This window comes from Leptinotarsa decemlineata, unplaced genomic scaffold (assembly GCF_025532065.1).
Source record: "Leptinotarsa decemlineata unplaced genomic scaffold, Ldec_3_MD MMD2_tig00026328_RagTag_RagTag, whole genome shotgun sequence".
NCBI classification, from domain to species: domain Eukaryota; kingdom Metazoa; phylum Arthropoda; class Insecta; order Coleoptera; family Chrysomelidae; genus Leptinotarsa; species Leptinotarsa decemlineata.
Genome location: NW_027412688.1, coordinates 20,138,542 through 20,279,880, shown reverse-complemented (window position 1 = coordinate 20,279,880; position 141,339 = coordinate 20,138,542). Strand labels below are relative to the sequence as shown.

The window sequence follows — 141,339 nt, the reverse complement described above, 5'->3', positions numbered from 1 at the left end:
AACAGATTATTCCATCAGTATCAAGCCTGGTCTTATAACCAGACATACGTAACCGGCACTGAATTGTGGTTGTCTAGTTCTAGGTTATGACTGATGTTTAGAAGTTTTGCTGAATATGACAGAAACAATGTATCTGTCAAGCAATTGAAAAAATATGTTGAAACATATACATTCCAGTATCTAAACTGACTCTAAATGTGTAGTCCTTTTCTGTTACCAACTTATTATGTAGCAGTCACATGTCTCTCAGATATTCATTCCTACAAGAAATTTGCACAACATTGTACTTTCAGTCAAAAGACTAGAAAAGGGCAAGCCATCACTTTAATTTTTTTCCCAATGAAATCTAAGAACCCTATTTCATCTTTTCAGCAAAACTTCCACAAACGTTCTTATTGAGTCTTTATAATACAAGTGATTTCATAATGAAATTAAAAGACTTGCTTGAAGACTGCTAGTGTGTATTTTCTTTATTTGTTTCAAGTAAGACTTGGGTATTTCGTTTTTCTTGTTCCCTTGCACCCACGTCGAACCAGGCGGTTCGACGTGGATGCCTTGTTCACTCACCGTGTTGGTCGGTGGTTCAAGCCCCAGTTTAAACAATCAATTATCAATTTCTATGCTCCAATCCGTGTTAGGAATCACATGTTAAAAGGTAAGACCTCGTTAATCCTCAGCTCGCGCGAGTTTCGACTTCTGAGGGTTATCGTTCGTAGGGGTGCAACAGCTGGTTAACGGAAAAACAGATTTTTTAAACAGATTGAAACTCATATGTACCGAATTTCCTTCAATTTATTTACAATCAATTTACATTATTTCATATGCAAAAAAAAAAATTAAATTCATGACTTTTCACTTCCAGGTTTCTTGAAATCATTTGCAATCGATTTTATAATGGACATTCTCTCTTTCAATTTCTCTTTAGCACTTTCTGATTCTGAACCCCCACTCAACATCAAAGTAACAAAATCTGAAAAAAAATGTCAGTGTTATATAAGATGTTCTTAGATAATTATTTATATATGGGATTGTAATTTTTACTGAATGTTAGGCCATTTTGTGCACCTACTTTTTCCTTCCATTCTCCTCGTCAACAACTGACCAGAAGTATCATGAATGATAAAAATTTAATACTCTTGTCTTATAAATGATTTTTTTTTTAAATTATTCATTTTATTCATTCAGGAAAGTCTTCGTATTCATTGCTTACAGTGTACCTTTAAAAGTATTTTCAACATGAATTTAGTAATTTTTACCTGCTTGGCTTTAAATTTCAGGATTGTAAACAACCAGCAAATAATTTGTTGCCAGGAAAGCTTTCACACCTTACAGGATGGTATACTTAGAATATTCCTCAACCTTTTTCAAGGTAGCTAACTGAAAAGTCAAATATCTAGACAAAAACAAAGAATGACTAATAAGTTTCAATTGCATAAAAATGAATAACTTAATATATTTCGATCTTTGGTTCATGATTTTACTTCAACACTACCACCAGATTTGTAATAAACTGCATAATGTCATAAAAAAAAATCAACCAATGCATTCGTGATTAGAGTGTGTTATTTACTCACCATGATAAGCACCCATTTCCAGTGCCTGTTCTTCATTCAAATATTGCTTCAAAAATGAAAGAACACCCATCAAATGTTTTCCACTGAAATGGAGCATGCACTGGGTAGCAGTAGTGAATATAACAATTGTCGCCAAATGTAGAACCAAGGCCACATCCTCACACTTATTCAACTCTTCTAAAAGCTGATATTTGTGGTTGAGAACAACAGTTCTATCCTTTTTCTTGTCAATTTTTTTTAGTATCATACTACAAGAAGTCAAACCACTTTCCACCGCTATCATAAACTCGTCAATGCTTTGTCCTGTCAAAGATTTGACCAGCGGTTGAAGTGAAGTTCTATATTCAGGTGCCAACTCATTGACAAACTTCAATCTCTGATCATTGTTGAAGTTATTGGTAACTACATTGGAATTCTGTTCTGCTGCCACATAATTCAATATTTCATTTACGATATCTGTACAAACAGTTTTGAGAAGATACTTCGACAGTTGACCCTGCAAGTCTTGGGGAAGTAGTTTCAATCCTTTTTCATATAGTCTCACATCTCCCACCAGGGTGTTGAGTTTATTTTGCAGTTCATTGTGTGTCTGTCTTCTGTTAGCCGTTCGATCTGATACGGTGGTCGCATAAATGTTGGCAGCCAATTCAAGACCATTTTCATTCAGTTTGGGAAGCAGATGTCTTATAAGTAGTTCAATTATCTCTTCGTCTAAAGCTTCGTTTTCTAAGATTGGTAATATGACTCCTGAAAAGTTGATAATATAAATAAAAGAAAATGGAAGAAAAGTCTATTGTTGATATTCTTTTTTTAAAACAGCCAAATATTTATTGGATATTTCTGACCTTATACAAAATTCTATTATTTTCGAAAGCAAAGAGTTATTTAATCACCTTCCCATTAATTTAACGTGAATACATAATGAAAAGAAATTCAGAAAAAAGTAAAAGAATTCCTTGTTGGGAGGCCCTATTAATAATGTGGACGAATTCTACCAAGGCTCTATCGTGTAATTGGCATGTAACTTTGTATAAACAAGTTATTGAAATCAACACAAAATGGCTATCAATGTTCATCACTTAGCATTATATATTTACATCTACTCAATATTCATGTATTTATATTTGTATCTGTTCAGCTGGGCTTAATATTCTTCTGTTGGATGGAAGAGCAATTTCTGCCTTGATTCATCATGCGCAGACGTTGAATTCTGCCATTTGTTACGTTAGATTCGTATCTCTTGTACTGAGTAACCTTTCAATAAAAGCATTTTTTTTTCACCGTAGTGTGCGCTCGTCAGGCCGTATCCCCCGAAGCCCCGATACATTCGGGAGGGCACGCCTGCATTATCAACCAAAGACCACTCCCACACAACGTGGGGTTAGTGATCATTGCCCAGAGCAAGCGCAGTGAGCCTGACAGTCTTCTGTATCTGTGCGGCTAAGTTTTCTGCGTTAGAGCGGCAAGCACTAAAGATAAGATAGTAACAAACTCAATACATTAACATGGGATGAAGTATATTACTTAGATAGATCAGAAGTTGATTAACAATGGAATGGAATACTTGGAATACTTTTATGAAAAATTTCATGATATTATTTAATGAAAGCTTTCCGATTAGGTCTGTTAGTACTAGGAATAAGAATATTAAATATTTCAACAATAATAAAATTGCTGAATGGAAACGCACTTTGGATGCCATATTAATTTTATATGTAAATAATAAAGTAAGTCAGCACCAATATAATGAGGGGAAAAAAGAATATGATAATCTCTTGAGAAAATTTAAAGAAGATGAATATTTGAACAGAATGAAGACTTCTGATAATAAAAATAAATGTATGTGGACAATATGCTCGGAATTGACAGGAAGAGAAAAAAAATCCGAATGTAAATTATAAGGGGGTCCAGAAAAAACTATGAATGACTATAACAAATACTTGATTAAAATTGATCCAGAATTAATATTGAACCCCCCAAATATTCCTTTCGAATGTTCAATAAAATATAATTTTGAGTCAATGTTAGCAAAGCCAATATCTCCTCAAGAGGTAATAGAACTATCACATAAAGTTAAAAATAAACACTCTAGTGGGTACGATGAAATTCCCACTTCTTTGATGAAAAGAAGTATACTAAGCATAAGTGAAATTATATCATATATCATAAACCCATGAAATTTGGCGTCTTCCCTTCAAGACTGAAACTATCCCTAGTGAAACCTATTTATAAAAAGGAGGATTCTGAACTTATGGAAAACCATCGACCTATAAATATTCTACCATGTTTTGCAAAATTATTTGAGCTAGCTATGTGTAATAACATTACAAATTTTCTATATAAATGTAATATAATTAGCAATAACCAACACGGATACTTACAAGAGAGATTAACAAACAGTGCAATATTTCAATTTACTCAAAATATAAAAAACTTAATGGAAAGAAAATATTTAGCACTTGGTATGTTCTTAGATCTGTCAAAGGCATTTGACTGCTTGAACCACGAGATACTTATAAAAAACTAGAACTATATGGTATAAGAGGAAACTCACTGAAATGGATTGAATCTTACCTAACAGATCGCCAACAAATATTAACTATTAACAAACATGGTCGAACATACAAATCTGAGAATGCGGAAATGAAAGTAGGAATACCCCAAGGAAGCATTGCGGGTCCCTTGTTATTTATTATCTACATAAACGATTTATCATTCAAACAAACAATTCAATTACAGTCTTTGCTGAAGACACTAATTCATTAATAGGCCGTGAAACATACCCTGAAGTAGTAAAATGTTTAATGATACAAAAGAATGGTTCACTAGGAATAGGTTAGTTTTGAATGAATCTAAAACTATTCTTATATTTTTTAGAACTAATCAATTACAGACAGATCGACCTCAAATTTTGAATATTGAAAACATTACTATAAAATATTCAGAAGACACCAAATTTCTAGGACTTCATATTGATGAATTCTTGAAATGGAACAAACAGATGGATTATACAGCTAACAAATTGAGCAAAATTGCATATGGATTAAGGGTGCTTCACAAATATCTCAACAAAGGATCGGTAAAAATTTTATATTTTTCCAATTTTGAGTCTGTAGCTAGATATGGAATCATATTTTGGGGAAGCAATAGTAATATAAATAAAATATTTGTAATTCAGAAAAGAGCAATCAGAATGATGCTTCATTGACATTACATTACATGTAGTCTTTTCCTTTTTTTTTATTGTTTACATTATTTCATTCTATGACATATGGCATATTTTTGAAATAAAGATTATTATAATTATTATTATTATTATTATTATTAAAAAGCCGGTATGATTTCAAGATTCGAGAGTAGAGAGGGCATCATTCCACCAAGGACTCCAATAATCAGAACAACCATCTTGACAGAGTGATCTAGATAGAGTCTGCGTAGTTAGAAGAGAAAATCTCGATATCTTATCTGTTTTTCCTACTCTTTTCTGACGATATTTGTCTCGCCAGGAGCTGAAAACTCCACGACAAATATCGTTTTGCTCTGGTGGTCGAGAAGGACTACATCAGGCTTATTATTTATATACGCTGTTCTTCTCTTTAAGCATTATTTTATAGCTTGTATTTGTTAATTCGATGCCCTATATAGACGTTTTACTTTACTAGACTTTGTCAATAAGATGTCCAAATCCAATATGGTGAACTATTTTTTATGCACCCCCATGAAATGGTTACCTATCAAATGAAAGGCTTTGCTCAAAAGAACACAAAATATGAAATAAAGTCACTCTAAATTAAATATGACAGATCGCCCAAGGTGACGACATAGTTCTTTTATGCACCCCCCAGGATATGAATATCAAACAAAAGGGTTCAAGCAGAAAAAATTCAAAATTTTGCTCTTGTCTTTAAGCATTATTTTATAGCTTGTATTTGTTAATTTGATGTCCTATATAGGCGTTTTACTTTACTAGACTTTGTCAATAAGATGTCCAAATCCAATATGGTGGACTTGTTTTTACAAAACAAAAGTTCAAGCAGAAAAAATTCAAAATGTTGGGAAAAGTTACAGTTTGGCAAAGGTTGGGGACAGTTTGGTGTTGCTTTTGCGAATGTTTCAAGGACCGACCATGCCACAATGATGCATTAAATGAGATGAACAGTCTAAAGAATATGTCCAACAATAACTAAAAAATAAACAATGTCTAAAAAGTGAAAAAACAAATATGCAAATACAATATGTAACTTGATCTTGACATAAGTAATTCTCATAAAATAGGTAAGTGTTGCATCAAGATTTTTATATCATGCTTTATTATTTATTCCAAATAAATTAGATTTGAAATGGATTCTTTTTTATGCTTGTGAGTGTTATAACATCTCAAGCTTCTAGGTAGTATTCTAGGAAAAATACATTTTTTACGGAACATGTCAAATTTTTGTGATATAAGTGATTAATGAGATCTGAAAACTACTAAATAATCTTTATAAAAACAACTCAACCAATAAATTAAATGTTATCTCACCCTTCACGTCGTCAAAACTAACTACTTCCAGGGCAGCTCGTTTTTCCTCGAAATCAACACTGTCGCTCTCAGAATTATTTCTGTTTCCTGCTCGAGATGCCTTCTTGGTAGACTTTGTTTTGGTCTCTCGCCCTTGTGTTCCTCCACCACTTTTTCCTCCAGCGGCTTTCTTTCTCCTTTCCTCTCTCTTGTCCACTTTTTCTACTATCTCATCTGATTTTTGAAATTTTATAGATGCTGCTTGCAAACTTATCTGATACTGCTGATACTTTCCTAATTCTACCGTTTCCTTAGATTTTTCTTTTACTAAATCATCACACTCTTTCAAAAGTTCATCAACAAATGCCTTACTTATCACAAAATTGTTGATGGCAATTGTTTGAGAACGTTTCTGATTGCTCAAAATTGTGTCCAGCACCATTTGCTCGTCGATTTCATTGAAAACTGATGGTAAATTGGTTTGCAAGTCAATGAACGACTTGCTGGCAATGCATTCATCGATATCTGCTTCAATTCTTTCCAAAATACTCTTAGACACTATACAAGAGTCCAACGTTTTATAATCTTCATTGGAAAGTTGTTTCTTCAAATAGTTTTTGTGATCAGATATGCCTATACGACTTAAAGCATCAAATTCAATATAGCCATTTTGTCTGTAAAAGTGGTTCACCCATTCGTTCTGCAAAAATAAGGAATTTTGAACAAAATAGAGGCAATTTTAGTCAATGGTTTAAATTATTTTCTACCTGAGACTTTGCATAAATATTGGGAATATACTGTGCTCCGGCTAGTTTTCCAGTTAGAGACCCGTACATTGCTGATTGCTCAAAGAGACTGAAAAATATCTTCTCGCTCAAACCAATATGATTCACTATCACTGACACAGGTGTGGGCCTCGTTAATCCTGTCAAAGCACCTTTTATTTTGGCTTTACTTCTTGCAATAAATGATTCTGCAAGAAAAACAAACTGAAAACTTGAAAATAAAAAAATAATATTAATGAGGTCGTGGACAATCATCGTAAATATATGTGTAAGATGACTCTGGCTTATAAGCTAAATCTCTAATGAACTTGAATAATACACTTTGTGAGATTTCTACCTATAAAACCGCGACACGTATGTGTGAGTGCACGCATGTATGTTTGACTAGACAAAAAAAATTAAATATAAAAAGACCAATATTACTCTCCATAGATGGTCATACGTCACATCTCACTATGCATTTTTCAAATTTCTGCATGAATAGCATAAAATTATTAGTTCTTTTTCTTGATTCGACACATTTATTGCAACCCATGGATGAAACAGTTTTCTGGCCTCTGAAGAGTACTTGGAAAAATGAAACTCTTAAAGTGAAGATCACAAAATTAAATTTTGGATCAATATTTACTAGGGCTTTGGAACCCTAAAAACAACTGTGACAAATGGTTTTTGTGTTTCAGGGATTTGTCTTTTTGATGTCACAAATGTAAAATTTGAAAAAATTTCACGATACTATGCCCAAGCTCCAATACCTCTCACAAAACCTTTATGAGATAAGTTTTTGAATAAATTAGAAACCAGAATACCTACGGAAACAACAATATTATTTGAAACTTGTTTGCCACAAAGTATTTGGCATGCTTAGATTGAAGAAACAAGTTTATTCAATCTTTGGGAGACTACTGGTAATGAAGTTAATCCAAATAAAATTGATATGTTTCAGGAAAATGAAAATAATATTGTCAATGGATCTGAAAAAATAAATAATGAGGAGGAAGAACAAATATCAACTGTACAACCAGCTGCACTTGAAAATTTCAGAGAAAAAGAAACTACACCCAAAGACAATTTTGTTGAGAAAGGGTTCTTGAGGAACAGTCCATGAATCTGACCATTTCCTTGAAATATATACCAACACCATTCAGAAAGGCCTTTTTTTACTAGCACTTCAACAAAGAAAAAGCAAACTAATATAATATAAAAGTATAATATAAAAAAAGAAAACAAGAAAAAATTAATATTGTAGAAAAAAGAATTAGAAAGATTGCAAAACATCTACAGAAAAAAAAGAAACAGGCTCTGGAGAAGTCAGAAACATCTGAAGAGAAATCAGAAAACGAAGAAAATATCTCGAGTGATGTTGATCTTTTCAGAACCACAGAAGACTTCAGTGATCTCAACAATACTGATTATGTCAACTGGGGATTATGTCTTGGTAAAATTCCTTGGCGGCAAGAGCAATACATTATGTTATAGATATACTTGGGTTATATAGAACATTTTGATAGTGCATTACTGGAAGAGCTTTCTTCTCCCACTATGCTCACATATGGAGACAGAATCAAATACAAATTTAAAAAACCAGTAAATGTCTACAAAGCATCATAATTTTGTAGTTTTAATTTTTTTCTGCCATTTCTCATAATAAAATATATCTGTCAACAAATTCTTTGTTTCATATACTGGAAGACTCACATGAATAATTGTGAAAATATTGTAAAAAATTGTGCGGTAATATGATGTGTTAAAGTGAATACCCATCCGCAGATATTCCATAATTATGTTGCCTGCAATGGAATCAGAATTCTTCTTAATGTAAAATTGATGGTAATTTAAATTTCATGATGAGAGAAAAACACAATTATCCCATGGGTCTGTAGTATTTTCCAAGGACTTGGAAAAAATGTATGTCTGACAGCTCCCAAATATAAAAAACATACATGAGCTTACATTAGAAAGGCCCACGGCAATATATCATCAATGCCTTATCATCGATAAGTTAAAAATAACATACCTGTGAAAAATTCCTTAGGATCATTTTTATCCTGTTTTCCAAAAATGAGCTTTCCCAAATTCTTTTCGAGAACTTGGTGTTGCAAAAAATCTGCAGGCAAGTCATACAGAATTGTTAAATCACTGACATTTATCTGTCCTTGTTGAGACAGCTTCTCATTGATCTCTGCAGCAATTCTTGTAATATAAGAAATATCTATAAGTTGTCCCAATACAGCCTGAATATCTTTGTGTCCTTTTAAAACATCATTCAGGTGAGAATTTATGTGGGCCAAATCAACTCCGATCGTTTTGGCTAAATCAACCAAGTTTATTCGACCTCCATTATCATAGAGTTCACCTCGGATGTCACTAACGAGTTGAGAAGGTGTAAGGTATTCCTTGCCGTCGCTTGTAAAAATAAGGTCGATCATTTTTCTGTCCAAAAGCCATGATACTATTTCAATACAATTCCTTTCAGATAACCTGGAAGATTAAAAATTCAATTAAAATAGTGACAGAAGGTCACATATTGGAAAATATCTAACAAAAGTTATAATTGCATATTACCTTTGAGTAGTGGAACTGAGTTGAACTTTTTGAAAATCAGCTGCCAACCTTTTAACCTCGTCCCAGTCTGTCATTTTCAGTGGATGAACAAAAAATAATCAACTACTTTTGTGAATATATATTGAAAAATTATACACACAGTACAATACCTCAATCTTGAATATCAATAATTAAAAAATAAAACATATGGAAAGTACATAGATATTATAACTATTGGACCAACCGTCCCGTCACTTTGCTACTTGATTGCTTGCGGACTACATTAAAGAAAGAAAGAGTGTGAAAGATGAGAAGATAACATATTATGACTTTATGAAGATGGATAGGAATACCATGGCACAGTATTTTGTATACAGAAATACTGTGACCATGGTGTAATTATTTTCATTTATGACTTGGACCCCTTCCTCTGCGATATATTTTGACAAAAACACTCGATCCTTGATCTACGGCAGTGTTGATTCTTCATAAAATGAAGAGCACAGAATACTGATTGTAGTCTGTGATGAAGAGATCCAACGTTTTTAACCATTCCAGTAGCCACAGACATAACCTTATAGGTTATGTTGGTGTCACACACTCACAGAGGCACTGAGCACACACCAAAGTTTACATTTGAAAAGGATTCTATCATTTCTCGTGACGAAATATTTTGACAAAACAAAAGCGAATCGGTTTTAACACCAGTATTCCTATGCAGCTTTACTCAAATACATAAATTATTCCTTTTTGGGAAAGAAAGTTTTTGGCTTTCTACTACTCCATCTTGATACAAGAAAAGGAAGGAAAATCAATCCCAGCCAAGAGGAATCTTAAATTAAAATTGAAGAGGATTAAATCAAATAGGTGAATGAATGTCATTACGATGTCATCGATGACATAAGCAGATCAAGCTTATTTCGTGACATTAAAAATCGTAATTCATGAATAAATTGTGTGTATTTTCTATAATGTTATCCAAATTGGTACTGAAGAGCCTTGGGGCAAGTGTCTTAAGGCGAAACATCGATGTATACCAGTGAGGATGACAGTGTTCCATGTAAGTGCAATTTGTTACCATTCATTTAAAGTAGAACTCATGTGAATGATATCTGATTTTTATTCCACAACGAATGTTTGAAATACAAACTGAGTAGAGAAAAGTATTTTTTTTCGAAAGAATTTTTTTTCGAAAGAATTTTTTTTCTTTCGTGTAATTCAATGTTTATAAGAAAGTAGCTGTTTCAGGAGGACTTTCTTTCAGTTTGTGTCTGAAAGTTACTTCTTTGCATGATCTACACATCCATGTATAGAGTTACTCATTTTCAAATTGATTACTCCCTTCTTTTCTTTGAAAGATTCCCTCATCCTTTTTTTGAACCAAGATGGAGTAGTAAAAAGCCATAAACATTCTTTCCCAAAAATTAATCACTTCTAAAAATTAACCCCTTCAAAAAATTATTCCATCTTTCACAATGTTCCTCTTTTTTATGTTTACATTTAGGACGGAACAACTGATTTCTGATTGAAGTCTTGCATCCTATTCCAGTAATAGTGTCATCAATCTTCTATTTCTACGGGTCAGTCCAATAGTTCTAATGACTATGGGAAAAATTCAAATATTTTTTTGTTGATCGTTCTTTTCTTCTTCATCTTTCTTACTTTTTTTCTCGAATATTGTTTCACAATTATTATGCATTGGAAGGACGGCTCAGTTGGAGAATAGAGAACCCAGTTTCAAAATATTTGTTTAGATTAACAAATAAAATTTCAATTCCTTCATTATAAAATTGAAAATATTGAATTTTTTGATCCATCCATAAACGTATCCCTGGCGGTATCTGATAGATGAATGGAACGTTACTTTTTATACTCACTTTCATTTCTTCACAAAACGAGCCCGCCAGTTGTTGAAATTGAAGTATCCGATGCCTTTCAGGAGTTATTTCGTGATTATTCGAACTGTCGCTGTTGATCAGAAGATAGAAGTCGAAAGTAATTTTTCTAATATCCATTGATGTTTTTTGAATAGAGATAAAAAGATAATCTGATAAGTTCTCTTAAAAAAATTACTGTGTAATATAAACGTTTGAAGAATCTAATGAGTAAGTAACTTATCGTATTCATATATGCATATAAATAAAATTATTAATTGAAAAAATTAAGTTTTTCCATATTCAGCTTTTTGAAAACAGCTGTGGTTTTGGAAAAAGTACTCTGTTTTTGAAGCAGGCAAAATTACTCTCCAATACGCCTCTTTTGAATATTTCTGAAATTTTTTGATAAATGATAAATGAAAAAATGTTATATTTGTTAGTCTACAACAAAATGTATAGAAATACCACGGTGTGATCACTTACTTAGACTCCTCCCTAAGTAATAGTAATTTGCGTAACAAGTCCAGAAAATACTGTTTTTTGGATAAGGAGATCATAATGATCTCATGAGGACGGTAACTCGGTTAGCGAAACGCGCGTCGAGAGACCGTAATTTTTGTTCTGGTGTTGGGAAAGTGTTTTCAATAGATTTATGTCACGCCAGTGATTCCGGTAAGATTTATCAAGATAAGACACAGTGCAAATGGTCTGTGGTTTTAACACATTGACGGAAACTGCATTAGAATATACAAACAGAGATTTCCGATAACAAGGTTGAAACAAACTGGAAATGACAATCAGATACGGAAAGTTCAGCATGGAATGAAGATCGGTGACCCAACGTTGATCGAGTTTGAAGTTCCTGTAAACGATCTTGCCGAAGAAATGCCCCACAAAGAATGAAGTCCTAGTGTCTATCCGCGAACCCCATTTGTTCCCATATCTAAGAATGAATGTGTTACGGTAGCAGACGCTGACTGTATACATTCGACCAGTGACGAAATTTCGACTGCGAGTTATGATAGGAATTGATCTAAGCATTATATAATATTCACCAAACATCAGACGAAATGGAATTACGACATAACAAAATGATTAGCTTTTTCAATTAATTATGGGATAGTCTTTGTGCCTTGTGAAGGCACTGTTCTGATAACGTGAAAGAAACTACATCCTCATTTTCGAAATTGGCTACCCATTCTTCATCATATTGTTTGGGATCATACAGTAGAGTGTTATGAAGTTTCCCTACGAAATCCGTAAAAATGTAGGTATCTATCCACCAGGTATATAAATGTATATTCTAATCAACTCGCGACAATGATTGTAATCAAAAAATTAGTAAATTGACTTATCTCTTTGTTATCTAGATTAATCATTTGCGTGTCCACAAACAAAAAATATAATGTGTCAATAAGTGTAGTATAATGTGAAACAACCATGTTTAACTGAAATTAACAACGGTGATAGTACTAAGCCATAAAATATCCATCAATTACCAAGACTTTGACATGAAGTACGTCTTCGATTTGATGAAATCCAGCCAAAGATTGGCTATAATACCAAATTTTGACAAAAACAAAGGAGAAATAAAAAAATCACAATACTATTCGATTGTTGTAATCATGTTTTTCGTCACTGGTGGAGCTTTTTCTTTATACGGAATTATTGTATACTTTTATCCTCGATTTCGTAACACAACTACAGTTCTAAGATTACTTTGTGTTATAGAACTTTCGATCATGAACATCGTAACTGTCTTAGTTGCTACTTTCAATACCAATGTTTGGAGTAAGTTTCTGAAACTACTGATGCATTTGGATGAGAAGTTGAATGAAGGTAATCAAATATTTTCAACACTGAAATAGAAGTACTCTAAAGTTGCAAGCCAGGTAAGACCTCGTTAGTCCTTAGCTCGCACAAGTTTCGACTTCTGAGGGTTGTCGTTCGTATGGGTGCGACAACTGGTTAACGAAAGAACAGATTTTTTAAACAGGTATTTTTTGTTCTATATAGAATTTGATCCATTACACACTTGATTATCTATACATTGCACATACAGTGTGTCAATTTGAAAACTTCCCACCCTCAATATCTCCCTTCCAGTACATAATATGAAAAAATGGTCAGACAGGTCAACTTTATATGCAAGGGGGACACTCTGAATGAATATTTTCAACCCTCGGGGTTCAACCCCCTAGGAGGGGTGGATGTTACCCTCAGAATTTCAAATGGAAAGGGGGGTCAAGTGGCACATCATTTTGAAGGGCATTCAATTCTCTTGCCAATGATACCTTTTTCATTAGTTTTTGATGAGCAGTTTTTGAACAATAACGTTCCAAACGAACGGTGATTAGAAGTGAATAAGAATAAATCATTAAAACTCGCCCGCACTAGATGTTTGGTATTCAGGTTGGTATTCAAAACAAATGATTGTAATGGACTATTGGAAAAGGTGAGCATCGTACTAGGTAGCATCGTTCCAACCCTTGAGTAATATTCGAATTCGTGGATGTGAGAGGAATGTAGAACTACTTAGTTAACGAAATACGCATCGAGTGCAAACAAAAAATACTAAATTGCAAAAAACAAATTTCAACCATCTTGTTACGCTTTATCTGATAATATGTTCAAAATGTTGTCCATTCTGCTCTAAACAGTAATACAGTCTGTTTTCGAACTCCTCTCGAACATTTTGGAAAACTTCACCACTAATTGACCGGCATGCTGCTGTAATTCGTCCTTTGAGGTCATCCATATCAGTGGGCTGTGTTTTATAAACGACAGATTTGAGATATCCCCAAAGAAAAAAATCTAATGGAGTCAAATCCGGTGATCTCGGTGGCCACTCAATTGATCCCCTTCTGCCAATCCATCTCTCCCGGAATCGCTCGTTCAACCATTGTCGGACGGGGCGAAAATAATGAGGTGGCGCACCGTCCTGTTGGAAATGTAACAAATCTTCCTGCAACAGTAAATTACCGTGTGCATCAATTTGAGTTTCGAGCTCGTGAGTTATAAGTGGATCGATAGGTGCTTGAAGCATATCTAGGTACAGATCACCATTCAAGTTTTCTTCCAAAAATAAAGGTCCGATAATGGCATTTCCAAGAATACCAGCCCAAACATTAACTTTTTGTGGGTGTTGTGTATGTCCTTCTCGAAAATTGTGAGGGTTTTCGTCACTCCAATAGCGACAATTTTGCCTATTAACATTGCCATTCAGGAAAAATGAACATTCATCACTGAAACAGATATTGAACAGAAGATTAGGTAAAGCATTGATTCGAAGAGTCATGATTTCACAGAATTCTATTCTTCTGTCATAATCATCCTCATGGAGCTCGTGGAGAATCTGCATTTTATATGGATGAAATTTGTGCATTTTCAGTGCTTTCCTTACAGTCTCGTGTGACATTCCCGTCTGTTCTGCTACTGATCGTAAGGAGCTAGTCGGCTCTGCAGCAAATGTTCCCAACACCTCAATTTGAGCATCCTCATTCAGTACTCTGGGGTTATTCCTTTTTTTATTCTTCACCGAACCAGTTTCGGAAAACTTTGTCACCAAATCAAGCACATACCGGTGACTTATATTAAGATTTGGATTTCTTTCATTAAAAAGAGATGCCGCCCTTCGTGCGCACTTGCCCACCTCTCCATAAATAAAAATTATTTCAATTCGGTCTTGGATAGTGTAAACCATTCTTACAATTTATACATTTTCTAAGGTATCGCTGATCAGCTCAACAAATGAAACTGAAATGATAGTACTACCAAATGGCTTGAATGCGATGAACACCTTTTTTGCTCAAAAAACGATACTTTTTATAGCAGAAGTAACAAAAAAGGGATAAGAGTTTTAAATCCGATAATAAACCCAAATGAAAGTCACCGAAATCAGATAACTAATTAATGTAAATTTTTTGAGGCTTGTCTAATTTTACCCCTGATGGAAAGTTGAAAAGCTGACCCGTCATCACAAGTTTTACTTATAAGAGAGTCAATAAATTGTATTTCTTTGCATACTAACTTGATAACCAGGCATTTTAGTATAGGCCAATTCTAATTACTTCTATTAGTTTAGAACTACATTTTCGGATACTGCTGATCGGAAAATAATAAATGAGGGCACCGTCGGCAAGCGAATTGAATGCCCTTCAAAATGATGTGCCACTTGACCCCCCTTTCCATTTGAAATTCTGAGGGTAACATCCACCCCTCCTAGGGGGTTGAACCCCGAGGGTTGAAAATATTCATTCAGAGTGTCCCCCTTGCAAATAAAGTTGACCTGTCTGACCATTTTTTCATATTATGTACTGGAAGGGAGATATTGAGGGTGGGAAGTTTTCAAATTGACACACTGTATTAATCAACTAATATTTACAAAAACTCATGCCGTTTTTGAAATGCGGTTTAATGCTTTTATCTATATACCTACTTTAAATGATTTTTATTTGATAACAACCTAATGAGGCTATTTACTTTATGAATACTTACCAAAATATAAAGGGTGTTTATTAAACATGCGGCAAAAATTTAAGGGACAATTGCTTGGACTGTTCTAAGGATATTTTGTATTTTGATGATTTTTGATAGGGCGCGAAAAAAAAATTCGACAATGACAATTAATTACTAAAAATTACATGAACTTTTTCTCAATCTACCAGAACTGTTGAAAATGACCATCCCCACTCGGATGCAAGAATCCAATCTTCTCCTCATCGACTCCTTCAAAAACATGAGGATCGTTTCTGATTGCGTTAGGTACATCCAGAAAATTGAATGTATGCAGCCGTTTGTAGTAATCGGAATGTTGTTAATAGATACCAAGGGAATTGTTAAAGTTTTTATTACTTGGTAGGGCTAGAGTAATACGCTATACTTTCATTTCGGCTACGTTATTAATTCAAAAATTACCAAAGTTGTTTTTGTCGAAATTCTTTTTCGTCCCGTATCTTCGAAAGAAAGTGCCCTATCAGAAATCATCATCGTCCAAGGAATAGTTCCTTAATTTTTGCCGCATGTTTAAAAAACATTCGAAATTCAAATGGTTGCTTTTAGGTTAGTTATAGTTATGACTATCATTTGCTAACATAATAGTTGTGCAATTTTTTTAATATGCCCTTGTATAGTTATATGAGAATATAAAAGAAAATAATTCAACACAACTGTAATATGGTATATAACATTAAACAGTCGTAAAAAGTTTTTAAAGTAATTTTCTATGTTTGAAGTACCTATACCTATCACTTCATGTCTATTGAATATTATACTACCAAGTATCGTTTGGTATATCTACTCCATGTTTCATTACATTAACTACCTTCCAGCGTTCTTTCTTCCAATTATGTTAGTAGGATATTGTTTCTATCATTATTTGAAACTCCCCTGATCTCACTCTTCTTGGTTTTTATCTATGAGTTTATTTGAAGAATGAAAGTCATAAATTTCGATTGTTGTTTTTTTCGATTGTTATTTCCTCAAAACTACTCAAGGATATCTGCTTATTATATTCGCTCTTACAGGATGTTCCAATATATAGAGTAACAATAAAAGTTTAATATGATTAGCAATTTGAAAATATGTCAATTGCATGTTCGCTCACTTCTACCGCATTTTGCAGAGGTTTTGGATCTTATTGATGGATATGATATAGTGGGTGTCTCTGAAACATGGCTCTCGGATTTAGTGGATAACTTAGCTGTTGCTATCCCTGGATATACTTTTTTCAGAATGGATAGATCAACTCGAGGTGGAGGAATAGGCATATATGTTAAGAATAACATATCGTCAAGAATGTTTGATCTCAATAGCATCAATGAACATTGTGAACAACTTTGGATACAAATTAAAATAAATAATATCTTGTTTGCAATTGGAAACTTATATCGCCCTCCAAAAGGCAATCTAGCTTCCTTTATTAATTCTATAGATGATTCTCTGTCACAGATAACTGCTATGGTTGATGAAATAATTTGTTTTGGGGACATGAATGTGAACTTGTTATCCAACAATATCCTAAGTGAGTATTTTGAGGGCTGCTGTTTTTCACAACTCATCAATGAACCCACTAGAATTGTAAGTAATTGTATGACGTTATTAGATCCTATATTCATTACAAATATGAAATTCGTTAGTAAATCGGGTGTGAAAGATGCAAGCTCTGTTTCGGACCACTGCTTGGTATTTATTGAAATTCAGATTGATTGTCCCAAACAAAAACCCAAAATTCATACCTTTAGGGATTTCAAGAATTTTAATTATAATCAGTTTTGTACAGATTTAGTAAGTGCACCTTTCCAGGACATTTATACAATAGATGATATTGATAACAAAGTTGAATTTTTCACGGGACTAATTCTAACTATTTTTAATAAACATGCACCTGTCAAGACAGCACGTATGACGAAAGCTCCAGCTCCCTGGCTGACATATCCCATCGAAATAATGATGAAAGAAAGAGACAAAGCTCTTGCAAAATTCAAAATTTCAAAATCAGAAGCTGACTGGGTACATTACAAAAATTTGCGAAACTTCACGCTATCATCTGTTCGTCGCGAGAAGAAGGCTTATTATAATTATTTATTTGAATCTAAAGACTCTAAAAAATTATAGAAAAACCTAAAGAATATTAATAATACAAAAAGTAATACTGATTTACCAATTCCTTTGCAAAATCCTGAAAAAATCAATAATTATTTTGCTTCAGTATTTATTGATGATGATATTGATAACAACCTCCTAGAACACTACAATAGTAATAAATACCCAAAATTAAAAAATCAAGAAAGTGTGTTCAAATTAAAATTCATCTCAGTTAATCAAATGAAAGAAATCTTAGCTACTATCAAATCGAATGCCACTGGTTTTGATGGTTTATTCATCAATATGATTAACTATTGTAGTCCGTTTATAGATAATTTTCTCACTCATATCTTGAATTGTTGCTTAGAAAAATGTTATTTTCCTAATCTATGGAAAATTGCCATTATCAGACCTTTGAGTAAAGTTTCGAACCCAGTGAACTACACTGACCTACGTCCTATAAGTATTCTCTCTACGCTTTCAAAAATATTAGAAAAACTCATTCATCATCAAGTAAGTTCATATCTATATGAAAATTATATTATTCCTGATTGTCAAGCTGGGTTCAGAAGTGGGTACCGTACATCTGCAGCCCTCGTTCAGGTTACAGATGACATAATTCGAAACTCTGATAATAAAGAGTTGACAGCTCTAGTTGCCTTAGATTTTTCGAAGGCATTTGATACTATAAATCATTCTCTATTATGTTTCAAATTGAAATATTATGGATTCTCGGATGAGTTAGTCTTGCTACTATTTTCATATCTGACGAATCGCTGTCAAACGGTATATTATAATAATGAAATGTCAACTCGAAATGTTACTTCTGGTGTGCCTCAAGGGTCAATCTTAGGACCTTTACTCTTTATAATCTACACCAGTGACATCTTGAATTCTATGAAGCACTCAAAAGTTCAGGCCTATGCAGATGATACGCAATTGTATACCAACTTAAACATCTACAATTATGGAACTATTCAAAACCTCAACAATTCCGACCTACAAACCATTTCTAATTCAGCTGCGCAACATAATCTAAAATTGAATAGGAATAAATGCCATTTGATGCTTTTCGGTAATAAAAAGAATAGGGCTATAGTTGCACAACATCTCACAATTAGAATTGAGAACACCATACTTCCCGTTGTGAATTCCATTAAAAACTTAGGTATTATTTTTGATTCTGACCTAAAATTTGATTTGCATTTGAATGATTTGCTCAGAAAATCGTTTGGGACTCTCAAACTGATTTATTCAAATAGATATTTTTTCAGTTGACCAATCAGGAAACTTCTCACTGAGTCGTTGGTCTTATCACGGTTCAACTATGGTGACATTGTGTACAGCAATCTTTTAAGTAAATTTGATTTAAATCGGAAACAGAAAGTACAGAACTTCTGTTGTAGACTTGTCTATTCTTTAAGAAAATTCGATCATGTCTCGAATAAAATCAAAGAATTAAATTGGCTGACAATGATCAATCGTACTAATTATAATCTTTGCAATTTTGTGTACAAAGTATTGAGTTACAAAATTCCCACATCACTTTACAATAAACTGATTCCTAGGTCTATGCTACATTCATTGGATGTAAGATCAAAAAATAAACTGCATGTCCCTCGTCATAAGACGTCACTGTTTCAGAGGTCGTTCACTTATCTCTCCATCAAATTCTACAACTCACTGTTATACAATTGTATGCAACTTTCGAAAGGAGAGTTAAGAATCATTCTGAAAAAACATTTTCTGAAAAACACTTCCTGAATACCAACACGAACTTGAGTGCCGTGTCCTGAATTTATCTTTAACTTTTACTCACCTTGTCACAATATGTCATCTAGATACCTATGATATAAATTATTATTATGTTATGCGTTTTTTTCATCGTGTCTTTCTCTCTATTTATCATTTTAGTTGATTAGAATTGTACATTTTAGGTTAAGTGTAAGAGTAGCCTTTGGCTAAACTGCGCCTATTTTGTACCTTCACCAATAAAGACGATTTATTATTATTATTATTATTATTATTATTATAAAGAATGCTAGGTTGATGTGAATATCTTACAATATTTGACATTCCAAACTTCCTAACAAGGGACCGTACTGAAAAGTGTTCAACAAGTCCACAACAGTGCGATGTATTTTGATCGAGCAGAGAGAGCGAATAACTTTTGGCAATAATGACAAATGTGGAATAAGATTAGTACCTACGAGAAAATACACCTATATACTCGTAGATCACAGTATTATGCCTCCCTATGAACGACAACTCTCAAAAGACGAAACTTGTCGGAGCTTGGAGATTAATGAGGCTTTACCTTCTAACGTGCGATTCCTAGCATATAAATGATATTTTCGCATTATCAATTTCAATTCATTCATTTGAGTTGAATGTTTTAATTCAGTTTCGTTTTTGCAAAAATGCATTATAGTAGTTTGAGTCAACTTGATTGGTTGATATGAATAAACACCCTTTTTTTCACAATAAGCAATAAGAAAAAACGAAATCAAGAAAAAAGAAGTTAATGTCAAAATATTCAAACAATGAATTACAAACATATTATTGGTGTGACACCCAAGTCAACTTGACAAGTTGACAAGTTGGGTGTCACACCAATAGGTGGTTCCACTTATGTTTCGCTTGCGTTTACGCAGCTATTTTTATCTAGTACTTTCTTGGTTTTTTCTCATTTTGTCTCAGGCTTCAACCTGAATGAACTCAAGATGGATTACGTCTCATTTTGTCTTCAATCGAGGACCGCCTGCCCGGTTCTGACGATGCCCAATAGGCTGAAACAGCTGTATACCGGTGGCTCTTAAATTGAAATCAATGTGGAAATGATCAAGGAGTACTTATTTATTTATTCTTTGATTTTCATGGAATTATTTTCCAGCAGCTTGACACTCATATGAACTATCTACAAATAGGTAGTAAGAAAAAAGTATCGATACAGATACAAAGTAACAAACACAACACTTTAAAAACCTTAGAATAGTAATGAAGTTATTGAATTCGAAAAATAACAATAAAATAAAATCAAATCAAAATCACTCGCCCAGTATGTGCATTTTCAACCTTCCCTTGAATTGAACTATCGAATTATTATCTTTGACACCATGATCTTAATTATTGAAAGCATGATGAATAGATGAATTATGAATAGATTCTTCAGTACATCTCTTATTTTGGTTCCTGCATGGATATTTCGGTTGATTCTGGTACCTATTACAAATATGATAATTTTCATGGAAAAAAGGTTATTGGACAAAGCACTCATAGGAAGGTGGGCAAACCACAGACACGCATTTCTGGCTACTTAGCCTTCGTCAATACGGTACAGCCAAGTGTACCTAAAGGATAGACAACACTTGGTTGTAAGAAAGGGGTCAAACAAGCAAGTGGATTCATCATCAGGGGCCAACTGCGATTTCGTGTCATCGTTGGAAGACCTTGTGATTACAAGGACTAACACCGAACTTCGTCACGGGTGCAGCTATAGCAACCTGCGTGACATCCGGGTCCAAGATAAATCAAAAAAGATAGAGGGATATTGGGTGAGATGGTATTATCGATGGAAAAAAGGTTATTGAACAAAGCACTCATAGGAAGGTGGGCAAATCGTAGACATGTGTTTCTGGCTATTTAGCTTTCGTCAGTACGGTACAGCCAAGTGTAAACGATAGACAACACTTGGTTGCAAGAAAGGGGTCAAACAAGCAAACGGATTCATCATCAGGGGCCAACTGCGATTTCTGTCACTCAAATAGTCTCTGAACCATTTCAGTACTGTGCCGGTTATTCCATAGTATTGTAGTTTTAAAAGTAATCTCCTTCTTTCGACTGTCTCGAAGGCGCGTCGCAAATCTAAGAATACGGTTCCAATTGATTTGTTTTCGTCTATCCACATATTCCAGTCGAATAAGATATTATGCACCACAGTTTCACAACTGTGCCGCCCAACTCTGAAGCCTGACTGATATTCTGACAAAATATCATGATCATTTACGTACTGGATCAATTGTTTCCAATTATCTCCATAACGACCAATTGAAGAAGACCAATACAAGTTAACATAATTTTTGAGGATACATTTTGGTGATATTGATTTAAATTATACACCACAACCCTCAAATTGAATAGTTTCAAATAGCAAGAAAATTAATATATGGTAACTTTGAAACGATTTCGTTTCCTGATTTGTGGCATTTTATTTTCGAATATTAATAAAAATACAACAAACAAATATAATCAGAACTAAAACTATATTATTGTATTTGGGCACTTCCTTCAACGAATAAACGACATTTGTAGTCAATTTTTTCATGAATATATTTTTTCAGGTGGATACTTCGGAAGCAAGAAAAACAGCTGGTTGGAATTGGAGACAACGCTGTATCACGCCTTCATTTTTATTATCTTCGGTTACGATGCCTATATGTGGTGCATCAACTACAACTGGTTCATTTTTCGCTTTTCTATATTTAAATATGTCAACTTTTACCATTGCATTATCACATTGCTTGTTGTATCTCACTTTGCTTCTGCATTGGCCGAGCGATCTAAGACAATCAACAAACTTCTTGTCAAATCAAGTTTACACAGCACAGCACATAATTTTATTGTTAGTCAGCGGTCGAGCAACATTAAGAGTGTCAAAGATGTTACATACTACTACCTACTTCTCTCAGAGTTGATAGAAAAGTTCAATACATTATTTGGTTGGCAAATCTTTTTAGCTACTGAAAATATATTCATGCTTCTTCTGGACATCTCGAACAGCCTGATGCTCGCCACAGATCGTACTCAAAAGTTTTCTGAAACCAATAATAATTTCAAGACAATATTTTGCCTCACATCGATATCCATTCTGATAATAGTGAGTAAAATATTATAGACAAAATCTTAGTATGTAGTTATGATTGATATATGATGAGACATTTCCCTTGATAATTGATGTTGGATGAACTATTTCTCAATTTTTTTGTGAGAAGGGAACTTCTACGTAAGTTGTTTTGCGAAAATAAAGCAATATCAATCATGAAATTTCTCTACGTAGATCATTCTCCTAGTACAATAGTTGTTTTGATAATAGGATTGAATCTCTTTGGAACTCAGTCGGCACGAAACGAAAGCGAAGCGATTTCGTTTTTGAAGTTTGGAGTCCAGCTCTGGAGCTGGAGTTTCAAAAGCAGTATACACTTGCGACATCTGCTAGATTTTAAAGTAATACCGTTGTATTGGCAAAATATTGAACCATTATCGCTTTTATTTTTAATGACGTGGGAAAAATTTGTAACACATATTTTGATTAGTGGTATGTTGAAGTTGAAACAAAATATATTGATTAAAATAGGTATTAAGTAATAAGAATCATGAATTTCTCAAACAACGGAATTGAAACTAGGTTTTCAAACGCTTACTACTCAAACATGTTTGGAGAAAAAAATATCATGGTTTTGTTTGTATATATTGCTATTATGTTAACAATATCAAATTTAAGTATTTGTAGGAGTTCATTTCATTAATTCAATTCGAAGTTTTCACATACTGTATAATTATGAAAAGTGAGAATTGAAACTTCCCATGTTTTTTACTTTCATTTGTAACTAACGTTACTGCAGTTTCGTCCTTAAAGGACATTTTCCATGATTGATTACGTTAGCCGTCATATAACACCACTGTAAGTAATAACAGAGGTATTTAGCTTATTTGAGTACCTGAATTTTGTTTATCTGTGACAATGTGGATACGCTAATTTGAAAATCGGTGAGTAAACTCGATTTGATCATTTAACAGGTTGCACCAGCAATTTTTATGCTTATGAATTTCCAAGGACTCCAAATAATTGAGTTTGCAACCCTTCCTTGAATAGTACAACATTTCCGTATCATTTTGATTCGGGAACTTGTGGTTGCATCCAGGGCCATCGCCATGGGGGGAGGATGGGGGGAGGCTCCCCCCCTGCTTTTTCGACTTGGGAAAAAGTTGGGAAATTTTGGGCCATGAAGATAGAAAAAATAATAGTAAAAAAATGAATAATAATTAAAAAAATCAAAATGAGAGAAAAGAAAAAGAGAGGTAATAAGAAAAGGGAAAGAACCAGGAGAAGGTTGGAATTTCCCAACATGCATAACAGTAAGTAAGAAAACAGTCCTGAACAGTCTACAAATTTTGAAGTGACAATTTTACAAAACTCCCAACTTTTCGCTGTTTTTTTGACTTGGAAAAGTTGTGAAATTTCGGGCCGTGAAGATAGAAAAAATGATAGTAGAAAGCAATAAGCTCAATATTATTGAGTAATATACATTGAACTCAAATTCATTTTGATGGTGTGTAATTCTCTGTCTATATTTCGAGTGTGAACTGAATGTTTCTATTGAGATTATTCATGAATAGCAAAAATTGGTTCAGCTGTCGTGTAGCCTCTCTGAAACAGGCGAGAATATCGTCTACATATCTGGGTTAAAAAAATATTAATTTTTGGTACAGATATGTACAGAAATGTTGAAATCTTGACCGAAAACATATGAAAAGCTATTGAGCACCACACATTTTTGAGGTGTTTGGTGATAAACGAAACTAAAATAAGATGAATACGTTTCAGTCGTCATATTTGTCGATATTGGTCTGACGAAAACTATCTCAGTAAATGAGTTTTTCACATAACATACAAAGAATATAAACGTATGGACTAGAATTCACTGCGACTATGGTGTTGGTCCTGTTTTCTACCAGAAAATATTATATGAGGTATACTTACAATTATCACGAAATACTCTCAATGTTCTATGGGCTTACCTCAAGACTTCAATTAACGAAAGTCAACGGGCATTCGTTTGCCGAATGTGGGATAAATACACCTGAAATGCTTCAGAAAGTTGAAAACCACAAAATCCCGATTACTGTATAATAATAAGAAACTTTTCAAAGTTTACATTCATAGGTGACATTAGCGATAATTTTCAAATAACATTTCACTCTATGTGTTGAATTATTTCGTTAGGGTGTAATTTGATTCAGTTGCCTTGCAGATTAAATAACATTTTTGTTATAAGGGACTTAACTCATCATATAATTCGAACAAAAATTTTCACTTGGAATTTTGCACAATTAATCTTAACAATCATCAAATCCACTTCAGAAATTTCTATAATTTCAGATGTTTCATTCGAGAATTATTCTTCACTGCGAAGACGTCAACAATGAATCAAAAAAAACATTAACGAAATGTTACAATCTACAACAAACTGTAAGTCCGGATTCAGAAGATAGGAAGGAACTTATTATCCTGGGAGAAATAGTTACTCTTTTGAAAACTCGAACCAACGCTGCTGGTTTCTACTATATAGATCGGGGGATAATTAGTAAGATATTCGACTATTTATTTTCCTTTTCCATATTCATGATGCAGTTTAATAAGCAGTCCATTTCCAAGGAGCAAAGTCCGTAAATTTATTTATGGAATAATCAACCCATGTTAATTTACTTAATAAAACTTATTTGATTATACTTTGTAATTTTTTTATCATGTAATGTTTACCGGTTCGCTATAGTTAACTTTGGGCAAGTTTTTCTTTGAAGGTGGTTGAATATGTTTCATAGCGAATTTCATTAGTTCGTACTCTCATTGCCTAATATGATAAAAAATGATTTGAAATTCCTGAAATAATCAATGAAATTACAATAAAATAAAATACAGATCAATGAATGAGATATCATTATCTTTCATCGGGTTTGAATTATGTCCTAATTCTGAATGTCTTCCTAACTTTTTGTTTCGGTAGCACGCAAGGCTATAACTTCTTCGGAAATACTTCCATCTCAGATGTAACTGATGCGTTACACTTTGAATCATCTGTCGATATTATTTCAATAGATTTTATAGATATCAGGGTCACTATTTTCCGGGTTTGTAGGCCGTGGATTTTTTGAATTTCTTCCTGACGTTTCGATGACGTGGGTGGCTAGCTTCCTCAGTTTATATATCCTGAGTTAATATCTCCGATGACACCGAGTCATTCCAAATGCCGACTAACAGCTTTTTCTATGGTTGTCAATAACACTAGTAGTAAAGCACCTGGTCTTTAGTTATTTGAAATACTTTTCTTGCCCTTACCTTTAAATGACATTATTTTCTACAGGTAACTAGTCCATCAACAAATAAATTGACAGTGAGTATCAATATAAAATGTGAATACTGTGTACCATGAACGATAATGACAGTAACTACACTGATACGTTCACTTGTTTCTTCCAAACAAGTCTGTTAATTGCTAATGCACGCTACCCGTCAGCATGAGCGTACCTCAGGGAACAGTAATAGGCCCTATTTTATTTTTGCTCTATGTAAACAATATTTTTAATATCAGCAATTTCAAAGAAAAACTATTATCCTACGCCGATGATTCTGCTGTAGTATTTGTGGAATGAACTTGGAATGAAACATATGAAAACGCAAACAAGGGAATATAAACGATAATAATCTATTGAGTAATAATCTATTGAGTCTCAACATAGATAAAACTGAATTTATAACTTTCTCTTCAACAAGAAAAGACCAACCTGACGAAAACTTCATTGCGATTCACAAATATACGTGTACAGAAAACCAAAACTGTGGATGTTCCCGAATATGTAAAAAAAATATTATCAGATATTTAGGCGTCATGATCGACCAATTTCTACGCTGGAATGATCATATAGTAATTCGGAAATTTTATCAACTAAGAAGTATCTTAAGTAGAGATGTCATACTGAAGGTGTACGGTGCCTTGGTGGAGTTGATGATTAGATACTGCATCTTAGTATGGGGTGGCTTATTCAACCATCACTACATAATCGTGACGTAATACGAATCCCACTGATCAAAATCGTCTTGAAGAAGGATAGGAGATATTCTCCTGAGTCACTCTACGAACAAAGTGGTTCGTTCAAAGTCAGAAAATTATACGCTTATCAATGTTTATTATGGATTTGTAATAACCCCACTAACACAATCACACATAAATATAATATGCGAATGACCTCCAACCAAGCAATTAGAATACCACGCTGTAGATTGAGTCATAACAAAAAATTTTTAACTTATTTTGTCCCGAAATTATAAAATAAGCTGCCACTCCATATAAAGAATATTAATAATTACTCTAAATTAAAGAAAGAACTGAAACTTTTTATCAGAAATCATTATGATCAATTGCAGGATATCTTTGAAAATGTTTGAGCTAAATTTCCTGCTCTCTCTCTCTTCTTATTATCTCCCTCTAGCCATCATTCTCCAAATGCGGTTTTAAACCTAGTAAGGTAGACACTAATATATAGGTAACCAAACGACCTATTTAAGCTTTTATGTATTTATTTTATTATATATTATGTAACACAACCAATATCAGTCTGTAACAGCCGCGATACAGGCCTAGCTTAGGTGGCTACAGATTGTTTAGGTAATACATGGTTCTATGATAGGATTATTATTGACAATTTGAATTGTAAATCGTAGGGAAATCAAATCATGTAACTGAATGATTGAATGACATAAAATGAATAAATTTATTACCTACTTACACTTTCATAAACAAATTTTCAAAGCAGAAACGGGGATGGATACTTTTTACAATGCGGCACCGTACAGTAGACTATTATTCATCAATAACCAGTCACTTTACAATACGAGCAAAATTACAAAGCTTTGATTTTATTTAATATGCAATTTTTCAAATCTCAATCGAACTGCTGCAAAACATTAAAATAACATTAAAAAACAAGAAAGTGTGGAATGATGAAATCCAGTATTGCCAAGCTGATGAAGAATACCTACAAATTATAAACAATTCGAGTGTAGCGTCATCTCTTGATCAAGTTTCTCGTACTTTTCTTGTATATTCATTTGGGGTACAATGTTTGATGGATTTCCATAGGTCATGAAGGGTGATGGCAACACAAAAGTATTCACCTTGTATTCATCCATAGCATTATTCACTTGATAGGGTGATTGTAATCAAAAAATTAGTGAATTATTTATCTCCCCATACTGATCTAAATTACTTCTTCGCATGCTTACAAGAAAGTACAAATTTGTCAATAAGTATCGAGTACAGTAGGAAACAATCATATTCAGCAGAATTGTTAACAGTGAAAATTCTAACCAATAATATGTCTATCAATTACCAAGACTTTGACATAAAGTATGTTTTCGATTTGATGAAATTTGCTGAAAAATTGGCTATTATACCCCCTTTCAACAGAAACAAAGGAGAGATAAGAAAATTTGAGTATTATTCAGCAATTACAATAATTTTTTTCATAATCGGTGGAGCATTCTCTCTCTACGGAATAATTGCTCATTTTTTTCCACAATTTCATAGTACAACCACGGTATTGCGATTACTTTGTGCCATAGAGCTCAGTGTTATGAACATCGTGACGATCATAGTGGCAACTTTGAATTCCGATATCTGGAATAAGTTTTTGAAACTTTTGATGTATTTGGACGAGAAGTTGAACAAAGGTAATGAAATCTATATATCTATAATGACAGAATACTCTAAAACTTTCCAGTCACCATTTTTAGCGTATTTCTTAGAGAACAATGACTTATGGGAAGTGATAATATAATTGTAAGCACAGTAATGAAAATATGAAGAAATATCAAAAATATTTGATTTTTCCTTCCCACCAGATTTTGCTACTCTCTACAGTCTTGTACAGAGTAGGCCAAATTGGATATTTTCAAAGGAAAATTACTGTTTTCAAACTAGATAGATGAAAACTGATGGCTGTGTCTGAGGGTCAAATTTTATGACAAACTCAATGGTGAAAACCGCATATCGATATCAATCATCGTTTCTGAGTTACAGATGTTTTTCGAAAAAACGCCTTTTGGAAAAGTTACTGTAACTTTTTCCTATCAAAAATTTCTTGTTTCTGTGAAAACTTTTCCGAAGCACTTTTTCACGTAGAATTCAATGGTGTAAAAATCTTATTTTTTCAAATGAGTTATCAATAGTTATTGATGGAAAACTTTTTTTTTAACGAGACACCCTGTATATTCATGCATATTTCAATAGGGTTTGAACAGCTTTCCAAAAATGTAGCACACTTGATATTTTGCTAGAATCATGTTCAAAATACAGATTTTTTCATGTAGACTTTGAAACGCACACTTTGATCTAGTAAGCTTTGAGCGAAGCGGCGATAAAACAGAAAGAAATTGTTCAGTAGTAGCTATCAAATGTTGAGAAATATTCTGACAGCAGTAATTGAAACGCATAGTTTCAATAAAACTGACAATTCATACTATACTTACTATTAATAAATGAAACTTCAACAATAATAATACTAATGTTAAAGAACAAACAATGAAATGTATGGTGGTTAATTTGGAAAGAAAAGGCCAAAATTATATGAATCAAATAGGGATATGGAGTTGGAAGAAAAAGTGGTTTTAGGAGCTGTTAAAAATAATCCCAACGTCAACGCAAAATTTGAAAATATCAACTGGCCTATTGAGAACTAACGTTAGAAAGATTTTGATAAAACACAAATTCATGCCATACAGGACCAGAAGAGTTATCAACTTAGACCAGGTGATTTTGAACGCCGCATGGCTTTCCAGTGAAACGTGGAAAGTGATTTTTCGCTGAATTGTATTTGGATAGACGAAGCTTATGGAGCAGAGAAGTCAAGGAAGATTTGGATTCAGTGTGTGACCAGGTGTTTTCAGAGGTAGACTCATCGGCCCGTTCATTTATTATATCACTCTCACATCTAAGAGGTATTTAGAAATTTCAAGGCCAAATATTGAACCCTTTGTTGATGAACTGCCACTAATGGAGCTCAGACGGGGAAAAGACGGGGCTTCGCCTCACACCACTGCAATTGTCACCAATTTTTTGGCTGCAAATTTTGGTAATAATTGGATAGCCAACCAAGGACCCAACCGTTTGGCCGGCCTGGTCACCGGACCTAACGCCTATGGACGTTTGCCTCTGAGGAAGGTTAAAATATCTTATTTTTCAATTGCCGACCAATACTAAGTACGAATAGGAAGCGGCAGTGATGAAATGTTTTGCTCCTCTCCTATTCAACTAGACATTTCGAACACCTCCTGTGCAGAAATATATTTCATGATTTTTTCCATTTTTTTTTCCACCGTAGTGTGCGCTGGTCAGGATCTATCTCCCGAATGTATCGGGTGTGGTCAACCAATGACTACACCCCACACCGCGGGATAAGAGATCATTGGGTCCGAGAGTCATGTGCCTTGAGCAAGCGCAATGAGCCAAGAATGACAGCCTTCTGCATCTGTGCGGCTAAGATTTCTGCCTTAGTGCGGCAAGCCTATATGATTTTAAGATTCGAGAGTAGAGAGGACATCATTCCACTAAGGACTGCAATAATCAGAACAACCATCTTGACAGAGTGATCTGGATAGAGTCTGCGGAGTTCGAAGAGAAAATCTTGGGTAAATTTTCGTTATCTGGACACCCGGCGATTTTGAAAAAATTTTTGACTGCACTTACGTGCAGTTACGTAAGTACAGTCAAAAAATTTTTCAAAATTGCCGGGTGTCCACTTAACAAAAATTTACCAATAATACTTATCTTTTACGTTTCGGAGGCCAAAATCTGCCTCCGTCTTCAGAGTTGGATAAAAAATTCGAATATATACGCAGTTATTCCTTTTTTGATAGCTTATTTCTTTACTTCTTCGACAGATGTCAAAGAAGTTTTGAAATATGAAATTATGTCAATGTTGTTGATTGACAACTGAAACATTCGATGTAATACAAGGTACTCTCCGATATCAGTTTGTTGCCATTTCGCCACTATCCAAAGTTTTCTTCAAGATGGGTAGCCAAGTACGGTCTATTTCTAAGGAGCTATTCGAGATACAATTCTCTCCAGACATGAGAATATACGCTGATTCTTTTAGCTCACGTCTCTTAGAATGAGACTCATTGGTAATCTTTCTTGTTCTATTCCATTCCACCCGATGTTCACCGTCTGATTTTAAAATGTGTTCTGATAATTTTGATCCTGTTTTTCCTCCTCTTTTCTGACGATATTCGTCTCGCCAGGAGCTGGAAACTCCACGACAAATATTGTTTTGCTCTGGTGGTCGAGAAGGACTATATACATCAGGCTCATTAGCTTGTATGACCCTGAGGGTGGGGAACGAATAGTTCCAATAAATTCAGCACTTCTCGTTCCCCACAACGGATTCAATATCCCCCGGAACGTAGGGCAACATCGGTGTCTCGTCAATACTGTAAGAATGCCGTAGATGGTAATATAGCACTCTTAGGGCCGCGTTATGTCGATGGATATAGGCCGAGACCACATATACTGGACATGCTGATAACAAGTGCTTTAGGGTCTCGGGCGCCTCGCAGCAGGCCCTGCACCTTGTGTCAGGAACCTCTATACCCATCACGCGACTGCGGTAGACTAAGCTGTTGAAGACACCATCCTGGCAAGTCATGATGAACCCTTCAGTTTCCGAATTCAGCCCACTCGACCTAAGAAAAGCGAACGTCAGGCACTTTGATAAGCCAAGGTCTCCAATGTTATTGAAGAAGACCCCATGCTTATTCTTGTGTTTCCGCAGAAGTAAGGTGATCTCTGCGGCTTTCATCTGAGCTTTTTGCTGAACGGGCTCCAACTCGGTGACAGAGTTGTGATCACCGTTCAGTGTCGAAAACTATACCGAGTTTATCAGCTGCTCGGGCAGCTTCCCTAAAGAGAAATGCTCCAATTCATGATTTCTAATGGTCATGGACCATGCAGATAAGGGGATCCGAACTCCTGACGACTTTACAGGCTGTCATGTAGACACTGTCATGTAGACACTGTCATGTAGACACTGTCATGTAGACACTGTCATGTAGACACTGTCATGTAGACACTGGAAACTCAAAAATCCACGGCCTTCCTGTTGTCGGGGGAAGTACAACCGTGGAACGGACGATTTGGGATGCAAACCCCTATAGAGATGCATCATTTTTCGGGTCTTTACGTCGAGTTGATACAGCTCCTCCCGAGTTCACTTCACTACTCCAAACGAGTGGAGTAAGTTCTATATAATTATTATTATTATTGGAGTTTCATTCATTATCAGTAAATATAGTATAAATTGTTATCAGTTTTGTTATGCGTTTTAATTACTGCTGTGGAAAGCTTTCTCAACGTTTGATAGCTACTACTGGACAATTTTTTCTGTTTTATCGTCGTAGCGCGTTGTCCAAAGCTTACTTCTTCAAAGTGTGCGTTTCAACGTCTACATGAAAAAACCTAAAAAGCTCTGCTCTCTAGCAAAACATCAAGTATGATACATTTTTCGAAAGGTAATTTTAAACTCTATTGAAATATGCAAGAATATACATTTAAAAAATCCATCAATAACTATTGATATTTCATTTGATAAAATAAGTTTTTTACAGCATTGAAAACTGCTTTGGAAATGGTTTTATAGAAACAAGAAATTTTCCACAGGAAAACAGTTATAGCAACTTTTAGAAAATGCACATTTTCGAAAAAAAAGTTGTAACTCAGAAATGATGATGGATATCGATATCTGTATGCGATTTTCATCATTAAGTTTGTCATAAGATTTGACTATCAGGCACAGCTATTAGTTTTCATCTATCTAGTTTTAAAACAGGAGTTTCCTTTTGAAAGTGTCCAATTTGGCCCACTCTGTACATTTCTCTCAAGTTTTCTGAAAACACTGCAGCTTGCATTCCTCCTCCCATCTATGGCAGTTGCATGTTTATCGTATTCGATTAAATTGGCCGATACTTGGTGAAAATTCATAACGTTTTTCATACTGTTCTCATACTGTATACACTAGATCATGGGTCGGCATATAGTTTTAGGTGGGATCCGGTAACTGTGGGAAAATTTTGACGAGATTCAGAAAAAAACAACTGATAAAAATTAACTGTATTATTATTTATTTAAGTGTATGTATTATTTTGGTTTCAAATCAAATTCTAAATTATAAAACACAAGACCTAAAATTAATGTGAGAAATTACACCGACGGACAGTTTTTTATAGTTTGGTTCTCAATAGGAACAGCAAATTCGAAGTATGTCTTCTAGGTGGGCGTCCGTTAATCTTGAACGATATTTGTTTTTCAAAAAATTAATCTTTGAGAAAGATGGTTCAGATACATATGCCGAGCCAAACATAGTGTCCAAATTTATAGCTAGTTTCTTGTAATTTTCATATTTTTCTGGAACATGTTTGGTCCAAAATTTTTCAGTGGATGCCGTTTTATATACTTGCAAAGACACATCTTCTTGTAAATCAATTTATCAATTATCTCTATTTGAAGTGATACCTTTCGCAGTCACATCTGTCCATTCTACTGCTATATCAACTTCAAATGACGATTTAAGAAACGGAGATAGCTTGCCCATCTCTGCAAAGTCTTGGAATCTTGTAGCCAATTCGTTCCTAAGATCGGCCAGAAATTTTACAAACACTACAATATCTTCTTCAGAGTTCTTTTTATATTAAAGAATTTTCTTATTAGTCAGTGGGATATGCTTGAAGACAGGCAGTAAAAAAATCTGAAGAAATGAACTTCAAATGTTCAAGCCCGTCTCGAATATATCTACACATTAGGTCGAATGGACTGACGCCGTTCGTGGTATTAAGTCGTTCGTGGTATTAGCCAGTGGAGTAGTTGGTTTCTGATAGGCGTAGTCTATTCAATCTACTGTGTAGGTATATCCGAGACGGGTTTGAACATTTAGAGTTCATTTCTTTAGATTTATTAAATAATTGTCGAAATATGAATAAAATCTTGTCTTGCAATATTTTTTTCAAAGATATCCAACTTGCGACGAAAAGCAGACACGTTTTGTATCAGATCATATATTAATTTTCCATTTCCTTGTGATTCTGTGTTGAGCGCATTTGAATATTTCAAAATATCTTTTAAAAAAGCCACGACCAGCATATTACGCTTGTTTGTGCCTTTTGGCTCCCTCCGTATCTAAGTTTTGCAAGAAGGAGGTTACTTCTTCTCTTATCAGCCAGAACTTGACCTTTATTCAGCCAACGAACATTTTGTCGTGTTGCAGTAAGTCAGAATACGCTGTCAGAAAGAAACTCCTTGAAATGTCGGTGCTGAAGAGCAGAATGAGGTCTAATTAATCAACTTGATCAACCTGTCCATCACTTCTTTCAGTGTAGCACTAATGTTTCCACAAAGGGCTGCCTGGTGAATTATGCACTGATACGATATTAGACCTGAGTTTTTATCCCTGATTCTCTTTACTACACATATTTCTTTGACAATCATTGCTGGGGCTCCGTCAGTTGAAAACGACACCATTTTATCTTAACCAATGTTAGATTCAGTAATAAAGTGTAACCTTTCAACGGCAATATTTCTAGCAACTCTTCCCTAAAAAGCTGACACTCAATATCAAGTCTTCTGATTGCATCATCATGTGCATCATCAATAATGGCACATGATTCATCAAGGGCTATGGCGTAGCAAGGTACCTTTTACAGAAGTTCAAGAAGAGTGTTTTTAATATCATTAGCAAAAATTTTCGTTTTTCGTGTATTACTTCTCGCTGATAATGGAATACTTTGAAATGCAGCGACATTTTTTTTTCTTTAAACAGTGCCGTGACTACTTCTAATGTACATTTATTCACCATCTCCGAATCTGAAAATGGTTTCTATTGTTTATTAAGTGTCCAGCACACACGTAGCGCTGCATCTGTGGATATTTATTGCTCGCTGCATGAGCGAGCAAAGTAAGAACTGATATATGCATGAAGTTTTTTTTTACGAGCCTTACTGCCAAGAGGAAAGTTTTTGTGAAATTGCTGATGAGTTTTTTCGTAGTGTCGCTTCAAATTACCACTCTCAACAATAGCGACAGTTTTATTGCATATAAGGCACACTGGAACCGTTTGAGGCCTATTAGGCAGCATAAAACAATATTGTTCAGTCCATTCTGCCAGAAACCTCCTATTTTCACTGTCAACTTCACGCATTTTAGAATCCATATTAGCATAGGTATGAAAATATTATGAAAACGCGAAACATTACAAAACAAATGAATGGTTACTCCGCGGTTTGCGCTACGACTGACAGTATGCTTTCCCCGCACACACGCCCTCAGTACCGATTTTGATACTCGCTCGCGCTTGTTTCAACAAAACAAAATAGAGCCCTATCAGGCTAGCATGGCGAATCCAGCAAAATTACAAAAAAATACATCAATTTGTAGCTAATTAGTTGCTAATTAGTTGCCAAAACAACGATTTTGTTGCTCGTGCCGATCCCTAGAAATCGCAAATAATGCTATCGTGATATAAAGGTAGCGTAGCTCAATAAATTATATACTTTCCCTTTGATCTTTACAGAAGATTTAGTTGCTAAACCTTGGATATAGTAAAAAAAAATTAAATATATTTTTTCTAATTTTTCATTATCTTGCTATCTTGAAACTGGTTTTTCCTGGAATTAAAGATGTTCTAAATTTGTTGCTCATCGAGAGTAAACTTAAATACACTTTGAGTATCAGCAACAAAATTGAAACCGATCAGCCGATTTTCAATTTTTTTTCATTTTCCTCATTCTTGCTACCTTGAAACTGCTTTTCTTTGGAATGAAAAGTGTTTTAAATTTGTTGCTCATCAGGAGGGTACTCAAAACACCTTGAGTATCAGCAAGAAAATATTTAAAACCGATTACTCAAGGTGTATTTAAGTTTACTCTTGGTGAGCAACAAACTTAGAACATCTTCAATTCCAGGAAAAACCAGTTTCAAGATAGCAAGATCATAAAAAATAAAAAAAAATCATTTAAAATGTTTTCGCTATATCCAAGGTTTAGCAACTAAATAGCAACTAAATCTTCTGTGAAGATCAAAGGGAAAGTATATAATTTATTGAGTTACCTTGCTACCTTTATATCAAGATACCATTATTTACGATTTCTATGGATCGGCACGAGCAACAAAATCGTTGTTTTGGCAACTAAATAGCTACAAATTGATGTATTTTTTTTTGAAATTTTGCTGGATTTGCCATGCTAGCCTGATAGGGCTACAAAATAGTAGCAAGCGCGCACAAACACACATACACACAGGGTAGATAGGAAACTAATAAAACCATATCATCTGTAGGTACTTGTAAAACAGGTTGACTACGCAACTTGAAATAAAATAAGTACATACTTAGTTGAATACCTTACCAACGTATTTAATTTTTATACTTGGTATATAACACATTACAATATTTGGCGGTGGGATGTTCGACTTTTCGCGGTCCGCAAACGGACCGCGGTCCGCCTGTTGTCGACCGTTGCGCTAGATAGTCATTTATTTTCAACGGTAATAAACACCTAATTACAGGAAATGCTAAATTATAGTATATATGCACACAAGTTAGAAAAATGATAAAGAATTGTTCATGATTAACTAAGTCAAATGTCACAGAAATGACTTGGTAAGACTTTTTTTTCAGTTTCGTAAACTGTCTAGTATTTTACTTAAATAATTTATCATATTCTTCTTTGTTGAATTGCCTGTAGCTCAGGTATCCGTGGTACTGCCTGATTTCGTTCAGGTGTCCTCTAAAAGGATAATTATCAGTAAATAGCCCGTACTTATTCTTAGCCGATCATTGCTTTGTTGAAGTATTTCTTCAGTTCTGTTCTCGAAGTGTCTCTTCATATAAGTTATCTCGTGTATATTCCTAGGTGTATTTTTTCAGTACTCTTTGTTTCCCTATGATCCGGTAGCCGGGCGGTTCGCCGTGAGTGCTTTGTTCACTGAGTCAATCGGCCGATGTGTGAATCGATGATTCAAGCCGCAGGCAAAACGCTCGATTTTCAGTCGCTATCGTCCAACCCGTGTTAGGAATCACACGTTAAAAGGTAAGACCTCGTTAGTCCTTAGCTCGCACAAGTTTCGACTTCTGAGAGTAGTCTTTCCTAGGGGTGCGATAGCTGATTAACGGAAAAAACATTTCAAACATATTTTTTCAAACAACTGATTTAGAACCAATATATGGAACCAATGATCCGTTTTTAGCGCACTCATCAGCTTTTTGACTAACAATGATTCCTGAATGTCCGGATACACAGTATATTGATAATTTTTATGGTCGGCTGATTTTACAGTTCTCCGAATTTTCAGACCCGTACTGATGTAACTTTCGTGTTCATTTATGCCACAAGAGCAGCCTGACAGTCAGTGAGAATTATTCTTTGCAAACACTTCCTATCGGAAGACGGATGTGTAGGTATTGACCGAGCAGATAACTGTGAAGTATAGTTGTTTCTTCACACAATATTTTCCAACTATTGAGTGTATACGATGGGGGCTTCAATATCGTTGATACGGAATAAGATAAGGAAATTTGAAATAGGTACTGAAAAATAACACGTAGGATCACAAAAGAAAAAACTTGTGCAGAGGTCCCGTCTAAGAGAACACCTGTGCCTGTAGTATTATTATCGGGATACATAATAAACGTTGCTCCTTGGTAATATCGGTTTTAGGTTGTTTATCTTGAAAAATACACTCCCGAGTCTCAATTGCCAATTTTTATCAGAAAATATAATTAAATTTTCCATTTTCCAGGTACAACCCCGAGGACACAACCAAAATGTCTGTTGAAGTTGGAGATATTTTTTTATCACGTAATCATTTTTGGTATCTTCGGCTATGACATCTATGTTTGGTGGCTGAACTATAACTGGGCTATTTTTCGGTTCTCCCTCTTCAAATATGTGAATTTCTATCATTGCATCATTACAATGATTGTAGTTTTCCACTTCGCCTCTGCCCTGGCAGGAAGATACAAACGAATCAATAAGCTCCTGGTCAAATCTCATGACTTACACAACATAATCAACAACTTCATTCCTAGGGGATCTACAGAACGTATCAGTAACTTGAAAAGTATCAAAGAGGTGACCGATTACTACTTACTTCTTTCAGAGCTTGTGGATATGTTCAACAAATTGTTTGGCTGGCAGGTTTTTTTTGCAACCGAGAATATCATCGTCCTTCTTCTAGATGTATCGAACAGCTTGATGCTTTCCACAGATCGTAATCAAAAAATATCAGAGATCAATAACAACTTCAGGACTATATTTTGTCTCATATCGATATCCATCATAATGATAGTAAGCCCAAATTAATTGTATCTGTAAGATTACCACTTCTAAGTAATTTTTCTTTTACCAGATATTCCATTCAAGGGTGATCCTACACTGTGAAGATGTAAATGAAGAATCAAGACGAACTTTAACAATATGTTATAATTTGCAACAAACGGTTGGGCCGGATTCAGAAGAGAGAAAAGAACTGATCATCTTGAGCGAAGTGGTTACTCTATTAAAAACCAGAACCAACGCCGCTGGTTTCTATTATTTGGATAGAGGACTTTTGAGTAGGGTTTTTGCCTACTTATTCTCATATTCTATTGTTTTAGTTCAGTTTAATAAGCAGCCTGTCTCCAAATAATCAAATATGTTAAATTAGCCAATTTGAATGTGGTTGACAATGCTTGCTGTTGAATGTTAGAGATTCAGACTTCCACTGTTTGAAAATATAAACTGATTTGAAAGATAAGACTTGAGAAATTGTGTAACCTGAATATTCACCTTCCACATTATACAGTGTGACACATTTTTGAAAGCAGTGATTTGATGACTAAATGTCTAAAAATAGAGGTGTCTTCTTCATCTTAGGTGTGTCACACTGTAGATTAATTGTTGGGATCGTTATTCATGATTGGTGATTCCCTTTCACTGAAGCTGCTCTACTATTCCGCAATAACTCTTGATTCTTGATTCAAATATTTTTAAATAATGGAAGTTCGTGTAGTTGTTACATTTACAATGTACTGAATTATACTTGTTAATTTTTTTTAGTATTTTATTATTATTATCGATAGATGTCTATAGCAGTTCTTGACATATATTTCATTAATTTCCACAGATCATTCACAAAACATGAAATAAGTAGGGGAAACTGGTTACGGTTGAAACCGAGCAGATATCTCGTGAACGGTTACTCGGGAGTTAGGGGTGCAAGGAGAAAACGAAGCAGACGACAGGTCCGAACACGAATTAGTGCCGCGTTGCTTCCCGCGAGTTTTCGTTATGAGCAGGACGCCATATTATTTTTATAGTCCAGAAGTAAGTATTTTTCTTCTCACATTAACGCTTATATTATCTGTTTTTTTTTAAATGAATGTAGTGAGCATGTGTTTGTGATTATTATGACGTTTGTAGAATGAGGGATAGTGACTATTTTGAGGTGTTATCATAACAGTCGTAACTATAAAGTATATTTTATCAAAAATGGGGTTTGATTTGGTTCCTGATGTGGTGGTGGACGGATGTGTTGACAGCGACCGTCCACAAAGAAGGCACGCGGACGCCATTGTTGGGGACGAAGCTCAGTTTGTGTTGTGCATGTCTGCCGTCATAGAACGTGCTAGCATTAATTTCAAAGTTATTTGTGAACGTTTATAAGTGTTGTAAAGAAACAGCACTCCCATTCACGCCGGTTGGAGGCCGGGGTGGACCGGATGTCCACGTGGGAGTGTTACAGTGGATTATATAACTCCTGTCCCCATTCACGCCGGTTGGAGGCCGGGGTGGACCGGATGTCCACGTGGAGACAGGATTTTAACATTTTAATGTGTGGAATACGTAAAAAATTTGGAAGTCTCTAAAAACTTTTTAAGTGTTTTTTTATACAATAGAAAAAAAAGTTAGAAAAAAAAGGGGTGACAGCATTGCTGCGTGCAAGACAGCTGCGCCCCCTTGAATCGAGCTGGCTAAATGCGCCTAATGGAAGCAAAAGCCAAGAATTTTTAAGTGAAGTGAAGTGAAGGGTTTGATAAGGTTGAAACATTTTCTGTGGGTACGGTTGAAACAAAAAAATATATTAATGTTAATTTTTTGTAGATGCCGAGAGTTCGGGTGAGGACGATTTCCAGAGGGAAAATTGACTTGTTGAGCTATGGTAATGCATATGAGGAGGTTAAAGCTGGAGTTTCACTACGGAATGCGGCGGACAGGCATGGTATAAAACCCTGTTAAAATAGTTTTTTATCGCCCTTTTTTTTGGGTGATTGTTACCTTCCACAATCTGAAAAAATATAAAAATTATAATGGAGAACTTTATACAAGTGTTAGAAGGGCAAACTTTTTAGTTTATCCCGATAAGTTACTGCGTGAAAATCAAAGTATTTTTCACAAAGAAAAATCTTCTATTTATCAGTAACTTGTCGTATTTAACAATTTTGCCTATCAAAAAAAAATTATTAAGAAATAATACTTATCTTTTACGTTTCGGAGGCCAAGGAGGAGAAGAAACCCTGAACTGTCCGTACGCGCCGCACAAGCTAGAAGCTATACAACTTCCATCCAACCCTCAGATTATAAAATATTAGACGGAAGAAAAGCACCAAATTCAGAGAGCAGATCCGGAGAGAAGTGGATTCAATGTACTTCGTGTCAACAGTGGGTTCACGAAGAATACACAGAACGTGATCTTGCGACTTGCCAAAATTGCGACTCTGAATACTCTGATTAATCTCTAAGCTAAATGTTTTCTTAAAGATAATTCTCAATGTTCATTTGATTCAAGAAGTATTTTCTTCACTTCATTTTGAATACCTATTTGATTTAAAATATGTTTTATTTCAGTTTATTTAGAATGTTCATTTTATCATCAATGTTTATTCGATTTTAGAAATGTCTTTCACTGATTTTATTTTTTTCCAGAAATGTTTTCGTTAAGTTTATCCTGAAATGATTATCGTTATTTTTAATGTCATTGAATATTTACTACTCGTCAAAGACTGATTAATGTTGCCATAATTATTCGTATAATCAGTATAGAATAAAGAAAATTACTTTTGTCTAATTTCTACTAAGTTTATCATTTGTTACGACGTGTTTCGGTTTAATAGAACATTTTCAAGTAACTAATACATCAAGTGAAGATAAGTACCTAAATATACACTGATGAAGCAGTTACCTGAAGTAGGTACCTGAGATAAACCTAAACTAGATGTCAAAATTCACAAATTCAAAAGGGGGAGCTGCATAGTTGATCATTGAGAGTTTCGATATTGGGGTTTCTGTACAATGCATTTATTTCCAATGCTTCCAACAAATTCATCTCCCTTTCTTAATTGCACGTATAAAGAAATTTCATGTTTTTTTCATCTACTATGAGGTTTTTTTCTTGTAGATGTCCATATATAGCTGATTTTTTATCCGATAATATATGCTCCCGGTATCTTATGTTGAAATTTCTGTCTGTCTGTCCTGCATAAGCTTCTGGATAGTCACCACATTCTAGTCTATATATGCCCGACTTTTTCCATTTATCTCTTTTGGGTTTTGCGTTGAATAACATGTTCCCTAAAGTATTCTTATTAGTAAATGATGTAATTAGGTTGAGTTTTGAAAAATAGGTCTCTATATTGTACATATTCTATATTATATATATATTGTACAAAAACCCTAATTTCAAAACACTCAATGATCAACTAAAACTATGCAGTTCACCCCTTTTGAACAACTTCAACAAGTTGGCACTCTACGCAGACCCACAGCTCTACTAGCGAGATCCACTAACCACGCGCAAGCCAACAGATACTTACAACAGCAAGCGGACAGATTAGAGGAATGGGCCAGTCGGGCGATACTGTTCACTCGGAAGCTGGTACACCCAGCAGAAAACGTCATTTTCAACAAACAAGAGATTCCGTGGACCAACGAAGCAAGATGCCTGGGAGTCCCCTCTACAGGAGACTAACGTTTATGATCCACATACGGCAGAGGATAGGGCTGGCGAGAGCTTCCAGACAGAATCTCAGTCCCATTATTGGACGCAGGAGTAACATGGATCTCCAAGTGAAACTGCTTTTCATCAAGACCACACCACTACCCATCATTTTGTATGCCTCCACTGCCTGGGGCCAGTGCGCAGCGACATACAGAAGCAATATCCAGACGTTCATGAACGCCTGCTTACGAGCTACCGTAAACGCTCCAAGATACATACCTAACGGATATATCTTCCTGTACCTGGACCTTAACATCCACTATGTAGGAACATGCATGAGAGAACACGCCGAAAACGTATTCGAAATAATACGAACACACGCCAGTCCAGCGGTGCGTGACCTTCAGGGACTATCCCATATTTCGCGAAAGGGATAAACACATGAGGCCCGCGATGCAGAACCGACGACCACCTCCGGCTCCGGTGAGTATGAAAACTTTATAAACAGATTACTAACATACACTTTCTTACATATCTCCATGCAAACAGTAAAATTATGACAAACCAAAATCAATAGATAACGAGAGTAAAATCACATAAAAGTTGACTTTCGACTGCAAGAGGTCGAAAGTTGAAATATGCCAATCTTGCTGCCCATCGCAAGTTGAGGTCCACTCAGGAATGAGTGGGGGTGCTTTTGGCTACACTCAATGAAAAAATATACAACATAATTCTAAAATTCATAATGAAATCTAAAATATCAATATAAAAAGTAGTAACTCGATTGATTCGAAAATTCTGTAGTGTAGATTTCGTGAAGAGTGCACGGGTTTTCTACTGCTCGGAATAATATCATATAAAAGTGTGAGTTGACAAAGTGAAAATATCTGAAATTTTAACTGGTAGTCTACGATCAAAGTTTTTGTTAATTGAATTACGAAGAATCCGAATTGAAAAAGTTTTCAGATTTGAATAATACAGAGATTTTATTGAGGAATCGTGCCCGATTAGACAGTTAGAGCCCTAGTCCACCAACAACCAGTAGCCAAATAACTTTGACAACAACGGTATGGGAGATCCAACATTGTCGCCAGAACATCAACAACTCTTCAAACTGTTCATTGAGGCCAATAAAAAGCAAACTGAAGAACTCAAAATTTAATTCAACAAAGTAACGAAGGAAGTGGAAACACTAAACAAAGAAGTAGAAACCCTCAAAAGCAGATGCATACACCTAGAACGCAAAATGGGAAAAAATAATATAATAATTTTTGGCAAACGACCCACTCAATATCCCTATACAAGAAAAGGAATATGAGGTAGCCCTAAATTCTTGTAAAGAAACGAGTGCTGGACCAGACAACATTCCCATGGTATTTCTGAAGAATCTTCCATCTAATGCCCACAAACATCTGCTGAAACTCTTCAATATAATATGGCTACATCACAAATATCCAACGAAATGGAGAGAGTCCACTATAATCCCAATATTGAAACCAAAATCAAAGAGAACAGACCCAGAATCATACAGACCAATATCATTGACATGTGCTATGGGGAAACTATTAGAAAAAATAGTAAACAGAAGATTATTGTGGACATTAGAAAACAGAAATATCATCAGCCCAGACCAAAATGGTTTTCGCCCAAATAGATCAACGGTAGACAACATTTTGGCCCTAGAAAATGAAATTCATGAAGCATTCGCTAATAATCAGAAAACAATTGCAATATTTTTTGACATTAAGAGGGCATATGACACAGCTTGGAGATACGGAATTGTTAAATGCCTATACAGACATAACATTAGAGGACATTGCCTTTCTTTCATCAACAACTTCCTAATAAATAGAGAATTTCGAGTGAAATCCAATGGTGTCCTATCCTCGAAAAGAGAGCAAGATAATGGAATACCTCAAGGATCGGTTTTGAGCCCTACACTATTCATCATTGCCATGAACGAAATTATGAATAATTTAAAACTACCACTCAAAGGTCGCTTATACGCAGATGACTTGGTTATATTCGGAAAGAGTAAAAGTGTGGACAACCTTACCATTATAGCACAAAACTTTCTATATGAAATCGAAAAGTGGTCTCAAAAAACTGGTTTTCAATTCTCACCAACTAAAACAGCACATTTAATATTCTGGAAGAAAACTATTGTCAACCCCCCATCGTTAATATTGAATAACGAACAATTACCTAAGAAAGACACAGTGAAATTTTTAGGAATGATTTTTGATCAAAGGTTGAAATGGAAAGAACACATAAGGAAATTAGCAATAGAGTGTAAAGCAAGGCTAAATATACTAAAAACACTAGCAAATAAAGAATGGGGAGCAGACAGGAAGACATTGCTGTCTCTGTATAGATCATTAATAAGATCAAAAATGGATTATGGAGCTGCAGCTTACTCATCGGCAAATAAAACCACATTGAAAATATTGGATGGTATTCACAACACCGCACTTCGCCTAGCACTAGGAGCTTTCAGGACAACGCCAGTGGATAGTTTGTACAGCGAATCTGGAGAACCTTCCCTTGAAGATAGAAGAATATATCTAAGACTCACACATGCTACTAGAAACAGATCGAACCTCTTTAATAGAAATGAACGACCAGTAACACTTTACAACAAGCCAAGAACTACAAAACCATTCCATCATAGAGTACAAATGGATCTTTCATACCTTAATCTAACCCTACCAACCTGCCTCACACCAAGTTTTGAATTTCCTCCACCGTGGATAGTGCAACAACCAAAAATGATAACAGAATTGACTCGTTTTGAAAAATGCTCAACGAACAGAGAACTAATCATTCAAAGTTTAAATAATATTCTGGACAAATATCCCGGTTACACGAAAGTCTACACAGATGGATCGAAAACAGTGGAAGGAGTTGGAGCAGCGGTTATCACACAAGATATATCACTGAAATATAAACTTCCATCCCAAAGCAGTGTATACACTGCTGAGATGTATGCTATCTATGGAGCCATGAAACATATAAACAGTACACACCAACTCACTTATGTACTGATGACAGATTCTCTCAGTTCTCTGGATACTCTGAAGAAAATATACCCCAAGAACGCAATGGCAGCAAAAATCAAACAAGAGTTATACAAAGCTCAACAAAAAGGGAAGATAGTCGTTTTCATCTGGATCCCATCACACGTGGGAATCAGTGGAAACGAGGAAGCAGATAAACTCGCTCGAGCATCAATTAATATGGCAGATGCAATAAACGTAGCGGATCTATTAGTATGTGACCTGAACAACCACCTGAAATCAGAGTTGCAAAAAGCGTGGCAAAACCGGTGGAATGACTCAGTTAGCAAGCTGCGAAAAATCAAAGTTTCAGTGAAACCATGGGGAATATTACCGATGAACAGGAAATCACAAGTGTTGATAACGCGTTTGAGACTCGGACATACAAATTTAACACACGCCTACTTGATGAAAAAGGAACCTGAACCAATGTGTTATATATGTGACATGAAACAAACAATAGAACACATTTTGATAGATTGCCCGCAATTCGAACAAGAAAGAAAAAATTGTAATATCCCACCTACATTAGAAGAAGCACTCGGCAACAATTGTTCTTATACAAATATTATAGAATACGTTAGATTAATCAATATCATAACAAAATTGTAATAGTAACCTTTTCGTTGTAATAGTAACCTTTTCGCTAATAACCCAAGAGGTTGAAGCGATTTAGTAAATAAAAAAAAAAAAAAAAAATTTTTGGCAATAATTTTTGCAAGAAAGTGATATAAACGACTTCTAACACCAGAGAAAAAACAGAAGATTCGCCTAAAATTATTGAATTCATCTCGTATTCTAGAAAACGCACCCTGTTCAGAAATACTGATAATTTGAAAAAATTGAGAGAAAAGGGAATATCAATATCAAACGACATATGTCAAGAGGATAGAGAAGACCAACGTATATTGAGAAATCATCACAGAATTGTTAAAAAACAAAAAGAACGTGTAAGAATATCTGGCCACAAGCTAATAATTAACGAAATTGAATTCACTCCAGAAGACCTTAGAAACATTGAAAAACAGAAAGAAAGAGATGATAATAACGAAGAGTCGAACACACACGAAGAAAATTCTGGAGACGAGAAACCAACAAGCAAAGCGGTACCGAAAACCAAACCAAAGAAGCTAACAAAACGTACAGTATTCAGCCCACCAGTGGCGGAAAGTGATACCAACAAAACAAAAACTCGGATATATCAATACAATCCAAAAACTACTAGGAGCAGCAAAAAGTGAGACCATATCTTATACCTGTTGTTTTTGTTTTTTTTCATCTCAATTTACAAAAAAGAACGAAACGGATATATATATATATATATATATATATATATATATATATATATATATATATATATATATATATATATATATATGAACTATATTACTAATTTATGATGCACTGTTTGGAACCTGAGTCTGAGAATATCCAAGATGCGAAATCATTTTTGGTTAAGGGTAGTACACGATTTTCTATATTCCACACCAATATCTGCGATTCAAAACATATGAAAATATTGTACTACCCAAAATCCAAAAAACTATAGTTCAACGTAACTTCTTATACGCATAGGTCAGAAAGTATATAATAATATCCCGCAGGATATAAAAAGAAAAGTACGATATGAATCTCTAAAAAAATTATTATCAAATTATTTGATTTCCAATACCATTTCAATATTTTTAAATTTAGTTAAAAAATAATCTACAATGATGATGTAATTACATAAATATTTTTTTTAAATGTATAAAATAAATGATGTCTATGTTTTTTTGGAGAATAAATATCTATCTATCCATCTATTCTGTGGCAAAATAAACTCCGGTTTGATGCCGGAGGGGGGTTATAAAAAAATTATAGAAATAACGAGTTGGAAGAAATAGTCGTTTTAGGAGCCGTTGAAAATAACCCCAAAACGTCAACGCGAAATTTGAAAATATCAACAGGCTTACCAAAAACTCACAATAAGAGGATTTTAAAAAACACAAATTCAAGCCATGCAGGATCAGAAGAGTTCATCAACTCAGACCAGGAGATTGAATATTAAATATTACTGGAGTTTTTTCCCAACACCAAATCGTTATTTTCAACACGTCGACACCTGTTTCGATCACCAAGTGGTCATCTTCAAAGAGGAAGATTAAATTTTAAACGCCGCATGCCGGTATTTTCAACCGCCACAATTCTTATACTTGTGCACAACAAAATCCTCATTTTATTGTGGAGCAGAAAGGTCAAGTAATATTTGGATTCAGTGTGTGAAGTAGAATTATCGGCCCGTTCATTTATAATGGGCCCAACCGTTGGCCAGCCAGGTCACCGGACCTAACGCCTATGGACGTTTATCTCTGAGGAGGGTTGAGAGATCTTATTTTTAAATCGCCGACCAATTCTAGATACGAATTGGAAGCAGCAGTGGTGCAAAGTTTTGCTTCTCTCACTTCTGTTGGACTAATTAACTCGGCAAAAAACATTCAGAAAAGGTGTCGCCTGTGTATAGGAGAAGCTGGTAGACATTTCTTCGCTGAAGAAATATATTTCATTGTTTGTTATTTATCACTATTGTTGAAGTTTCATTTATCAATAGTGGATATAGTATAAATTGTTATCAGTTTTATTGAAATTATGCGTTTTAATAACTGCTGTAAAAATCTTTCTCAACCGCGCCGTGTCGCGTCGTCCAAAGCCTACTTGATCAAAGTGTGCGTTTCAAAGTCTACATGAAAAAATTGAAAAACTCTGCATTTCAAAGATGCTAGCAAAACATCAAGTGTTCTGAATTTTTTGAAAGGTCATTTTGAGCTCTATTGAAATATTCAGGAATATACAGAGAGTCTCATAAAAAAACATTTTCATCAATAACTATTGATTCACTTGATGAAATAAATTTTTTACACCATTGAATTCTAAGTAAAAAAGTGTTTCGGAAATGTTTCCATAAAAACAAGGAATTTTTGACAGGAAAAAAGTTACAGTAACTTTTCGAAAATGCATATTTTCGAAGAACATGCTGTAACTCAGAAACGATGATAGATATCGATATGTGGTTTTCACCAAGTTTGTCATAAAATTTGAACTTCAGACACAATCATTAGTTTTCGTCCGTCTAGTTTCAAAACAGCAGTATCTCCGTAATAGTGTCCAATTTGGCCCACTCTGTACAACTAACTGCTGTGATTCGAGAACTTCAATTAGTTTGTAATAAACAAATAGGATTTCGTGTCCGAATTCAACCTAAGTATTTTGAACATTGTCCTCGTTTTTGCATTTTGTGAAACCGACTACAGTTTTTTCTCGGCATAGAGATAGCTGTATCTTTTATAAAATCCTCAAGGCAACACGAATCGTATTAGTAAAGTAATGGCACGTACACGTACTCGTTTAGAAAGTACTCCCCCAGATGATGAAATGGAGAAGCTCATAGGTGAGGTTTGTTCAAATTTCGCCAATCAAGTTGTAAAGAAACTCGAAAACAAATTCGACAAGCTGCTTGACCAACTCGACGATGTAACAAAGTCTCTAAAAGTGTTGAACCTTCAAGTGTCTGAGTATTCTGCTTCTATTTCGTCGGATGACAAGAAAATTGATCCACTGGAGCTGCCAACAAAAATGAAATCTCTGCGAGTATATGGTTTTCATGAGCCGTGAGTGTGAAGATGTTACTGTAACTGTCTCAACCTTCAAAAAGGACATTTTCAAATTAAATATGAATAATTTTACCTTTAGTACGAAAACCACGCTCTATACTGATAACTTTTTCTACAAATTCTAAGAAAACGGAAATGATGGTCGTTAAGGCAAAGTGTTCCTTCAAGGTGACAACATAAAAAACTGATTTCCTCAAGACCTCTAGAGATTGGATTTGTGTGTTTTGTGGTATTGGTTTCAATCTTTTATTTTCTTCATCTGCATTCCTTGGTTTTTTATATATTTTTTCCTGTAATGTAAAAATCTTCCCCAAGTTATTTGATAAAAAGGATATTTCCTTAATTTTTTCCTTTTTTGATGAGCGCTTATTTACTGATAATAATAAATAATTCAGGCAATAAATGCTACCTAATTTGAAGGGTTTCATTATTTTCACTTTCATTATTTTATATTACTACATATTTAAAATTATATCATATGTTAGATTCAGGGGAACACTAGAAACAATCTGAATCAGTCATTAACTAACGTTATACCTACTAATACACTATGAAAGATGAAAAAAAATAATTTGTTAACTTGAACGTACACTAACTTCAAACAGGCTTTCATGAATATCATGAGGTCTTATCCTCTGAATTTTTTTCAGTATTAGGTCTTTCAGAAACCTTGTTCGATTCGGCAGAAAATGACAGTGTGTAGAAAATTCCATATTATCGGTTAATAAGAGTCCATATGAAAGGAAGAGAGTAAAGATAGCATTTTATATCCATGCTAAAAGTAAATATACGGTTGTGGAAAATAACTACTGTCATAACTTCCTTCAGAAATTGAAGGTGAAAAGCTATATTTAGGAATAGTTTGCAGCCTGCCTGCTACTAACTTGATATTCAATCTGGAGAACTTGCTAGTATCTTTTTTACCAGAATATGATGTAACACTTTCCAGTGGAGCTCTTGATGTAGATTTACTGAAACCCAACAATTCAAAAACCTTACTGTTGATAAACATGCTTTTTAAGTATAGTATGCATCAAATTAATACTCAAACCACTAACTCAAAACTACCACCTCTTCGATTGATATTTTGATTATTTCTAACGAACTCCTAATAAAAGAAAGCAAATATTTCTGATCATTTTCAACTGATACATCAAAAGGGAGGATGAGGTGCCTCTCTATAGTAGAATTCGCGATTTCTCTCACTTTGATTATAAAAATTATCTACCTACTATGGATTGATCTACCATTTATTCTCTCAATGAAGTTAATGATATGAATAATTTTTGGAATTATGTGACTAAACTCTTCAATAAACATGCTCCTATCGAATCTGTCAAAATAAATAAATATCCCACAACTTGGCTATCTGTTACTTTGAAACTCAAGTAACTATAAAGATTTGTATAACCTAATGAATACTACTGGAATTTTATCCCAACATCAAACAGTTATTATTAACACATCGACACATATTTCAATAACCGATTGATCATCTTCAAGAGGAAGATCAATCTTCCTTTTGAAGAGAAGATTAATCTTCCTCTTGAAGATAATCACTTGGTGATCGAAACACGTGTCGAGGAGTTAAAATAACGATTTGGTGTTGGGAAAAAACTCTAGTAATATTCATTACTACACCAAAGGTACCAAACAGTGCATCACAAGTAACCTGATGAATGTAACAATTGTTTGAATTGAATAAATTTCAGGAGACTCTATTCACTTTTCAACTAAACTTGAGATTTATTTGATTTTAATATTTGAAATAACACTCTGCTTGTTGAGAGATGCATATATTCGTTATCTGTTAAGGTACCATTACACTTTCAGAAATAATTACAGATCGTTACATAAACATCATCACTGAAAATTTTCCCGTCATTTCCTGTCATGGAAGAAGCTTTGAGGATTTGAAGTATTCAGTTGCAATGTCACCGGCTTCAATAAATAGAGCTGTTCTTGAAATTTTTAATGTTATTGAAGTGAGTGATGACGAAATAATGATGTCCTCGCTTTACATGATCATTATTACTGACAGTATCCCCTCCTCCTGCTAAGAATGACGCTCGAAAATCAAAATATCCGGATACGCTTCATTACCGCTTCAATATTTGCAATCATTCCAGTTTCTTACCTTTACACGTTCATTATTAATGTCATTATTTTCAGGTAATGACATTATTACTGAACGACGTATAATGGTCCCTTTACAATCGAACGCATTTACATTTCTGACCTGTCTCGATCCTTCGAGAAAATATTCCGACAAAGGTGTGACTTGCGCAAAAATTATTCTTCATGAACGTATTTTTGAACTGAAATGTTCGTACATGGAAGAGGGTCATAAAATAGATAGCCAGACACAGCTAACCACTAGCGGTCCACTTGGAAAGGTACAGTGCCCGACATGCCCCCGGTCTTGGAAGTCTGGGTTTCAAAACTCAATCGCACAGTCATGATTGATTTATAATAACACTGTGTCCGGAAGCGGACACAGTCGGCAAAGTGCTCGTGAGAGAACACGTTCATTTTTTGTATTGAAGCAAGCTACACGGCTAAGGCTATCCTCTCCTGGAATAAGCTCCTAGGCGCCATTCCATAACGGTAAAAGTATTGTCTGTCGCAAAAACTGATTGTCCAACCTGACGTTGTACTTTATTTTTTTTCATCTAGAACGCTGTTATAGCTCGCTTAAGCTTGTAGCCTACTTGTCCGGCACAGCACCGCACGGCGACGGGTAGTAGTATCTCTCACTTGTCCAGCTACAACCAGTATACTTAAGGTGTTGTTTGTTCGATTTCAAGAGAATTTCAGTTGACATCGAGCGGTGACAGAAGCATATCAATCACTAGCAGTTCTGACGGAGAAGTCGTCATTATAATGGCCGCATCATTGAATGTAGAAGAAAATAGTCACAAAAAAGAAGGATGTGGGTCCATCCCATTAATCAAAAGAAGGCAAATCTGGGAGAGGTTTCATTTTCTTTTCAACGACCTAAAAGAAGACGAGTAAAATTTTTTCCAGTATTTCCGAATGACTCCAGGCAAATTTTCAGAACTTCTGGATATTCTAGAGCCTGCCTTAACAAGCAACTCTATTTTTCCTCGTTCATTTTCATAGATATAGTCTGACACTGTGCTGTCAACTGATGGAATAGCAAAACAGAGAGTCAGAAACTTCCCAGGCACGTTTGGACAAGTTGATGCTGGCAAGCGCTGGCCAGCGACGCACTCACTTGGCCAATCCGTCACAGCACGTACCGTTATTTGCCGCACAGGATAGGAGAGCTGTAATCCTTTCCTGCGGCGGACGCTCTTGGCTGTGCCGTGCCGGGCTAGTGGGCGGTTGTCCATTCATTTTCATTGTTCCAAATCTATACGTATTTTGACGGGACGTGCTGTGCTGTGAAGGACAAGTGGGCAAGTTTAACCATCTGGCTCGAAAGGTTTGCTGCTTTGTTAATGCTGGAAATGCCAGATTCAGCACGCTGGCAAATCATGTAGCAATGTATTGGCTACTCATTGGATGGATGGCCCAATGAAAAAATGATCGGGGGTAAAGGTGGTCAAATCGTTAGGTTCAGAGAAAATAGGAGTTAGGCCGGAAATTTAATACAGCTTCGATTTGCCCCAACAATGTTTGGACATCTTTGTAAATTAGCAATGTATTTCCTACAATTCTTTTAAATGAAGTTTGACGCTATCCATTGTCGCTTCCCACATGCTTCCAAATGTGGGGAATTGGAAGGGATAAAATGCCAATTTATATGCCATGTTGTGGCTAGATCTGAAATATTCGCGAAATTTTCTGACAAAAACACACCTAGTTTGGAGTTTATTGTTTGCACTGATGAAATTAGTTCGGATTGTTTTCCACGGCGTGAAACAAAACGTCTAAATATCTGAGTAAAAGCGCCGGTTGATGAAACAAAAAGCAGGTCAATATTTAAAAAAATCGATGTTTTTGCGCCATGGTCCTTTCTGCCTTCAACCAATACTAGCCCTGTGTAATATACACCTATCTTACTGAAATAAAGAGCAGGATTCAATCTGATACTTGGCAAATTGCCGATTGTGGATTGAATTAACTGGTTACTGAATTCACAACATTTTATACCGGATCTGACAATCTTTTTGATAAATTTTTGCTAGAAATAAGCCAAACATTCTCACGAATATTAGCAATCAATAATTGAGGCCCTGCATGTGAAAGAGGTTTATGTTCGAGAAAGTAAAAATGTGTGTTTTTTTTATAATACCTAAAAAGATTGGAATTGGTCAACCTTCCACCAACTTAAAGTAGACCATCTTTATCTAAAAAGGGATTTAAATTCAATAATTTGCTATCCCTTTCCAACAGTTTACCTTCACTGAACCTCAGTAACGAAAGATTCTTCTCGAGAAATTTTTATTGAGAAAAGATTTATCAATTTCGAATGATGTAAGTATGCCAAATTCGCGTAGATCTTTGAGTATTCGAAAGTTTTTTTGAACCTCGTGACGTAAGTCATGGTCGGTTCAATTTCCATGCTAGGAATGTCACGTTAAAAATTAAGACCTCGTCAATCCTTTGTTCGCACAATTTTTTGACTTCTGAGTTGTCGTTCCTAAGGGGGAATTACTTCCTTTGAAGAGTGACTTTACTAGTTTCAGGCTGTTGAAACGTGTCACCAAACGTGAAATTTTGTCAATCATTGTTTTTAAGCCACGCGATTGCCAACAAATGTATTTGATGAAGTTTTCAACCATTCAAGAACGATACTGTCAAATCTGTCCAACAGACTGTCATTGAATTTGATATTGAGCGATTCCGTCGCTTTGGTAATTAGACGCGACAATAGGAGCGCGACTCAAAGTTTTAATTTTAAACACTCCATTTGATAATGTAGCAACTTGGATTTCGTAACTAGTAAATTCACGGAAACTTGATCATTCGTATTGTAGGAATTTATAAAAACACAAGCATCATAAGGCATAAAGCATAAGCATCTTGTGAGGCATCACCAAAGTCATGAATCTCAAAACCGAAGGGTTCACTGCAAACCACCCTGCGACTGATTTGAGGTTATTCAAATACTGTAACACGGATAATTTTCATCTTGATGTAATACATAATACCAAAGGAATGAATAATCCGATTTCAAATTGTTTAGAATTTTTCAAGAAATTGCCAATATCTAAAACAGTTCATATATTTTCCACAAACATTAAAGAAACTTTTTCAGTTCAATAATGATCCTCAAATTATAATTATATGAATGATCATATTTTTTATTATCAAAATTTGTTTTCAATTTTCACTTAAACAATTCTATTAACTTCGTCATACTACCATAGTGTCTGTCTGGAAGTTTTATATCAAATACTAGGATGAATCTCACTAGTTCGGACTTCCATTGTCTACTATATAAAATGATTTGAAATCCCTGAAACAACTAAAAAAGAAGAATTAAAAATGAATAGCTGAAAATAACAATTATATTAAGCAAAATAAACCTGAAATGAAATAATAGTGAAATAAAATACAAGTAAAAATAGAACAATTGAATAAATGAAAATAAAGAAATGAAAAAAAAAATAAAAATAAAAAGTGGAGAGATTCCAAGTCACGTTAGTTCCCGACGTTTCGATTGTTAGTATCTACAATCGTCTTCGGGTGATGACTGGACTGATTCCTCCGAGAGATGACTATTTATAGGTCGTTCGAGTACTTTCACTTATCCCCGCTTTCCATTTTCCGCTTCACTGGTTCCGTGGGAGATGACCGATTGGCGGGAGTTGGCCATTTTTCGCTTGATGATGGGTTTCTATATATTATGTTGCGTATTTCTACGCTGGCTTGGTTGAATACGTTGTTGGACAACATGTATGCGGCTTCCATAAATTTTCCCCTAAACCAATGTTCCTCTCTGGGAAAGATCTCAGCTTGGGACCACTCTATGTTGTGTTGATGGGTCCAAACATGGTTTGCTATTCCTGATTTGCTGGTTTCCCCTCGCTGTGTGTGTTTCTTGTTCTCGGCAATCCGAACATTCAATGGCCTCTTAGTTTCACCAATATAGGATTTTCCGCACTCACAGGGTATCCGGTAAATGCAATTCTTGGAATCGCAGTCCGCGTTAGGATAATGTCTGTCAGGAAGTTTTGTATCAAATAAATAAAAAAAATGTATTTACATAACGAGTTTGAATTTCCTGCTCATGTAAAAATGTTATGCTAAAATAAAATGACGACGTTAACAGTTAGAGATAAGCAGAATCTACAGAAAATTCAGGACTTTTATATCACGGTCTCCTACAACATTAACAAATTTGACCATATTACTAAGTCCTTCATTGAATCCAAATGGTTGAAGCTTAAATTCAGATTTGTGATGCATGAGGATATCATGCTTGATATATATGAAATTTCGAAATATAATATACCTATTTACCTAAATACAAAATTATTGAAGAGTTCTGAATGTCTTAACCGGATTACACGATTTAGAGAATTGTACACTGTTTTATAACATACCAGTTCCATGTATTGAAAATGTTTTTCATATGTTAAGGTGAAAAAATTAAATTCCCTGCCAGAAATTGTTTTGTTGAATATGTATCTTCTCCCCAAACATTAAAAAAATCTAAAAACATTTCTACTTGATCTGAATACGATTATGGAAAAAGATTTAACAATTCATGTGACCCATTGTACATTCTCCCGAGGAGTTGTCCTCCTAGGTCATCGTCCATCCTGTCCTTTCCATGAAAGTGGGCAGGTTACTAGAAGACATCTCCTTTATATCGGCAAGTGTAGGCCAAGACTCGCCGAACACACATTCTCTTATTGACGATAACTCCGGATACTCGCATAAGACATGCCTAACAGTTTTATCTTCCTGTTCACACATCCTGCATAGAGGTATATCCACTTGCCCCTTAATATGGAGATGTTTCCTTAGTTGACAATGGTCAGTCAGAAATCCTACTGTTAAGTGTAGGTTTCTCTTGGTCATATTAACGACAGTTCAAATGCCAAAATAGCTTTCACACAATATGATTATTCTTTTATAATCACTACTATTTTAATGATTGATATTTTGTTTTTCCATTTATTGGTATTATTTCATTAGTTTGTAATTATGATCATATTAACAATTCTGCTAACTGAACTGAACTGCTAACTGAATGGTTATATGGAAGAGATGAGTACCGCCTCCCTCTTACAGTTATGAAACACTGATATGTATTTTAAAAAAACAAAGACACATTATCATTTGTTTTTCACCGAAACTGCGCTGGTCAGGTCCTATCACCCGAAGACCGATACATTCGGGAAGGCGAGCCAGAATTATAAACCAGTGACCACTCCCCATACCGTGGGGTAAGTGATCATTGGGTCCGACATCATGTGCCCTGAGCAAGCGCAGTGAGTCAAGAATGACAGCCTTCTGCATCTGTCGGGCTAATATTTCTGCCTTAGTGCGGGAAGCCGGTATGATTTTAAGATTCGAGAGGGCATCATTGTACCAAGGACTCCAATAATCAGAACAATCATCTTGACAAAGTGGTCTGGATAGAGTTTGCGGAGTTCGAAGAGAAAATTTCGATATTTCATCCGTTTTTCCTTCTATTTTCCTCTTTTCCTTGTCTCGCCAGGAGCTGAAAACTCCACGAAAAATATCATCTTGCTCGAGAAGGACTGCATCAAGCTTATTAGCTTGTATGAACCTGAATCCACAACGGATTCAATATCTCCCAGAGCGTAAGGCAACACCAGTATCTCGTCAATATCGTAAGAGTGCCGTAGGTGGTGATAAAGCACTCTTAGGGCCGCGTTATGTCGATGGATATAGGCTGAGGCCGCATATGCTGGACATGCTGACAGCAAGTGTATTAAGGCCTCGGTCGCCTCGCGGCAGGCCCTACACCTTGTGTCAGGAACCTCTATAGTACTATATATCCATCACGCGACTGCGGTAGACTAAGGTGTTGAAGACACCATCCTGGCAGGCCATGACAAACCATTCAGTTTCCGACTTCAGCTCATTCGACCTGAGGAAAGCGAAAGTCAGGCGTTTTGATAAGCCAAGGTTTTCAATATTATTGAAGAAGGTCCCATGCATTGGCTCATCCCTGTATTGTCGCAGAAGTGAGGTGATCTCTGCGGCTTTAATATGAGCATTTTGCTGAACGAGTTCATCAGCTGTTCGAGCAGCTGCCCTAAAGAGAAATTCTTCAACTCCTGCTCTCTCATGGTCGCCGACCGGTCATAACGTCGAGTTGATACAGCTCCTCTCAAGTCCACTTCACTACTCCAAACGAGTATAGTAAGATTGGAACGGCAAGCATATTATTTGTTGCAGTAACTTTGTTCTTCCCCGACAGTGCCAATGTTCAAATCGGCTTCCTTCAAGAAGCTGGACTCATTTGGTGCTAACCTAACCTGAACCTAGCCACCATATTTTTGGATAGTGTGAATTCTAGAAAATTCACAAATAACCAAAAAAACAAGTGATGTTAGATCTGTAGACCTTGCATGTCACTGCACCACTTCTTAACATCAATTGGTTAGCAAAATGTCGATTCAAACTAGTCTTCTGTAATAAGATTATTCGTCGTTCATGATGAAATCACTATGATCAATTCGAAAAACCAAGATAACTTTCAGCATTCAAATCATAATCATAGATATAAGGGCAGAATAATTGCTTCCGATACACTTTTCGTAACGCTCTCGTCACACATTTACCAGCTTACTCCCTAAGTCAAGCGTAAAGAAATGTTACGAAAAGTGAAATAACCTATGAAAAATTTCCAAAATGTTAACCAGTTTTCGTTTTCATACGAACGACACCCCTCTGTTCAAAATTTCTGCACCTTTGCTCTAGTACGTCATCAAAATAGATCATGAGTGACGAAGTGACCACTGTGAAATTCTTAAGCAAGAGGTGTAGAGGATAAAACACTAATCTACGAAAACCACATAAATAAACAGGTTCGAAATGAAAGAAGTATTATAATGATTATTTATTAAATAATGAAAAACAAATTTGTTGACATGCTATTCGTATGTTTTCTAATCATTATCGATTAAAATAATTTTAAAAAAATTGAGAAAACATTAACTTCTTTTCATAATATTCTTGCGCAACGTCGCGTCGTGAAACTAACATTCATTCCATTTTCTGTCATTAGAATGGCTTCTCTCATATCTTCTGAATATAACACTATAACACCGTAATTTGGCTTCTGCTTACGGTTTCGCACCATTTTCTTTTAAAACCTATATAACTCTGCTATAACCTTGATAAAAAAAATGGTGCCTAATGATTTCCACCTCGTTTTCAAGGAAACCAATTAAAATTTTCAAATTTCATCAAATCCCTGTATAAATATCGAAAAAGTTAACCTGAATAAGAAAGAGTGAAACACAGATAACTTAGGGTGATGAATTATGTTACTTTATGAATAAGAATATGGAGAATCATATACAGTATCGAAGCTCTATTCACCAAAGCATCACTGAATATAAAATACCCAGTTCGTCCCAAGCCAAACCAAATTAATGACCTGAAACAGGACTCGAACCAAAATGAAAAACCACAATACACAATTTAAATGATAATAATCTTTCGAAATAGCAATAATCCTGGTTTACAATTAGTAGTCTACTAGTTTACCACATTTTTCACAATCATACAATCATACTGATTGACACAACTCAAAAACTAACCATAATCTAACAATATTTCAATTTTTGATAGCTCGGAAATGGGCTCGACTCAGGATACTCCTTGGAGATATTATACAGGGTCGCTGGAAACGGTCGATTATTTCCTAAAGTAAGATAGCTAGCGAAAAATGTCAAGACACAAAAGTTTTATAAAACATTCCATATTTCAATTCAAAAATACATTTAGTGTAAATCACGATACACTCATAACGGTATGCTACTCGTTAGTTCCAAACGCGTCCAGTTCGCGCAGATGACGTGAGTGCGAAGCATATCGGGGTTGTAACTTCGTAGACTTGCCTAAATTCAATTTGAATTTCTCACAAGTTCTCTGTTGTGCTGTGAAGTTTAAGAATTATTACGAAATTATTGTCAAGAGTGGTTTTCAAACATTTTTAATTAGCTTTTCTCAATTTAGTGTCGTATTCGAAGCTTCAATAATTGAACAAAAATACGAGTAGGTAGGTATATAACTAAGAATGCCTGGTTGTGCGGTTTTTGGTTGTGATAATTACAACAGAGTGACAAAAGGGACCAATATTAAGTATTTTCGATTCCCAAAGAGCAAAGAACTGTCTAAACAATGGATTTCAGCATGTAGGAGGAAGGACAACATCAATTTGAAAAATGGTGTGTATTAATTAAAGCAATGATGACACATAATTTATTAGGTATTCAATGGTTTTCAGCAACTATTTGATTCATTTCCATAAAGATTGTTTCGAAGATTTATCAGTCAAAGAGCAATATGGTACTTTTTCAACAAAAAACGCCCGTATTTTGAAAACTGATGCTGTGCCCACTCTGAACCTCTTATTTAAGAGAAAGCAAACTGAAGAATCATAAAGAAAAATTCGTTTTGCTAAAAGGAGAAAATCCACTCTTTTACCAGAGCAACAATTGGAAAATTATGAAGGTAGTGTTTCCACATCACTACAATTAAATACTGAAGAGATAGAACAACCTGAACAAACAAACGTAGATAGCACTTGCAGTACTTCAGTTCAGTCGAATGCACAACAAAAAACAGAAAATGAGAGGTTAGGTTCTTTTATCAATCGAACTTATTGTCACTGTGAATATTGCCTCTAATCGATTTTTTTTTTCTGTATGCATTTTTAATTTTTTTTCAGAATTGCGGAGTTACGTATAGCAGAACTAGAAGAAAAGGTTGCACATTTGGAATCGTTAAATAGGGAGCTGTGCGATGAAAATTTACTGCTGAAGAAAGATATGGAGACATGCAGAAAATCATTGGAGAAATGTTTTGCGTCTGGTCAAATAGAAAGACTATTGAATCCCCATAAGAATCTTAGAAAGTGGTCAGCAGAGGATATTGCATCTGCCATATCATTGAGAAGTGTTAGTCCAAAGGCCTATCGCTATTTGAGAGCGAACGCATTGCCCCTACCAGCACTCTCTACTTTAAGGAAATGGGCTTCTTCATTCAATCTCAGCCCCGGACTTTTGACCAATGTTATCAATCTCATGCAAAAAATGTCATTTCAATTGAAAGACATTGAAAAGTTGTGTGTTCTTTCCTTCGACGAAATCCATTTATCCAATAGGATTGATATAAATAAAAAAGATGAACAAGTGATAGGCCCACATAAGTAAGATTAGTAACTGGAAGCAACCAGTGTTTTATGATTTTGATCAGCCCATGAAAAAAGAAATTTTAAACCAAATTATATCTGCATTATTCAATGCCGGTTTCACCGTGGTAGCCATTAGTAAGTGACATGGGTCCTACGAATATGAAATATTTCTCGGAAATGAATATTGCTCACGATAAGGATTGTTCATCCTTGTAATGAATCTATGAGGATTTTTTTGTTTGTCGATTGTACCTCATCTAATCAAGTTATTGAGAAATCACTTCATTGATCAAGGATTTTGGTTAAATGGTACATTTATGGATAAATCCTGTTTCGAAAGTCTCCTGGATATATCTACATCAGAGCTTTCTATAGTACATAAAGTCAGCAAGTACCATATCGAATTGAAGGGAACTGAAAGACAAAAAGTTAGGCCAGCAGTGCAACTGTTCTCTAACTCTGTTTCGAAGGCAGTTTCATATTGTGGAAAAAGCGGATTAATGCCATCAGAGTTGGGAACAAGTATCAGACTTCGTTCAGCTCATTAACAGATGGTTTGATGTTATGAATTCGAAAACGAAAATAAGGGCTAACGAACCATCTAAAAACGCATTTGGTATAAATTTAGAGGATCAGAAAAAAGTACTAGAAAAAACTTCCAATGTGATTAAAACATTACGAGTGGGAAAACATAAATCCTTGATTCAGTTTCAGAAAGGTATACTTTTGAGTAATAGATCAATTGTTGAGCTCTTCCTTTATCTTCAGAAGAGGCACTCTGATGTCCAATATATTCTTACTACGCGACTGAATCAGGATATTCTGGAAAACTTCTTTTCTTACATGAGAGGGATGGGGTCATCTAATGATCATCAAAATCCTCTGGATTTCATTTATAGAATGCGTTGGTTCATTTTGGGAAAACACTCAGTATCGCTGAGAACAGCAATACCGAAGAAACCGGAGAGCAATGTTTAATCCAACCTCTAGAACAAACTTCAGAACATCGTGAGTTTGAAGAGTTAAACTGCATTACTGCTGTTATGTTTGGGAATATATCAACGGGAGCGGAATGTCTGGAAAACTCCGGGAATTCCAAGATGAAGAAAATTTGATTCCTTATTCCTTTATAAATCCATGTTATGAAAAATGTCACACTGATGGACCAGATATGTCGCAAGAGGCGTTGGAGTTGCTCGGATTGAAAGAAAAAATAAACAATGACTCATTAACTTATATAGCGGGTTATGTGGCTCATAAATTCAAGAAAAAATATAATTTGGGAACGGAAATTCTACCAGCTTCTTCCAAAGATTTGGATTGGTTGCAATTCATATCAAGGGGAGGTCTTCTAAGACCCAATAACTCATTCCTTCAAGCAGCACAAATAATGGAAACCGAATTTCAGAAAATGCATGAAAATACATTATCCAGAGAAAAAGGTATTTTCAAAACTTTAACGCAAAGAACCATAGAAAAGATAGAAAACCCAATACCACACGATGCATTACATTGTTTGTGCAGAACCTATATAAGATTGCGGGAGATTAACAAACAAATAAGTTTTCATAATTTGAAAAACAGGATGGAAAAAAAAATTAATAAGTTCGTAAATCAACGAAAGAAAACTCGATGAATTACCAAAATAGCTTCTATCTCATTTTGTAGCTCGTTGTCATATGTCTTGTTACTTCAAATAATTAGAATATGGAAAATTTGACCCATGTGCAATTTATCTTTTTTGAAAACAAAAGTACTTCAAAAAATATGTATTTTATTACCTAGCCGATTGAATTTGTCAAAAATATTGTCAAAAGTCGGAAATATCATCACAGTATGTATCACCCTCGGTTTCATCAATAGGGTGAAAAAATGACTCATAATTTTAGTATTCAGTAGACTCAGGAAACAAATATACCTACTTCTGAAAAAATCAACATGTATGTATTTATGCATCAAGACTAATAATTCCATTTTCATGCGAAAATGCCTGGAGATATTCGACCGAATCTCATTCTCCTTCTAATGAATTGTGCGTTGTCCGGCTCCGTGCTTCGCAGTGACGTCACAAGTCAGGACAGAGCGGACATAGAGATGCGCGTCGGCATACCGTTATGAGTGTATCGTGATCGTGGTGTAAATTATTTTCGCGCAAAAATGACACGTTCAGCTGATACTGAGCGTATTGAAATTTTATTGATCATAGGATGCGGTGATGGATGACGAAATTGTGACCAAGTAGTGCATATTTTCAATTGCATCCCAATCGGGAATCCATTTCTAAATCAACCGTTTCAAAAACCTTGCAGCGTTTTCATGAAACTGGATGTGTCAAAGATCGACCAATGAAGAAAATTCTTTGAATATCATGTTAGATGTGGTGGAAAATCCAATAAATTCGGCACAACTGAGGGCTTTGAATAATAACATGAGTCGATAATTCCATTAAAAAAATTTGCAAACTGCAAAAATTCCATCCATATAAAATTCATTCGGTACAAGAATTGAGTGAAGACGATTTTGATCGTAGAATCGAGGTGTGTGAAGTTATTATGGATAAATCAAATGAAAATATCAACTTTGTCAACCACATATTGTTTTCTGACGAATCTACATTTTATTTGAATGGGCACGTAAATCGACACAACTGTAGGTATTGGTCAGACCAAAATCCACATTGGATGGGGGAAGTTCACACTCAACGACGACAAAAAGTAAATGTCTGGTGTGGCATTATTGGTGGACACGTCATATATTATAAACAGAAATTTGACCATTAAACGATATTTATTACTTTTACAACAGCATATTATTCCGAAGCTTAGACGATTATTCCCGAATTATAACAATCCCAATTTGGCGACAGAACGAATACGGTTTCAAAAAAATGGGGCTCTTCCGCATTTTGGACGTGTGGTACGGGTATCTATGGTATAAATAAGGATAACATTGTACGTATTTTTAGTTTGATCTTCCTCTTGAAGACGATCACTTGGTGATCGAAACACGTGTCGAGGTATTAAAATAACGGTTTGGTGTTGGGATAAAACTGCAGTAATATTTATTACTACACCAAAGGTTCCAAACAGTGCATCACAAATATGTATAGGTAGTTCGTGCAAATACTTGTTTACGAACATATCCATCCTTTTTGGTGTTGAGTAAATGTTTTTTTTTAATTATGTTGATTCTCAAAGGTGCTTTTACTTTTTTGCAGAAATGATACAAGCTTTTCCGACTGTTTGAAGCTAATTTGAATTTCTGACATTTTGTTTCGATTATTTTACATTAATTTATATTAATATTTTCATATACACTCGCTTATGATTTCTGAATTTGGTCATGTTAGGTATACCAAAATTACTTTTTTCGTTGAAAACTACTCATTTGAATTTTAGATAAGTAAGGTTCGAGTAATTTAAATTTGTCTAAAGTGAATCCTGTTTGTTGAAGGTTTTTCAATCATTTAAAATGGCTGAAATAGTGGAGACATTTTTTCTAATTTTCAGTGACCGGTCGTATAAATAAAATTTACCAGTGGTATTTAGACAAAAGTGTTTTTATTCATTTCATTTAAGATATCCTGGATTAGGTACCATAAAGTAAACAAATCATCAATCACACATAAAAATAAATGTACTTATTAATGACCAAGATAAACAGTGTAGGTACTTGTCTATAGGTCACGCCATCGACACCAATTCCCTATAATTTAAGAAAAAATCCTTCAACCCATCCCCATAAAATTTATTGTGTCATACCGAATTTTTGCAGTCTTTCAAATATATTCTCAATCTAGAGAATGATATCCCAATGATTTTCTATAAACAATAACAATTCAAATGTTACCCAAGTACATGTACATTTAACTGCAATTCAAATTGAATATCTCCTATTTTTTTGGTACTTTAATCTTTTTCACTGCATATTTATGGAATTATTGAGAACTTTTTTCTCATTGATTTCAAGCTCACCTTAAGCCAAATTCCTCCATTATGGCTCATTGTTACAGTGTTACTGACGAAAAAAAATTTTTAGGTTATGTTAGCGAAAATTAACGATAGAAGCTTAATTTACAATGAACAGAAGAAAATCTAAATCACCTACCTAAATATAATATGCTACCTAGGAAATGAAAAACTGACATGATTTATTTTCGTTTGATCATACAAATTCGTCTTTTGTTTGCTATCTCTGAAACGCGGTACAAACTGAGATAAAGAAAATATTTCAAGGCGGTGTTGTAAGTTGATCAATTTATACCATTTTCTAGGTGATTCATTCTTCATTATCATCTACTGTTAATTTGCATTTGTTATATGAGCTAAACCTATACAATGCAAACTAATTTTCTACTCTACTTGATAGAAGCGTGACCAATTGGCGCATAATTTATTAAAAATTGTGATCTTTTATCACTGAATCTTACAATAATAGGTTGATTATTTGGGTTGAAAGTATCAAAGTAGAAGACTAATTTGAAACAGAATCCATGAAAAAAATTTGCGGAGTTCTAAAAATCAATGTAACTGAGCTGGATGAGCACAACAATATATGTTGCAACATAGTTGAACACTAAAAATATCAACGAAAAGTCAACATTGAAGAAGCCAGCTGCAGATATTTTGGAATCTTTTCCACTAACTTGTCTAGCCAAATTCAACAGCTCTTGCCTTTCCTTTGACGATTGAGGTACTAGATGTTGCAGTTTACAACAGTGGTTGATAACTGAAGTCGATTCTTGGTTCAGTAGACCACAAGCGGACGTTACAATGGAGTTCAAAACCTAAAAAAGAAGTTTATGAAAATCAAAATTTACTGGGTGACTACTTCACTGATGTTACCAGTGGCTATTAGGAATTTATTGTAACAGAATGTTTATTGTATATGTCATGACTATTGAAATATGTAATTCTTTCAACACGAAATCAAAGTACAAAATTTCAGTTTTCTCTTATTTCATTATATGAAATATAGAGTCCTGAGTAATATGAATGTTTTGGCCATCCTGTATATTCAATTAAGACAGTAGTTAAGAACAAAAGGATTAATTTATAATCGGAATGAAAAAACCCATCGAAATACGAAAACTACCACGAATGACTATTTTGAATTAATGTTATCTGTAAAAAGAAAATCCAGCAATGAAGTTCTATGCTTCTATTGATTCAAAATTAACTACTCATATTTAAAATACAACTATATCAAATTGACTAGAACAACATGAAACTCTAAATTAGAGCCTCCTTTATGATACACAACAACTAGGTTAAAAGGCAAACGATTACATTTTGTAATAATAGGTATAGTCTAAATAAAACAGTTAAATAAAAGACTAATGTACCGAGTCTGATAAATTTACTAGTTAATGACATTTAAAACCTCCCACATGAAAATAATGATTAGACAAAAGATTATACAACGCCGCCCATCCCATACAAAGAAACTACCGACGTTCGAAAACTATTTAGTTTTTATGCCATTCGAATTGACTTCGTACATAGGTACACGCGTTTTCGCGATTGAAAGGGTATTCGTATTAAGTATTTAGAAATGAAATTCATTATTGGTTTTGACGCAAACCTGTCCCAGAGCATATCTTGAAGATAAATAATGTAGTGAAATATAGAGTAAAAATTCTTAATTAGTGCTTGTCGATATTTCTCCAAGTGATTCATTTCCAATTGTATAATAACCCCTATTTCAAAACCATTAATGAAGAACTAGAACTATTTGATTTTTTGGGAAAGAAAGTTTTTGGCTTTCTACTACTCCATCTTGATACAAAAAAAGAGATGAGAGAATCTTCCAAAGAAAGGAAGAATGTAATCAATTTGAAAATAAGTAACTCTATACATGGAATTTTAGATCATGCAAAGAAGTAACTTTCAGACACAAACTGAAAGAAAACGCTCCTGAAACAGCTACTTTCATATAAACATTGAATTACACGAAAGAAAAAAAATCTTTCGAAACAAATACTTCTACATGAACACTGAATTATACAGAAGATACTTTTCTCTACTCAGTTTGTATTCCAAATATTCGTTGTGGGATAAAAATCAGATATCATTCACATGAGTTCTACTTTGAATGAATGGTAATAAATTGCACTTACATGGAACACTGTCACCCTCACTGGTATACACCGATGTTTCGCCTTAAGATACTTGCCCCAAGCCTCTTCAGTACCAAATTGGATAACATTATAGAAAATACACACAATTCATTCATGAATTGAATCAAGTGTCTTAAGGCGAAACATCGGTGTATACCAGTGAGGGTAGGGTGACAGTGTTCCATGTAAGTGCAATTTGTTACCATAAATTCAAAGTAGAACTCATGTGAATGATATCTGAGTTTTATCCCACAATGAATGTTTGGAATACAAACTGAGTAGAGAAAAGTATCTTCTGTATAATTCAGTGTTCATGTAGGAGTATTTGTTTCGAAAGAATTTTTTTCTTTCGTGTAATTCAATGTTTATGTGAAAGTAGCTGTTTCAGGAGGACTTTCTTTCAGTTTGTCTGAAAGTTACTTTTTTGCATGATCTACACATCCATGTATAGAGTTACTTATTTTCAAATTGATTACATCCTTCCTTTCTTTGGAAGATTCTCTCATCCCTTTTTTTTGTATCAATATGGAGTAGTAGAAAGCCAAAAACTTTCTTTCACAAAAATTAATCACTCCTAAAAATATAACCCCTTCAATTCAAACTATTTGATATTTGGAGCAATCCACAAGTAGTGTTTTTGGATCAATAGTTCGTAATTTTGATATGTTATAGAAGATAAATTATTATTGTTTTGGTATCTCATAACATTTTTGTTAATTCAAGTATCTATTGCAGGTACCAAAAAGGCATTAACTGTATTATTATATATTTGAGGATGTTCGTCAAAATGCGTCATTATAACCAGACTCTTTTCGTCTTCTGGTTAATTTATGTTCTATCTTTGGTATCCATTCTGTTGAAGACCTTTCTTCGCCATTGATTGGGAATAAAAATACATATACCTATTTAAAGAATCAATTAAAAAGAAATCTTTCAGATATTATTTGAGAGAAAGACGACAAAATTATTCTCGAAAGATGAGGGATAGGAGGCAACAACTTTCATTTTATCAAAATAGCTCAAAATACACGGGACGCCTGGCAGATGTGAAACATCAATAATATTGCTGGGTACTGAAATATAAAAAAAAATGTTATTGATATATACATGAAAAAAAATTAATGTGGATTTAATATTTTAATGAAGTTCCCGTCATCTTACTTTAGAAGTGCTCAAATGAACTCGCTCCAGTATTTTGCACACAATTCAACCTATCTTGCAAGGAAAGGGTTTTCCTTCTTGTTGGAAGATTACTCGCGTTCAGCCTATTCCCAAAAAAGAGCAAGACAAATCTTCCAAATAACTATAGACCAGTCGCTTTGCTATCAGTGATATCAAAGATCATGGAGATAGTCGTAAACCATCATATTCTTAAATATTTAGAAGGCTTCAACATCTTGAGCGATCATCAATATGGCTTTCACACACAAAGATCAACAGGTGACATTCTTTAGTATGTCACCCATATTTGGAATAACGCAATTGAGAAACATGAAGAGTCAAGGGCCGTTGAGCTTGATATTTCTGAGGCCTTTGACCGTGTGTGGCATGAGGGTTTGCTGGCCAAACTTTGATGCTATGGCTTGTAGGATTATTTTTGAGCATCAGCTTCCTGAAAAAAAGTTCTCTGCAAGTGGCCGTTGATGAATATATCTCGAATACCTTCACCATCAACGCTGGTGTTTCCTAGGGATCCATATTGTCCCCAACCCTCTCTTTGTTGTATATCAACGACTCATTGGAAAAAAAACAAGAATCCAATATATTGCTTTGCTGACGACAGCGCACTGATCTCGTTATTCCATTTGGATTCCAGGATATTGGCTGCGGATGCACATCTTCACCGACAGCAAGAGGTTGCATATTTTAATGACGATCTAGAGGTGATTTTGAGGTTCAACTCAGTACATCTCGAACTTAACTGTTTGGGAACTCTTTCATTCGGAGAACTGCGTTTATGGGAATTAAACTTCCTGAGAACGTTTTTCCAAATGGATTCAATCTCCAGCGATTCAAATCCAGTGTGAATCTCTACTTTCGCACAGGCACCGCTCTTAGAGCATCTTAAGGATTTTTCTGTAGTGCTTGTGTTCTGTCCTTAAAAAAAATATTCTAGTAAACTCAATATATTACTAAATATCTTAAATTATAGATATCAATAATAAACTTGTGATATACTGTTTGGAACCTTTGGTGTAGTAATGAATATTACTGGAGTTTTTTCCCAACACCAAATCGTTATTTTTTACACCTCGACACGTGTTTCGATCACCAAGTGAGCATCTTCAAGAGGAAGATAAAACTGTTTTATCTTCCTCTTGAAGATGCTCACTTGGTGATCGAAACACGTGTCGAGGTGTAAAAATAACGATTTGGTGTTGGGAAAAAACTCTAGTAATAATCAATAATAAATGTTTCGATACAAGGTAGGTATGTCATTTAACGCCCAATGTGTAATAACGCCCGAATGCTAAAAATCGGAGATGATGCTGCACGAGTTATGTTACACTTTACACACACATAGAACAAACCAATAGGGACGCGGCGCGGCTCACGCCACCAAATACTCAGTTGCGAACAACACCTGAAGGATGCCGATAGTGCACGGTGTTATTATGAAAAATACTCCGACGAATTCGAAAGTTTTAGTTTATTTTCTACGGAAGCGCAGAAGGGTCACATATTTTTATTATTTGTTTCTTGGAAATTACGACTTTGAATCTCGAAATTTCGAGTTTGAAGTCGTAATTTACATTTCTAATTTTGTGATTAGCATTCATTTTAGATACTGTGTGAAAATATGAGATCTAGGTAGAAGGTACTATTCGGGTAATATCGCCCCGTTAAGTGGGGTTTGTGCGTTAATAGCCTGTATGGGCGCTATTATCCTTAAGTGGGCGCATTTATACAACGCGAAAATGTATGTGTATCATAATGAATAAATATAAAACGCATCAGAATTCTAAAGGATTGTAAGACTGATTCTGATACTGAGAATAGTCCTTAGGATATAATGATTAGTTGATTACTGATCTCATTCATGTTTAAGCTATAATGTTGTACTTAATTTCAGGGCGATAATTGACGCACTAGTCTGGGGCGTCATTAGCCATCTACGTTTAATAGCGCCCAATGAGCATTTCATAATTATCTATATTTTTATTGAAAATCCTTTAGATGTTGATGTTCTATAGTTATAACACATGTTATAAGTGAGATATTTTTGTTAACCAGATATTTTTGTTAACCAGAAATTTATTACCAAAATATTTTGATTCCTTCATTACGTACAATAATCAAATTCATGACTACAACACAAGAACCACCAATCAATTCCACATTTCCAGGACAGAAACAAAGCAATCTATGAAATCGTTGTTTTTCAGAGGATTGAATGATTTCAACCAATTACCATACCACATTAAAGATTCTGTTACTTTATATTCATTCAAGGCTCAGTTGAAAATATATATAACATCACGTACTCTATGAATTTTTTTATTTTTATGTTTCACATCATCGAATTGTTTTATTGGTTCGAGCTTTTATGTGTTCTGTATACATTGTGTTACATCGTGTTACATTGTGATATGTTAAATATTTCATTACCTAACCACTCGAATAGTTATTTTTATGCCCTAGTATAATTGTAATATGGAACTAACTATTCTGAATACTCCTGATGATTTGTTCTGTGTTACGGAACAATATTCTCAGGAACACATTTCTATTTCTAGCTTTTTAGCTTCTTGTATTTATATATATACTATTTGAACGTATTTTATTGTTAGAAGAATTTTTATACTATTTTAATATTTTTTATATACCATTTCTACCTTTTTGGACTTGTATTTATATTAGGATTTTCTATTTTCAAATAAATAAATAACATATATAAATAATAATAAATAGTTCATATAATTATAATTATAGTGCTATCTAAAAAAGACAATATAATATACTTTTAAATTTTGTACGGCTCTAAGTCGAAATATTTATGTTCATTAAGATAATACGTATATTGACATATGGGCGTTACTAAAAACTGTATGTTCAATGACGTCGATGACAGGGTATTATATGACTGATAGCACTAATGTGTTAGTTTTCTGTATTCTTTATTTGTCAATGAAACTATTTTCTTAAACACTTTTTCAATTCAATCATTTCATTGAATAATATATTGATTTGAAATTAAGTGGGCGTTAATTGCCTAGGATACCTTAAATTCCATCATTAGAAAATGGCTTCCGAGACAGTAAATAAAATCTACTCTCTTGCTAGATAAAAATTTACACACTTTTCAATGTTTCGCAGTTGTCTTCTTTGGTTATAATCTCAAAACGTTTCAACTGCAACTGCAGCAGGTATCTTTAGTGGCGTGGCCGAAATACTCTTCTGTACGTGTGTACAGAAACTGAAGTTAACATTTCTACTGTGCTGATTTTCCGAGCACAAGCAGAGTTGCCAATTGGGACAGACCTAGATGCCTGCAGTCGCTGAACATGAACTGTCCGACGGGGAACACAAGAAAGACCCTGTCCGAAAATACTGAGAGGCTAGCAACGTCGAATCATTATTCAACAAGAATGTATTTAGAATTCATAGAAATACACAAAAACCAAGAGAACTTCAATAGAAAGGGAGAGAGAACATATCTACCAAAGATCTGGTACACAGATCTGGCATTGACAGTGCCCAATTACACGGAACTGAGGCCGTGGGTGTCGAAATTTGGCTGAGCAGGGGTTGCCACAGACTAATCTCGGTTTACAACCCTCCGAACAATCTTTACTCTCAGAATCACTGAATGAACTGCTGATGTTAAGCAACATTCCGATAATTGCTGCTGGTGACTTCAACGCCAAGTACAGACTATGGAGCAGAGCCAAAAATCGAAACGGCCAAGCGCTCTATGCGGATGTCGACAGGCATGAATATCTAGTGCTGGGTCGGATGAGTCTTCGTACTATCGAGGACAGACTAGGCCTGACGTACTAGACATCGCGCTTCTCAGAAACGTTTCTCCGAACAACGAAATTTACGTTCTGTCGGAATTGGATTCTGATGATAATCCAGTTATCCTGGTACTGGGTGATGAACTTCCTTTTCCTGATTATCACATGAGATCTTCGACGGACTGGGACATCTTCAGAGCCCATCTTAGAGAGATGCGCGAGGCTCCTGAGGCACCCCACTCTCTCGACGAACTCAACGCGGCATTTGAGCATTTCGAGCTCTCAGTGAATGATGTATTCCGAGCGGCCACCTCTAGGGAGGAGTGTCCGCTGAAAAGCTACAATGAGTTTCCCCCTCGTATCAAAGCCTTGATACGAGAGAGAAATCGCCTGAGAAGGCTTTATCAGCGAACCCTTTTCCCACGGGATAAGCAAGATGGCCAATCAAGTCAAACAGACCATCATTGATCATCGGAACGAAAGGTAGTAGGAGCTTTTGGAATCCTTTGAACTTGGGGATAACGAGCTATTACGAGTCACCTGCAGACTCAAGGTGAAGAAGACTGCTCCCTCACCCATTCACGGAGAGCACGGAGTGTGCTACTCCCCCGCCGACAAAGCGCTGGCTTTTGCCGACTCGATGCAACGTCCGTTCCAACTTAACGTCGACTACAACGATGATATCAATCGCGATATGCTTTTGGAAGATCGGGTTCACCGCATCCGCCCGGCTTCTGTGGAAGAGATGAAGGGTTATATCAGGACCGCAAAGGCCAAGAAAGCTCCGGGGGTCGATTAATATAATCAATAGGTTGTTGAAGAGGCATCCAGACAACTACGTCGAGAACCTACTAAATATAATAAACAGTTCGTTGCCCCTCAGATACTTCTCCAGAAGGAAGAAGCATGCGATCGTCGTCATGCTCCCGAAACAGGGTCAAAACCCGCTGTTCCCACAGAACTATCGCCCGATCAGTCTGCTTTCGTCGGCGGCTAAGCTGGCTGAAAGAGTCGTTCTGCAAAGGATCAACGAAGAAGTTGAGGACCGAAATGTTCTGCCTAACGAAGAATTCGGATTCAGGAGAGACCACTCCACAGAGTTACATGACTGGTCGAAAACACCATTGAAGAGCTAAACAACAACCGTAAAGTTCATCTTGTCCTTTTAGACATCTCGAAGGCCTTCGAGTAGATTTTATTTACTGACCCTTGAGACTGACCAAATATACCAGCGGGCTTGTTGCACAGATAAATGCACACTTCAATTATGAAATATTAAAATATGATTAACTTACTGATGGCTTCATAGTGTGATTTTGCTTTCTTTGCAGGAGGCTGCTCACTTTCACTTTCCAAACTATCAATTTCAGACATATTTTATTTCTAATTATTAAAAAATATATTTATTAATTGAAACACAGGTTATATACTCTGAAGTAAACACAACTGTATACACTAAAGGTACCCAAGCTCAGTGTGGCGAGAGACATAGCGTAACGCCAAACCGGTGGGAAGATAATCGCACAGTCGCTTGCGCTTGGCCGTCGCCACGCCAGCAACTAAAAACTCTCTAAAACTGATCTAATAATTATGACTAACGGAATGATGAACGGACTATCCGAGTAAATCCCAGGCTTACTCTAAGCCTAACTATACTCTTCCCAATAAGAAATCAGTTGATAAATATAAGTAGTGAAGGGGAACTCAAACGCCATAGATAGAGAGAAATGCATTTTCAAAGAATGCAAAGAGTAGAAAAAAATCATTCAATGAAAGAGAAAAAGTATAACAATTGACTCAATGGAGACTTTTTGATTTGTTCGGTTTATTTATGCAACTCCTTATGAGACAAGTCTCATATAGCATGAAGTTTTAAAAAAACGTTTATCCCTAATCTCTAGTTGAAACTATATGGGAATTACATGCAAATATTTCAAACAAACATCGTCATAAGAGTTTATTTTTAGTACGAAGGTGCCAGATGGGGTGCTATAAGAATACCTAATCAGATATGTTCAAAATGATTTTTCACAAAATGTAGATACGACCTCTTTGATCGGCAAGGCATTAAGTTTGGCAAAGATGTTTCTGGTTTTTAAGCTGCGTTTTATACTCATGTATAATTAACCTAAATTAATATTACTAATCCATTTTAGCAAATAAGTAACTAACAGAAAACCAAAAAGCAAATAAACTCTGTTCGCATAAATAAATAAATAACATAAATTTCAAAATATGTCGCGTCCAATTTACTCCTTCATTTTAATACTTAATCTTACCAGAAAAATTAAAAATTCACTTGTGTTATATGCAACAATTTCTGCAGTCAAATGATTCATCTCCCCTTCGATCAATAATCTGTTCAAGCAGGATAAAATCACTAATACAGTTGAAAAGTTCATCAGCAATATAACCACTCCGAATATTCCGTTGCAAATCTCCACACACTCGAAAAGAATGTTCAGTATCCTAGATGCCTCCAACAGTTTTTTTAGGGTTTCGTCTTTTGTGATAGGTACTGAAGATGTAACACTTTCAACAGGTTTTTGAATTGGAAATAGTTCAATTTCCTGTATATTCAGGGATGAAGTGAGAAAATCCTTCAGCACAATAAAATCCTTTCTTAGAAGCAAAACTGTATTGTAGATAACTATCGTGTTGAGGAAAATATAGTAATACAATATATCTTTGATGGCAGTTGTAATGATTTGAATGAATTTATCCTTTGGAGTTCCATCAGAGATGAAATTCCTGAAACAAATATAAGACTGAAATAAATATAAATATATTCTATTAACTACTACTATCTTCTTCTATTCTAGTTTCATAGGTTAGTATATACTTATAGGGGCATCTAAAGTACTAAAAATGGTACATGGTACCACAGCCATCGCGGGTTGAGAAACCATGGCATGAAATTGCTTTAAAGCTACGTTTGCAGTTGTAGTCACTTTCCCTTCTACCAGTTTCAAGATGATTGGTTCAAAAGTTGCCTGATGTTGCTCCTAACGTCACAAAAAGCTGAACGAAAAATAACTCGGGATCTCTAAGAGGAGGATCATTCGAGGGTATGGTTACAGTAGAATGCTAAAGACCCAGTACTCCACTATCCCCATGTTTTGGTAATAAATCATAGCGCGCATGATCGAATCGTGGCAGATAGTTTTTGGATGCGCCGTGAATTGCCCCGATAATCGGTAACGTTTGTATGTATGAAATATTTCATGTAATTACCGTTTTTGTACTATCAAACTGACGACGTTCCACTTGTGGACTCAAAAAGAATTTTTGTTGAGGCTAATATTACCACTTCATCAGAAATATTCCAATTTCTGAAATATTTTATATTGCATTGGTATTCAAGAGGTGTACTTGTAGCAGATACAAATTATATATTTTCTTCCAAGCCTTAATGAATATAAATGGATCAATGAATGAATAAATTGTTGTGTTCTTATTTGTAGCACATTTTCTGGAAGCCATTAACCAAACAAAATATGTACCAATTCTCATTTCCAACAATATCTAGTAGTTAAGAATATCAGAAGATTTTAACAGTTTTTTTTTTATTTATAGTGAATTGGTTATTTTTTGAACGCAATCAAAGATTCATTTAAAAACATATATCGAATATTCTTGCATTAAATACTATAAAAAATAAAATAATTTCTCCTATATAGTGTCGTATACAGTCTTAAATCGATACAGATAAAGTGATTGCAAATATTTAGAACGACAAACGTGGAATACATGTTGCAAGGAGTGTACCGAGAGCTGTCATTGAGAAAACTGACAACAGTTCATATATCATTCGTAGTGCAATACAATAGTTACAGAAGATTCCTAACTCTTTTACATCCGTCCCAATTTTCTAAGAAGTATTTTAATAATTAATGATATGGTATATTGTTATCATCAAAATTTTGATTATTATTATATACATACATTGGCACCAACCTTAGATATCTTTTGGGAAATCGTTTAGAAACGAAAGTAATTGCCGACCGATGTTTAACCATTTCTAGTCCCTATATAGGATGTTATGGCAATCATCTGTCAGTTCAACTACTCCTCATTCTAGTGCCATGACAGGTATTGAATAACATCAAAAAAATCCTTGTGGAATGTTCCTCTGAGAACAGAAATCAAGTCACAAGGGCATCTTAGCTAAAACCAACTAGTAGAATGTTTCGATACAGGCAGGTGACCACCTGCATGTAAATCTGGCATCTATTTGTGCAATGTTCTTCAAGGAGAACACTTTTGCAGTGGTACTTGTAAAAAAGCAATAAGTATTATTCTTCATTCAATTGAGGATAACTATATGCGTACACATATGTTTCAATGTTGTTGCATCTCAAGAAGACAGGCTGGGTTGAAAAACAAACAAATTCTTGTTATTCGTTAGTGACTCAGGCTTTCTGAACTTGATTCGATTTTATACGTTTTATATTATCTATATGCAAAAATATTGGATTTCATCCAGTTTTGAGCTATGTTTGAGATTGCAAGTCCCTTTAACTCATCGGTAACTTATTTTCAAATCGATTGCAAAATTTGAACCAAACAGGTAAAGAGCGAGTAAAAATGTGGAACAATTTGAGAAAAAAAATATAAAGCGTTTCATAGTCTACGTTACTACAAAACGCTCATTTAATTTTCCATGAAATTTGTTATATCTATTATTCACTTGTTGAGCAGTGTATGAAATATCGAACGCTGACAAATACACTCGTGGCAGATAATTATAGATGCGCAGTAGTCCTGAAAAAATGAAACTGAGAAATACGGAGATCAACCATTCTGACAAGAGTGACACTTCTGATTTTAGCTATACTGTTGTATGGTCGTGGTCATGCAGAGGTCAGAGGTTACTTTATAACTGATATTCCTGCCAGCCGTCAGGATGTTTCTTCAAATCCTAATAATTCAGTCATCTCAGTGCCGTTATTTCCATATTTAGTAATTTTAATATTCACAATATTAACATCCGTGCATTTTTCAAAATTATTGATGATATTTCAAAAAAAATGTTTTACAATAAAAAGTGCTATAAACAGAACAAACTTATTGAGTTTTTCTATTAATTTCGTATTTCAAACATTCGTTATGTTCTCCGAATATTGTAATGCGCAAAGAACAATCTGTCTACCTTTCCAAAGAGGCTATCAAAATGCAATTCTCAAGTTCTGATTGAAATACTGTCTTAAATTTTCCAGTGCCTAATACCCTATTAGTACTTTTCTCTACTGCTGTAGGTCTTCCGATCGATGGCTAAAATGATTTGTCAAACTTCAAGGAAATCCTCACTTCAACCCTTGAAACAGGCGACTAGTTCGATAACAATATCCACAGAAAAGCAAATTCACTCGATGAATAACTTGCTTCCTGTTCTAGTTAAATTTCGAAAGCAAAACATTACACCTGCTCCCGCCTTAGGAGCAACGGCTAATTAGAATAATTCTAAAAAACTAAATAACAACTTGTTATACGTTACCCGTCTTTAGAGACACGGATAGTGTTATGCTTCATATTTCTAAAGCATTATCTCTTATCTGATATGTGGGTTAACTTTGTGAATGTTGGTTTAATGAATTTGCTGAGGGACTCTGCTTATAACTTTCTAGTTTTCTCAAAGATAAAAGTGACACTCTTTGGGATACCTTTACACTTAAGCGGGTATTCACCTGTGATTCATATAGTCTCCAACCCTTTTCGCATTGTATATCAACTTCTTATTGTAATAGACTAAAAATCGAATATATTTGCTTTGCTGACTAAAGCACACTTATTTTGGGTTTCCATCTAGACGTCCAAACATTTGTTCATGCAAATCTTCGCTGAGAAAACAAAGTCATCAGGCATAATAAATATGGCAGAACAAGACATAATATAATGTCAGGGCACACAATTCCTGTTTGTTAAGTGAGGTAATAAAGGTTTACCACAGTCATACATTCCTGAAAGCTTTCCCAAAATTTGGAACACTACTTCGAAGTAGAAAGCCTCACACAACAGTACTTTTTATGTACCCAGCTGACGACAGCAATTCAACCAAGAGTGCCTTAGAAGCAATTCCGTTGATGAAAATTAGTTTATATAAAAATTTAACCGCAATAAAGTGCCAAAAAAATACAAGCGAAAAGGTAGACTAGCCTCAATTTCCAAACAAATGGAATTGGTTAAAAATAAGTCGATATCAGTGAGTTTGAGGTACAACCTGAGTAAAAGTTGTCGCTACTTAAATTTCTACCAAAACTAAACATTTGCTCAGAGAATGTCAATATTCACTCGTAGTTTGAAAAGGGCTCGAAAATTCCTCGGATGTGTAATATTAATGCCACCTTTCGAAATGTTTTGAGCTTTCAATGGCTCACTTATATTTTGGGTTATGAATATTCTTCCACTGGGCTGCTACTAAATCTATTGGAACCCTTTATCGCTCTAGTTGAGCACTTTGCGGTTTTCTTTTCGACAACTATCTTGGAGCCAGAAAATGTGTATTTGGAGGCTTACTAAGGTTTTTCTTGTCGCTACTGATATATTCCCCAGAGATAGGTACCCTCACAAAAATACCTCCGAGATCTCTGTATCCACATCATTATAGATTCCTCATTATTTTGAAAAATATCTAACCTAACCTTTCTAGGATTAACCAGCTGTTTATTCCATATGAATATTTTGAAGTTGCCTTTTGTTGAAGGAAATTTATTCGAAGTGAATAGGGTACTTAGAATTCAGAATATCTTTCTTTCAAATATCTGCATTCAGAATATCTTTATTAATATATTCGCTTACCTATATTGATCCAGAAAAACTGCAATAAGGATTATAATGTGGCCAATAATAATTTCTGAGACAAAATATATCATCCTCCTCCACAACTTCTCAACTTGCAATTTACTCCTTAGAATATTTTGTATCTTGATGTAATGCGACCAACGTTCTCTATTCCAAAACATGTTTCCGATAATAGAAATCACACAAATCATTGTGAGCAACGTATGTACTGACACGGATAAAATTATACTTGAAGTTCGTGATGTCCTGTACGTTGTTTGAGAACCAACAATTTGAAGATATGTATATCCAGCTAATATAAGAATTGATAAAATAATTGAATATACTTTTTTGGGAGTTCTGTATGTCTGTTCGGTTGAGAAGAAATGAATCCTTTCAAAAGGAAGATATAGCCCGAAAACTGTTAGTAAGTAAGAGAATAGCCACAAAAAGTGTTTATACCAACGTGGAAGAATCATGATCGATAGAGCAGAAACATTTATTGTATCGTTCGGGTAACAAAATTGCGTGTCTGAAGAGCTGATGGTATCTTTAATTAGTATATTGTTTGGATATCCTTTTCAACATGAAATGATAAATTGGATACGATAAAGCTGACGTGAATCGTTTACAGCATACTTAAGATCATATTATTTATACAGTATGACTGAAAATCAAGTGGATCCAACATTGAATATAATAGGTTTGTTTTAATCGCATCAGCACAAAATGTTGTATCACTTGTTGCAAAATTCAAGTGTTTCATTAATTTTCATTATTATGTAATGCTTATTAAATATGTTTAGTCTTAGTTCTTAAATTCTATTTTATCTTTAATCAATAACATCAGCTCAAGTTATGAATTCATTCAGCAATAATATCTTTGAATCATAATCGATTTATCAATTCCTTTTTTGTGCATTGTTTGTGCATGCATTGTTTAGTTCCGTCGCGAAAAGTTTGTCACCGAGAAAACGACCGATTCACTATCTTGACCGTCTACGCGATATATACTGGTGCGCTTTTTCTCTCTCAAAAAACGTTTCATATGCATTGGTGATACAAAGAACAACAACCTGTATTTTATCAAGTTACGAAACAATCCTGCTCACAGCCCACACCGAAACGTTACGCTAGTTGCACACACACCGATTTTGGACGGCCAGTATAAAATCGGTCGATATTTTATTGGTAGCGGGTGCTTGCACACTCACCGGATTTTTATCGGTCAAACAATCAGTTGCTTTGTTGTCGTGTGTGCAACTAGTGTTACGCTAGTTGCACACACACCGATTTTGGACGGCCGACTTTGTACGGGTCGTCCAAATTCCAATAGTGAACCACATGTGGGAACGGGACCTGGCACACACACCGACCGGTGATCGACGCCAGTAAAATACCGGTAAGCAGCCGTCCACTGCCACTGTATCGCCGGCAGTACCGGGAAGTAGTGGCGTACATGACTAAATACACTCTTGCATACTCACCGGTTTTTTACCGACCATCTCAGTCTCGAATGCTCGGTGAAATTGTAGTTACTACGCATTAACTTCGTTTTGGTAGTGCGTGCTAATTTCGACAATAAAGCAACTGATTGTTTGACCGATAAAAATCCGGCGAGTGTGCAAGCACCCGCTACCAATAAAATATCGGCCGATTTTATACTGGCCGTCCAAAATCGGTGTGTGTGCAACTAGCGTTGGGCATTATTCCTATGAAGTCTTCAGGAACTTCTGGAAAAGCAAGTCTTGCATTTATTCATTATGGGTTCCGAATATGTAATTGTTAATTGGATGTGGTACTTCTTTAAAATTTTTACAGAACCGATATCAAGAATTGAAACAACCGTTCCATAATTCCTTTGCTTGTCAACAAAATTTTTTTTTATATAATTTCATGATCTTATTATCAGCGTTTATCTATCGAAAGTGGGGGTTTTTACTCCATTGTTGGATAAGCTCTATTTGGACTTATTTACCATTTTTCTTCTAATTTCAGAAATTGTCTTTCTGTGTGTTTAAAATATTTTCATCTCTCTGAAGTTTATAATCAACTGTCTCAAGATTTTCGCCAAATATCTGTTTCACCTCCTGTTTACTTGATTTAGCGTATCCTTCTGTTGTTTTTTCAACAGTACCTTGATATCTTTCTTCTTTTAGTAGATCTATCTTTAATTCCTTTTTTCAAAAAGATTCAACAAGAGCTCACTATAATCGTGTAAGCTATCTCACCTACAATGATCCTCTGTTCTGTTTTAGTTATTCCATCAGGTTCTCTTATAATATACAATGTTTTTCTCTCTTTCATCTTCATTGAACTTTTCCTTCATGATCCGCTTCTTCCTTTTCTCAGAACTGATTATTCTCTTGCTAACTGAATCAGTCTGACTCTGTTTGTATTTTCAAGGAAACTACAATCTTTTTTAATGCGAGAATTTATGGACCCGCCATCATTGCTTCGAACGTATTTTTTAGAGTCTGAGACGTTATCTATCTTGATTTCCTCGATCTCGTTGAAGTTGGTATTCTTCGTACCTACTCACCATTTTCAGGAAAATTCAGTTAGCGAAATGGAGTGATAAGCTTGTATAGGCGAAAATTTTCACATTTTTTTGAATTCATAGATAAGTAACATTGAGTACAACAAATTTAAACACTTTCATTTCACTCTCCAGATAAGCATATAGATTTGATTAATATATGAAATGAACTAAACATAAAAGCTGAGAAATATTAAATTATTGAATATTACTGGAGTTTTTTCCCCAACACCAAATCGTGTTTCGATCACCAAATGATCATCTTCAAAGAAGAAGATTAAAACTGTTTAATCTTCCTCTTTGAAGATGATCACCAAGTGAAACACGTGCCGAGGTGTTAAAAATAACGATTTGGTGTTGGGAAAAAAAACTCCAGTAATATTCATTACTACACCAAAGGTTCCAAACAGTGCATCATAAATTATTGACAAAATAAAATTAAAATATAAAAAACAACGAAAGTTATCCATCGTTCTATACACATTTTTCGTTTCAGGTGCAAGAAAAACGTTTATATAGCACAATTTTGACAAAGAATTCGTCGCTGATCAGTTATGGTGTCTGTTCGTGAAGGAGAATACACAGCATCAGTTGAACCGTACTCCTGTTTTGTTAGAACCATCCAACGCCAATGTATCAACCATGAAATGTGTAAGGATTTCAACCAGAATGAAATTCCAGTCCAAATAATATTTTCGATAGTGGCACTATACTTCGTAACTTTATTCAAGCTAAGTATGATCGTATTTGTAGCATTTTAATTTCAAAATTGAAAACTTTACAATAGTAATGGTCCTGGTTTTCAATTAACAGTATGATCAGGTAGGCATTAATACAATACAAAATAATTAATTTTCAACGTTAACAATATAAAATTACCTAATTTCTAAAAGAGTATATCTGTAGAAACATCACAGAATTACTTTGGGTAGAAAAGGGAAACAGTTGGATGAATAAGGGCGTTGAAGAGAATAGGGTAGGCGTGAGAAATATAACGCCCAAAAAGAGCTCTCAAAAGTGGGCGTCACCTCAAAATATTTGAGTGAATGGCCCTCTTTTCAATAGAAATTTGGTTTCGACTTTCCATTTCTCGCTCTCAACTGGGGCTCACGCAAGAATCATCCTGGACTTGATTTGAAACATGAATTGAAAATTTTGGTTATTAGGTGTCAGATTTATTGTGGAACGTTGTGATCTTTGTGAGCGCAACGTAGACTTTCTTGTCAGCTATTTGCATGTCCCGGTCTTAATCACTACGTTCATGAAAGATATCGGGCGATTCATGAATGATACCCCCATCCACATGTATACGAGTTTCATTATAACTCCTGGCAACCCCGACTTTCATAATTAACGGTAGTTTCAGCAGGAACTCCTTTACCCCGTGGATCAACCGGAGTTGATCCAGTTGCGACATCGTATTTCGTCTTCGCTGAAATCCAAATAACTCCTTCGGAATGAGTTTCATTTCCTTTTTCGTGCTAAGAAGTCTACTTAAGAGAATTGTATCAACGATCTTCGCCACAACACTGAGCAACGAGATCGGGCGGAAGCTCTCCAACAAGTTTTGTGACTGTGATATTAGTGTTTCAAGATAGCGTTGAAAATATGTTAAAATCTGTTTTTTTCATTGACAATATACACTAGCTGTAAAAGGCCTTGGCTCCCTTGTGATATTTTGGCGATCATTTGTGTTTCATCATGTACCGCGTATAATAGACCCTGGCGAAGTACTTCCAAAACTTACCTGCCTTTTGGTGGTATCATTGGGTATTAGAATTCCATGGGTATCGATGTTCATACCAACTTTGGAAGACGTTGCCTCGCTTTTTGTTTCGCTTCCATCTATTCGAACTTTCCTATGTAGACTGGCCAGTCCCGATAATTTTCACAGTTTGCACAATCAGCCGGTTCAGTTCTTGGTGCTATACATCGATATGTTTGCAGTTTGAAGTACATTTCAAACATATAGGATAACGATTGCAATTAGTTGGTGCATATCCTCAAAGAAGTCTCCTGTGACATTGCACCAATGCTTATCCTGGTATAGAGGATACAAGATACATTTCTTTTAGGGCAATTGAGTGTAACGTCTTTATGTATGACCATTTCGAACAGGGAGCGCCTATCGGTCCTGAATCTGATCACAGTCTCAACATAACTTTTTAAGTATCACATAGCTCATCCACTATTTCATCTAGATATGACGCGGAATTAAGCCCGTCGGGAACTAACGCTTGTATTATATCCCTTGAAAGTGTATGAATGTGGAGTTCTTCTTCTGTATCTTTTCATAATATGTACTACAAAAAAATACTTTTCTGTCTTCTGAGTTAATATCCCAGTATACTTCACTGATAGATCTTCCTCCAGGCGCGTTTTCATTCATTCTAAGAATTTCTTGTCAACTGGCAGGGCAGAGCAGTGCTGCTCCAAGGCAAAAAAAATTTGTACGAAAATGATAGATGAAAATGTATGCTTTTCGCTATAATTGTTCAGCATCAATGGTTGCCAACACTGTCATCAGAATAATTGACAAGTGACAGCTTCCCGCATGTTGCAAAGATGGAATCAAGCGATTTGCGCATACGCAGACACGCGTGAAATGTGAATATTTTGAAGTGGTCATTACAAATATATTGATTTGATTACCCGCATTGAATATTCCTCCAGCTGTTCCACTCTCTGTCTCAATTAAATCTAAGAAGCTATGAAATTTTTGAAATTTGGACCTAAATGTCCGACCATTAGTTGGGTAGTTTTCTTTCTTTTCAATTTGATTTCTTTGGCCAATTTCAGAATCAACATATTTATGCACTTTTGCAAAAATCTGGAAAAGTATTCATTAGTGATAAGGATAAATCATGTTTGGTAATATTTTGTCTATTTGTGTAGTAGTTCTTGCCGCATGCTCATTTTTTTGTGAGTATCATTATTCAAATGCCTAATTATGTGATACTTTGCTCCAGATAATTTTTTTGACCAATTTGACAAAAACGGAATTTTTTAGATTTGTCGAGGAATGTAAATTCATCTCCAGATGATTGTGGATTGAGAATATACATTTTTCGCTTTCTTTTATTCCTTTCCTGTGGTTTTGAAGAATGATTGGATTAATTTTCTTGAAGTATTACAATTTCTTGCGAATCTTGTGTGAACATATAATAATTATGTTCGTCGGCAATTGTAGATGTGCTTGCATCTGTTTAAAAAAAGGCAAGATAATAGATGAAGAACTCGGAGTTGGACTAGATTCTTTTCTAGACAATTTAATCACATATCTGTAATAAGTGATTCAAAATATAAATTGATAATTCAAATGCATGATAACTGGTTGCATACCGGTTTATTCGTTTCATTTCAGGCTTTAAACAGTTTAAACTACCAACTACCATTCATAAATATTTATTTGAAATTCGTCTTTTCTCTTTTCTCACTGAGGATTAATTTTTCTTTTAGCGCCAGTCGTTTTCGAGTCGTAGAGTACTTTGCCGATGACACTTTTCACTGAACCTATTAACCTCTCCCATATTCCTCCCATGTGGGGAGCAGACGGTGGAATGAATTGGAAGCTAATACCTCTTGACGACAAAGAATCAATAATCGCTGTTCGATCTATTTCTTCCATGGCTTGGCGAATTTCGTGTGCAGCACCTCTCAGATTTGTTCCATTGTCGCGAAATATGACCTGAGGTTGTCCTCTTCTAGCCGACATTCTTAGTATGGCTTGAATCGTGGAATCGCTACTCAGACTATGTGCAATTTCTCCTACCAATCTTCACCATAATTGGGCCGAAATAGTCCATTCCAGTGTTAATAAAAGCTCTAACACCTCTCTTCAATCGTGCTTCAGGTAGTTGACCCATTAGAGGTGGTGAAGGTTTGCTTTTCTCAATCCTACATTTCAAACAGCTTGAGAATGCTGATTTGACTGCAGTTCGACAGTTTATCACCGAGTATTTCTGTCTGATTTCATTTATGACTGATTCTACTCCTCTATGATGAAATTTTTCGTGATAATTTTGTATCAACAATTTGGTGAATTCATGTTTTGGACTCAGAATGATGGGTTGTCATGTGCTCTCCGCCATAAATTCTGTAAAATTCGTTCGTCCACTCAGTACCATAATTCCATCTTTCATTTCTGGGAATAAACAGGCTAGTTTGCTTCGACCACTCAGAGATTTCCCAGTTTTGAGTTTTTGTATTTCTTCTGGAAAACACTCCTGTTGAACATGTTTCAGCCATATCTTCTCAGCTTTCAGAATTTCCTCTACTGTTAGGTTTGGAGGAAATTTTTCTTTGTTCTTTACAATTTCAAAAAATCTCAAACACCATCCGGTGGTCCTGATCAGTCTATTCCACTTCGAAAATCGTCGTATGTCTGGGAGGCATTCTTCATATTTTTGAAAAATGACAAAACATGTTTTAATTTTCTGATTTGTCAGCTCTACGTTAATTTCATTCAAATAGGAAGGTCTTTTATTTTCGATTGGCCATGATTCTTCTGAATTTTTGAGAAAATAAGGACCAGAAAACCATTCATTTGAAATTACTCCGTTGATTTTTTTTATGCGTGTAGCCGATATTAAGTTCAGTTGGGACCCATCGCCATTCCGCTATACGTGTCAATTCTTGAATTTCACCGATTCAATGTGATACGAACGATTTGTAGTTTCTTCCGTCTCCTCGTATCCAATTCAAGACACATGATGAATCGGACCAATAAAACATTTCATCTATGAGGAACTCGAGTTCATTTCTTATCACTTGAGCCAGCCGACTGGCCATCACTGCCGCCTGGAGTTCAAGCCTAGGGATGGAAAGAGGTTTCAGAGGAGAAACTCTCGTTTTCGCTGAGATAAGACAAACATCAGTTCTGTTTTCTCCAATGACGCGAAGAAAGCTAACTGCTGAGAATGCTTTCTCACTACTATCACAAAATGTGTGAATTTCGATTCGTAATGCTGATGGAATCAATAGACTATAGCGTCTTGGAATTTTGATCAGTACAATTTTCTCCATGTCACTCAACCAATCTTTCCAAGCAATGAGAAGTTCTTCAGGTAACAAATCATCCCAATCGATTCCTACTCGCCAAATATCTTGCATCAGTATTTTACCTCTCACCGTGAAAGTAGAGATCAAACCTAGCGGGTCGTATACCGACATCAAAGCTTGCAAAACCTTCCTCTATGTAGGTTGTTCCGCCACTAAGTTTTCTAAAGTCAGTCTGAAGGAAAACTCTCGTTTCTGGGATCCCACCATAAGCCTAATATTCGATGTAACGAAGTGTCATCGATATTTTTTGTAGCCGCCAGTAACATATCATCAGATAGCTTATCTCGAATCAGTTGGGAGTTTGTCTTCCAGTTGACTACTTCAAATCCCGCAACCTTCTGGACTTTGCATACTTCTATTATCGTTTCTAGCGCTTCTTCTTCAGTGTCTTTTGAATTCAAATAGTCATCTACATAGAATTTTTTGATAATAGCTGTTCGGATGTCTGGATTCGTAGAAAATTCTTCAGCATTCGAGTTTTTTACGAATTGAGCACATACCGGCGAACAGGTTGCTCCAAAAGTCATGACCAACATTTCATAAATATCAGGAGGTCTGCCGCTTTCCAATTTTCGCCAAAGGAATCGTTGAGCACATCTATCTCGTTCTTGTATTCCTACTCTATGGAACATCTCTCGAATATCTCCACAAAAACCGAATCGCCTTTGTCGAAATTTCCATAAAATTGCAACCAATGACTGCAACAAATCTGGACCAGAGAATAGAGCATCATTCAAGCTCAAACCTCTTGATTTTGCTGCAGCATCTAAGACTAGCCTGATTTTATTTGGTTTGTTGGGATTTTCTACAGCGAAATGAGGGAGATACCAAAGATGAGGATTGTCAATTTTCTTCTTTATATATCCTTTCTCTTCATATTCCATTATTTTCTTGCAATATTCCTTTCCAAATTTTTCGTTCAGACGACATTTTCTTTCGACACATTTTAGTCTTTGGAGTGCCATGAATTTACTTTCAGGTAGCTGTATGTTATCGGTTTTCCACAATAAACCGATTTCGTAGTTTTCTCCGGTATACTTTAAGGTGTTTCTCATCAGTTCTAATGCTCGTGAACTTTCACATAATGGTTGGTCGTCTGCGATCAAAGTACCAAATGTTTCGGTCAGATAAGATTTTTCTACCATCTTCTAGAGTTCTTCATCAGTCGTCTCTTTTTCACAAATGTGTAAAGTATGGGCTTTGAAAGAGTTTTCCCCGCTATTTGGACTTGGTCCGTACAGCCCAACCTAACTTACATTTACTGGCTACAGGAAGATTTTCTGGTCCGGTTCTTATCTGTCTCGCAAGTATCAGATGTATGTTATCTTGTCCAATAAGCAGTGAAGGATTTTTGTGATCGATATCTTTTATTGGAACACCTTTAAGATGTGAGAACTTTTTCCATCGGATATGTTGATGTGTTGTTCTGGTAACGACATATGAGTGACAGTTCGGACTCTTTTCATAGTAAACATTCTGCTGTCGTCATCAATTTTGGAAACAGTCACGTCTAAACGAACGGAATTTTCTTCAACCATGACATTTTCGTTTGTCCATTGTAGACAAAGTGATTCCTTCGTTCCAGTTAGCCCAAGTGTCTCTGCTACTTCTGCATTTAATAATGTCACCGTAGACGCCTCATCACAAAGAGCAAGAATAGGGACAACACCTCGTGGACCGTATAATTTTATACGAATTACTCTCAGAAGAATCGTAGTGAAAGGTTTGTTGACAGAGCATACTCTTCCTCGATTATCATCATTAGTATCTCTTCCTATCGCTGCCTGATTGCTATTGACTTCTAATTCTTTGTGTAATAGAGGATGATGATGATGAAGTTCACAGCCGTTTGTTCCACAAATCTTCCTCTTTTTACATTTGAATTTTTGACGATTCTTTTGAAGGCAAATGAAACATAGTTTTTTTCCGGTTACCGTTTCCCATCTCTTATTCAGGTCATCATGATTCATCTGCGGACAAATGCTTTCTTGATGTATTTTGTCACAGTAACCACATGTCTTGTTCTTGTGAGTGTTTTGAGTGTGAGTATTGCATACTCTTTCATTTCTCTTCATTTGATTTGTGAATTTCTGTGAGAATGTTTCATTGCGTGGGGTACTAACATTACACGCAAAGCTTGTTTTCTCGTTCAACCACAAAGAGAAACCTTCCAAATTGATATTACCATTTTTCATTTCCAACTTTTCACCCTAGGATAATTTCATTGAATCCAGAATTTTCGTCAGTAATTCACGAATAAATTGAGGATTTTCGAGATAATGTTTACTACCTAGACTCTTCATGATCGAAACCATGTTGCTCACCTCTGCAGAATAATGAATCAGCTTCTCAAAGTTATTTTCTCTTATGGAAGGAAGGATGCTGATTCTGTTCATCAAAATATCTATGATGTATTCAGGTCTTCCGAATCGTTTCTACAAAGTTTCAATCACAAGATCTACGTTATCGGCAGTTAACATCGTTCCTGCAACTGTTGTCTTTGCTTCCCCTTTTAGAAATCTCTGCAGCTTCAGCATGATCTCTTCATTGCTGTAGTCACAAAACTTGCGAAGATTTTTGAAAGACTTATGGAACAGGGACCAATCTTGGAGACCGGATGTGATGCTGGTTCCGGGTTCAATATTTTCCTTAATACCTACTTTTTTAGTGTTTTTTCAGTATCTCGCTTCATATTACCAAAAAGCCATCGCCCCTGTACCACTCGTCCTTTATTAAAATATTTCTTCCCAAATTTAGCTCAACTATTTTGCCTACCAATTCCACCCAATTTGAAGATATTCTTTCCATGCCATTTCACGCAACCCTAAAATGATATTCAATGTAATACACAGCACTTCAACGAAAAACAGATATTTCACTCCTCAGCAATATTTGATTCAATCAATAACAGCTTCTGAGTTGTTCATTATGAAGTTTATTCTAGGATGAGGAATGAACTGAAAATATTACCCTTTCCAATGTTATGCGGCATTAAAAAAGGTATTCTTTCTGTCAGTTTTACTGAAATTACAACTGATGATTTTGGCTGTTTTTCTAACTTCAACTTTTCGTTTTTTATTATGCACACCAAAGAATCATAATTCAATTTGCATTCTTCATTGCAATTGGTACAACATATTGTTGTTGCAAACACTTCCAACTTGTTTTGAGTAGAAAGTTGAGTTGTTTCTAACTGTGATTGAAATTTCGTTTTTATTCATGATTAAGATTTTCATGAATCGCTAACGTCGAAATGAACTTTCAACTCATGCAAATTCAAAATGGCAGTCAGTGACAGATATCAATCGCTTTTTCCCTGGTACTCTGGTACATAACCTTAAAAAGAAGGTATGTCACCAGAAAATGAATCCTATGTTAAATCAAGAAGATTGCAACTTTCGTAACGGTAGAGGGCTGTAATTCTGGAAATAAGAAAGAGCTTCGATTGTTTTTTCGGATTCGTAATCAACATGTCAAAATAGGTAATTGAGTGACCCAACATTTTTTGAAAAATCAGAGAGTGCACCTATTCAAAATTGCATCAAATTTTTGAATATTTTTCATAATATGTAAATAATAAAATGGTGTGAAAATTATTTGATACTACTCGACCAGATATGTGGAATATAACTTACTATTTGGTTATTTTTTCCTCAAAAACAACCTGGATGTGACCGAAGAACCTTATTACAATCACCTATCTGTTCAAATATCCTAAATTCAAAGTCGTTATCTGTCAACCACATTACAAGTTACTTTCGGAACATATCTAAGTTCTGTGTTTTATATTTTGTTTTGACATATGACACTGGTAGATAACTGAATGTACGGTACGACTGTCAACTGGAGTTCAATTTGAATTTGGAAGTAACTGAATAGTCTTGAATTAAAAATTATTTATTATAATACAAAAATATGGAACTTGAGACTAATGTTTCATCAATAAGCATAAAAATTGAAATGATTATTCAGTACTTGGACACTTTGAATAGTATTTCTTCCAACAACCACAACTTGTTAGCCTGGTTTAAAGTAATATAATGAGGTAAAAGAGTATTATGCAGATTTGACATAATTGTAATCAACTTACAGAAACTATGTGAGTTGCTGACAAATATACTAGTTGTAATAACCAACTTATACAAGAATTCTGACAGAAAAACTAAAAATGAAGACATGTTGCTTTATCTAAATCAACTTATGACATCTCTATCCTTATTGATGAATATTTTTGTCAGAGAATGTGAAGCAGAACAACATTTAATAGTAAGTACATAGAACTGGAATCTCTGGCGTGAGATGAATACAATGAAATAACCTTTTGGCTTTCTACTTTTCAATTATATATAAAAATTGAATGTCATGCATAGAAAATTCTTTTAAATTCATCCTAAACGATTTCTTTCAAATATTTGAACATTTTTCACTCACTGAAATCATGTTCCTGATTCAACCTGTACTTCAAACATTCATAATGGAATTGAAGCTGATTCAATTTACAGGAATGCTACACAACGTGACACAAGAGATCCAAGCTATTTTTACAACATATACTAGAGTTTATTTGCCTTTTCATTCCAGGAATATTTTACCCTGTGAAAATAAAGTAAAACGAAAATCTTGTGTCACCATGAAATTATGCTACTAACCTCACTCACAATGTAGCTCTTCCTATTCCTTCAACATCATGAATCAGAAATTCAATGTTTTATGACAGAAAAAACTATTTAACAGGTTTCCTCTCTCATTCAAAAAAATATCTAATGATGTACTTTTTCGCAGGAAAGTTAAAGAACTCTTGCTGGAAAAAGCTTTTTATACTGCAGAGGAATTCTTCACTAACTTCACAACTTTGTGGTAAATGAAAGTTGTCTCATTAACATTTGACTTTAACTGTTGGATATTTATTCATATAGGAAAGTAGTAAATTGGGTGAAAGAAGGATACTACAATGAAAGAATTATAAATGCAAACAGTATAAACAAGGAGAGCTGGAAAATTATCAACAAAAATATGGATAAAATGAAAAATGTAGTTACCTTAGAACTGACAAATAATGTTGATACTGTAATGGATAAATTAAGAATTAGTAATCTTTTAAATACTTTTCTATGGAAGTACCAAACCTAATACAAACAAATTTCCTTTCTCGTTTGGCTCTTCATTTTTATATTTAACTTCATATATGGAGATCCAAGAAATTATATTCATGGTAAATCCTCAAATAGTATCAACAATATTATATGTCAACCACTATGATTTATCATAAATAAACTTTTCTGTGACGGCAGATATCCAGTCATTAAAAACATCAAGTTTATAGCCAGATATGGAAATGAAGGCTGCAGAAATGTTATAACCAATTATAGGAATGTTTGTGTGCAATCAAAAATTGCGAAAATCATGACAAATATGTTTTCAGACAAGAAAAACATCAAATGCCATTTTTGAACAATATGATGTCATCTACAGAAATCTCTGTGATAAGAAATTTTCAAATAGTCTATTCTTTGATTTATCTCAGGAATTCGTTACAGCTGACCACATTCATTACTCAATGAATGGGAATGAAAGGAGTAGCTGATGAATGGGTAATCTCACATATGATCAAAGATCACAAATAGTAGTATGTAATGATGGCTATGCTCCCTTTTATAATACTTATAAGTGATATAAAAAATTCATGAGAGTCTCCACAAAAACCAATATCTACTGCATATATCTCTATCCAACCAAGCAACGGAGTGCTCCAAAACATTATAATCCATAGTGCACGTGATCTTCCAGACAATACCGCTTGTACAGAGTCGCACTTAGGAACGACCGAAATTTTATAATTTTTTTAAAATATGCAGCTGGGTATAGGAAATTATTTTAGGGGGAGTGTAGGGACACAAATTAGCAATTTCTTCAGCTGTATCAGTACTTGACATTTTAAAGTTTTAAATACCATGTATGTACACATCACATGCGTTAAAACCTAACTGACCACTCTAACACTGTAACAACGAATTCCGCCAGCTGATTTCAGTTAAGTCTTATTGGCCTCCGTAAGAAGTCTTGTTTATTTTACTCAATAGATGCAAATGTGCGTGGCGATCTGCTTTGATCACGCATCTATCATTGTTAGGGTTACTTTGTTGGATGGATATTGTTTAGGTACTCTCTGTTCAAGCTAAAAACATCTGTTGATGAATTTTCACAGTGGAACACAAACCATTACCCGAAAGTCAATACAAATTAAACTTTTTTCATGAATCATGAACAAAAAAATATTTTTCATGACTTCTGTCCACTAAGCCACAGACTTATTGACCAGGTAGGTCAATATAAATATATCGGTTTGATGATCGGGAAAAACACAAGAAGAATCTAATTTCAAAATTGGAAAAAGTTTGCTTTGTAATGAGACAATTGCATGGGACAGCACCACCAGAAGTGCTTGAACTGGTTCGTTTTGTTCTTGAACAATCTCTCATTTCATATTGGACATTCCTGGAGTTCTACCAAACCGTTATATTTAAAACCTCGACACGTTTTCCAATCACCAAGTGATCATCTTCAAAGGACAGATTAAACTAAATCTACATACAATGTTGTCCTAATTTATATCATATACACGTTTGCTAGGTACCTGCGTCTTAATTGTCTTAAAATTGATTTCACACAACTTTTGGTTATATAGATGTAGCTAGATTGTTGTGGATTTATTTTTCAGGTTGCCAGGAATTTTTGTTTGAAGCAAATGAAATGGTGTTTGGATGGCATCAAAGAGACTTTGTTGAATAAGAGTTCCTGTAAAGACACATCAGGAAGTTTCATCAAATGGATGGATTTGGCTCTTGATAAAATGAATGAAATTGATTTTGAAAATCAGAAATCCAATTCAATAGTGATCTGTGAAGAAGCAAAAAGTCTATTTGAAGAAGTTCTTAGCCATGCAATGTCAATAGCACAAGTGGCTTTAGTAGAAGATTGTAAAATTATTCGGGGCAGAAGTCAGGCTGTAATGTGGTTTTTTTACTTTTACAGAAAGATTTTTTTTAATTCATCAATATTACAAGTAATAATTTGGAGGTTGGATACATTTCAAAGTATACCTTCTTATTTGAACACCTAATAATTATACAGGGGTATTCAAATTCGAGTCTCTATATTTTTGAAGCAATTTTTTGATTGAAAATATTTGTTTCGTTTTGTGAAATTCCATATTTATCTATATTGATAGATGATATTAGGTGAAATATGTTTTTTTGCATTATGGCCCATAAATTGAAGATGTGAACAAAATACAGACAACAGATTTTGATTCTTGCACCATCTATCAACATGTGTACAAAGTTGGGTCAATCCCATTTCTCTCATTAAAAGTTTTTGAGAATCAGTAAAAGCAGCAGGATTTGTTTCTATGCATCTTGTTCTTATCGTTTACGAGAGATAATTTGAAAATCCTTGTATATGATTGTAACTACTCTGAGGAATTTTCAAAGGTTTTTTTCACAAGCTAATCCGATTGTTGTAAATATATTTCTTGAAAGTTCACTGACTCTTTTCAAACGTTGCTTTTGTCTAAGGTAGTCTGGTAATTTTTCGTAAAGAGCAGTGAATTTATACACTTCATTCTTAGTTTATTTTCATGATTATCAAAATCCTCATCAATTAATTGGGAAACTTCAGTTTTCATTATTTGAGTTTTATATTTTTGTGTATTTCTCAATATTTTGAAAGTCAATTTACATCTCTCATGAAATTTGGAACCTCTGGCGTGAAATGAATCTTCTTCCAAAAACACTTTTTTCTCACCAGAACAAAAATACTGTTTCTTAAGTCATCTCCTGATGATACGAAACACGCGTGTTTCGAATTGAGATAGTATTTTTATTCTGGTGGGGTAGAAATGTTTTCAATACATTTATTACTCAAAGTTATTTCATGACTGGTTGGATCAAACCAGTTCTTAGAAGGTGGCTTCTAAAAATAATTTGTACTGTACCAAGAAACGTATACTTGAAATGTAGGTTTCTTATAATCCTTATATTTTTTAGGTACTTGAAGCTCTTGATGGTCTTACTAGTGAAATGAGTAAAGAACCTTCTAACGTTTCTATGATTAATCTCTTTATTGAATCTTGCTCTAACGAACTATGTACCCTAGAACGACGTGTAAATACAGCTGTGTTGAAATTAAGTTTAAATGTATTTTCCCAGTATGCAACAACTCTGGAATCAATTCACAGGTTTTGTTTTGATAGAAAAAATGAAGGAAAATTGAATGAGTTAGATGCACTTGTTGTGGAATATGATTTGCATGTAGATAGGATTATGCAAATTGGATTATTTGCAGTTTCATGTTCTACGTGTACCTATAGTGAGAATCTTAATTTATTACAATTCATTTAATAATATTTTGGTATAAATAGTGATACAAGTAAAGTTTTCTTGATGAAAAAAAAAGTTGTCCGATTACCATCACATCTATATAGATGTAAGTAGAGATTATTCTTTTGTGCGATAATTCAAAAATTGTAATACAGTCGTCAAAAATACACAGACCAAGAATTTTCCGTACCTACAGAAACATTGTGCCATTTTAAATATTTTAATGAAAATATGTATACAAAACATAAAAACCTTGATAAGTATGAATGAAATAAAATATTTTTGTGTTATTAAACGCAAACATCAAATGCTAGTAAGTAAAGTTTAGAAATGTCAATGTATACATAACTGAATTCTAAAAAAAAATTCAAGAAATAAATTTGAGATTAAATTTAATTAAGTAATAGAATTCAATCTCATATAATCGGCTATAAGAAGTGACTACATTTCTCATTCGTTGATATATATATATATATATATATATATATATATATATATATATACTATTATTTCATTGATTACGAAAAAAGTTATTGTTTAAATGATCCTGGTTCGTTTTGTTGACGTATCTAATTCTCTAGATACCCCATGATGGATTCTAATTTCGAAAGATTTAGTCAAAATTAGTTTCAACAGCTCTAATGAATAACCTATGATGTCTTCATCATAAAAACGATTGTTTGTAAATTTTATATCCATTGCTACGCCAATGAGCAACAAACTTAATATTGTTAGTACTCGTCTATGACAGCTTAAATTTTGGTTAGAGCAATGGGATTGCTCACAAACCTAACAGTTAAGCACCATTATTACTATCTATTATTCTTTCACTACATCTAATTGAAATACAAATAAAAACATTACTATTTGAATAAATATCACACGTAAACAACAATGTCAACATAAACTGGTGAAATTTTTAAACAGCATTGCCACGTGTGGATTTGCAAGGAATTATCCAGAATTATTTGAAAACATAAAACGATTTTTAACGCACATTACACTAGTTTAGACTCTGAAATGTTTGATGTCGATTTTTATTTCATGAAAAAGGTCGTAATTTTAAGTTACTGAATTGAACTCGTTGGCGATAAAGTTTAGGTCTTGTCATTGGTGGGTATTAAAGACTTATTACAGATTCGAAGTGACAACATCTAGCTCAACAGCAACCTTCCGGAACGTCGATTTCAGTTAATGGGGTGATTATACTGTGTATACTGTAATTATGCTGTGTCTCTTTCATTTTTACGTCCATGATGTACATGGAGTGCTCAAGGCAGCTAACGTATTTTTCTAAATAGTTTTACAATTACCACATTTTATGTAATGATTATTTGAAACATTAAAATGGGTATAGTAAGCTATCATTAGAAGAAAGACATAGGCCATCGTGAACTTTTTGTAGATCTACATGTTTGATTAAAGCTCGCATGGGTAGCACCACCGCTCATGAATAACATCGTCTTATCTGAACCAATTCACACAAAACATTAATAAATTACACACATAAACCCTCTTGATTCATTTCGTCCATAGGTGAAAACCATATGGAAATCCGTTCAGTAGTTTTGAGTTCATCATGTTCAGTCAGACAGATAAGACAGGAGACTTCAATTTATAGTATATATTGAACACATACCCTATAAAAATTCAAGACTAAAGTAAATTTGTTGAAAAGTTGGAATGATCTAGTCAAATTATAATTTAACTTCATTAAACTTCACTTATTATCATTATTAAGCTTACGCAGTCCATTTCAAATCGGTAACTATTTCTACTATTTTATAAATATTTCGTAGAATTTATGAAGTGAACCTTAATTGTATCACTGTTTGAATTACGTGATTCCAATGTTAAATATAATTTGCTGTTGCACAATTATGTTTTTACAGACTGTACAAAAATTAAAAGTTGTTTAGCAAGTTTGGAAGCCTTAGAAATCGAATTAGTTCCTTCATTCACTTCAGTTCTAATTGATCCATCTCCACGTAGTATAAATCAAACACTCTTGCTCAAAAAACATTGGATGAATCAAGCGCTGATCTTGAAGAAGCTAATTTTTTCAATCATTGATCCAATTGCATTCTGCCAGGTAAATCAGTCCAAACTTTTTCTTGAATTTTACTGAATGTATTATTGTCAGTTATGAAAAACCTAAAAGATTCATATTTCCCTAACTTCGTTGAATGTGTTTGATTTATTTCCATAGGTAATTTATGAAGAAAATAAAGCACTGCTTGAGGATATTTCTGATAAAGTTAAGTCTCGGAATTCTTTGTTGGATAAAGTACTTCTAGAAAATATTTTAAAACACTCCATGGTTTTGAAAGACTTTATGGAGGTGATACTGAATGAGCAAGAGGAACCTATCACTGAAAAAACAAAGAAAGAATATCAAGATTTCAAAAACGGTTGGTTGAAATACAAAGCATGAAGCAGTAATCAAACGGAATTAATTTTCAGTCTTTCATGAATTACATTCAGCTTCGGAAATATTACCTGATGCAGAAAATAGTAATCTGAGGATCCTGAAGAGAGGGAAGATACTTCTGACCACAATTAAAAATTTATGGAAATGTTTTTTAGAAAATGATGGAAATGAAAGTCCAACCACCACAGGTAAATGTATTCAGAAGTATTGACGTTAATATTTCCCTTTAATTTTTAATAACTATACAAAAAAGCAAAATGAAAATGCCAGGTTTAGCCAAGGATTATTTTTTCAAACTTTCAAGTTATCATTTTTGAAACAGTTATGATTTTGCTTTTTTCTGATGCTAGTTGGAAAGTTTCAAAAGACACTTTAAAAATTGTATGGTCTAGTGACTTGTTGACCCTCCTTTATGCTTAAGAATATAAAGACTTTTTCTAGGAACGGTCACACCATATAACTGACTCTGTATGATTTCTGTTGGTCAATTGAAGCATATAAATATACAAGTTAGAAGGGAAAAAGATATGGTTAATTCATAGGTTGGTTCAGTTGAAGGAAAAAAAATGATTTGAATAGATTAGTATCTAATAACAATTAATAGAATACGATGAAAGAATTTATTATACCGTAATCAGAATTATGGTAAACTAAATCGTTGTGATATATGATATAACAGTTTTGACCGAGTGTTAGCAAACATACATTTGTTTTAAATCAATATATTTCTTTGATGTCAAATGAATCATTGTTCAATTCAATTACTGAACTCTGTTTTACTTTCAAGGTACTGCTATGTCTTATTTATAATCATTTCCATTACTTACTTTTGTTCTATACTTGATTTTTTCGGGACAAAGGACACTAGTTAACTCATACTTTTAATTTCACTAGGTACTTTTTATCCGACTACGGATAGTTCAGCTGTACGGTTGTCATCTCCATTTTCAGTAATACTGAGACTGATACTTCAATATTTTTGTATTTGTATGTTTGTATGTGAAATTTAATTTTTTTTCAATAGTTTCTATGCTTCTATACATAACTGAATTCTAAAAAAAAATTCAAGAAATAAATTTGAGATTAAATTTAATTAAGTAATAGAATTCAATCTCATATAATCGGCTATAAGAAGTGACTACATTTCTCATTCGTTGATATATATATATATATATATATATATATATATATATATATATATATATACTATTATTTCATTGATTACGAAAAAAGTTATTGTTTAAATGATCCTGGTTCGTTTTGTTGACGTATCTAATTCTCTAGATACCCCATGATGGATTCTAATTTCGAAAGATTTAGTCAAAATTAGTTTCAACAGCTCTAATGAATAACCTATGATGTCTTCATCATAAAAACGATTGTTTGTAAATTTTATATCCATTGCTACGCCAATGAGCAACAAACTTAATATTGTTAGTACTCGTCTATGACAGCTTAAATTTTGGTTAGAGCAATGGGATTGCTCACAAACCTAACAGTTAAGCACCATTATTACTATCTATTATTCTTTCACTACATCTAATTGAAATACAAATAAAAACATTACTATTTGAATAAATATCACACGTAAACAACAATGTCAACATAAACTGGTGAAATTTTTAAACAGCATTGCCACGTGTGGATTTGCAAGGAATTATCCAGAATTATTTGAAAACATAAAACGATTTTTAACGCACATTACACTAGTTTAGACTCTGAAATGTTTGATGTCGATTTTTATTTCATGAAAAAGGTCGTAATTTTAAGTTACTGAATTGAACTCGTTGGCGATAAAGTTTAGGTCTTGTCATTGGTGGGTATTAAAGACTTATTACAGATTCGAAGTGACAACATCTAGCTCAACAGCAACCTTCCGGAACGTCGATTTCAGTTAATGGGGTGATTATACTGTGTATACTGTAATTATGCTGTGTCTCTTTCATTTTTACGTCCATGATGTACATGGAGTGCTCAAGGCAGCTAACGTATTTTTCTAAATAGTTTTACAATTACCACATTTTATGTAATGATTATTTGAAACATTAAAATGGGTATAGTAAGCTATCATTAGAAGAAAGACATAGGCCATCGTGAACTTTTTGTAGATCTACATGTTTGATTAAAGCTCGCATGGGTAGCACCACCGCTCATGAATAACATCGTCTTATCTGAACCAATTCACACAAAACATTAATAAATTACACACATAAACCCTCTTGATTCATTTCGTCCATAGGTGAAAACCATATGGAAATCCGTTCAGTAGTTTTGAGTTCATCATGTTCAGTCAGACAGATAAGACAGGAGACTTCAATTTATAGTATATATTGAACACATACCCTATAAAAATTCAAGACTAAAGTAAATTTGTTGAAAAGTTGGAATGATCTAGTCAAATTATAATTTAACTTCATTAAACTTCACTTATTATCATTATTAAGCTTACGCAGTCCATTTCAAATCGGTAACTATTTCTACTATTTTATAAATATTTCGTAGAATTTATGAAGTGAACCTTAATTGTATCACTGTTTGAATTACGTGATTCCAATGTTAAATATAATTTGCTGTTGCACAATTATGTTTTTACAGACTGTACAAAAATTAAAAGTTGTTTAGCAAGTTTGGAAGCCTTAGAAATCGAATTAGTTCCTTCATTCACTTCAGTTCTAATTGATCCATCTCCACGTAGTATAAATCAAACACTCTTGCTCAAAAAACATTGGATGAATCAAGCGCTGATCTTGAAGAAGCTAATTTTTTCAATCATTGATCCAATTGCATTCTGCCAGGTAAATCAGTCCAAACTTTTTCTTGAATTTTACTGAATGTATTATTGTCAGTTATGAAAAACCTAAAAGATTCATATTTCCCTAACTTCGTTGAATGTGTTTGATTTATTTCCATAGGTAATTTATGAAGAAAATAAAGCACTGCTTGAGGATATTTCTGATAAAGTTAAGTCTCGGAATTCTTTGTTGGATAAAGTACTTCTAGAAAATATTTTAAAACACTCCATGGTTTTGAAAGACTTTATGGAGGTGATACTGAATGAGCAAGAGGAACCTATCACTGAAAAAACAAAGAAAGAATATCAAGATTTCAAAAACGGTTGGTTGAAATACAAAGCATGAAGCAGTAATCAAACGGAATTAATTTTCAGTCTTTCATGAATTACATTCAGCTTCGGAAATATTACCTGATGCAGAAAATAGTAATCTGAGGATCCTGAAGAGAGGGAAGATACTTCTGACCACAATTAAAAATTTATGGAAATGTTTTTTAGAAAATGATGGAAATGAAAGTCCAACCACCACAGGTAAATGTATTCAGAAGTATTGACGTTAATATTTCCCTTTAATTTTTAATAACTATACAAAAAAGCAAAATGAAAATGCCAGGTTTAGCCAAGGATTATTTTTTCAAACTTTCAAGTTATCATTTTTGAAACAGTTATGATTTTGCTTTTTTCTGATGCTAGTTGGAAAGTTTCAAAAGACACTTTAAAAATTGTATGGTCTAGTGACTTGTTGACCCTCCTTTATGCTTAAGAATATAAAGACTTTTTCTAGGAACGGTCACACCATATAACTGACTCTGTATGATTTCTGTTGGTCAATTGAAGCATATAAATATACAAGTTAGAAGGGAAAAAGATATGGTTAATTCATAGGTTGGTTCAGTTGAAGGAAAAAAAATGATTTGAATAGATTAGTATCTAATAACAATTAATAGAATACGATGAAAGAATTTATTATACCGTAATCAGAATTATGGTAAACTAAATCGTTGTGATATATGATATAACAGTTTTGACCGAGTGTTAGCAAACATACATTTGTTTTAAATCAATATATTTCTTTGATGTCAAATGAATCATTGTTCAATTCAATTACTGAACTCTGTTTTACTTTCAAGGTACTGCTATGTCTTATTTATAATCATTTCCATTACTTACTTTTGTTCTATACTTGATTTTTTCGGGACAAAGGACACTAGTTAACTCATACTTTTAATTTCACTAGGTACTTTTTATCCGACTACGGATAGTTCAGCTGTACGGTTGTCATCTCCATTTTCAGTAATACTGAGACTGATACTTCAATATTTTTGTATTTGTATGTTTGTATGTGAAATTTAATTTTTTTTCAATAGTTTCTATGCTTCAATATGTTATGGATTCTTTGAAACTTCTGATATAATCTTTGATGCTTTAATTTTGATTCTCTCATTTCAGCAAATCTTTCAATAACTAGCGCAACCTCTGTAGGGTAGCAAATAAAACATCCAATATTTCCCAAATATGCAACAGAGTTTCCTAAAGATGTGTTCTGGGTCATATTTGTTCATTATATATGTGAACCTATTGGAAACACGTTTCTTTGACCAAAACAAAATTGCTGTTTCTCGACGTGTGCTTCACTAACCAAGGAGATATCAAAGATTAGTCCAAATTTCACTTATCTGTGAATGATCTTCAAAAAAATTACACTGTTTACCGATTATATCACTTTTATGTGAAAAAGAAAGGAGTTGGACTCTTCAAAGAAAATATTGAGAACGATTTATATAAAATAACATATTTATTTTGGTATCAGCAGCTTCGATTGCTGTGGTCAGTAGCTACTGGTACTAGGTTCTGTTAATAACTTCTCGCGCCACCTGGGAATAATTATGGTTATTAGCAACCTTGTAAAGTTGCAGATTCCATTCACTTTCAACTTAATAAAATTTTGTGAGAAAAATATCTTATCGAAAGTGAATTTATTGACTTCAGCAATAACATAATCATATTATTATTATTCAGACTTCTGCAAAAAAAAACTATTGAAGTTGAACAAAAAAAAATGTACAACTTTGATATATAATTTTGTCTCGTGCATTCATATTGAATACATATGCTTTGCCAATATGAAATATTTTTGAACAATAAAATACAGTGATCGATTGAAGTCTTCTTGAAGAATCCCTTGATTATAGTTTCAGAACGCCAGATTGATGAAGCTGACATACAATTGATAGGAAATCCCTTCTTGGATCACCTGATCAGCAGAGGCAAACAAATTTTAAAAGATTCAAGTATATTACACCGGAGTTCATTGAAAACTGAAAGTTGTGATATCGAGTTGACGGCCTTGAAGAAAATCAGCCAAATAAAAGGTATTTGCTTTCGTAAAAATTAAAAATGAGCGATTTTATATACACCTAGCCTGATTTTTGCATATTCTTGACTTTTAGGTAAGTCTTTACCTTTGTCGAGGCTGGTCCATCTCAGAAAGCTTAGCTTCATGAATTCGGTAACCAAAAGCGATAGTGGCTCAGAACTACAAATGACAGGTAGGTATTACATTTTATTACATCTTTAAAAAATTCTGTTAATATGTGATTTTTTTTGCAGATATCATTAATGAAATCAACAATATTACAAACTCTTTCCAGGAAAAATCTGGTCTGAAATAGGATAATTAATTTTAACATTTTTTTGCAAATTTATTAGCCCTATGTGGAATTTTTACAGCAATCAAGAAAAAATAACAAATATTATAAGTTATAACATAAAAGAGAGTGCCCATTGCATTTAGGTAACACTTTGTGTTTTCTCTTATTTAATACTGACAATAACAGACTGGTTTTACCTACAATAACATGAGTTTCTTTTTTAAAATTTTTCAACCCTAGTCGATGCACTTCAATTTTTCTCTTGACACTGCAATCGGCTGATGGCAATTCAAAAACGTCTTCTAGCGAAGGTTTTACTAATCCCAAGTTAATGGTACAATCCACCTTTCTTCTTGTTTTCAGAAGCTGTGTTTTCATGGATATGAAGTCAACTTCCATCTTTTCAGACTCTAAAATATATTACACCAATTAAAACAATTAAGGATATCTAAAGTTAGTAAATATTGGTAGTTATAACAAGCAGTTTTGTTGATAGACAGCAGGTGAAATCAATTTTTATACCGCAGACGAGGGCAATAAGGTGACCAAATACAATTCTCATTGTAAACCTTTGTTCATAAATTATTGTATCTGTTCGTTTGTTGCCCAATAACTTATATAACAAAGCCTAATGATGATAACATAAAACTCGACAAACGATTGACATAGAATCAATATTACCAAAGAGTCACGAGTAATGAGACGCTCCCTAGAAGATAGGTAAAATATAACTTTGATGATTTTTATAACACGAATATGCAAGTCACTTGTGGCCGCATTTTAAAACAATTTTCAAAGGTATAGGGTGTCCCTGAAAAATTTAGTATATCAAAATTATATTTTTTTTTAGTGGACTATGCAGTGTTTTTGAAAAACCCAATTTTACATGTACTGAACTCAGTCGTAAAAAAAAAGTTTCGGGAATTTGGTTCAAATGTCTTGTTTTGAAATATTTTTCTATTCGTTCACAGATAATGGATCAATTCTATAAAGTTTTGAACATCAATATCTTTGTTTCGGATGGTTTCCGGGTTTTGCCGTGGTCTTCTTTGGTTACAATTTCCAAATGTTTCGACTGTAATTGCGGCAGTTATCTTCAGTTGCGTAGTCGAAGAACTCTTCTTTTCGTACCAACAACAAGTTTCAGTTGATTCGTCAAAAGTACTTTAACCACGCCACTGAAGATGACTGCCGCAGTTGCAGTTGAAATGTTTGGAAATTGTAACCAAAGAAGACCACGCAAAACCCGGAAACCAACCAAAACATTGACGCCAGCCGTGAAAGCCTACAATCCTATATCAATATCTTCATTTTCAAATGGAACACCCCATATGTACATTGTCATCCCCGAAGTATGCACCATATGGGAAACTTATTTATTAAGGGTTTTTGGACAAAAAGTTATTCTTGATAAAAGTTTATGTATTCCCTAAAACTAAACATATACTAACAAAATACAGTAATACAGACGTAATAGGAGCCTTCAAATATTTGATTTTAAGATAAGAGTAAAGTCCTCTTATTTTAAAAAATCTCGGGAAATGTTATTTGAAAAAGTTGTTCAGCATTGAAAAATACATCTAGATTTAAAGTCATGGCCATCTGTGTGGAGTTTTATTTTTTCACCCATTTTTTTTAATGGGGACTACAAAAAAAATTATGCCAAAACGATAAATAGACAGCATCCTGTATACGACGGTTTATTTTGAAAGCCAGTAATATTACGAATTACACAACTATGTTGTTAACCACCGTCAATTTTTTTGAAGAGTTAAATAATTTTCAGTGTTTGGTGCAAAGTTATTTTTATTTTTTGTTAACCCCGAAAATTACTCAAAATTATACAGTATTGTAACAAAAACTTAATATTCAATAATATCATATCACAAAACATCAAAATAAAATAGGTATTTTGGAACAAACTCATTGATTTTCTGGAGATTATTTTGGAAAATTATTTTGGACATGAAAATCGCTATCCATGTATAGAGTTACTTATTTTCAAATTGATTACTTCCTTCCTTTCTTTGGAAGATTCCCTCATATGTTTTTATACCACTTGTATTTGTAACTAATGTTACTGCAGTTTCGTCCTACAAGGACATTTTCAAACTATTAAAATAAACTCAAAATGTCCTTGTAGGACGAAACTGCAGTAATGTCAGTTACAAATAGAAGTGGTATAAAAACAGGAAGTTTTATTTCTCAATTTTCAAGATCTCCTACCAAATAGTTCAAATTCTGAATTGTTGGCAATCGTATTGTTGGTTGAAAAAACAATATTTTGAGTTTTGTTTTTATTGAGTTTCAAGCAATTAGAAACGAACCATGTTTCAGCTTTTTTTAAAAAATCATGTGAAGTTTCTTCCAAGTGATCAAGTTTCTTGCCAGAAGCATAAAGGGAGCAATCATCTGCATAACAAATACATTTGATTGGACACATGTAATGAAATGTCATTGATATAGACAATGAATGAAAGTGGGCCAAGGATAGAACCTTGAGGTACCCCAAAATGAATGTTCTCGATTTCAGAATAGCTGTTATCTATAAGAACAGCTTGTCTACTACCATTCAAGTACAATTCGACAAATTTCGATGCAGTACTGCGTATACCGTAAAATTGTAGTTTGTCTGATAGTACTGTGTCGAAGGCCTTGCTCTAGTCACACATAGACACCACGTATGTTGACCACCCTCAAAATCCTAGATTACATCAGCCACAAGTCTTTGTATCGCTTGAACAGCGGAACGGTTCTGTCTGAGTAGCGTTTTGCATAGTAATAAACGGAATTGAGCAGCTTTTTAAAATAATTTTAAAAATTTTACCAAAAATTGGTATTATCGATATTGGACGGTAGTTGTCAATGGTATTTTTGTCACCTTTTTTAAATATAGGTATCACTTTAGTGATAGCTATATTTATCAGGGAATTCTCCATTGGAGATACAATGATTAAAGAGAATAGTCAAAGGTTCTAGAAAAAAAAAACAAGTACTTTTTATTATTTCGCTCGTCATTTCATACATATCAGAGCAATATACTAAGATTAGTCTTTTGAATCAAATTCCAGTTACTTATTTTTATGACTGATTCAATACATGTGAAATAGGGTTTTTAACAAAGCTTGACAAGTACATATCGTTAAAATAGGCAAGATAAAAAATTCAGTAAAATTGTTTTGAGAAATCTTACTGAAATTATTGATTATCTTTCATCTTGAGTGGCATGTAATCACAAGACGTGTAGCATAAAATTATCACAAATATGCTGAGTAAAATATAATAAAATGTAATAACTAAAAATTTTTCTTTTACTCATGTTCTAGTGAAAAATCTCTAATTATTTTTTAAACTTTCAAAAGACATCGTGCCCATTCTTGTGCATTTGATTCGGAATTAGATGTCTTAGTCTTACGATGGAATAACAATTCTTTAGTAATTGTGATGACAAATATATGTACAGTTTCACCCATGTTGCAAGCTATAAGCTACAACTGAAAAGAACATAAAGAATATTTTATTCCACAAGGCTACAGCACCGCAATCACCGAGTTTCAATAAATGGTAAGAAGTGGTAGTGGCCTTCATGATTGAAAATGTTGTCAGTAGCTGAAAAATTTGTAAAATTGCAAATCAGTCAAACATTTCCTAACTATATTTTGGTTTACGACTAGTCATTAGTCTACTCAAATTCAGTGCCATAAGGACCACATTGGTACCGTACTATCATCTAAATATTTTAAATCGACAAATGGGAGACCTTCTAATGCAGCCCAACTAATATCTGTGAGATTAACGAGATTGAACATCTAATAATAAGGGAAACAAACAGTGCAAGTGAAAAAATGCAGGCATTCTAAAATTGCAAATAACTATACTGTATTCTGTCCAAGGTGCGATTAGGCACTCATGTGCTTTTTGTTTCGCTCCCTATCAAGATATATGAATAGTTCTTAATTTTGTCTCTGTATGCCGGTTTTATAAAAATGTCAAAATTTCATCTATTTCTTGTCTTGGCCATTAATGGTATTAAATCTGAAAATTTTACTTTGCGGATGTCATCCCTATATTTCACTGCTATTTAGAAATGTCTTTACAGATTAATGCCCAACAAAATATTGGATTATTAGAAACCTGCTACAAAACTATTTTGATTTTATTAGATGAGAATTAATACTTAGATTTTAGTCTGAAATTTGATCGAAAGTTTTTCATATATGAAGTTCCTAACTCCCGAAACCATGTGCCCCATTCTGGTGTTTCATATTTCTATTTGATGATCAATTAATTCAATTTTGTGATTGAGATTCAAAACAGTCTTAATAAAATCCTTTGTAACTAGAAGGAAATTGATTACCTGGTACTTCAAATGTCATTGGTTTCCAATACATCACAAGTTCATTTTCAAACACCTCATGGAAACAACATTCAATGAGATTATTATTATATTCCATTTTGCATATAACAGCATAGATAGCCTGAAAAGGAATAAATTCATTTGAAAATTATATTACTCCAGTTAGCAACTTCAATTATAAAAAAAGATCTCAGGATTCAAGCCAGATATTCCAATTCTACCCATCCAACTGTCATGTGTTAACCAAAATTCCCAACAGAAAAAATATTTCTCTTCTCTAATATTGATAATATCGGTAAATAATTTTATTCATCTTTTACAATGACATAAATCACATTACTCTCTACGTAAGCGACACATCACATAAAAAGTAGATATACAGCACATAAAAATATAATTGAATAATAGTTTCATCTGCTGTCATAATTCATCAAAACTGAAAAATATGTATCATCACTAATAACGTTTGAAATTTATATTTCAAAAGTAACACCAATTTATAAAAAGGGGATAGAAACCTCTATGAAAACTACAGGGGAATTAGCTTACTCTCAAGTATTTCCAAGATTTTTGAACTAAATTTAAAAAATCGATTAATGTCTTTCTTCACAACAAATAACCTTTTTTCAGAAAACCAACACAGTTTCACAAAGAACAAAAGTACAGAAACAGCACTTTATGAGTTCAATGAGCATGTGGTTAATGCACTTGATGGTAAATTCCATATTTGCGGATTGTTCATAGACTTCTCCAGAGCTTTCGATTGCGTTAATCATGACCTGCTATTAGGGAAATTGGAGAGATATGGTGTAAGAGGAGTTGCCCTAGATTTAATGAAATCCTACCTGGAAAATAGAGGGCAACGTGTCAGTGTTGGAAACACTCTCAGTCAGTTGGCAACCATTAGGCAGGGTGTCCCACAGGGATCAATCCTTGGACCTATACTATTTTTGATATATGCAAATGACCTGATGAAATATTTTCAAGGATTGTCAACTATTCACACAGTAGCGTATGCAGATGACACAAATTTCATAGTGAAGGAAATTGATGTAACGACCCTACAGGAAAGAACCCAGGATGTACATAAACAAGTAAACATATGGGCAGAAAAAAATCACTTAACACTCAATACATCTAAAACTGTGATGATGAAGTTCACAATTAGTAAGTGGCCTGAACATTTTGTTATCCATGAAAATGGGGATCTGCCAATTGAATCTTGTACTTCTACAAAAATGTTAGGCGTCACCTTGGACTACAAACTCACATGGACTCCTCATATTGAGACCCTCTGTATTAAATTGAGAAAAAACTGCTATGCTCTGAGATTCATGGCTAATTTTTGTAGTAAAGAGATTTTACTGAGCTTATACTATGCGACCATAAACTGCCACTTGAGATATGGAATTTTGAATTGGGGTACCGGATCTGCTGCTGAAAGAATATTTATTTTGCAAAAATATGCAGTAAGAATCATTGCCGGTATTGGTTGGAGAGAATCATGTAGAAATGCTTTTAAAAATTTCAAGATACTAACTGTTGCTGGTCTCTATATTTATGAATTGTGTATATACGTTTATAGAAACAAGCATAATACACCTTTCCAGCAACATAATTATCCAACTCACTCTAGAGGCAAACTGATGCCCAATATCCATAGAACAACTCTTTATCAGAAAAGTTTTCTTTATCTTGGACCAAAAATGTTTAATAAATTAGAAGAATCAATTAGAATATCACCAAATCTTAACATTTTCAAATCAAGACTGAAAAAGGCACTTATTGAAAAAAATTGCTACACACTTGACGAATTTTAAACTGTTTTTTTTATATTTTAATGACAAAATATCACAACTATGTGATAAAATTGACTTTCATTTATTTATAGTTATTTTTTTTACATAATCTAAGCCAAACAAATAATTATATGTATATACCTATATGTATCATATTTTTAGATTATTGATTACTACAAACATTATACTCTGTAACGTTTCCTACCCTCAGACGTTTTCCTTGTCACTGTACGTATAACAATGTACTTTTTAACAAGGAAATAATAAAAAATTATTACTATTATTATTTTATACTTGCTCAGTGAATAGAAGCAGCCTCTAATAATGTGAAATAATGCAATGACGGTATTTTTTTATTTCAGGTTATTAAATAGCACATTATAGAGGTAGCCCCCATAATAAAATGTTGATTGCTTGTGATATGTTTTCGTCATATAATCTAAACAAGTGTTCTTTCTCCTAGTGTCGTGATTGTGTACATTTCCGTTTTTATAAAAAAAAAAAATAGAGTGCCCTAAATAGTCCCCCCCCCCCACTAAACATTTCAAGGGAACAAGATATCAAGATCGGTCAGTTTATGTAAAAAAGTATGATTTTTGATAAGAAAAAATAGTGTTGCATCGCTCGTCGCCGAGAGGGCGCTACCAACTTTTTTCTTCAAATAGAAAGTGAAGCCTTCCATTTTCTTTAAAAGTATTCCTATAGCTTTCCAAATAACTATTTTTTTTTACATATTTCGGTGGCCCTTTCCCATACACTAATGCTACAACTCATCCTGCCGTATTTATACTAAAGCATGTGATCAGGTAGCTTCTATGAAAATTATGTTTCAAAGTGATGAAAGCAAAATATAGTTTGCTCAATTCATCACACGAGCATAGGGGAGAATTTTAATCTGGAGTCCAGCTCTATGTTAGGAATCACACGTTGAAAGGGAAGACCTCGTTAGTCCTTAGCTCGCACAAGTTTCTCAACTTCTGAGAGTTGTCGTTCGTATGGGGGCGACAGTTGATTAACGGAAAAACAGATTTTTTTTTAAACAGATGTCAAGGAATTTGGTTATTTGTGACCTCGACAATTCGTTGTCAGTAATATTGAATTATACATTTGGTGGTTCATTAGAGCTCGATAAGAAAGCTTTGGCAAATTTCCTCACAGTTAATTCAATTTTATTTTTGAATTCTTCTATGTACTTGCTGATACGACAATAGTGGTGTCATTTATATTGATGAATACTTGTGCATCTGTGATGTAATAAGGTAAATCATTCAGGAAGAATAATAGTCCCAGTAGTCTGCCTTGTGAAGTTGTCAAGGCGCTATTTTCATCCGATACTTTGTGTTCTATATGAAGATTTAGTACCATTCATATAAAATTCAATCCAAGATTGGCTGGGTCCACGAATGCCTATTGCTTTCAGCTTTAATTTAGAAAATCCGGAATTTATTGTATAGAATGAGCGGCTATTTTCGTGAAAATTATCATTAGTTTGTTTGAGTTGATGTTTCCATGAATGTATTAGGTTAATTCTATGAACACTGTTTTAGTGGAATAAAATTTGAACAAAAATCTTGTTGACTAGGAGTAATTATATTCTGATGTGCTGAATAGTTAGATATTTGGTTCATTCATAGAAATATGTAAAGAGTAGTCACACTAGTTACAAAAAGAAATGTTGAGAAATATTCTTCAAGTATTATAAATATGCTTTAAAATTAAGTATTAGAAATATGTTTGAAACTGATGAAGTTTTAATTAAATAAGAAATACATGGAAAGATTATTCATGTCAAGTGCTTGAAAAAAGTTGTACACAGTGTTCAAGAGTTTACAGGGAGTTTTTGTTAATTTTGACAAAAACCTCCTTTTTATTTTTTGTAACAAATGATTGGGAATTTGTTTCTTTGAATACCTACAATTGAAATGAAAGTCTTACCAATATTAGACTTGAAACTTTCTATGTTTTTACCACTTTTATTTGTAACTAACGCTACTACAGTTTCGTCCTATAAGGACATTTTCAAACTTATACATTAAACTAAAAATGATTACATTAGCCCTTATATAACACCACTGTAGGTAATAAAGGTAATAACAGAGGTACTTAACTTAATTGAGTACCTGAATTTTGTTTACCTGTGACAATGTGAATATGCTAATTTGAAAACCGGTGAGTAAACCAAATCGATTTGATCATTTAACAGGTTGCACCCGCAATATTTATGCTTGTAAATTTCCAAGGATTTCAATTAATTGAGTTTGCAACCCTTCCTTGCACAGTTCAAAATTTTCGTATTGTTTAAATTCGGGAACTTGTGGTTGCATCCCAAGGAATGGTTTGAAAACGTCAAATCATTTTTAACTAGTCTGAAGGACCTTTCATGTTCAGCATACCGTTTTGAGAAATTTCGACCACATTGCCCACATAAACACTATTACACTCCGGACACTTGAGCTTATAAACTCTAGATTTCTCCAACTTGTCTACTTTATCTTTGGCATTGAAAAGGAAATAAGATAACCTGGCATGTGGCCTGTATGCCACTTCCACATTGTTTTTTCTGAAGAAACCCGCAATTATATCTGTTCTTTTACCAAAACATGTTGAGAGTCACCCATTTCTTGATTTCTGATTGTTTGATCTGGGGGTATATTAATCTGCAATAGAAATTAAGACTAATTTCTGGATTGTGTCTGCGTTGAAATGGTATACTGAAGATGAAAGTTTCTTCAGACTAGGTAAAAATGATTCGACGTTTTCAAACCATTCCTTGGGATGCAACCACAACTTCCCGAATCTAAATGATACAGAAATCGTGCACTATGCAAGGAAGGGTTGCAAACTCAATTATTTGGAATCCTTGGAAATCCATTAACATAAACATTGCGGTTGCAACCTATTAAATGATCAAATCGATTTAGTTTACTCACCGATTTTCAAATTAGCGTATCCACATTGTCACAGGTAAACAAAATTCAGATACTCAATTAAGTTAAGTACCTCTGTTATTACTTACAGTGGTGTTATATGAGGGCTAATGTAATCAATCATTTTTAGTTGATTGTATAAGCTTGAAAATGTCCTTATAAGACGAAAATGCAGTAACGTTACAAATAAAAGTGGTAAAAAACAAAGTTTCAATTCTCATTTTTCATGATGATTTCCTACCACGTAATAACAGCTACATCCATCAATTTACTTACCAATATTATGTATATCATCTCAAAATCATGTTCTGTTCCTAAGATGTTCAAAAAGTAAATGACATTAGGAATAAATATCTTCTCAATGGCTTCACTCCCAAGGAAGTATATGATCATTACTACAGCTAAAATCTTATCCTGTGGCAGGCCATCCAACTTCTGATTAATTTTAGCAATAGTCATTTCTTTTAATGATATCCTCAAACACAAAACAGCAAGAGTAGAGCACATTTTCCTCAGGATAGCCCTTGAAGTTGAGGATAATAAAAGTCTTTGCAGTAACAGTCTGACTAGTAACTTTAACTGTTTGACTGAAACAGTACTGCTGCTCAGAGGGCTGTTCTCTAATGTTTCGATTAAATCTAATGCACAAAGTGTAAAAGAATCATAGGTTATATCTTTCATGAGTAACAAGTATCCAAAATTGTAGAACCAATCTGTTATTGGACCTATCCGAGGATTCTCGCTTATGTCTTTCAATGCCATCCATCTTAATTCCTCATCATTGCTTATCACAGTTTCACAAACAGTAACGAAGTAATTTCGTAGTGCTTGGCTGGGCTCCAGGAGGTCAGGATCTGGAAACCACTTTTTTGTCAGCATTACGTGTCCGTGTTGGGCATATGTGTTTTCTGCTTCTGCTAGTTCTATCATATTGATTTCGGTATCCTAAAAATTAATAATACTAGGAATAATAAATATGATTTACTGTCATAAGCATAAACTCACTGAAGAAGCTTCAAATATACAGGCTGAGTCAGAATAAGTCCGACAAACTCCGACTACGGATTCCTCACCTCATTTTGAGATGAAAAGTTTCTATCAAGGTATGTCCTAAAATGAATCGCCTCTGAGATACAGGGTGTGAAAAGTACGAAAAAAATTTAGATTTTTTTCTCTAAAATTCCTGGAGCAAAAAATGCAAACTTGATGCACTAATCAAGGTTTATCAACGTGATAATTTGAAGTTATAATTTTTAATTTTCGTAAACCAGTGGCGTAGTTACGATGGTAAATGGTCATATTTTCCCCTCATATTTTTTTTAGACAACTGAACTAACAAATGAGCATTTAACATAAGTTAGTGTCATCGATACTCAACCTAAAAGTCATAACATTCCATTTCCCTAAAAGTGAAGGTTTCTGATATATTTGCGAAAAACTGAAGATATGTCCTGAGAAGAGATATAACATTCTGTGTGCAATAATCACATGATGCAACTTTCTCATAACATAGGAATGATTGTCAACCTCCAGAACGTTTTTTTAATGTTGGGAGTATTCATAACATAGTCCAGATAAGTCAGAATGAGATCGACAAACTCCGTTTTTTTTTATTTGTTATATTATTTGAACAAATTTTCTTTAGACAACTGAATTGATAAATGAGCGTTTGACATAAGTTAGGCTCATCGATCGTCAGCCTAAAAGTCGTAACATTCTATGCGTCTAAAGGTTTCTGAGATAATTGAGAAAATCTGAAGATATATCCTGAGTATCAATGTAATTTCCTATGTGCAATAATCGCATAATGCTAATTTCTTACAACATATCTGAATATTTGTCAACTTTCAGAACATTTTTTAATGTAGGCAAAATCGAAAACATAATTTGGCCAGTCAGAATGACGCCGACAATTCCATTTTTTCATTCATTATATTATTTGGTCGAATTAATGACGTAGATTCACTGATATGCTACTATACTTTCTTGCATATGATTGTTTTGACATGTCAACTGAAAAACAAACCCAACTTTAAATTCATAGTACTCCACTCAAATAAGAGTTTAGATCTGAACCCAATTATTGAGGAAATCCTAAGAATAAGTACTCTTGATTTTTTGAATTTTATGTTGGAGTATCGTTTTTAGAGCCTTTTCAAATTAGTTTATCGAGGAAAATTATTCCATTCAGCATATGGTTTTGAAGAAGAAAAAGATTAAAAAATTCGTGTATTTTTATGCATTGACCATTGGCATACAAACTAGTCTGGAAAGTTCGATTTTACAATTAGTTATCACGAATCGAAAAAAATAATTTAGGAACAGTATAGTCAATTGTCTTAGTAATCATCCTCAGAAGTTAAAAGCTGAAGCTAATGGAAGAACTGAAAAAATGGTTCGGATCAGTCTGAATTAGACCGTCATCATTCGTGGTAGAAACAAACTCATATATTGATACTTACATTAGATATGATTGACAGTACCTCAAACAAGTTTGTATTGATGTCATCTTTTCAGTCAGTGAAGATCGTGTCAAAATGGATTATTTATTCAAAGAATATGTAGATATTCATTTCGTTAATGATGAAACAGGGGGAAATGCCAGAGTCACTGCTGCATTATATCAAAATGGATATCCAAACATACTTCATCCACATTTCACTACTTTTATTGCTGTGCATCGACGATTGAAGGAAACGGGGTCCTTTAAATTCATAGTGGTACGAATAGAACAAGAGATAATGTTACGGAAAAACAAATTCTTTATCAATTAGCAACAGATCTTTCTACGACCACTCGGGCCATTTCGTATAGTTTACAAGTGTCATAATCAACAGTAAGTCTGGTAACACGTGAACAACTATTGTTCCCATTTCGCCTGCAGAAGGTGATGGCCCTAGATGCTGGTGATTATGGTCCTCGTAAATTATTTTATGAATGGTTTTTGAGGATGTATGAAGAAGCAAACGACTTTTCCAGATATGTTTTATTCACGAATGAGGCAAGTTTCACAAGAGAAGGGTATTTCAATAGTAGGAATAGCCATTTATGGGATGAACAGAAGTTTCCAGTCAATATTTGGGTAGGAATTATCGAAAATCATATCGTTGGACCATTTCTTCTTCCTCCCTGTTTGAATGGACAGAACTACCGAGTTTCTTCGAACATGTTTTACCTGAGCTACTTGAAGAATTAGCTCTATTAATTCGTGAAAGGATGTGGTTTCAATATGACGGAGCACCGGCCCATTTTCAACGAGTCATTCGTCAATTTCTTGATGAAACATTCCATGATTGGCGGATAGTTAGATGTGGTCCCATACACTGGCCTGCACGTTCTCCGGATTTAACATCACTAGACTTTTTTTGTGGGAATACCTAAAATACCTGGTGTATTCGACTCCTGTAGAATCTGTTTACGATTTAACGGCAAGAATTTCAGCAGCATGTACATTAATACATGATACACCAAAAATATTCCAAAGCGTGCGACAGTCAATGGTACGGAGATGCCAGTTGTCTATCGAACAAAATGGTGGTTCATTTGAACATTTACTTTAAGACTTTTTTTGTTTCTATGTAGTATACCCTATTAACCGTTTCTATCATTTGAGTAGATAATGATACACAATAATTGTTTTTCTTCAAAAAACATGATGATTGGAAAATATTCTTTTTAATAATTCAGTATGAAATGACTTTGATAATGACACTCCAACATAAAATTTAACAAATTAAGAGTACTTATTTTCAGTTTTTCGCAAATATTATTCTAGGCTTTAACTCTCATCTAACAGGTGTATTGAAATTTGAGGCTGGATTTGTCAGTTGATTTTTCAAAGTGATTATGCAAAAATGTATGGTCACATATCGGTGAATTTACGAAATCAAGTATTTCAAATAAAATGACAAATAAAAAAAACGGAGTTTGTCGGTATCATTCTGACTTACCTGTACTATGTTCTGAACACTCCCAACATTAAAAATGTCCTGAAGGTTGACAATTATTCCTATATGTTATAAGGAAGTTGCATTATATGATTATTACACACAGGATGTTATGTCTTCGAAGGAAATATCTTCAGTTTTTCGCAAATATCTCAGAAAGCTTCACTTTTGGGCAAATGGAATGTTATGACTTTTAGGTTGAGTATCGATGACACTAACTTATGTCAAATGCTCATTTGTTAGTTCAGTTATCCAAAGAAAATATGTGGGAAATTATGACTACATACCATCGTAACTATGCCATTAGTTAACGAAAATTAAAAATTATAACTTTAAATTATCACGTTGATAAACCTTGATTAGTGCATCAAGTTTGAATTTTTCTCTCCAGGAGTTTTAGAGAAAAATAAATAAATCTAATTTTTTTTCGTACTTTTGACACCCTGTATAGAGGGATACATTTTAGAACATACCTTGATACAAACTTTTCATCTCAAAATGAGGTGAGGAATCTGTAGTCGGAGTTTGTCGGTCTTATTCTGACTCACCCTGTATATCTTTCAAAGATCAAGAGAAAAATATTAAATGAAACTTCTTAAAATAATTCAGTACCCTTCGTTTTTTGAAAAAGCAAGAAATACAATTAGCACAATGTTATCTACATTACAGTGGATTTCAGTAAAAAAAACCGGTTGCAATATTGTACTACGATTTTTTATTGATATAATAAATCAATAACGTGAAATATAACTTTCGGATGTCAAAGTCCTTTTTTAAAAATTAATTTTATTAACAAAAATTGATGTTAACAGTATGAGAGCAAAATTATAACTGAATTTCAAAAGTATTCTTCCCATGAAGATAAGAATGCTTGCACATCAGTTTCCCAGAATCGCGAGATTCTGCTTCAGCATGGTCAGCGGTTCACATGGGAACGGGCGATATAATTCCTCCCCCCGAAGATTCAACGTAGGAGGGTCAGCGAGGAAGTTGAACCCTAGACATCTCGATATCTTGACTTGGTTTGGATGGTCCATTGGTTTTGCACCCTCTGAAGCCAATCTTCTTGTGCAGTAGGTACAAACAGATTGATACTAGGACCAAGTAGATAAACATCGTCCAAAAACTTGGGATATGTGCTACGTCTTTGAAAGATATAATCGGTTCGTTTTCCATTATTGCAGTTTTTATTGAATGAAGTTCGTCCAGGTTCAGGTCATCAAGTTGGATCCCTATTGATTTGGGTGGCTCTGGCTTCCCTTCTTCCAAGTCTGGTAAGATGATTGGTTCACTATTGGTAACTTGGTGATCGTTGGTGATGATTTGGTTGCCACAGGATAACTGGCATCCAATTGGAATGTCGAATAGATAACTTCCAGGTAGTAGGTTCTCGATTTCGTTCTGGTTTTGGCACTTGAGTTTGGTAGTTTGTTGAGCCGGTAGGAGGACAACCCATTTGTTTGAGTTATCTAGTTGTCTAATGGCTGGTCTCGATAAATGTATGACAGTCTGCTTACAAGTGGAGGTGTTCTGGACATTGAGTAGCTGGATTTCGCATGGATTGTCTTCTGTCAGCTCTCTGATGTTGGCGGATGGGCAGATATAGGTTCGATGGGAGATCTCCAAACAAGGATCGCTCAAGAATGCATACAATTTTTCGTTTTTTGACAAATATTTGTTTTGAGGTATAACAGCCTTAAACTGACCCTTAGTTAATATCGGAATAGAAAATAGGTGATAGTAATCGAAATTTGATGGATGGGTAATTGGAATATGCAAGATATAGGTTATTCTGAAATTTGATATATAGCTTTTGAGGCTAATAATTTTTTCATAAAGCAAAGTATTCTCGAAACTTATTTCAATTGGTAGTTGGTCTTTCTCAACAATTTTATTCAATTTTTGCAGTTCTTTGAACAAATCTTTTGTTTTTATAATACTAGGATGAAGAATGTTCAGTCTAGAAAATTGTATTGAGTTTTCAACATCTTGCAAAATTGAATTTATGATTTCAAATGTATTGATTATCTGATTCAAGATGTCTTTAATAAACATAGAGTTTTCTTTATACGTTTGATTTTCAACAATTTTCGCTATTTGATTAATTTTTGATTCCAAAAGCCTTTCGTTATGTTTCACTTGCTGAACTGTACTATTGAACTGATCAATTAATGAGATTGAGAGTGAGTTTTGCTTCTTGATATTCGTTACTAGATTATTTTGATTATCTTGTAATTCTTTGATCAGGCGGTCATATTTTTCACCATCGTTGGAATCTAAATTTCCTGTGATCGACTTGAAAATGGATCCAATTCCGTTTATAAGACCGCGCTTTGTTCTAAGTGGATGTGGTAAAATATTGTTGAGTCTATCAGTCACCTCCTTTTCCGAAAATTCTAATATTTTTAAATAGTTAGATGTGTCCCATGAGTAGTCTTTGTGACTGCCTACAAGTGTCCTTACATTTTTTGAATGGAATTTCAGTTTATTTACCTCCACGATTATTGGATTTAAATCATAATAATGAATAAGTGAATATGCGTGCGTTTCGACTTTGGCTGTTCCAAGTTTGAGAGGAATAAGTCCTGGATTGTTCTTTAGGTTTTGTTTAGATATATTTTCCTGGAGTCCGAGAGTTCCAGATAATCTGAAAAATTAATCAATTTTTAATGGGAGATGGGTATTTTTTGAGGGGACGTTTTAAATTGTCCATGTGAATTTTTTGTTGGTTTTCTGTAGAAACTGTTTTCATTGTATGATCGACCGTTTTGATTTGAGTTGGTTTTTGAAATTTATTTGCATCCTTCTGCCTAATATGTTTTTTCACGTAAACTTTTTGTTTGGTTTTGAATACAATGGGATCATCGCGTTTTTTATTTTCTCGTTCTACTATCTTTTCCTTTTGCTTTATTAGATCCGAGTTTATTTTGGAATAGAGGAGTTTCGATCGTTCCTTGTGATCATTGGTGTAATCATTTAGTAATTTCCGATCAATATCAATATTGAAAGGATCATTGGTTGAAATGTGACCACTTATGATGTCAATTGGCTTGAGTTTTGTGACCGAATGTATAGAGTGGTTGTATGCCAAAATTGCGTACAACATTTTCATTTTTGGAGGGGTTTTCAAAAATCCTCTAGTGTTGAGTAGACGAATGTGTTCTAGAATGGTAGAATGGAACCGTTCTATCATTCCATTGGATTGAGGATGGTGTGGTGATGTGAAATGAACTTCGACTTTGTGTAAAGCCAGGAGTTCCGAAATGAGAAAGTTATTGAATTCGGTACCGTTGTCAACGATAATTCGTTTGGGGATACCATGATGAGAAAAAAATTGAATGAGGTTGTCGGCTATTTCCGTACCTGTCAAGGAGTTGACTAGGTATGCCTGTGCGTACTTTGAAAAACTGTCTATGATTGTGAGGAATTTTCTACTTTCGATAGTGAATGTATCCATATGTACGATTTCGAAAGGTTTGGTTGCTGTAGGGGTGATGTTGAGCTTCATTTTGATGGGGTTTCGCTCATATTTGCTTTGTTGGCAAATAAGGCATTGATTAATATATGTTTGAATGGTTTCTTTTATGTTCGGCCAGTAATGTTTTTCCTTAATTCTTGCGAAAGTTTCGTCAACACCGCGGTGGTTTGACTTACCTTCATGGTGGTTTTTGATAATTTCTTGAACGTCTTCTTTTTTTGTAACGTCCAGAAGCTTTTTGGTACACCTTTTGAATTTTATAGAGGGCCACTTGAAATATTTTTGAATTGTTGCCGAAAATGGTTCATAAAGTTCGGGGTTTTCAAAATAGACATGGTACTGCACTCCTGGGGCGACATATTCTTTGATAAAATTCAAAATATCGTTTTCTGTATTATTTTGCGATATTTGTACATGAATTCTCATCTTTTTCTCGAACAGAATGGTAGTTTTAGGTTTGGCCGGAGAATGGAGAACTGAGCTTACAATCAACTGATTGAGCCCTAGGTTCACGGCACACTGCGCTATTGGAATTGTTACAACAGGGTTCTGTTCAGCATTTGAGTGAATGGTGTCATCTTCAAGGTTTTCGCGTTCTGGTAGGGGTTCATCTTCTATTTGTTCGATATTAGGTTGCAATGGTGAAGAAATGTCATTTCTTCCATTACCTGTGGAAGGTAATTCATTGTCTTCGTGTATTCTGGGTTCTGGTAGGGGTTCATCTCCTGTACGTTCGGTATCAGGTTGAACTTGTAAAGAAAGATTGTCATTTTCTGTGTGACTTTTCGGAGGTAACTCGTTGTCCGTATTATTTACATGTTCTTCGTTAGGAGGAATCATGATGGGAGAATATTCAGTGTCCAGGTTGGGTTCTCCAATAATCAAAATATCGGAAGAGGGTTGATAATCCGGGGTTTCAAGGCAACGACTTACTGGGTTTCCTTGACCACTGAAAGTGACACCTTGATTTGTTAGACGTTGTGATTCGTCTAGTATGTCATCCAATTCCTCCCAAAAGGTTTTGGTGTCCTTAGTGTGGATTTCGACACGGGATAAAGCATCGGCGTTGGTGTTCAACTTGCCTTTTTTGTAGATTATGGTATAATCGTATTCCTCTAGTTTGATCCGCCATCTCAGCAATTTTGAGTTGGGGTCCTTCAGAGAGAATAACCACTGAAGGGGTTTGTGGTCAGTGACTATATTGAACTTTCGTCCAAAGAGATATGGGCGGAAGTATTTGGTAGCCCATACGATCGCGAGAAGCTCTTTCTCAATGACTGAGTAATTTTGCTCAGAGTCATTCAGGGTCCGAGATGCGTATGCAACTGGAAGGTCTTGGCCTATAGGGCCTTGAGAAAGGACAGCTCCTAGGGCGAATTTACTTGCGTCCGTGGTGAGATTAAAAGGTTTAGAAAAGTCGGGGTACTGCAAAATCGGATCATTGATTAACAGGTTTTTGCAGGTATTGAAACATTCCAAAAACTCTGCATTATGTTCAATTTTTGCGCCTTTCTTCAGGCATTTGGTTAATGGTTTCGTTAGTCTAGCGAAATTATTGATAAAGCGTCGATAGTAACCTAACAAACCCAAGAATCCTTTGATCTGTTTGGTGGTTTTTGGGACGGGGAAATTTTTGATGGCTGTGATTTTATCTGGATTCGGCTTGACACCTTCGGGAGTCACGACGTGTCCCAGATAGGCTACTTCCTTTCGTAGGAATTCCGATTTATCCAGCTGAATTTTGAAGTTTGAGCTTCTCAGCCTGTTGAAGACAGATTTAAGGCTCTCAAGGTGTTCTTGGAGAGAAGTCGAGAAGATAATAATATCGTCGAGGTATACCAAGCACTTTTCGTTCTGGATACCACGAAGGATATTATCCATTACGCGCTGAAAGGTAGCTGGCGCGTTTTTCAAACCAAATGGCATTCTCAGGTACTCATAATGGCCATGTTCCGTATTGAAAGCTGTTTTTTCAATATCGTCCTCTTCCATTTCAATTTGATGGAAGCCACTGGCCAGGTCGAGTGTTGTGAAATACTGGCATTTTCCCAGTTTGTCCAGAAGATCTGTGATGTTAGGTAAAGGGTATTTGTCATCTATCGTTTTCTCATTGAGCTTGCGATAGTCAACAACAACCCTCCATTTTTGCTTCCCAGAAGCATCGACCTTTTTGGGTACCACCCAAATAGGCGATGACCAAGGAGAATTGCTTGGCCGAATAATTTTCTGGTCGAGCATTTTTTTGATCTGATTTTCGACTTCTTGCTTGTGTATGAATGGGTACCGGTATGATTTTGTATACACCGGTATTTCATCAGATGTTCTAATTTGGTGCTTTACACGGCTCGTAAAAGTCAGCGGGGTATTTTCATAATAAAATATGTCAGAGAATTCTTTGCACAGCGAAAGTATCTTAGATCTTTCCTCGTCATTCAAATGGTCACATCGAATTTTTGAAAAATCTAAATTTTGCTTAGGGGAATCATCAAAATTATGAAAATCGATTTTTTGAATTTCGTTCTTATCAAATTTTTCAACGGCGATTGGTTCTGAAAAATTCAGGGTTACTGGTTTGGTGGTGTTGTTCAAAATTGTAGTGAGAGCTCTACCTTTATTTGCAACAGTAAGACACTCTGGCAATTCACAATTATGGAAGCGTTGGTGAGGTATTATTATTTCACCATTCTGAATTGATGTTTTGACCTGTATCACTTGCTCAGATCTTGGAGCAATCGTAATTAAATTGAGATCGCTTTTTGTTTTTTGAAACTTCAGTTTTATTTTCGCATAAGGAGTGATAAGATAGCCATTACCAAAATCTAGGTTAGCTTGTAAAAGTTTTAAATTGTCAAGGCCAATTAATCCTTTGAAAATGTCATGAAATTTGAAAAGGAAAAATTTTAAATGTTTTTGTTGTGGCAAATTGAATAATTTTGAAGCGGGCATAGATGCGCTATATTTATGAGCTGATTTTTGGAAAACTGTGGAAACAATAAACGGGTCGTATTTAATTAGATTTGGAAACAGTTTTTGAGCAATTTCTGGATCTATAAAAGATTTCGTGGAGCCTGAATCAATGAGAAATTTTGCGTCATATTCCGGAAATGTTATATATGATAATTCGCTAGAACTAGAATTATTGAAAGAAATGATTTGCGGAACTAGGTTTGATTGTTCGTGGTTGGCATTTCCTGAAAATTTACCTCGGAATTGTCAAAGTTACTTTCCTGATTTTCATTTTCGCAGTATAGAAATTCGTCATAATGTTCGTTATAATCTTCTTCAGCGTAATATTCGTGTTCGCTATAATTTGGTTCATTTTGAGTGTCACTAACTACCGTATTAAATAATTCCTCTGATATAAAATTTCTTTGGGGTTGGTTTTGAAATGAGTTTGAGGGACCTGATCGATAATTAGGGGCGTTTCTTGTCGAAACACTCATTGGTACTGGTTTATTTGTTTGATATGTATTTCTGGTGGATACACTCATGGGTGTAGGTTTTGAGAAGTTCTGATTCTGATTGGGCCTGAAAACATTTCTGTTTTGAAATGGTTGTCTAAAAACTTGCGCGTTGGTAAACAATTTTTGGGGTTGGCTTGGTGCTCGTGGCTGAATTGGTATTGGTTGTGAAGGAAATTGATTTTGCTGTCTGAAAAAGTTATTTGGTGTACTATAATTATTGGCAGGAGAAGAATTTGGCTGTCTGATCTGAATTGGTGTTCTAGAAGGTTGAAAGTTTGGTCTAAATGTATTCTTATTTGAGAAATTTTGGAAGTAATGTACATTGTCTTCCTGTAAAACAAACTGCAATGCTTCACTGAGAGATTTGGGTTGCATACAACGTATTGTAGTACCCAAGGGTTCCTTGAGCCCAGAAAGAAAGGTTTTCAATGCCAAATTGCTATATAAATCTCTTTTACACCTTTTAGATTCTTGTGTGATTTCGTGAACGTCGATATAATTGCACAATAGGTTCAATATATTTAAACACCTATCATAGAACTGTTGAGGCTTTTCATTAGGGGATTGCCTAAGCATAACCATGTCTCTGTTTAGGCAAGTTTCATCCCTTTGATCGGCAAAGTTTCTGGTTAATGTATCCTTGAGTTCTCTCCAATTTGAAACATTCTGTATATTGGCTACTACTTTAGCATTGCCTGATAATTTTGAAATGAGACAGTTCAGCAAATAAACATTTTGAAAACTTGTCGGCTCAGCCACATTATAAAAAGTATTAATTATTGAATCACAAACTGCTAGATATCTATTTAAATCATTAGGGTTGCCGTCGAATTCAGGCACACACCTAAGGTATTCTGAGTTGAATTGATTAGCCATTATTATATTTGAACTACTAGAAGAATTAGGCAAAGAAACTGAAGAGTCAGCTGAAGGGTTTTCGTTATTCAAATTTAACTTTCCAAGAATTTGAGATAAGTTATCAATAGACATTTAAAAATTACGACTTACATTAAAATTGTAAGAACTTTGAGCATACTTTATAAGGTAGACGACTGGTTCCTCGATTTTTGATTTCCAGAAAGACTTCCTTGCGAGACTGGACGATTCTGTTCCACTCCCCGATGATCTGCCTGTTGAGGGTAGCTAAAGGTCCACGATGGATTGGGTTTCTTGAGGTTTGAAGAGCCACTCCTTCACAAACACCTCCACAAGACAAAACAACAAGTTCGATACCCGATAAATCGTTGAAACGAAAACTGCACGTTCGATACGTTCAATTTCGAGTATCCTACCGACTGCGCCAAATATAACTTTCGGATGTCAAAGTCCTTTTTTAAAAATTAATTTTATTAACAAAAATTGATGTTAACAGTATGAGAGCAAAATTATAACTGAATTTCAAAAGTATTCTTCCCATGAAGATAAGAATGCTTGCACATCAGTTTCCCAGAATCGCGAGATTCTGCTTCAGCATGGTCAGCGGTTCACATGGGAACGGGCGATATAATTCGTGCTAACTTATTTTCGTACATCTATCAAAAAAAAAACGATTTATTTCCAACAGGAGTATCCAGTTACAGGAAATGCTATTATTACAGAGTATATAGGTAATAAATATTAAAAATAATAGAATATAAAAATGTATAAAAGTAAATGCTGAAACAAAGTATATATAAAATATTTGTATAAGTAAAATTTCAAAAGAGGAATGGAAAATTGAGTATATAATACAAAAAGTTACAAATCATGCAATTTAACAGTACTGATACAAAGTGACACAAAAGTTATTTATAGTATTATTGAAAGTGATTGTGGATACAAGATACCAAGGTGTTCAGAGAGTTGAAATGAATGTCGCAGATTTTATTGAAGCTACTGCACATAAAATTCAATGGTGACCGTAGCATAATATTTGTGAGTGATGCTTCACAATAGAATTTTAGATTGTGTCGACCTTCACTTCTTGGTACTGAGAAATTGATCTCGGGTAAAAGAACCGTACTGTCAATATCACTGTCAATAAAGTTCATCAACATTGTGCATGCGGCCAGGAAAAAAATTGGAAGTGAGATGAATTCACTTTTTTTCAATGGTTTTATAAAATTCAATGAATAACCAAATAGAAAATCAAAATGTTTGTTGAACGTGTTCAAAAGTAACTTATTGAAGTTCGCTTATGATCAAGCTTCACTTTCTGATGTATTTTTTCCTACAATTTCAATTTTTCAAGACTGTCAAAACCATCTTTGGTACTATTATATGATGTAGGTTATGTTTCCATAAAATAGCAATAATGAAATGATTTAATGAATTAAGATGATGAAATTACCTGTCAAGTATACCTTTTTTAATTGAATTGAAGGGGTTATATTTTTAGGAGTGATTAATTTTTGGGAAAGAAAGTTTTTGGCTTTCTACTACTCCATCTTGTTACAAAAAAATGTGGGAATCTTCCAAAGAAAGGAAGGAAGTAATCAATTTGAAAATAAGTAACTCTATACCTTTTTTAATATTTGTATACTATTGATTCCTACTCAATAAATGTAATTATCAATTAAACACAGTACTTCATCTAAATCAAAATTTAAACATGGCAATGACAACCACATTTTTTTAATTTTGCAAACACAAATGAATAATTTGTCAGTAACAGTACTATTTCTATTTTCAAATAAGGTGCATTTCAAACTTTGGTGGTACTTACATTCAGATAAAGAAAATTTTGATCACCAACATCACCAGAAGGTACCCAATTCAGACTTGAAGGGGCTCCATACACTTTCTCTATAGACAAATTTTCAAATGTTTCGTCAATATCCTGGGATATAATAACATCTCTTCCACATAACCTAGATTTCAACAGAGCCTCCTGTAAAAAATATTTTGTCAAATGCAGTTTTACTTCTCGAGCAAAGTTCTAACATGAATAATATACCGTAATTTATAATTGATATCTTCTGCTAAGGTATTACAAATCTCATCAGACAAATGTTCATATGAGGACTGTTCTGCATATAAACATATAGACTCGGGACCAATGCCAGCATATTGCCTGGAATCCTGAAACATTTTTTACAGATAAGATCTCTTAGAAAACATATTACCTAGGTACTTTTGAGGAGTGTCCCTTATCATTAGAATTAGGTTCCGTTGAACCAGTTTGAGATTTTCGTTTTTCTCTATCTTTAGAATTTTTTCGAGACTTAAGGCGATCCATAGATGAAGTTGACATTTTTCTATAAATTTGAGAATATCCAGATATGAATATGCCAAACCCTTATATTCTGTTCATCTCAATTTTTGGAGGTTTTTATTTTATGTATGGGCTGGTAATTGTAGTTGGTGTGCTCATATTTTTTTTCATAGAGTAAATACTTAGAAGTTTTCAACACAACACAAATACAGAAAAGAAAAATACAAAATAACTATATAAAAATAACATTAATAGAAGTTAAAGTGTGGTTAAAGCACTGAAGATACGGCTCTTCTTCTTTGTTTTTCATAGATTGCTTATGGACTATATGTCATAAGAGCCTCTGTTAATAAAGTGAAGCAGTTCTGTCACACTTTGCCAAAACGGCGTCAAAAAATGTAAATTGCATGCGTTAAGTTTGATGTTTTGTCTGTCAAATATAAATCAATTAATCTGAAATCAATAGAGTATATTTTATTGTTGAAAATAATTACATTCTAAAGACCAAGTCTTACTTAGTTATAATCATAATAGCAAATTCACAAATAAATTTATTGACGAAAAATCTGTTAGAAATCATGCAAAATGAACAATTTCAAAATACAGAAAAATTGCGATATGAAATATATATAGTTTGAAAAACGATAAATAAAATACAGTGCAACCTCCAACACAAAAAGGCGGCGACGGCAACACTATGTCGCCACCTTGATGTATCTGTTTATGTTCCCAGGAATTACAGAGCCTTTACGATGGCACAATTCAGCACCTCAGACCTTACTGCGGTTGAAGTGGAATGTCCAGACGGAAAAGGAAAATATACGGCGTTGATACTCGCATCGGTGTACCTCCCTTCAGATGCAGCCACCCTACCACCGACCAGAGAATGGAGGTACTATTGGATCACTGCCTCAACCAGAGAGTGGAGCTCAAATGAGGTTGCGACTATAACTCTCACCACTTGAGCTGGGGAAGCAAGGATATCAACGCCCGAAGTAAGTCCCTATATGCTTATATATAATTAAGAAAGATCTAACAATCTTAAACAGAGGCATGAAGCCGACATTTATTAACGCCCATAGCCAAACATCAATCGATATCATGCTGACGACAGCCAAAATATCAAACAAAATTCAGGACTGGCAAGTGTCGGATTGTATTTCTATGTCAGACCACCGCTGATTGATCTATATGGTGAGCCAGAATCTCAGGACCACTGTAAAATCTCGCGACTCGAAGAGAACGGATGTAGCTCTCTACATTCGACTCTTAAAAGGAGCTCTGCGGCAAACAATGGTCCTGACTCCTGGCAATAATGAAGAACTGATACCGTGTACCTTATCTATCCAAAACAAAATAGACACTGCCTATATGGAATTCTGCACGATGAGGATGGTTCAAACAGATGGGCCAATACATGGTGATGCCCTGAACTGAGACACCTTAGGAAGAAGCGAGAACGATCTTTAAAAAAGGCAAAACGTACAAAACTCGAAAAGGACTTGGGTATATATCAAGCCAACCTCAGAGAGTTTAAAAAGTCTGCAGACAAAAGCAAAGAGAAGCTTGGAGAGCCTATTGCGAGGCAGTGGAAGACTTCCCACTAGCTTCTAGGCTACAGAAGGCACTTTCAAAAGACCGCCATAAGAATATCGGCATCCTGACGAGCGAAAATGGCGACAAAGCCTCCAATCTCAAAGAGAGCGCTGATATTCTTATGGAAACTCACTTCCCAGATTCTGTCTTTCCTGGAACGATGAACTGGACGGAAGTACCAATAACACCCTCACAATACAACTGGCAATCTGCAAGTGCAGTGATTGATGAGGACAAGAAAAGATGGACCATATCGGGCTTTTCCCCCTTCAACTCACCAGGAACCGACGGTATAAGACCAGCCCAACTTCAATGGGAATGGATATTCTAGGCTTATGCCGCACCTAGTTCAAATTTTCAGAGCCTACTTAATTCCGAGAGATATATTCCCAGTAAGTGGAGAGAAGTACGAGTGGTATTTATATTCAAACCAGGTAGGATGGACTACACCTTACCGAAAGCATTTCGGTATTAGTCTCACATCGTTCATTTTAAAAACTATGGAGAGGCTATGTGAGCGGTACATAAGAGATGAAGAACTAGGTCACAACCCACTTCATCCAAATTAGCATGCATATACTCCGGCAAGGTCTACTGATTCGGCTCTTCACCATATGGTTGGCAGGATCGAAAGATCATTGGACAACAAATATTTTAAGAGAGCGTTTGATAAAACAACCTTTCCAACAATTACCCAGCAACTAAACTCCAGGAATTTAACCCTGGTAGTAGGAGGAATGGATAATCAAGATACTCCCTAGAGTAATAAATATCAATGGTCATGGAATGACCATGAATGAATGGTCATGGAATGGAATGAGGGGATGTCCACAGGGAGGGGAATTATCATCTTTGGAACATAGTCTGGATACCCTGATTAATCACCTCAACAATAATGAATTCTACACAATAGCATATGCAGATGACAAAGTTATCTTACAGACCGGTAAATTTGTGAACACACTGTGCGATAGAGCGCAGGATGGGCTCAAATTAATGAAACATGGTGTGAGGAACGCTCACTGTCGATTAATCCCAAGAAAACTGAGATGGTCCTTTTCACCAGAAAAAGAAGTTTATTGGGCTTAAAACCTCCCGAAAACTTCAAAAGCAAACTAAACTCCTCTGAAGAGGTGAAATACCTTGGTACTACCCTCGACAGGAAGCTAACATGGAACTCTCACCTACAAAGTAGAGCAAAAAGAGCATATGTGGCTTATGAGCAATGTCGGAGGACAGTGGGACGCATATGGGGTTTTTCACCCCGTGTGTTCACCTGGATCTGCACTGTAATAATAAGACCTACGTTAACGTACGGAGCCATTGTATGGGGCTCAAAAGTTCTACAAGCAACGGACATCTAAAAATTATATCAAATACAGCGATTGGCTTGTTTAAACATCACAGGAGCCATGAGAACATGTTACAATTGCACACGGCTGGTGTGAACTCCGAAGTAGGAATGGGTCAATTGAGGCTAAGTCTATGGCGAGAAGCGCTTACTGCGCAACCTCTGCTGCAGGCAGCCAGTGATGCATATGAGTCCAGGTTTGTGTTTAATAAACCCTACAAAATACAAATGGAACAGAACACAGAGTCAGATGCTACAAATGCAATACGTATATATATATACAGACGACTCAAAAAACAAAGAAGGATCCGGATGATCAGTTTACTCCAGAGCACTAAGCCTAAGGATTGAATGGGGAATGGGAAAAAATACTAGCGTGGTTCAAACAGAACTGGCTGGTAATCGCCACAAAAGAAATAACCAGAAAGGGAATTTATGACAAAATCGTTACAAACTGCACTGCTAGTAGACGAGCCCTATTAGCCTTGAACTAGCCTAAGGGCTAGTACTAGAGTGCCTCCAAGATTTAGACAAAGCCTTGATAGATAATAATATTATCCTGAATTGGGTTAAAGGGCACGACAGGAGTAAAAGTAATTACTGTTTAGCCAAGAAAGAAGAATTTTAGGACCCAGTTACACCTACGGCCTGATGCCTTCGACAATTGCGGAACTAGCCAAACGTCACACCCATTCTCAATCCCTAAAGAGATGGGATGGAATCAAAAGATGTAGTCTTGCCAGATTCACTCTGGGCGACCCTGGGAAGCTGGCACCGAAGAAATATCTGGCGATGACCAGGAAAAACCTACGCTCAACAGTAGGATTAGACTAGTGGACATACTTCTATGCAGATGTGTAAACAGGAAAATGAAACTGTCAGGCATGTCTTATGCGAGTTTACGGCGGAGTTATCGTCAATAAGAGGGTGTGTGTTCGGTGAGTCTTGGCCTACACCTGCCGATACGAAGAAGACTTTGCCTTAAGGCAAAGTAAAGCAGAGTTTTTGATTTTTTGACTGAGAGACCCCGTTATTCCATTCTAGTGTACATATATATATATATATATATATATATATATATATATATATATATATATATATATATATATATATATATATATATATATAAACAGGGCTATTCAAATTCGTTTTTGTACATAGGGATCTCGTAAACGATAAGAGATAGAGTGTCGGGTTATTGTGGCAAAGTTGCGAATTTTAGAGACCTATTCAATGATGTGAAAAAATCAAATATAGCTCTTTTGGTTCTGGAGATATATAGGAAATTATACAATTATAGTGTTCGTTTCGGATTTTATTATTGCTATCATTTCTTTTTCTGCTCATAAAAACACATATAATATATTTTTGATGTAGATATGTTTCAGATAATCATAAAAAGTTTTCTTATTGGAAGTTCATTGTAGAAAACGCTCAGAGCAATGGAATAAATATGAATAGGTAGGTACCTAAAAATGAAACATAGGGAGGTGTGAAAGTTGCTATTGTGTTTTTATTTAACTCAGTCAACGAATTTCCAGGGCCGTAATTTAAAAGGGAATAATTCACACAATTATATTCAAATATTACCGAAACATACCGAAATATGATATTAAATTTAATTTCTCAGTATGAAGTGAACGTCGACGATACAAAAACTACAACAAAAAATACAGATCCCTATTTAAAAATTTAAAGATTGGGGTGACCCAAGTCAGATGACACCCTGTATGAAAGTTCCATGGACATAGCCCACATCAAGTGCCAATAGCAAAATGTGGACAGATTTTCAATATGTCTGCGAATAAAAAAGATATAAGCAAAACAATTTGGGACTTTTTTTTTCCTGTATATCTCCAGAACCAGAAGAGCTGTATTCGATTTTTTCACATCATTGAATAGGTCTCTGAAATACGCAATTTTGTCACAATTTAACCGCCACTCTATCTCTTATCGTTTACGAAATCCCCATGTACAGAAACGAATTTGAATAGCCCTGTATATATATATATATATATAGATTTCAGATTGTTTCAGTTCTTGATCATGCTTTGTCAACAAAACCAACATTTTTATGACAATAAAGCATTTCTGCCTCTGACTCTGACACTGCTTCCTTGTTAATCTTGCCATGGTTTTACTTGGCTTTTAAAATTTCTTCAAAATTTAGCAAATCCTTTTGTTCTTATTCTACTACTTCTATGGAAAGATTCCTCGGGACCATTCTCATTAAATTTGCCAATTTCGGACTAGTTTTGTTCTTTACTTTTCAATTGCAGCGTGTATAGTGTCTGATTTTAAGTGTGTATGTCCGGGTTAAAAAATTCGTTATTTTATATGATTTTGGCAAACATCATCACCGCAAAATATATATTTTTAGTTTGCCATGGGCAACAGTCGCTAAACATATGAATTTCAGAACTAAAGGATAAAATGACGCAAGCAAGATGCAATTTCTTGTCCAGCTCTACCACCCAACTATTCATCCCAAATTTAAGATATAGCGGGTTTTTCAAGTACACAACTGTAAATTGTGAGATTATAAGTCCACAAGGATCTTTTACAAAACGAAATATTGTTTAGTAGTAGAGAAATAGGCAGGCATTTGTGTAAATCTAATAACAAAAATACAATAGTGTCATTGTGGCATCTGGCTGCTTTATCCTTTTCCTTTTTCTTGTATGTTTTGTCGGCCATGCTCAAATGATGACGATTGTTTCCATAAATGTTTCTTTCTTGTAAATCAAAACTGTTATTGATCTGCAATGTATATTTGTTACACTTGGCACATGTATCATTAGAAGGATGACGAAATGACAGGTTAAAGTTTCTACAAATATTTACTTGCGTGAAGTTAGCGTCGGACGCCAGTGTCCAAATCTAGCGCCCGCCCCCCACTCCTGAGTCCGATTTACACCACACAACTAGTAGAATGTTGATTCATAAAGATCGCTTATTTGGCAACCAATATTTTTAACATGATTATTTCCTCTTAGAATCATTATACTGCATGCAGCTTTTATAATCTGTATTATAATGACGAGGAAACATTGACTTGAATGTGATAGATATAAAACACTTTTGGGTCACAACTGGTGGAATTTATGACCAAGTGAAAAATTCATCAGAAGAATGATTCATTGAATGGGTAATTTTCAGAAAAAGTGTCATAGAAAAATTAACTCCCATCACTTGAGTGGAATAGTTCGCTTCCCAAACTGTGAATTGTCATCAATTATGTCCGAGTGAAAACTGTTATCAGAATCAGAGAAATGATATACTGAACACTGAATTTTCAGTCCTTTAAAATAGTGGGGTCATAAAAAAATACCCCTTCCACATTAGATGTTTAATTTTTTCCTTCTTAAACTGACTTGTGTCCCCGAATACGACTCAATGTTAATGTTAATGAAGAGATGGCATACTGGACTCTGAATTTTCATCCGTCCAAAATACCGGGAACATACAAAAAAAACACCCCTCCCAAATTAGATGTTTAATTTATTACGTCTAAAACTGGCTCGTGTCCCCGAATACGACTGAATGGAAAATGTTAATGAAGATATAACGTACTGAACTCAGAATTTTTAGCCGTCCAAAATACCGGGAACATAGAAAAAAACCACCCCTTCCATATAAGATGTTTAATTTTTTCCTTCTCAAACTGGCTTGTGTCCCCAAATACGACTAACTGTTAAATGTTGATGAAGATATAATATACTGAACTCTGAATTTTCAGCCGTCCAAAATACCGAGAACATAGAAAAAAACCACCCCTTCCATATAAGATGTTTAATTTTTTCCTTCTCAAACTGGCTTGTGTCCCCGAATACGACTAACTGGAAAATGTTGATGAAGATATAATTTACTGAACTCTGAATTTTCAGCCCTCCAAAATACCGGGAACATAGAAAAAAAACCACTCCTTCCATATAAGATGTTTAATTTTTTCCTTCTCAAACTGGCTTGTGTCCACGAATACGACTAACTGGAAAATGTTGATGAAGATATAATATACTGAACTCTGAATTTTCAGCCGTCCAAAATACCGGGAACATACAAAAAAACCACCCCTTCCCTGTAAGATGTTTAATTTTTTCCTTCTCAAACTGGCTTGTGACCCCGAATACGACTAACTGGAAAATGAATTTCACTAGTTCGGACTTCCATTGTCTACTATATAAAATGATTTGAAATCCCTATATTGGTGAAACTAAGAGGCCATTGAATGCTCGCATTGCCGAGCACAACAAACACACACAGCGAGGAGAAACCAGCAAATCAGGAATAGCAGACCATGTTTGGACCCATCAACACAACATCGAGTGGTCCCAAGCTGATATCTTGCACGGAGAGGAACATTGGTTTAGGAGAAAATTTAAGGAAGCCGCATACATGTTGTCCAACAACGTATTCAGCCAGGCCAGCGTAGAAATACGAAACATATGGAAACCCATCATCAAACGAAAAATGGCCAACTCCCGCCAAAACGGTCATCTCTCACGGAATCAGTGAAGCGGAAAATGGAAAGCAGAGAAAGTGAAAGTATTTCAACGACCTATAAATAGTCATCTCACGGAGGAATCAGTCCAGTCATCACCCGAAGACGATTGTAGATACCAACAATCGAAACGTCGTGAACTAACGTGACTTGGAATCTCTACACTTTTTTATTATTTTATTTTTTCATTCCTTCAATTTTTATTTATTCAATTATTATATGTTTACTTGTAGGTTATTTCACTATCATTTCATTTCAGGTTTATTGTTGCTTAATATAATTGTTATTTTCAGTTATTCTTTTTTAATTATTCTTTTTTTACTTGTTTCAGGGATTTCAAATCATTTTATATAGTAGACAATGGAAGTCCGAACTAGTGAAATTCATCACGAAACATTGTCAATCACCTTCAAACATAACTGGAAAATGTTGATGAAGATATAATTTACTGAACTCTGAATTTTCAGCCCTCCAAAATACCGGGAACATAGAAAAAAAAAACCCTTCCATATAAGATGTTTAATTTTTTCCTTCTCAAACGGGCTTGTGTCCCCGAATACGACTAACTGGAAAATGTTAATGAAGGGTTGGTATACTGAACTCTGAATTTTCAGCCGTCCAAAATACCGGGAACATAGAAAAACCACCCCTTCCATATAAGATGTTTAATTTTTTCCTTCTCAGACTGGCTTGTGTCCCCGAATACGACTAACTGGAAAATGTTGATGAAGATATAATATACTGAACTCTGAATTTTCAGCCCTCCAAAATACCGGGAACATACAAAAAACCACCCCTTCCACATAAGCTGTTTAATTTTTTACGTCTTAAACTGGCTCGTGTCCCCGAATACGACTAACTGGAAAATGTTAATGAAGAGATGATATACTGAACTCCGAATTTTCAGTTCTCCAAAATGATGGTGTCATAGAAAAAAATCTTACGTCAGAAGAATATTTTTTTCTCTGTAAACTAAAAACTCTGAAAAATTTTGGTGAAGTCATGATTTGAAAAGAATGAAAATATTTTTCACATATATTTTTTGCCTACATTATAAAAAATGTCACTATTTGGAATCGTTCAACAGTAAAATTATCAAGAATATTTTTTTATTTTGTCATTTACATGAGAACCGTAATATTGTGAAAAAAACTCAAGAGACATAATTGAAAGGCAATACAATTTTCTACATTTCAACAAAAAAAACATTTTGATATGTAGCGTAATTACTGAGTTATATGTATTTCAATGTAATCTCAATTCGACCGAACGCACCTTATTAAATATTGTTTTAACGCGCAATGACAGTTCTGTTGATGATTTGCTTTTATGCTCTTGACTAGTACCTATTTGGCGGCGACCAAAGTTGAAATATTTAGGAGTACCTAGTAGTGAATTGATTTTATCTGTTTTACGCATTGGTTGTGAAAATATTCCTTTGTCGTTTTAAATTAATGTTGAGTTGATTGATTTCATTAGTTATTTCCAATTATGATTTCTTTTATTTTATTATTTTGTGGTGTAAAACCGTCGAGATTTAGTTTTATTTTCTTGGGGAAATTATTTCATTACGTTAAGAATATATATACGATTAAGAGGAACATGGGAGACAAAATCGAAAATCTTGTTAATCGAATAAAATATTTTTCTAGTAATATTACTTACGATGAACTAGTCGTAATTGATTACAATGATTTATTTTATGAGCATTTAGTTGCGCATGTTCACAATAAACATCAACAGAAAAATAAAAAGAGATGGATCTATCAGACGATTCAACGAAATTCTGGTAATATAAAAACAATGTCTGAAAAAAAACAAACATAAAAAAATCTTCTTTGGATGTGGATGGTATCGAAGCAAATAGAAGCAAATCGCTAAAAGAATATTCTGCTCAGTTGATTGAAAGTGAAAATCAGTTTAAGGAAGGTTTGAATTCTTGTCACTTATACGACAACCCGATATATGAATTCAACCTACAGAAAGAATCTGAGTTGGTTTTTTGGTTGGTTGGTTTTTTCTCCACGACGAACAAGAAACATTCTTAAATAAATCTGATGATGAACTTGTCACCATTTATTCCGGAAATTTCTCAAACTCCAAAGTTAGTGCTCTTTCCGATGAAAAACTATTAAGTAACTTGAGAGGGGAATATGCGAAATATTCAACACATTGCCAGAAAGTTTCAAAAAAAAAAGATGATGCTAAAATTAAGGTTGACGAATTCAATTCATCCGCCATGAGTGCAGACTCCGACTTTTTAGATATTGCCAATAAAGATATTCATTCCAAAAATATGATGCAGAGTCAAGGAAATGAAAAGTTGATGTTGAATGGTTTCACGAAAAAAAAAGATGAATGTATATATGGAAGCTCTTTAATCGATTCAGACGTCATCTTCTCTGACTCGTCAAAGTCGGTTATAAATAACAGTATAACAGATTCATCAATTTCAATTCCTAATGCTACAATATTCCATAAAGCATTATCTAAACGCCAAGTACTTCCAATTGGAAGCAAAAATATTGATCCTTCCCAACATCTGAAAATTTAAAGAACGGATTATTTAAAATGTACATTTCTAGAAGGCAAATTTCACATTAGTGAAAAAGAGTGGAATACAATAACTGTTGACGAGAAATATTATCCATTTTTCTTTCGAAATAATATAAAAAAGTTCGTAAATAATAGTTGTTCAGTTGCATTCTACAGACTAAAATATTTAAAAAACAACATAATACTCCTAGCCTATTGCCGAAATAATTATAGAAAATGTAAAAACTTCAAAATCTATATTTCCATTGATTCACGATATGGCAAAATGGTACGGGTTTATTCCACGTCTCGCGATTACTGTCATCCTTACAAAATAACCGATCAAGTGAGAGGTGTGGAAAGAGACATAAAAAAAAATGTGTTGAAAAATATGAAACCTTCGGAATATAGGAAAAAAAGCATTTTAAAAGCGGATAAAGCTGCTATCAAGAGAGGTCACTTACAAGATATAAAATCGGAGGAGATGCTAAGAAAACTCCGCAGCCAGGCAAAAAATGCTTTGAAACGACATGAAGACTCCATGGTCGACATGTTTTTGTACAAAAAAGATCACCCTACATTCATACGACAAGTTTGTTCGCCACTAAATGTGAAAATATTCAGTACCGAACAGTTAGAAGTTGCGAAAACTTCTTCGGTTAAAGTTTTACATTTTGATGCTACAGGCGCAGTTGTTTGTAATACAGGAAAAGACGAAAAGAGAATTATTTATTACGCTGGTGTTCTTACTTTACCCGAAAGAAGACTTTGCCCTGTAATGGAGATGATTTCGTGTGAACACGACACTCTGGCTATATTTGATTTATTTTATAAATTTAAAAAATTTTGCGAAGAACAGAATTCGTGGCCTGTATTTAAAATTTTCGTGAGTGACTTTAGTTTTGCAAGTTTGAACGGAGCATCTAAGGCATTTAATAATATAGATCTTGAAAAATATTTGCAATATTGTTTTGAACATTTGCAAAAAAAAGTCAAATATTCCCAAAGAAAAAAATTGTTTTATTTTTATGTTGTGGTCATTTCATGAAAAATTTGGTTCAGTTAATTGAAGACCACACCAAAACTGTTGAAGACAAAAAAATAAAAAGATGCATTAAAACAATATTTTCAGTAGCTTTCAATTTAAATAATTTACAAGAGGCTGCAGATTGGTTCAAAAATGTAACAATAATTCTTACTTCGGAATTCCGAAATGATAAGTGTTGAAAAAGCTCTGTTGAAATTGAATCTTTCGAGTTTTACAGAGAAGCAAGTGATTTCAGAAATAGGCGATGATCACGATAATATTTTGAAGAGAAGAAGTTTGCGTACCAATTCTCCGTTTTATAAGTTTTTTTCAGATATATATATATAAACATAATAAAGTATTAGAAAAGAAAGGAGGTGACAGAAACGAGTTTTTCTTTTCTTCTTTAATAGAAGCTGTGTTGGAAAGATATATGGGATTGTTTCCACTGTGGTCGGGAGTCATCACAAAAAGTAGACTGAGTAATGCTCTGATTGAGAGATGGTTTGGTTTTATCAAAACCGACATTCTGAATGGATCAAGGGATCTAAAACCGACAACATTCATAAGAAAAGTTAGAGGACACGTAATGAAAATTTATCATGAAATTGATTTAGGCATATCAAAGCATAGCTTATGTACAGTTCCGAAGGAATTATATTTATCAGATGAGAATTCAGATGAAAGTGTTACAAAAGCTGAAGAAAAATGGAATAGAAAGCGTAAATCAAAATTTACATATTTCTCCGGAAAATATCTGAAAGATTTGCCTAAGTATAAATCTGTAGAATCGGTTTTGCTGAATTCTTCGAAAGAACAAAAAATCATATTGAATATTTTGGAAAACGGCCTGGTGAACGATGTTACGTATTATAAAAAATTCTGAAACTGGTTATATTATATCGGTCATTATGATTTTGTTACAGGTGATAAATTTGTAACTTCTCATGATTTCAACATATTGAATGCCAATAGCATGTCCCAAAGTATAACCAAACAATTTTTTAATATTTTGGGTATGGTAAATATTAGAAAAAATAAAAGACAGTCAGATGTAGCATTATGGATAGCTACAAATACTTTTTTCGGTTTAGAAAAAAGACTCGTTTTCGGTAAAATATCTCCCTTTAAAAAAACTACATTTATTCCTTTTCACCTACACGAAGAGAAGTGGCTTTTAATCAAAATAAATTTTGTTGATAAATCTTTGGAAATATTCAATCCATATGGTAATACAAACATAGAAAATGAGGAGTTTCTCAAAAACTTCATCAGATTCTTGCAACTCTACAACGAGAAAAGAGCTTTGTATGCTACATATAAAAAAATCGAAGAGAAAGATTGGAAGATCGTCAGTTCAAAGTATCAGTCGGTACAAATGACTTTTGAAGCAAATATTCTACCTTTATACACTTTGGATATACTCACTTCTAGAATTTTTAGTAGCCAGCTACTCTCTGAACCTTTTGATATAAAGAAATATTGTAACGATTTACAACTCTTACTATTACAATTTTCATCGGATGTTTCTAACTTGTGCCCAATATGTGGTAAGTTCGAAGGTGCAGAAAATATGAATTGGGTAAACTGTGATCTTTGTAGAAGATGGATTCATTTGAAGTGCGATACAAGTCAATTCACTTTCAGTGAGCCTTTAGATACTCCAGGGGTTATATATTATCGCCCTATTTGCACCAGTAATTTCAATGTGAAGTCGTATTTCAAATTAGAGCATCAGGATATCAAATCAAATGATCTCATGAAAAAAATTTACTATTACAGGTCTAATATTTATTTGGGAAATTATGTTGTTGCGCGGTATAAGTGTACTTATGATTTAACAATTGAAGATTATTCTACTTTGGACAAATTTTCGTATATTTCCAACACTGTCTTCTTCATAATCGCTGATCTTTTGCAAGCTGATTCCCAAAATCATAATGTAAAAATATGGAACATATATAAAACAGAACTAATGTTTTTCAAACTCAACTCACTAGATACAGAGTTTTTCGGAGATAATATTTTCAAAGACCTTCATGGAAAAATTAATCTGATACCTATCTTGCATAACTGACACTTTACGCTTATGGTCGTCAATTTCACAGATAATACATTCTCATACATCGATCCAAACGGAGCAACGAAAACAGATCATTACAATATGTTCGAGAAATTCAGGAAATTCATTACCATGTTAAATGGTCATGTAATAAATCCTTACAAGTTGACTGAATTCAAAATAAAAAACGAAAATCATCCCAAACAATCCGACTCTTACAATTGTGGAATATTTATTTTGCACTTCATCAATTGTATTCTCAATAAGATTGAGTTAGAAAGAAGTTTTGACCCCGATCATTACCGTTTAGAACTTAAAAAATACCTATTGACGAAATCAGAAAAAATGATTCCGTATTGTTTGATATGTGGTCGATACGTGGATGAAACAGAAAAATGCTTTCAATGCAAAACGTGTAATAGGATTTTAGAACCGAAATGTTTCCGATTATACTATGAGTTTGATGAATGTTGTCCTTTATGTATGTCTGCAGGAAAGAATGATGAAATGTGAATTGAAGAGAAGTGGAGTGAATAGATTTAACTCAGAAATAAACTATACAATCACTATAATCTGCGCAATCTCTGTTCAAAACTGTATCTTATCATATCTTCATCAACATTTTCCAGTTAGTCGTATTCGGGGACACAAACCAGTTTGAGAAGGAAAAAATTAAATATCTCATGTGGAAGGGGTGATTTTTTTGTATGTTCCCAGTATTTTGGACGGCTGAAAATTCAGAGTTCAGTATATCATCTCTTCATCAACATTTTCCAGTTAGTCGTATTCGGGGACACAAGCCAGTTCGAGAAGGAAAAAATTAAACGTCTAATGTGGAAGGGGTGGTTTTTTCTATGTTACCGGTAATTTGGGGGGCTGAAAATTCAGAGTTCAGTATATCATATCTTCATCAACATTTTCCAGGTAGTCGTATTCGGGGACAAAAGCCAGTTTGAGAAGGAAAACATTAAACATCTTATGTGGAAGGGGTGGTTTTTTGTATGTTCCCGGTATTTTGGACGGCAGAAAATTCAGACTTCGGTATATCATCTCTTCATTAACATTTTCTAGTTAGTCGTATTCGGGGACAGAAGCCAGTTTGAGAAGGAAAAAATTAAACGTCTAATGTGAAAGGGGTGATTTTTTTGTATGTTCCCGGTATTTTGGACGGCTGAAAATTCTGAGTTCAGTACGTCATCTCTTCATCAACATTTTCCAGTTAGTCGTATTCGGGAACACAAGCCAGTTTGAGAAGGAAAAAATTAAACATCTTATACGGAAGGGGTGGTTTTTTCTATGTTACCGGTATTTTGGTGGGCTGAAAATTCAGAGTTCAGTATATCATATCTTCATCAACATTTTCCAGGTAGTCGTATTCGGGGACAAAAGCCAGTTTGAGAAGGAAAAAATTAAACATCTTATGTGAAAGGGGTGATTTTTTGTATGTTCCCGGTATTTTGGAGGGCTGAAAATTCAGAGTTCAGTATATCATATCTTCATCAACATTTTTCAGTTAGTCGTATTCGGGGACAAAAGCCAGTTTGAGAAGGAAAACATTAAACATCTTATGTGGAAGGGGTGGTTTTTTGTATGTTCCCGGTATTTTGGACGGCAGAAAATTCAGACTTCAGTATATCATCTCTTCATTAACATTTTCCAGTTAGTCGTATTCGGGGACAAAAGCCAGTTTGAGAAGGAAAAAATTAAACGTCTAATGTGAAAGGGGTGATTTTTTTGTATGTTCCCGGTATTTTGGGCGGCTGAAAATTCAGAGTTCAGTATATCATCTCTTCATTAACATTTTCCAGTTAGTCGTATTCGGGGACACAAGCCAGTTTGAGAAGGAAAAAATTAAACATCTTATATGGAAGGGGTGGTTTTTTCTATGTTTCCGATATTTTGGTGGGCTGAAAATTCAGATTTCAGTATATCATATCTTCATCAACATCTTCCAGTTAGTCGTATTCGGGGACAAAAGCCAGTTTGAGAAGGAAAAAATTAAACATCTTATGTGGAAGGGGTGGTTTTTTTTATGTTCCCGGTATTTTGGAGGGCTGAAAATTCAGAATTCAGTATATCATATCTTCATCAACATTTTTCAGTTAGTCGTATTCAGGGACAAAAGCCAGTTTGAGAAGGAAAAAATTAAACATCTTATGTGGAAGGGGTGATTTTTTGTATGTTCCCGGTATTTTGGAGGACTGAAAATTCAGAGTTCAGTATATTATATCTTCATCAACATTTTACACTTAGTCGTATTTGGGGACAAAAGCCAGTTTGAGAAGAAACAAATTAAACGTCTAATATGGAAGGGGTGATTTTTTGTATGTTCCCGGTATTTTGGAGGGCTGAAAATTCTGAGTTCAGTACGTCATCTCTTCATCAACATTTTCCAGTTAGTCGTATTCGGGAACAAAAGCCAGTTTGAGAAGGAAAAAATTAAACATCTTATGTGGAAGGGGTGATTTTTTGTATGTTCCCGGTATTTTGGAGGGCTGAAAATTCAGAGTTCAGTATATCATATCTTCATCAACATTTTTCAGTTAGTCGTATTCAGGGACAAAAGCCAGTTTAAGAAGGAAAAAATTAAACATCTTATGTGGAAGGGGTGGTTTTTTTGTATGTTCCCGGTATTTTGGAGGGCTGAAAATTCAGAGTTCAGTATATCATCTCTTCATTAACATTTTCCAGTTAGTCGTGTTCGGGGACACGAGCCAGTTTAAGAGGGAAAAATTAAACATCTAATGTGGAAGGGGTATTTTTTTATGACCCCACTATTTTGAAGGACTGAAAATTCAGTGTTCAGTATATCATTTCTCTGATAACAGTTTTCACTCGGACATAATTGATGACAACTCACAGTTTGGGAAGCGAACTATTCCACTCAAGTGATAGGAGTTCATTTTTCTGAAAATTACCCATTCAATGAATCATTCTTCTGATGAATTTTTCACTTGGTCATAAATTCCACCAGTTGTGACCCACGTCAATGTTTCCTCGTCATTATAATACAGATTATAAAAGCTGCATGCAGTATAATGATATTTTCAAGTTTGAAATCGATTCTAAGAGGAAATAATCATATTAAAAATATTGGTTGCCAAATAAGCGATCTTTATGAATCAACATTCTACTAGTTGTGTGGTGTAAATCGGACTCAGGAGTGGGGGGCGGGCGCTAGATTTGGACGCTGGCGTCCGACGCTAACTTCACGCAAGTCAAATATTTTTCTGACTGTGGTTGTATATTCCTGGATATGCAAACTATTTTGTATAGCCTTTACATTTTAGCAAATTTTAATATATGTGTGGCTTGGTACAAGAAGTGCATATGTCATTATTTTGCGTTTTTGAGATAAATATGCCAACGTACTGATCAAAATTTGAATTTTATGGGGGCAAAATGTTGTATTATTATTATCTGAACCCCATTTCACAAAATTATAAATGTTTATGTCATCAGTGTCACTTGGAACAAAGAACAAAGCCAGTGACGGGGACTTTGGGGTAAGATAGATTACGACCCCGTCGTCAAGTCATGTAATTTCAGTTTCAAATAGTTCTTGACAATGGCTTCGGCAAAAGCCGAATCTTCGAACAGATGAAAACTACATCGTACGCGTTTCAAACCGGACGACAGTAGAAGTAGCGAAAATACACATATTTTTACAAATGAGCTTGATCTATATAACATATATGATTTTTTAATTACAAA

General features: G+C 34.5%; 7 protein-coding genes across 7 annotated transcripts; 3 read left to right on the top strand and 4 right to left on the bottom strand.

Annotated features, from left to right (window-relative positions):
* Nucleotides 1–774: 774 nt before the first annotated feature.
* Nucleotides 775–9,965, bottom strand: Ufl1 (UFM1 specific ligase 1). The gene is made up of 6 exons (XM_023174529.2): nucleotides 9,423–9,965; nucleotides 8,875–9,338; nucleotides 6,843–7,048; nucleotides 6,097–6,775; nucleotides 1,575–2,321; nucleotides 775–970 (listed from the first exon to the last, which is right to left on the bottom strand). The coding sequence occupies exons 1-6, from the start codon at nucleotides 9,494–9,496 to the stop codon at nucleotides 843–845; spliced, it is 2,298 nt and encodes a 765-aa protein (XP_023030297.2). The 5' UTR covers nucleotides 9,497–9,965; the 3' UTR covers nucleotides 775–842.
* A 2,676-nt stretch (nucleotides 9,966–12,641) lies between these two features.
* Nucleotides 12,642–25,366, top strand: LOC111518170 (uncharacterized). The gene is made up of 4 exons (XM_074182361.1): nucleotides 12,642–13,117; nucleotides 16,902–17,300; nucleotides 22,204–22,739; nucleotides 25,023–25,366. The coding sequence occupies exons 1-4, from the start codon at nucleotides 12,790–12,792 to the stop codon at nucleotides 25,311–25,313; spliced, it is 1,554 nt and encodes a 517-aa protein (XP_074038462.1). The 5' UTR covers nucleotides 12,642–12,789; the 3' UTR covers nucleotides 25,314–25,366.
* A 12,130-nt stretch (nucleotides 25,367–37,496) lies between these two features.
* On the top strand, nucleotides 37,497–38,661 carry LOC141485633 (uncharacterized). The gene is made up of 2 exons (XM_074182680.1): nucleotides 37,497–38,030; nucleotides 38,092–38,661. Exons 1-2 carry the CDS (start codon nucleotides 37,659–37,661, stop codon nucleotides 38,368–38,370), a joined length of 651 nt encoding a protein of 216 aa, XP_074038781.1. The 5' UTR covers nucleotides 37,497–37,658; the 3' UTR covers nucleotides 38,371–38,661.
* A 24,240-nt stretch (nucleotides 38,662–62,901) lies between these two features.
* Nucleotides 62,902–77,871, bottom strand: LOC141485489 (uncharacterized). The gene is made up of 3 exons (XM_074182301.1): nucleotides 77,556–77,871; nucleotides 73,037–73,508; nucleotides 62,902–64,467 (listed from the first exon to the last, which is right to left on the bottom strand). The coding sequence occupies exons 1-3, from the start codon at nucleotides 77,747–77,749 to the stop codon at nucleotides 64,195–64,197; spliced, it is 939 nt and encodes a 312-aa protein (XP_074038402.1). The 5' UTR covers nucleotides 77,750–77,871; the 3' UTR covers nucleotides 62,902–64,194.
* A 7,433-nt stretch (nucleotides 77,872–85,304) lies between these two features.
* On the bottom strand, nucleotides 85,305–86,282 carry LOC141485621 (uncharacterized). Its single transcript, XM_074182648.1, has one exon. The coding sequence runs from the start codon at nucleotides 86,280–86,282 to the stop codon at nucleotides 85,305–85,307; it is 978 nt and encodes a 325-aa protein (XP_074038749.1).
* A 2,669-nt stretch (nucleotides 86,283–88,951) lies between these two features.
* On the top strand, nucleotides 88,952–101,670 carry Spt (Spitting Image). Its single transcript, XM_023174536.2, has 13 exons — nucleotides 88,952–89,169; nucleotides 89,230–89,403; nucleotides 91,856–92,143; nucleotides 93,183–93,504; nucleotides 95,408–95,607; nucleotides 95,725–95,926; nucleotides 95,979–96,134; nucleotides 98,542–98,741; nucleotides 98,859–99,060; nucleotides 99,113–99,268; nucleotides 100,930–101,109; nucleotides 101,188–101,286; nucleotides 101,348–101,670. The coding sequence occupies exons 1-13, from the start codon at nucleotides 89,053–89,055 to the stop codon at nucleotides 101,407–101,409; spliced, it is 2,358 nt and encodes a 785-aa protein (XP_023030304.2). The 5' UTR covers nucleotides 88,952–89,052; the 3' UTR covers nucleotides 101,410–101,670.
* On the bottom strand, nucleotides 101,419–124,858 carry LOC111518176 (uncharacterized). The gene is made up of 6 exons (XM_074182300.1): nucleotides 124,473–124,858; nucleotides 124,283–124,420; nucleotides 124,065–124,229; nucleotides 110,748–111,416; nucleotides 105,746–105,866; nucleotides 101,419–101,798 (listed from the first exon to the last, which is right to left on the bottom strand). Exons 1-6 carry the CDS (start codon nucleotides 124,590–124,592, stop codon nucleotides 101,491–101,493), a joined length of 1,521 nt encoding a protein of 506 aa, XP_074038401.1. The 5' UTR covers nucleotides 124,593–124,858; the 3' UTR covers nucleotides 101,419–101,490.
* Nucleotides 124,859–141,339: the final 16,481 nt, after the last annotated feature.

What these genes read in the sequence shown, in the direction of transcription:
- Ufl1 (XM_023174529.2), bottom strand. Translation starts at nt 9,496, where the DNA reads ATGACAGACTGGGACGAGGTTAAAAGGTTGGCAGCTGATTTTCAAAAA. An exon ending in CTCAGTTCCACTACTCAAAG is followed by an intron (nt 9,339 to 9,422) that starts GTAATATGCAAT and finishes TTAATCTTCCAG; the next exon opens with GTTATCTGAAAGGAATTGTA. An exon ending in GGAAATGGGTGCTTATCATG is followed by an intron (nt 971 to 1,574) that starts GTGAGTAAATAA and finishes ATTTTTTTTCAG; the next exon opens with ATTTTGTTACTTTGATGTTG.
- LOC141485633 (XM_074182680.1), top strand. Translation starts at nt 37,659, where the DNA reads ATGATTGTAGTTTTCCACTTCGCCTCTGCCCTGGCAGGAAGATACAAA. An exon ending in CGATATCCATCATAATGATA is followed by an intron (nt 38,031 to 38,091) that starts GTAAGCCCAAAT and finishes TTCTTTTACCAG; the next exon opens with ATATTCCATTCAAGGGTGAT.
- LOC111518176 (XM_074182300.1), bottom strand. Translation starts at nt 124,592, where the DNA reads ATGTCAACTTCATCTATGGATCGCCTTAAGTCTCGAAAAAATTCTAAA. An exon ending in AATTACGGTATATTATTCAT is followed by an intron (nt 124,230 to 124,282) that starts GTTAGAACTTTG and finishes TATTTTTTACAG; the next exon opens with GAGGCTCTGTTGAAATCTAG. An exon ending in AAAATTTTCTTTATCTGAAT is followed by an intron (nt 111,417 to 124,064) that starts GTAAGTACCACC and finishes ATTAATTTTTAG; the next exon opens with GATACCGAAATCAATATGAT.
- Spt (XM_023174536.2), top strand. Translation starts at nt 89,053, where the DNA reads ATGGAACTTGAGACTAATGTTTCATCAATAAGCATAAAAATTGAAATG. An exon ending in TTCGGGGCAGAAGTCAGGCT is followed by an intron (nt 92,144 to 93,182) that starts GTAATGTGGTTT and finishes TATATTTTTTAG; the next exon opens with GTACTTGAAGCTCTTGATGG. An exon ending in TGAAAGTCCAACCACCACAG is followed by an intron (nt 99,269 to 100,929) that starts GTAAATGTATTC and finishes CCTTGATTATAG; the next exon opens with TTTCAGAACGCCAGATTGAT.
- LOC141485489 (XM_074182301.1), bottom strand. Translation starts at nt 77,749, where the DNA reads ATGATTTGTGTGATTTCTATTATCGGAAACATGTTTTGGAATAGAGAA. An exon ending in GTTTTTCTGGATCAATATAG is followed by an intron (nt 73,509 to 77,555) that starts GTAAGCGAATAT and finishes TATTTGTTTCAG; the next exon opens with GAATTTCATCTCTGATGGAA. An exon ending in GTGAATTTTTAATTTTTCTG is followed by an intron (nt 64,468 to 73,036) that starts GTAAGATTAAGT and finishes CTTCTTTTTTAG; the next exon opens with GTTTTGAACTCCATTGTAAC.
- LOC141485621 (XM_074182648.1), bottom strand. Translation starts at nt 86,282, where the DNA reads ATGGTAGAAAAATCTTATCTGACCGAAACATTTGGTACTTTGATCGCA.
- LOC111518170 (XM_074182361.1), top strand. Translation starts at nt 12,790, where the DNA reads ATGAAGTACGTCTTCGATTTGATGAAATCCAGCCAAAGATTGGCTATA. An exon ending in GTTATCCAACAATATCCTAA is followed by an intron (nt 17,301 to 22,203) that starts GTGAGTATTTTG and finishes ATATTTTTTCAG; the next exon opens with GTGGATACTTCGGAAGCAAG. An exon ending in CGATATCCATTCTGATAATA is followed by an intron (nt 22,740 to 25,022) that starts GTGAGTAAAATA and finishes CTATAATTTCAG; the next exon opens with ATGTTTCATTCGAGAATTAT.